General features: G+C 41.9%; 2 protein-coding genes and 1 long non-coding RNA gene across 4 annotated transcripts; all 3 read right to left on the minus strand.

The window, feature by feature from the left end:
- Positions 1–39009: 39009 nt before the first annotated feature.
- On the minus strand, positions 39010–46843 carry LOC122782164. The gene is made up of 4 exons (XR_006361889.1): positions 46780–46843; positions 46540–46613; positions 45736–45963; positions 39010–39592 (listed from the first exon to the last, which is right to left on the minus strand). It is a non-coding gene; the product is annotated as an uncharacterized LOC122782164 (long non-coding RNA).
- A 14664-nt stretch (positions 46844–61507) lies between these two features.
- gnrh3 (gonadotropin-releasing hormone 3) lies at positions 61508–62757 on the minus strand. Its single transcript, XM_044046182.1, has 4 exons — positions 62751–62757; positions 62359–62504; positions 62080–62160; positions 61508–61757 (listed from the first exon to the last, which is right to left on the minus strand). Exons 2-4 carry the CDS (start codon positions 62494–62496, stop codon positions 61704–61706), a joined length of 273 nt encoding a protein of 90 aa, XP_043902117.1. The 5' UTR covers positions 62497–62504; positions 62751–62757; the 3' UTR covers positions 61508–61703.
- Positions 62758–64691: 1934 nt separating this feature from the next.
- Positions 64692–97358, minus strand: LOC122782231 (receptor-type tyrosine-protein phosphatase epsilon-like). Of its 2 annotated transcripts, XM_044046511.1 has the most exons (21): positions 96903–97358; positions 88012–88258; positions 81508–81579; positions 80110–80206; positions 79649–79722; positions 79086–79222; positions 78849–78939; positions 78593–78669; positions 78462–78498; positions 78264–78361; positions 75803–75922; positions 73631–73794; positions 70796–70931; positions 70484–70633; positions 69244–69337; positions 68880–68956; positions 68585–68719; positions 67896–68021; positions 67619–67770; positions 65035–65170; positions 64692–64916 (listed from the first exon to the last, which is right to left on the minus strand). In XM_044046511.1, exons 3-21 carry the CDS (start codon positions 81572–81574, stop codon positions 64842–64844), a joined length of 2043 nt encoding a protein of 680 aa, XP_043902446.1. In that variant the 5' UTR covers positions 81575–81579; positions 88012–88258; positions 96903–97358; the 3' UTR covers positions 64692–64841. The 2 variants fall into 2 exon arrangements, with proteins under 2 accessions (XP_043902446.1, XP_043902447.1); XM_044046512.1 differs by lacking the exons at positions 79649–79722; positions 80110–80206; positions 81508–81579; positions 88012–88258; positions 96903–97358 and adding an exon at positions 79477–79571.
- Between the last annotated feature and the right edge of the window lie 46821 nt (positions 97359–144179).

The following is a 144179-nucleotide window of genomic DNA, read 5'->3' on the forward strand; positions in this document are numbered from 1 at the left end:
ATGTGCCATTCACGGGCCAGATGATGTCCGACTGTGAGGACGAGCTTGGACAGGAAGGGTAGGAGAAGGGCAAAGGAGACAGGGGAGGTTGATGGACTTTACAAGAAAAACTAAAGTATAAAAACACCCCCCAAAAAACACAGGTTCTGAAATACTACATGCATACAATCTTTATTTATACCCCAGAAATCAGTGAGGGATGACACTCATTTGCAAAGGCGAGTAAAAGCAATAACAACAAAGACAAACACATGAAAAGAAATGAATAAATGAAAACCTTTGAATCACAACAATCTGTAAAAAATTATTCAAATCTAAACATCTAAAATAAACATAGTTATATAAAACAGAAGTTGGAAGGTTTCACATCATATTTCCAAAATGTAAAAGTGTAATTAATGTCAGAATGTGTTGTATATTGTATAATAATTATACTACGAGTCAGCTGCACATCAGAGAATGCAGATATTTATATATTTATATATAATATAAATTTAGATGGATGGATGAAGTCCAGCTGTTTAGTGGAAAATAAATAAATAAATAGCAATGAAACATCTATCTTGTAGAGACGCCCATCCAACATTATTGTATAAGTTCCATAAATATCACCAATGATTAATCTCAGAGCAGACAAAATTAAAACAGAAACACTGAATACATATGTATATATATATATATATATATATATATATATATATGTATATATGTAAGAGAAAACAAATAAAAACACTTAATTTCCTATTCACTGTGTGCATTCTGCTGCATAACCTGCCACTTGATTTCTTACATAATCAGTCCCCTTCTTGTAATTTCACCGCAGAGACAAATCAGAGTTGGTGCGGCGTGCAGTTAAAGCCAGGTCTCCGCGCCCTGTCATCTGCGGCGTACAGTGAGGAGGTGGCTAACCCCAAGGGGGAGGAGAGAAAGTGCTGGGGGGTCTGAGGTGTAAAAACCCAGGAATTTCAGGAGCTGATAAATGAGGCTCTTCCTAACTGCATATGGTATGTGTTTTAAACTGACTCCCCCTCGGCCCTCCTCGTAGCCAGCCATCCTTCATGAAGAGTTCAGGGGCCCTTGGCTGTACATGGGGGCCCTGTTGTGTTGCCAAGACAGGCCCCCTGCATAGGCTGCATATGGGACTATATGTGACGTTGGCGCGCGTTGGCCGGCTTTCACGGATTGTTGTGTTGGTGTTGTGGAGGGCTCCGCGTTGGGGTCATTGTTAATTTACACTGACTTTGTAAGCTATTAGTTTATACAAAGAAAGTGGTTTGTCACTCAGGATATACACCTGCTACCTGAGAATAACAAGAAGAAAGATTGCAATCATTCTAAAGGGGGGCAGTCAAAAGGCACGGAATTGAATGACATCTGTCTGACAGCTTCTTAATGTGATCTTGAAGTATAAGAAAGAAAGAGACACGGAAACACCTTCAGCGGCACCTTTTCTCTAAAGTGCGCGATACGCGGACACGACGCCGTGATGTTTCACAACGCGCGTACATTTTAAACAGTGACAACACCGTGACCTTTGTGGTGCAGTGGGCACTTATTGGTCATTTTGGAAAAAAACGTTATCGGCCACGGTGGCTGCTCACCGCCCTGTGCCGTAGTCTTTTAAGCAGCCAGCTGGACACATATGCCCCCCGGTTATTCCACTGGACCTTTACCTCCTCTCTTATAATAGCGCCCCACTCTCTCAGTCTTTCCAATGTATTCTACTCATTGTTTACTGTACATGTGGGTCCGGAGTAATAATAAATAAGGAACGTGTGTGCCGTGCCAACATGATTGATTACGACAGGGAGGCAAGGTCAGGATGGAGGAACAGGCTAGGGCTGTCCGACTCATTGAGTTAACACTGTATCCGTATTGTATGAATGTCACCAGCGATCCTGTGATTTATTACTACAGCCACTGCTCAATTCTCCTTTTCTACCTCCCCGCCCCCACCTTCTTTTGGTACCTGACCGAGATACAGGATATGAACAGAAGTGTGGACGAAAATTGTCTGTCAGTGAGCATTGTACATCTGTGTTAGGATATTCTTTTCTTTTCTTGTTATTTTTTTTACTTTACTCACCAAAATAAGTGTTTTTGCTAATTAATTTTGGGGGCAAAAAAACAAAAATTTAAAGGCATCAATTCATCAGAATTTTACTAATTAAAAAGAAAATATTGAATCAGGATATTGCCTCAGAGATTTGACGTGCTCACTTCAGGAAGGAGTTTGACAATCTACCAAAAAAAAAAAAGAAGAAATTTTAAAATTGTAAAGTTATGAAACTGAATTTAACTGTTCTTAAGTGAACTCATCGGTCTCCACTGTTTGTTTTTGTATTTTTTTTTTATTATTTTGTTATGTGGAGCCAAAAACAATTTTGGACAATAAAAGTTTATCCTAACTAAAACTAAACACACACACTGAGAGAGAGAGAGACAACACAACTTGGCCTGTGCTCAACAACAACAACAACAACAACAACAACAAAAATATCTGAATGGACAAACAGAATTGTCTATTTGCTTGAATAACACAGCAGGAAAAAAAAAAGAGTCATTGTCACTTTCAACAATATATATATACTGAACTACACTTTCTTTTCAGAGGATCTAACCTTTTCGTCTTAGACTGAATACACAATGCCCCCCTGGACCTCTGGACTGCTCACTCTTTAGTGCATGTCAAGAAGACACCAGTCTGGACTATTTCCTCTGGGAGGTGGGTAAGCAAGCGCCACGCTCTGTCAGTTAGCGTAAAATGTTTCAGACTGAAGATGGATGGAGACGACGTGTCACTGTGGCTCAACCGGGCTTTCACTGCTGCCATGGCCATGTCCTGGTCACATCAACCCAAGCGACCGAATCGCTAGGACCTGTCCTTCCTTTTGAGTTAGCATACACACTACATGACAGAGCGTGTGGCCTTCCCACTCAGGGCAACAAGAAAGGGAAGCAAAAAAAAAAAGGAGAGCTCTGTTGGTCTGAAACGGAATATTTTATTGATTTGTTATGTTTTAGCATACTTTCACTTGTTTTATTTAAAGAAAAAGCAGCCCGGCGTCAACAGGAATTGATTTACGGCACATTTCAATATTTCAGGTGCGAGCGGTGCGAGCGGTGCGGTCGGAACGCTGCAATTAAAACAAACCGGCAGAACTAAGAAAGCGCGAGGGGTCGCGACGAGAGACGGGACCTCGACATGGAAAAGTCTTGGAGTGCTGACCTCTGCGTTTGACCTCCCCTAATATGTTTCCACAGGCAATTCCATAACTCTCCAGCCAACATTTAAATGCTTCCTGTTTGACAGGAAGTTCCACATCACTCTGTGGGACCGGGCCCGGCGCTCAACTGTGCGAAACGGCAGCGTGCAGAACCCGCAGTTAATTTATATCATGTCTCATCGCCCCTTTTTCTGCGGAAGGCTGAACTCGCACATGCACACACTCAGGCAAACGTTTGAGCGGCGGCATGTTTTTGGTCATGCACACACACACACACACACACACACACACACATGCTGGACTAATGTGGCTCCCATTTGAGTCAAAGGTACGGAGTGGCCATACACACTGGCTGAAGTAAAAGTCTGTGTATGACAAGATATTTTTCTCACACTTTCTCGCTCTCTCGCTGTGTGTCTCTTACTCACTCACTCACTATTTCACAGTGTTGTTATTGGAATGTGTGTGTGCTGGTGCGGACTGTGAAACTGATGAATGACCAGCCATGGCAGATTCATAGTCCGGATCCTGGTGCAGCTGGAGAGGAAACTAATGGCAAGCTGGGACTACGGAGGTCTCAGAGCTAATACCTGTCTCTTCCATCAGGAGACCTGGGGGCATTTTTTTACACCCAGCCAAATAAGAGCCACCCCCTCCAACACCACCACCACCACCACCACCACCAGCACTCCTACTTTTAACACCTTCCAAGTCCGCGCCGCCACCCCCCTCCACAACATGACGCGCACTCCTTCACGCACATACATACGCACGCGTGCACACGCGAGCAGTCATGCACACCGGCACGCAGCCACACACAGATGGACGCACGCTCCCGCCGAGGCCCCCAAACTGTCCAAACTGTGGGGTGCTGAGGGAAGGCTTTAATAGTGAATGGGTGGCCTTACAGGTAGCGAAAGGCATCAGCTGTCTGGGAGTAAATGTGCGGCACAAAGACAAGGATGGGCACTTTACTGGACATTGGCTTTTGCTCCCAGCTGATTAGCCGCACAGTGGAACGCAGCTCCGCCTTTGTGTGGGAAGACTCAAGAGTTGCAAGCCGCGGAAGATGTTGCGGCCGCACTCGTTTTCCCTCAGCAGCCACTTTTAATATATTGAACCCATGTCTCAATACATATATTAATGTTTGCAGTCATACGCCTCCCAATGTTATCCTCATTAGTGTTCTATACCGCGCTCATCCTGAGAGCAGGCGGTGAAATGGAATCAGAGCGCTAGTGGAAGTCATTAGTCAGTTTTGAGTGTGCATATGTTCAATTGACCTGCAGTATGTAAATTCCTGCAATGCTGGCCTTGCATATGGGCCGAGTGCCTCACTGGAGGCCGGTCCAGCATGGTGCCTCATTACAGAGTGGCTTTCCAGAGTCCTCTCTGTTAATTAGAGAGCCTTTGTTTGTCACGTGACTCCTCTGGTCTGACACTCTGAGGTCACGGTAAGGACTTATGGATCTTCCTCCCCGCGACGTCCGTTTGTCTATCTGTCTCCTCGCGGTGCAAGTGTGTTCCCCGCGTTTCACATTTCTCACGCGTGTGTAGTGTGGACGGTGTGAACTCGTCCATCAACTTTTTCGTCTTCTTTTTTTTGATACAGTGTTATCGAAGGGCTCGAAACGGTCAAAGGCTTGAAATAATCCAGCAACTTCCAGAGTCAGTGTTCTGGTTAATTAAGTCTGTATTGCTTTAATCTACTGTGTAAGAGACGCAGGCCGCTCTTGTTTTCTCGTTAAAAATGTCAATTTTTTTTCTCCCTCCTCTACCTTTTCACCTGCATGACAGACTTGCGAGGCACTCAGTGAAATTATCTCCAGGGCAACAACAAAGCACTGTCAAGATACCAAGCATCCTGCGGCTTAATTGTTATTAATTTACTGCAATTAAAATGTGTCTCTCTCTCTCTGTCTGTTTTTTTTTTTTTTTCATGCCTTGACAAGCATGGATATTGTTTACACGCAAAAAGAAACTGTTGAAGAACATTTCCAAGCAATGTCACTGTCTGTGCATAGCTCCAAGCAATTCCGGCGCACATCGCGATAAAGCCCATATTTGAATAGGAGCGGATATCAAACACATTCATTAGGTTACATGCTTCACTTGATTAATTATATCTGAAGAAAATTGCGGGCACTTCGGATCTTAGTCTGCTAGTATCGCCATGTGCCACGGATCCCTAATTTCCAAAAGAAAGGGGAGGGGAGGGGGCTGAAGGGGATTTTTTTTTTTCTCTTCCAGTCTATCCCGGACAGCCTGCCTCTCTCCCCAAGGAAATGAACGTATTCAAATGTATCTCCATCAATGAGCACAGTAATTATGAATTCAGCACTAATTAGTAGATACACTACTTTCCTTGCATATTTGATTTCCACTGTGAGATGTTAATAAGGGAAGTGCCCATTTTTGTCCTATCTCATAAAAATTCCAGAGTGTTGGGAGGGAGGGTGGTGGTGGTGGGGGTTGCATGTGTGTGTGGGGGTGGCGGGGATGCAAGGGGGCAGATGGCGAGAGGGAAACAGGGGATGCATTAAGTATGCATGGAAGTCGAAAAAAATAAGTTTACAGATAATTGGCGTGGTTACTGAGGGGCTAAAACAACACTGCTTACCTTAGTTAACATTCTGCTGGCTAAACATGCCTTTTAAAAGACATACATGCATTGTGTTACTCTTCTCTCGTTTACTGGGCAAATGAAGACTTTCCACCGGGAGAGAGAGAGAGAGAGAGGGAGAGAGGGAGAAAAAAAAAAGAAAAGGAAAGAAAGAAGGACCCCAAATACAATAATAACGTGTTGAATCACTAATGTCACACCCTTTTACAGGGAGTACACATTAGCATATGAATAATAGACAACCACTGTTTTCTTTTCTCCTTCTTCTTATTCTGTTCTTTTCACATTTTTATATCTTTGTTCAAATGTCATAAAAAAAAAATAATCCAAAAACAGTTTTGCTCTCCTACAACGCCAAGGGGTAATTACAACATTTTCCCTAAGAGAGAGCGGGAGACAGAGAGATAAGATAAAACCCTCCCCTTTCTTTGATAAAACATATTTACAGTGCAACCACAACTTGTGATTTATTAATATCAGAAGACAAGCTTTTGTTGCAGCGGTGCTTTTTTTCTTCTTCTTCCTCCATCGCCGCAGTGATTAGCACAGGCTGCTACACTGACTAAATTCATAAGTGGATTAAATTATCAAAGTGGAATAAATCTAATAATATAAACGTTCATTGGAAGTGAAGGACTTCATATTTGCCGGCGCTGTCAGATTAGGGAGCAGATGGTCACCCTTATGGCAGTGTTAGCGCGCGAACGCTCGACGTGTCAGGGGCCATACCTTTACCAATAACATGAACATATTTCTGGACAACACACAATTGCATTGGATACAGTGGATTTATCTAATTAATCCAATCATCTCTTTTGAATGGGGATTTCTGAGCCCACTGGTCTCCTCCTTTTTGACTGAGATTGGCGTCTTTGTGCCAGGCTGCACAGGCTGCCAGCCTAAGAGCCTGGTCCCCTCTTCTCAAGGAGACTGTTATGACCATGTGGTGTTCGTGCCAACCTCTGGCTGCGGTGGCGAGATAGGGAGCGGGGGGGAAACACACACAAACACACACAGAAAGAGAGACAGGCCAAAATAAGAAAATATTACATTAAACCCCCCCCACCACACACATAATTCTAACATTGATGTCTGCATAGATATAAATAGTCCCCTTTTTTTTTGGACTCACACTCTCTCACACACACACACACACACACACACACATTGTGGACTCCACTATGGGCTGCCACTCTGCTTAATCTGTGATCAGATAAACTACAATGACGGCCGGCCTGGCAATAAAGGGCACCGGAATATTATGAATGATCTGTATGTCACTCAACAACACACACACACACATGCATGCATGCATACAGACGTGCAGCAACAAACAGGGGGCACAGCCATGCAAACACACACGCACAGACACACAAAGGCAGCCCCCTCACACTCTTATTTGACTTTGTGTGTGCTTCGCTGGGTTTATTATGACAGGCTGAGCGGCGGGGAGGGAATTAAACTGTTAAGCAGACATCAGAGGCAGTCTAATGTTTAATGCAGGAGCCGGGGCATGTGCTGACTGATAATGAATACAAACAGGCCAACGTCTTATTTGTTGTGCTTTTCATTGGGAACGACTGGGGTGCTTGACATCCACAGCTAATGTACTGTACCGGGCTATTGTTCTAACCTCCCCCCCCCGCGCGCGCCCTTCGCTTTCTTTTTCTCTCTCTTTCCCCTCTCATCCTTCCTCCATATCTCTCTCTGTCTCACTCCCTTTTTCATTTCACTTGTCTCCCTTTATTGTGCTGATTCTTCAAAGCCGGGGCCTGTCACCGCCATCACACAACAACAAGCCCCCCGTCTCGGGGCCCCGATGTGACAGGATAAAGTTGTAATTCTCGCCGAATCACAATCTCCATCATGATAATGTGTTGATGGGATGTGGTAATAGTTGTTAAAAGGTCACCCAGTGTGCTGTAATTGGCTCTTTCATACTTCACTACGTTTACTACGACAGAAGGCATGACCTCGCTGGCAGAGACGGTAAATATGCCATCTTGAGAGTGTAATTATACAAGCCAAGCCTTCTTGGATCCCTTTCTCCCGCCTCCTTTGCCCTTTCTTGCCACTCGTTTTTTTTTTTCCCCCCCCGTACAGCCTCACTTTAGATGTCCAAATGTAACTGTAAGTTGGCAAGATGAGCGGCGCAAGCGCTGCGGCACAATGCTGCACGTATGCCATGATTGGCAAGTGTACAGCATTGTTAGGACGAGTGGAGTCGTAGAAAATGAAGATCTGATTTGACAAGGCGAGGCTTTGTCCACTTCTCACAAATGTAAAACGAGTGATAAACCTCAGCGCTGTCAAAACCCAGCTGAGCTATAAATGCAAAACAAAACATATATACGTGTGAGCCTGTGCACGTACAAACACATTTAATCACGTGACAGCCCAGGGAATAAATAATAAATAAAAACACTACACATTTATTTTTCTCAAAGACAGCGGCTCCGGCTCCGCTCTTAATTAGTTCCAACAAACAATTAAGAGGGAAATGTGATTTATGCTTTTTGGGCATTAGGTGTTAAGTTGAATCAATACTCTAATTAATACTCTGAAACAATAAGGGACTATATGTAAAAAGGCATAATTGGCCTAATCACGCCGAGAAAGTAAACATGTGCGAGAGGAAAAATCCACACAGCTGCGGTAATTTAACAACATGTTCGGATACATTAGCGCGGTTCGGGATTACATTGTAAACAATATTTAATAAAGACGCTCGTATCGTGTTACTCGTAATTTGCTTTATTTTTAAACCTTATACGATGCATGTAAATTCTTCATTATTTAAAGCACAACTAAACAAACACGCTATCGAATTGAGGTGATTTCCTTTTTTTTACCTATCTATCTATCTATCTATCTATCTATCTAAATGCATTTTTGTGCCTTTTCTTTCACAATAAAGGCGTGATTTAAATGATGCACACATCATTTCCCGCTTTATGTCGCTACACAAAAAGCACAGTATGTAAAAGGGATTACCAGGTGTTGAAATTGTGTTAGAAATTTGGTAATTCATGTGTTAGAGAGTGAGTGAGCGAGAGAGCAAGTGTGTGTGTGTGTGTGAGCTGCATGTAATAGGGGATACAGATCCATAGCACCTCCCTGTGGTGCTGACCATCCTATTGTGTGGTGTGAATTGGCTCCTCTCTCAATATCTTATCTTCCCTCTCCTCTACTTTTAGTCAATTTTATCAGCCTAGTGAGAATTCCCTTTCTATTTAAGAATACCCAGTTAAATTACAGAATCATAAAACATGTTTTTTCCCCGTTAAAAAAAGAAGAAGAAGAAGAAGAAGGAGAAGAGGGGGCTCCTTCTTCTGCAAAACTTATCATCCCAGAACTGACAATATGCCTGACGACGTTTGGGCGGCAATTGAAAACTGCTGCCATCATTGTAACATTGTTATGGTAACTGCTTGAGTGAAGTCACCAAATCTTATTGTAAAATCTCCTACAATATCATAATAACACTCGGAAGCGGGGGCAGCAGAGTTTGACAATAATATATCTGTGGAAATCTTCCTCTCTCCAGATCCTCAGTGAGAGGCACATCAGAGGAGACATTTGCGCTTTATGAAGTGCATTCATTTGGCCATTTGCCATGTTTCCTCACCAGAGGACTGCTATGATGAATGAGAGAAGAGAAGAAGCAGATTTTCTCTCCCACCTCTCGGCTCTCCCCTGTGATTACTAATACAGAGCCCTGCAACCTCCCACACTATATGAAAACTGTAGGCTTGCTCTCATATCCTCGGTAATCCTCAATTTCCCAGAATCATTAAACTGAGACTAGCATCTCTGATGGCTGGAGATACTTGACATATTATGATTATTATCATATGAATACCTTGTTGTTACCTGGCAAGTGGCGAGGTTGCCTTAGAAAGCGATGTGGAAGAGTGGCATAATAGCCTTCCCCGTTCCTAGGTCGTTGCGTTTGAGATTACTTCCTTTTCATATGTATGAAATAAATCAGCGGGTATTCCCGTCCTGTGCGGTTGCTCTCTCTGTCGTGATGGGCAGGAAGGATTTAATGCAACAACTGAGAAGTTTTATCTTCGGGGTCCAACTTTACTTCACCTCTGCACACAGTTTTACGGCAACACTTGGATTTTTTTTTTTTTTATTGTTGTTTAATCCACCACAACGTCGTGATTTGTTTCACAGGCTCGTTTCCCTCGCGAGCGCACCTGGAATCTGAGTCTCTGACCGTATCCGTCCGGAGGTGGATACTCCCTCACCAGCGAAGCCATCCACATGGCCCGTGGCGTATGGAAACACTAAAACTTTCAAATGCATCATTTGCCGAACATAAACTCACATTTCTGATTATGAATGCGACCCTAAGGTGAAAGGGGGATGAAATGTATAAAGTCAAAATGCTGAATCCAGAGATGTGAAGTCTGGAGAGGAGGAGGACTGTGTCGAGGAGGGTGGACCAGGGAAAATTTATGTGGGAGAAAAATGTATGTTCAGCGGATCGGCTCCAAACCAAACATATTATCTTTTGGTATGCCCTCCCTCTTCATAGCCTCAATCAGTTGTTCACAGTGTGTAATTTGCTGACATGTTCGCCGTGCAGAGGCTCCGCACCGCTTTGCCTCTGAGGGGGGAACGCTACGGAGCTGAGGCTGTAGCTAGAACCTGGCACCTCTTCAAAGCTTCCGCGCGGTTTACTCACCGAGGTGTTTGTGTTTGTGTGTTTTTAGAAAAGGTAACCGCAAACGTTAGCGAGACAACAACTGGACTGCGCTTTTCGTGCCCACTTGGACCGCGACGTACAGAGTGGAAGGTTTTCGGGACTCGAGGCGCTGTCCTCGGCGAGCTAATGACTGAAAATGTCCAGGAGCATTGAGAAAGTGGAAGTGAGCAAGAAAAACACTGTAGCCCCTGAGGGTTGGATTAGCCGCTCTCTGCTCCGTCTTCTGCATGAGCTCTAGTGACAATTTTGGAGGATGGGTCAGATGAAAGACAACTGAGGGAAAGCAGGATCAAAAGCCACATGCTTTCCTGTAGTCCTGCTTGTTCTAAGGGGCATACATAGTGCATTGGATTCATATCAAGGTCTTTGTACAGGGAGAGTCGGCCAACATGCAGTGGCCTTATTATTCTTTACTTCAATAACAAACCCACGTCCTCCCCTCTTGCCATCAAAGGCGCAGCTCTCCACAACTTTGAAAATACACATCATATATGAGTCATTCGTCTTCCTTGAAATTTAAATAACTCCTTTGAACATTGTCTTTGGTAAGTCGCGGCCAAATATGGAGTTCCGACGTATAACCTTCGTCCGCGAGACTCCCACAGACCGCCGCCACCGCCACCGTCATCCTCATCCTCATCATCATCGAGTCATGTGACTTACTTTTTTTCCCCACACTGTGAAACTGTACACCACACAACTTTTCATACCTTTCAATCGACTCTCATTCCCGTCCCGGTAACGACATTCACTCCCTCGCCCTGCGTGACAATAACTAAGTTGTCCACATCCATTCCACACAGTTATCCGCCCGTAGCCTATAAAACAGAAATAACGCGGAGGTTTACTCACAGTGAGGGGTTACTCTCCGGCTGGACCTGGGCAGCCATTTGAAGTGACAGGGCCGCCCATCATGCGCTCTCTAACGGGGTCAGGGGGCCTTGTGGGGACTTGATCCAGAGCGAGGCCAAGGGGACCGGGCCTTTAGAGAGGATGGATGGAGCCGGGGTAGGAAGGAAGGACGGGCTGATTACATCATTTTTCAGACTCACCAAAAGGCCCTATAAGGACCTTTGGGCAGCTGGATTGACAGTTGGCCTCTCCGCTAATACATTTCGGAGTGATTTGTCAAAAGGAAGAAATTGTTCGTGCTGACCTATCTCGCTCAGCTGTGAGTGACTCAGTCGGCGATAACTTGACGAGACGCGCCACATATTGCTCTCTCGCGCCGCGTTGAATATATGAGAGCCAAAGTCATAACAAGCATTCATCATCGTGAGAGAAACTCTTGCATTACTTTGTGAAAAATATCTTCCCAGTCTGAGTAAATGACATTAAAGGGGAGTGTGTGTGTGTGTGTGTGTGGAAACATGTCACAAGCGGAGTTAATCACCTCTTCAGTCTGTGTCGTTCTGTAGGTGGTGTTTGCGTCTGATGGAGGGAAATGTTTTGTTTTTGTGCGTCTCTTGAATATCTACAAATATTCCCCGAAGGCACGCTGCAGCGCTGTGTTGCGCCACCTGTTTTCAAGGCGCAGTCGCTCCCAGGGGCCCCTCAACAAATCATCTTCCTTGTTCCTCCTGCGGGGAAAGCGACACAGTCACTCTTGGGTGTTGGGTGTCATATCTCGCTGAAAGATACGGGAGCAAATTCGACATTTCCTGTCCCAACAGGTAAAGTGAGAATCAAAAAGGCAAGTGATTGTGAAATTACAGAAGAGTTTTTTTGTATTTTTTGGGGAATTTTCCTTTTATGAATTTTATGAGTAAAAAGTATAGGAGACCTCCTTCTTTGAAAATCTATGGTGAACAAGATTCTTTTTTTTTTTTTTAGTTCAATAAAAGAGCGTCTATTCTTCACGATCTCTCCCTTTTTTTTTATTACTTTGAATGCATAAAGGGTTTTTTTTTTTGTCTTTCTACCACACCCTGCATCTTTGTCTCAGCAGTGTGGACATAATGACTGACCTGAATTCATACTACTGTTTTCAATCACCATCTCCCTCCAAGGTTATTGGCCGAAATCCAGAGGTTGTTCTGGGATTCTACTTTATCAGAGGCAGCAGCAGAACAGCATGAGGAGTTAATAATAATTTGGTCTGTGTTTTACAGCTGTTACACAATGGACACTGTGTAAACCTGTTACGACGCCGGGGCCTCGGAGCTTCCCGTTTTAGAACGCGATCGCTCTCCGCAAGACAGGCAATGACAGACAAATACCAGAAAGATATTAGAGCAAAGTTTAAGAGCGAGGACTGGGTGTAATTGGCGGTGATCTATAATGCATGTATAGAAGTGTGTTACACGGTGTTGCTTTGATGCCGAAATTCAGGAGGCAGCGACTGGCGAGGGAAGTTCTCTTAATAGCACAAGTGAGAAACTTGGTGTGTGGATTTTCATCACGGGCTCCTTGTGTGGCGAGGAGCGAGAGTGAGGCGCTGCCACGCCGAACATCTGCTCCGTCCATTACAAGCTGAGCTGCAGAGCACATTTAATGCTACAGGTGAGCTCCACCGCTCCGAGCGAAGCCCGCGCCGCCGTAAGCTCGCACATTCATTATAGATTAAGCCAACATTATGGTAACTAGGTTTACGGCGGCGGCAAACATTGTTAAAAATTGAATTGTGAAGTTTGATGCCTTTTCCTGCCGAAAAAAAAAATAAATAAAGGGGGTGGGGGGGGTTTACTTATTTACTGCCTGACTCGAAACACTTCTAATGATGAAACTTGACGTCTGTCAACAATGCCTCTCTCTTTTTATTTGAGGAATAATGAATATATTTACAGTGCAATTCAGAACTCCACTTGCCTCTAGACAGTTGAGCTTCCCCTTCACACACCTCTGTATTTTATTCAAAGCAGAACCTCACCAAAGGAAAATCTTCTATTATCCAGCCTAACACTGCAGCCTGAGGAGAAACACAGGGTAAAACAGTGACTTAATATTTCATATTGGTTAGATTATTCATCCACACAAAGACATTTCCCCCACTTTCTCCCCCCGCACCACCACCACCACCACCTCACATCGCAGCGTCCTCATTAAAAATGGGACACTGCACATTGAAACTTTTTAAAAATTCAAATATTTTTCTTTCAATCTTTAAAGAGCTTATATCTAATGAACTAAGATTTAATTTGGCATGGCTTAACATCCATTTGCACTGTTCGTAATTAGGAATGCAGACCTCGGTATTAAAATGAAGGGGCAAAGCCCTCAGTAAGTTCCCAAGTGATACAAGAATTGGTTCCACTTTAAGTATTAATTGATTGGCTTTGCAGTATCCCTTACAGGAGAGGAGCGGGCACACACACACACACTACACACATGTGAGCACACACATAGGCAAACACACACACACAATTTACAGAGCACTCATTTCTCATCAATCTGGTGCTGCTTCATTTGCCTGTCCCGGTCCCCAGAGAGGGACAACCTATCTGCTAGCAGAGCTTAGCATTTGATCACGAGTGTCAATATCAAACTGCAAAGCAGGATTACACGCTGCTGTCGTCAATAGGGCGAAATGGTTTTACATGTGTTAAGGTTAACTCAGCCATTTAATGTGCACACTACCTCGGAGATAATCACTCAAAAAAAAAAAGGACTTAAAAATGTCACACAAGCCTCAGCAGACCTGCGCGGGCTTCTGCGATGATCACACGCTATACTCTGAGGGTCTTGTTGCATTTTTCTCTTTTCTGAGATTTGACAGCTTATGACTATGGAGTAGACAATTTCTACTGTATGAGACTAGTCTTCAAGGTATTTGATTCAACCATCTGTGATGTGTGATCAGACTGTCTGCGAGAGTCACCAGAGATGCTATTATTGATCACAGGCCGACCTAATACAAATTCTGTTAAGTGTTTATTAAAAGGGAAGCATTAGTCCTGCACAAAGACTATTCACCGTTGATCATTTCTTATTACACTGTGGATTATATTTCAGATGACTTTTGGAAACATCACTTTTACTTTTTTGTGTGAGTGTGAGTGTGTGTGTGTGCTCATGCGGAGTCCCTTATATTTATTCTTTTACAACACATAACACACTCTCCTACTGTAAACCTCTGCCGGTGCAAGTGACAGCTGAAAAAAAATCCCCCACAATGCTGTGAATTAGGAAGCGGTCTATTAGACACATGATCACATGATGTGGGATTAGTGGACTGGAGTCTTCAAAGCTGCTATTACAACTCCTGAGATGTGATACAGGCTCCCCCACTGCTCTCTGCAGGAGCGTGTGGCTCTTCCTCAGAGAATTACCTGACACCATCGTGTCTGCGCTCTGGGAGACAAGTGCTGTGGCTCGGAGTGGAACAGCCAACATCAGTCGGAAACGCTCCCTCCATGCTGCGCTGAGCCAACAAACCCTGCACTTAATCCCATGTGTGAGCTGCCATGATGGCTACATGAGTTGACATCACAGAGAAGGAGTTAGGGTGCTAAGGCTGGAATGATGGGTGATAAAGTGGATTACAGACGGGGAAAATGCCGTCACGCGTGAATAGTGTGTCGCGACCCCGGAAATGTTAATAGTAATGTGTTCTGTGATCGCGCGCGCGTGTAATCTGGAGATAGTGTCACTTTCTTCGTTTATTAGGTGTAACTCATGCAAAATTATGTACACCGGGGCTGTGTATGGTGACACAAGGGTGACAATACAATATGTTGGGATACTAGTATCGGTATCGTCTGATACCGGTCTAAATCAGTGTTTTTAGGATATTAGAAAGACCCTGTATCACACGCATGACTATGCACAGACTGTAAATAGGTAAATACAAAGCAGCAACGGCTTTTTTTAGCTGAGTCATGCTTACTTCTTCTTCATGGGGGAAGAATATTTGTTATCCGGTGGGAAAATGTTCTCTTTGAAATTCCCCGAAATGACCTCGGTGCTAAATGCATCAGCATAAATGTGCTGTTAACAGCTTTGTACATGAAGTAACAACATCATTATTGGTAGATATTTGAGGTTGTGATGTCTATACGGCATAGGACATGACAAAGTGATATTCCCCATTCATAAAAATAAACACAAAACAAACAGAATAGATTTTAATTATGAGTTTTTGTCATTAAACCTTTAAATAAATGTCTCATATTGACGGTTGCTCCTCAAAATGTTATGTTTATGTGGATGTATTTGGACCTTTTATAGGTTTCTTGAAAGAAATGAACTAACCTTGCTATTTTTAAGGTGCAAACAGCTTCAGGGAATTATACAAAATTAAATAAATCTTGACAAGTATTAAGTAAATCAGTTTCCTTGAAATATGCAAAGGCCTCAAGGATTCATTTTATGTTAGATTCTTAATATTTTCGTACATCTCTATTGTATACACTGTAAAATTACCCTTTTTTCCTAGAAGGAAAATTAAATTTTACTTTACATCCAGAAGCCATTTGTAGGGGACAAATTTTTACGAGTGCTCTGAACGCAAGGATTTTTATCCGCAACAAGTTTATAGTCCTGTTATTATTGTATATATTATATCACAACACGGAGCAAAACTGGAAGAAATAAAAGAAGAAAAACATAATTTGCCGAGGAAAAAAAAAAAAGTGGTTGCATTCTGAACTTCAAGTTACCTTTTCTAAAGCTGAACACTGGGAATTTGGACCTCCCAGCGCAAACATTAACAGGCTGAAATGCAGCTCTGGATGTAACAAAGGAAACAATACCAGGGAAGAGAGCCAAGAAGGCAGAGCTGGCACGCCTGTTCCTGGGACCATGGGAATTTGGCTCCCAGAAATAATGGGGTTGAACAGGGCCCAGCACCACTGCTACTGTAGCTGGGAAAATGGTGCACCGCAAGCCAGGCTCCATCCAGGGAGACTTAAAACAGGGAGGGAGGGAGGGGTAGGGGAGAAAAAGAAATGAAATATACTGTATGGGTTGCACCTCACAGTGTGAAGTGAGATGAGTAAAATAATAGAGGGATGGGAAGCCTGTCTTATGTTTGTCTTGAGCAAGTGATTGTAAATCACAAACACTGCCCGGGCTTAGCGGCTGGGTGTGAGCTAACATAATGCACCGCATGGACAAACAGCGATCTGTGCAGCAGAAGGGAAGGAAAAATGTAATCATAATAATGGATGTAAAGTGCGGGTCATGTCAGCGATGTGCCGCGCGACCAAAAGTTGAGGTAAACAACGCCGCTGTACGTACATTATACACATATATATATGTACATTGGTAGCGGGCCCTTCTCCAGCCTAATTAGGACAATAAAGGGTTATGGGCTAATGTATGACTGCCATGCCAAAGCTAATGAATGCCTAGTATACCTTGTTTCCTCCCAAGCGTCCTTGGACTGTCATCTCCAACCTTTTGATGTTGTATCTGATTATCCAGGCAGCGATTAATCATGATTAAGTAAGCACCAAGTCTCTTAGAAAGAGAGAGAGAGAGAGGGAGAGAGGGAGAGAGGAACGCGAGAGCAGAGAGGGTGGGTGGACAGCAGGAAAGTTGCCCAGGTTCAGGCCTTAATTCTGGGCAGCACAATCTCCGGCTCCTGCCAAGTGGACGGACACTGGTAATGAGACAGCAAAGTACAAAATCATGGCACTTTTTTTTTTTTTTTTCAAAAAAGAAGAAAGTGTTGATAAAGGAAAGACTCATTAGCTAAGCCAGGCTTCATCCAAGCCACGGTCGAGGCGTCCAAAAGAGACGCCTCTTGCCTTCTGTGGTCGCCATCAACTTGGACACCGGTGCGCGTTTCCACTGCTATTTGACAGCCATTTCTGCATGTTTTGTCGATACAGAGACATTTCAATATACCTCTCTGCTCTCGGCTTTCCCCTCCTCTCCAAAAACATTTTCCCGCTTTGATATCGGTTGATGGAATATAAATGGGTTGGAGCAGACCTTAAGGTAACCACCTATTGGCCTTCATGCATTTCTAATGTAACCTGTTCTGCCCATGCTCACAGAGTAGCACTGGCTTCATTACTCCAAGGTGCTGAGTCTTTTGCCAGAACCCTGCCTTTTCAGCGAATAGATCACCCTTGTGACCAGGGTCTCTGATACAGTATGCACCACCTGAATGCTGTAGCTGTTTGCCCAGGTGCCAAAATAATCAAGTTGAGCAGCGCATGGCGGGTTATGAAAGAATATTAACTGTGGGAATAACCCGGCTTGACATGCGTCGTCCGCATGCATGATCAAACAAGAGCCCTCTCAGAAAAGGACTTTTCCAGGTAGGCATACTGGCAGGGAAGTCTGTGTCTGTGATGACACCAACTCAATCACTGTTACTTTGAAGTCAGAGGGGTCAGTGTTGTAATGGGTTTGGACAAAAGCACAATGATTCTCTCTCTCTCTCTCTCTCTCTCTTTCTTTTTTGCTTCCCCTGACCTTTTCCTGTTAATGCGTTTAGCATTCCCGCGTCAGTAATGGCTTTCCCAGAGTAGCGCGAGAGTGGAAGCCGTTGTTGAAGCGCGTTTAATGACGTACCGAAGGACGTAGAGCAGAGGTCCACATTATTGCCACTATCAATAATATAACTGTTTAAGTGGTCCACTTGGAGTTAAGGCAAATAATACTTCCCTTTCTACCACCCTGCTGCTCACTGTGAAAAGTATTTCCTCCAACGAGGTCTGATGTGAAGGAATTTGTCTCAAGTGCTTACTCTGAAAACCGCACTTCGGTGTCACGGTTTTCCTGTCAGAGTTAGTTGCTGTTAAATGGAGGTAAAATTTGATTTTACTTGGAGGATTTAGGGTTTCCACCGTCAAGTTTTTTTTTTTTTTTACTTTCCTGCTTTCCATCAATCTTTCTGTTTTCCTCCCTCAAACCAGTATTTCAAGCCTAAATTATGGCAAATGATGTGCGTTCAGGGTGTTGTGGGGGAAAACAAAATAACCCCCGATGACCAAAACTGTAACTTAACATCTCCCTCACAGCCTAATGTTTAAGTGGAAAACTTCCCAACCTCAAAGGGCATAAATCAGCAACACTCTCCGGTGTGTTTCATTATAGAAATGTTAAATCATATTTCAGAGCCTAAATGGAAAAAATAAGGAAGCGTGAAGTTATGTGTCCTGTGCCCATCAAACACAGAGAGAAATCAAGGCGATTGCCATATAATTGTTCGAGTCTGTGTGTGCGTGTACACATGTCTCACTCCAGTTCCAGCACAGTCCTTCAGTTCAGCGCAGGCTTTGAAATGTGGATTCAAAGCTAGCGGACTTCCCTGAATCACTGAAAACCCCCAGGACATGGTTTGGCCTTTGCGGAGGTGGAAGCCAAATATGAGCCTGAGAAGATGAAGCACCCTGGCCTATCGTCTGTTCCTGGTAGGTGTTCACTCCCAATAAATATTTCATTTTGGTACAAAACAAATAACTTGACATAATTCCCCCCCTCCCTCTCTTCTGAGTAGAATGACAGAGTGGCTGATTTACGCATGGCGAGAGGTGTAAAAAGCAGAGAGGCCCGCTGCTTCTCTCTATCCACCATCTAATGGATGCAACGCGACGGGCTAACAACTGTTTGCCTGTTTTTTGTTTTTTGTTTTTTTTGTTCCAGAGAGCTGTGAAGTGAGGACACACTTGGATTCATATGAGTTGCTGTCTGCGATTTGTGAAGAGCTCTGTGACAGCAAAAACAGTATCCGAGCATACGGCTGCACTATCACACACACACACACACACACAGAAACATTTTAAGTGTTATTTTCACTTTCGTAAAAAACAAAAAAGAAAAGTGTGCCACAGAGAGTCCCACAGAGTGTGCATCTTCAAGAGGATACAGCGGGCTAAACAGTTTGACCCGAGCCAAAGTTGCATTGAAGACATGAAAAGGACGAGCGATTTAAAGTTTAAATCCGCTGTGAAAGTGCATTAACCACTTAACGATTCTCTCATTTCTTTCTTCACAAATGCTCGGGGCTGTCTCTGCTTTGTTGCATTTGTCAATCACTGTAATTTGGGCTCCATTTCCAAAAATAATTATCAGGTGAGTGGCAGCCCTTTGCCTGGAGTGCCAACTTGGAAGCGACGTGCCCAAGAGTATTAATTATGCCGCTCAAAATATGAAGTCTTTTAATAGAGGGGCTGACGTGACATCATTGTTTAGAGTCTTTCTTCCCCTACAAACATGACAATCACGGCCGTCCCTCTGGTCATCAGCAGAGATGAGGAGGAATTGTCAGAGGAAGTTATTAACAAGCTGTGTACCATGTGATAAAGTCAGTCAGACTCTCACTGGTACCCCGCGTGTCTGTTGACGACGAGCGCGTCAAACAACCGCAGCCGCGGCTGCACGGGAGATGCAGAGCGAGGTGGAAATGATACGCAGAGCACCGACTGAGAGGGAGGTATTACGAGTAAAAAGCCCGAAATCTTTCAAATCCTTGTACTAAAATTGTTGCTGAATGTAAGGGGTTGACGCCGCACTCGGAGGACCATCCAGTTTTACACCGTCGCCAGCTTAAAGCTCTCTCTCTCGCTCTCTCTCTCTCTCCCTCCCTCACTCCCTCGCTCTCTGTTTCTGCCAATCAAGCGCTCACAAACAGAGCTGCACTGTAGTTGTGGTTCACATTCAGCAGTTGCTTCTGTGAAACCCTAAGAGGGAGAGACAGCTTCCAGGTCTCATTAGCATCCAGTAGCGGCTAATGCAGCCTCCCTATTACTGTCTGAGGAGCTGAAATTCAGTTGGAGATGAGCACAGCCCAGGGGGCTTAGGGTTGCCAGTTTAATTAGTGCCTGATAATTTCAATAATGAGTGACAATTCATTGGGGCTTTTTAGGTTGGCCCACTGTTTGAGTGCAAATCGATAATCCTCTGTTTCTTCCCCCACTCTCACGAGTAGATAAAGGGCAAACGTGTGTTTGTGTGTGTGTGTGTGTGAGGGAGGGCGTTCTATCCCTTTGCAGGAATTAAATGAAAAGAATCAACTTAGAGAATGTCCCTTTGAAACCAAGAAAGGGAAGTCTATGTGATTTGATTTGCTGTTATTGGATGAGCAGGTGGGTCTTTAGTTGCCGTCGTGGGGTCCGGAGTAAAAACAATTTGCCTGGAGTGATCCGGGGTAAGTGAGTGGAGGGCGAGAGGTTTTACACTTGTTGTTTCCAACTCATCCAAATGATGCCGCCGCGTTGAAATCAAAGTAGGAAATAAAGCCCACGCTTGAACATCATGTGAAAACAGAGCCGGAGAGAAATGAATCCTACACATTTTTTTTTTTTTATAATTATTTCCATATGTGCCGCTATTTAACATACACTGCACCTGCATAATGAAATGATGTGGAATGGTAATTCATTCAATCGCCTCAAGGCTGTAAAAACATGTTTACCTTGGTTAGTTGAGAAAGGTGTTTGAGCCTCTCTGTAATTCAGTGTCAGGCAAACACAGCTCTTGTTGATGCCTTGCCAGAAATCCTCCCTTTTGTTCTGGAAGCACTTTCACAGCTCTGCGTGCAGGAGAACAGGTGAAGGTGAATAAAGTTTAAACAGGCACTTTTTTCATATTCACAGGAATAATTATGCGCGGTAGCACGCTGTTTTACAGTGTTGTTAAAAATGAAGGATCAATTTTAGGTGTTGCAGTGCCGTGCATTAAAATGCCAATTATCCACATAACACCCAACCTCTACCTGACACTTGCATCATAACGACAGTGGAAACAGGAAGTTAGAGCCCATTATTCTCTAATATGTGTCTTTGTGTCTTGAGAGGGAAAACGTCTGATGTATGCAAGAAAGAAAAGGGCGGAAGTTGACAAAACACGGAAAAGCAGATCGGCGTCGCACACCTGCCAGCGCTGAGTGCAATTCTCGATGATAATGGCGTCGCTTTATTGCCCTTCGCGACGTGTCTACATTTGACACGGTATATGTTCCTGATGCATTACTGAGTCAGCACATGAGCCGCCCTCGCTATATTTTTTCCCCGTGCGGCGGCGGCGGCCGGGGCGAAAGTGCAGCGAGAGCATGCCGCGTTTCCTCACTCAGTTAGCCTGACATATTGTGAAGGACAGTAGCCTAATTATTCTCTGGCAGTGGCACAGACCTGCCAGTCCCTTCAGATTGAGTTGAACCACCGCGGCTGAGTTTGATTCCACGCGTGCCTGTTATGTTTTGAGTCGGAGAGGATCATGTCCACCGGAGATTTAATTTGGACATTCAGCGGGCGCGAACCCAACCCTTATTACTTTACCCCCTCCTCTTCGTCGCCCTGACCTGTAGTCTTCCTCGATTACACGTCCAGGAGAAGCAGCAATCATCGCGCTAATACAGAGAACATCAAGAGGCTATTGATTGTGGTTACTTGCAGGAATATTCCCTCCATGACATGTGGTTCAGTGCCCCCTTCGTGCTCGTCTGTGGCAGTCTTTTTAAATATTCATGACGACGTTGCCTTATGGTTCTGCAGCTGAATATCTAATTGGGCCGTCAAAAGGGATACAACATGCCCTTAAGCAGGACCGTAACAGCGGTCAGCTCAAACAGATATTGTGTGATTCAGCCACAGGGCTAATTAGCGATTAGCATTCACTGTTTACAAGGGTTTTTACCTGTGGGCCAGGGGACGGCTGCATTGAGCTTAAATCTCTCCATCCTGCCTTTGAAGCTTCAAGAGCTGCCTGTCCATATCATAATGACTGGGAGGAGAGAGGGAAGAGCTTCGACTGTGTAACAACATAATCATCAATTAAGGCAGGGAAATGGCAAGAAGTGGGGATTTTAGCTCATTAAAAAAGCCCAGAAGAAGAAGAAGAAGAAGGAGCTCAGGATTTATATATATTTTCCCGCTGTCTCTCCTCTGTCAATGTCTGCCATCTTTAGAATTCAAATGATTTTGTCTTTCAAGATGAGTCGAAATTCGGAAAAAAAAATATAATTCAGAGACTCGGAAGCAGACATACCTAATAAGGTTTAAAATATGAATGACATTTGCTCCGAGAAGAGGACTGGAAAGGAGGTGGAATTGCCACTGATTTGGTGCCACTTATTAATTTCCCCGTCTCTGAATTATGCATTTTTTTTTTTTTATCTCCACACCGCTAATGTAATCAAAATGAATCTCGCGGAATTGCAACCACAATCTCGGGAAATATCGCAGAGTTACAACTGGCCATAACCACAAGTCAAGTCAATTACAACTCATACATAGTGAATACCCTCAAGTCGTTATTTTTACAGTACGAAAATGGCATTCACGCAGCAGTATATCTGTATTATGGCCTGCATATTGTAGTTTATATTACCTCTGTATACAGCACAGTAAAAGAGTCAAGTCCACCTTTATGTTTCAAAATGAAAACACACAATATCTACGACAAATCCCAATATATGTGATGGCACGTTTTAGTTGTTAATAAGCTTTTTAGTTCACATTTTAGCGGTTGTCTCCTTAAACCGTAACATTTTCAGTCCAACATGTACCTGGTGTTTGATATTTGGAGGTAGATAACCTGTTCTCGTGTTATGTATCATCAGGGTGAAGCCACTGCGAGGACATACAGTAGCTCATGTCTTCAACAGATTTCCCAGACATTAAAAAGAATATCAGATTCTCCCCAACTTCTTTGAGGATGCACTGCCTTTGAGAGAGGACTTCTTTTGAGCATATCCAAACGTTTTCATCTCGCTCCGTTTTTTTCTTGTTTCTTTTTTTTTCAAATCTATTTTTGCCATAAAAAAAAAAAAGAAAAAAAAAGAGACTCAACACAAACTAATTCGGGGTGATAAAAACTGCTCGAGTGAGTTTCCTGCCTTTCAAAGTACAAAGATGGCTGATAAAGGGCTTATTAGAGGATGATCGTTACTCTCACTTTGGCGTGAAAACGTTGACTGATTTCGTCTTTCTTCTTCTTTTTGCTGATGTGGCTGAGGTGATGCCGAGGTGATGCCGAGGCTTCTCCAAATACTGTCTGAGGGTCAGATGAGCCCCCCCCCGTCAGCGGTGGTGATATCCAGACAGCATAGAAACAGTGGAATAGCAGGGATAAGAGTCAACAGTAATTAGAATCTATCAGGGGAGGTGGGGACACACACACAAACACTCTGCATATCAGGTCTGTGTGGGCTCATGTCATCAAACATTGCTCATATGCAGAGTCTCCTCAAGAGACTGTGTATGTGCTTATTTTTATTTATTTTTTAAATATTTTTACACATGCACAAAAAATGCAATGAACGCACATGTGAGTACGCACGTCTCTAACCCTGTCCCTCAACTTAACCCTTTAACACCGAGCGTATCGCAGACGATTACGATTTGTGCTATTGGAAACATTCCGGCGGTTTCTGAAAACTGAGAAGCTGCATGTGTTCACTCGTGCTGTTGCAGCAAGCCGGCGAATCGGCGTCTTTGTCACCAGAGAGGGAGAGAGTTGGAACAAACGCCTGCACATAGTTTGCATTTTTTGCACAAGATGTTGTTTTAAATATGTTTTATACTGTTCAAATTTCAAATTTAGAATGGGAAATCTGGTGCTAAATCTGTTTCTCTTCATTTTAATTTGTTAATACATCATTTCAACATGCAGTAAACTGCCAGACATTGATAGGTATTCTGGAAAAATGGGCCAAAACACACTGTCTGTCCCTTTAATGCTCAAAATAAGCATAAACAAGCTTAATCAAGGATTACATTTAATTATTTCCCAAAACAAAAACCTTTACCCATTTAGAACCATTTTATAGAAGGACAAAATATGAAGACGAGCCAAATGTCCATGACTCTCACAGAATGTCCTCACTTTCTGTATTTACAATGTACACACACACACACATTGGCAAAAATGAGTAGTGAGGACACCCATACACATAATACATAGTTAGGAAAGGACTTGGACTCTGATGTGTTCTCTGCCAGCATAAACGACGCACTGGCACATGACAGAGGGACTGGGGACACTATATAGGGAAGAGGGCATCAAGGGCAGGTGTGAGTGATTACTTAAGGATCACCAGGTGAAGTGCATGAGGGAATTAGGGGAGATGTGTCAAGACAGATAAAGAAACCATGTGACAGGAAGACATGAACGTTTACCAAAATAAAAGAGGAAGTGAAAATCAAACCATAACTTGACTTTAAACCCAAACTAACAAGTGAACTAAGCAACAGATCTGACGCTTGGTGACATGCATTCCCTATTACCTTAACATCACAACTAAATGACCTAACCCTAACCTAAAACCAGTTCTAACCCTAAAACCAGGTCTTTAACCCTCCAAAAAAGCCCTTTAAAGACGTGAGAACCACCCAAAATGTCCTCACACCGTATGGTTTATACTTTTTGTCGGGTCCTCACAAAGCTACACCTTCAAAAATGCACACACAAACTTGTTTTTATGTATCAGTGAGGACCGTAATGCATTCCAAGCCCCCCCCATCACAACTAAATGCCTACACCAACAACAAATCGAAACTCAATTCTAACTAGGTCTTAACCCAGAACAAGCCCTTTACAAATGGGAGGACCAGACAAAATGTCCCCACTTTGCCAAAATGTCCTCACTTGATAGGCAAGAAAACAACTAAGCATCATGAATTTACTGTAACGTCCTGCAGACTTACTTTCAACCTAAAAATGATATCATTGAATTCATTCTTATACCAAACTAAATCTAAATGTAAACCTAAACCAAACCTAACCTTGACATGAACTCAAGACATTTTACTCACCTTAAAATTTAATGAGTCGCGTCATGGGACGTGCTTTTTGTCTCCATAATGTGACTGTGTACACAGAATTATGTCCCCACAAGATTAGAAATGCTTAGACCACACACACACACACACATACACGAGGACTCATGAAAGACGTGTCCTTTAGTGTGGAGATTGTGGTTGTATACTCCACTTTTCCTTAATTGCTCATTAATGAGATGGAAATATATTTCTGCCACAAAAGTTTGAGAAAGATGCGCTCATCGGGAAAGCCATAAATCTAAACATTTGAAAAGGAATTAGTAACGGGAGCCTCCCATTCTTGTTCGCTGAAAAATTAATGCAGCGCATGTTATATTTATTACAAGGCCGACTGTCATTCATTTTACCCCGAACTAACAGAAATTAAAAGTGACAGCAACCTCATCAAGAATGAATGCCATTGTATTCTACATGGAGCAGAGAAGACAAGGGGAAAAAAAAAAAAAACGGGATAATAAAACAGGGGCTTCCACTGTGCATCTGTAAGAGGGCAAAACTCCGAGAAAATGCTCTGAATGAAGGAATGAGGGCAAAAAGAAATCAGGAAATACAGTACAAAACGCTGCCTTCTTAACTTTTACTTCACTTTTTTTCAGTCGGGGGTAAAAAAAAGAGAAAAAAGCCGTACAGATATCACAATCACTGACATGCAGGGAAATCATTCAAATAAACAAACCGCCGTCGCATGCTAAAATGCTTCACTATCACATCTGTTTTCCCAGAAATGTTCCACGACGTGTGTAATTGCTGGCTCGACTCGTGAAAGGAGAAGAGGTTCTGATCTGAATGTGTTGCAGCTAAATGGTCAGGTTCCCATGTGAGGAAAAATAAATGAAATATTAGTTTATTACATATTTAAATCGCTCTCCCCAGGCTGTCTTCTTCTTCTCCTTCTTTTCCTTCGTCTTCACTCCTTTTTTTTTCCCTGGGTTGGTTTGCATTATAATGTTCACCAAACAGTTTTCCCAACTAATGGCTTGCAACAACATGGTCCTGCCCCCACCCACCACCCACCTCCCTCCCTCCCTCCCTCCCTGTCTGCTTTTGGTCTTGATTTTCATAACAAATTACTGTTGTACGCCAGGGGAAGAGAGAAGGCTCCAACTTCCTGAGGAGGCAAAAGGGAAAAATTCATCTTTAAGCGTTACAAAGTTACAAAGCGTTGCCCGTGGAACGTTTTCACAGTGTGTGTCCGCGAAACATTGAGTAGACAGTCAAGTGCAGATAATAAGTCAGTGTTGTCAGGAAGCTGACAGCAACGTTTGGAAATAGAAAATCCATATTGTTTGCTGCTTCTTGGGAAAAGCATTTGCAGCAACAAAAAAGTAAAAAAAAAAAAAATGGAAAAACAAAACGGGGGCCGGATTTTCTCTTTGACAAACAATGCTTTTATTATTCTTATTGGCATATTAAGTTCCAAGGTCACGTTTAACATTCCACACTGCTTTGTAAGTTCATCATCTTAGTCCTATCCATCAGAAATGCTGATGTATCAAAACAAATAGCGGGGCTGGGAGCCGGAGAGCTACAGCACGGGATGGGCCCTGTGAATAATCGTTAAGGGCAGCCCCCTCGCTCTCCCTATCTCAGGTGTGTGATTAAAATCAATTAAATCACTCCTCCAGTGTCAACCGCCCCAAATCTCCTGACAAATGAAACAGTGCTTTAGGAAGACGAGGATGTTCCTGGTCCTGTCGTGGCTCGGCTCATATTCACAAATGAGATTAAGATTGGGCTGCTGAGGGATTTCAAAGGCCTGTTTTCCATAAGAGCATGAAACAGCCTGTGAAGCCCGTGTAGGCTACATTAAGTAGACTTGAAAGTGTCTGGAGCAGAGATCAGCTCCCAGCCCACAGTGAGAGTAACTAGCTGGAAAGAAAAAAACTGAGATTATTTACCTGCATCTGTAGCAGTGTTTCCCAAAACTTCATACAAACCAGGTTTTGAGACCAAATTCACAATATGAATCATGATAAGAGCAAATTTGTGCATGAAGAGATATACATTTCATAAATGACTCACAACATAAACGCCTCACTATTAAAGACACAGTATGTAAAATGTACCATCACCTGATTCCATTTGCTGTTGTTCATATGTATTTTGTTCTATATACTGTATAATATATGGAACAAAAATAATATAAAACTAATTTATGGCCATGAAATAGGTATAACATGTGTGCAAAATATGAATTACAGGGCATGAAATACTAATTTGAGGCCAAAATACTAATCTTTGACGACAAAGTAAGTCTAACATGTGCACAAATATGAATTCATAGGAATTTGAGGCCAAAATAAAAATGTTTGGCCATGAAATAAGCCACAAAATAGCTAAAAGGTGCGCACAAAATGTTAATTTGTGTAATAATTATGTCATTATGATTCAAACTCAACCGCACGATAATCTCTGTCCATTGTGCAGCTTCAGCTCCCACTTTTTTGCTTACGCAGCTCTCAAGGTAATGCATGAGTTTGATATTAACATTATTAATTAGCATTTCCTGCGCACGTTATAACTACTTTGTGGCCACAAATTACAGTTTTTTTTCCCCCCGCCTACGTGTCGTCACGTCTGGGGCTCTGTAAATATCAGGAGCAAGGCCAGCTCTACAAAGGCAGCCATTTTGGACCACCATAAAGGACAAAGTTACACACTTGTAAGGCGACGTGACGTGACGGATATACAGCTGCAACACAGCCGCACATTTGACTTTAAAAGGAAGAGGCTCATTTATTTGGCGTCCCAGTCTTTGATAAATAGTCTAAGACGTTTGGTTCTGTATCACAGCACAGTTCAGGGGGAATATAGAAGAATAATCCAATATTCCATGAATTCTTAAAAGGCCTCAATCTCTGTTTGACACAGTATTATGATTTGTCTGATGCATCCATTAATGAGATATTCATCCAATATTAATATGTATTAAATCGTGTGTTTTGAGTCAATACAGTTGCGCTGTGTGTCTTCAGACAAATTAAGCCATTTACAGAGCATCAATATGGAATCGTTAAACGCCCTTTGTGTATTGTCCTCGATGGTCTGCGTGTGTGTGTGTGTGTGGACCACCCGTCTTTCTCCCCTCCTCTGTCTCTCCCTCACACACACACACACAGACACACACACAGTGAGCTTGACTCCTGAGTCAGACGCGAGTGGAGGTCTGAGCCCTCCGCGGGCTTCTTCTTCTTTATGACGACAGTGGGTGAGATCTGCTGATCCCATCTCCAGCGGGTCTCCGTGTGACCCCACCCCCCTGCTTTGTAACATTAGGCAAAAGCGCTAAATCAAAGTGTGGAGTCAGCCCAGTGTGTGTGTTTAACGTCCCCTTGGTCTTGTCACCAATGACCACGGGCGGGCCGCCACGTGTCCTTGCCCTATCCCCCCGTGTCCCATCACTCCTTTATCTGTCCACAGGGCATGGCCGCTCTCCCAAAGACAACCACACATGCATTCTCAAGAAGGACCTTTTTATTCATCTCAACAACCACAGAGGAAGAATCAGACATCGGAAATTGCTCCCCTACAGCAGTTGTTTTATTCATGGTTACGTTTGAATCCCCCCGCCAACCCCACCCTCATGTTTAAACGTATAACAATGATCATTATTTACAAAGAGTAGGGAGAATTATTTAAATCGGTGTTTTTAAATGAAGGGGAAAACAAAAAAAAAAAACTGCCACATCGTGAATTTTGGAATTTAGCAACAACTGCAAACTTTAAATACACTGCAGAAGTGTTTTTGTTTTTATGTGTGTGTGTGTGTGTGAAACTGCAGCAAACTTATGTAGGACACTGACCTGTATTTCATTTTGAAGAGCAAAAAGAAGAGAGAAATATACTTTTTTAACTCTGAGGTTCTTATGGGAAAACAATAACAGACAGTATGTTTATTTGCGATGAAGCTACACAGCACAAAAGAAAGAGCAGCCACACCGAGGGATTCTTTCCCCGACTCTTGAGAAAGGGTACAACCAATATTCCCAAACCCATGCCAGGACTTGTGATTCTGCTGTATACTTTTTTTTCCCTGCTCTCCTTTATGAAGGATGATCAAATCCAGCGCGGGAAGAATGTTTCATCAGTCTGTTAGAGGGTAAAGAGAGACTTTCAAAATAATCCCTTAAGTAGATGAGGCTTCTTTGTGTATTGCTTTTTTTATTGTCGGATGCCGTGTTTCCAGATAGCGAGAGGAAGCCACAAATTACGTCGAGGCGCCGTCTCCGTGAATGACAGGGACCCCTTTTTTTCTGGAGCCAATACTGCACTACATGTCCACACATCTGATCTAGTGGTGTTATTATTCAGTCTCCTGACAGGTCATATTTTGTCAAATGAAATGCTGAATTGCTTCATACTCGGCGCGGAAGCTGAAGTGATACATGTAAGTAGAATTAAATTACTCTATAGCATATTACAGCCTCGGTGGGATTGCGGCTGTTCCTCCATTTTTAATAAGTGCTTATTTCCCCGGGGGCCTTGTTGGGCACCGTGGGTCAACAGTGTCCAAGAGGGCAAAGCTTGTTCACCACATTCTGGAGCCCTTTAATTGCTTGAGGTTATGTGTGCTATTATCTCCCTTTTTCTCTTTCATTATGGAGGTGCAGAGGTTCGGATTGACCCGTCCTCTCAATTTTGAAAGCACTCGCCGCGTTTAGCGCTCTTCAATTAAGTGTTGCGGGAGGAGTGTGCCGTGATGAGATTTATTTAATTAATTATTCCCCCCATTCCTGCTCCAGCCCATGCATATATATATATATATATATTTTTTTTAGACGTATAAAAAAATAGAACCTTTTCCTCGCGGTGTCCCGGGGTCCGCTCTTATTTATTCTGTTGTGATAATGTTACAACTGTAACAGCAATATTTTCGGCGCTCCCACGAGTGCTCGCTCTGACTCAAACATAATAACCCACGGCACTGTCTGTCTGACTCTCAGCCATTCTCATTCCTGCTTGCAGCTGATGCTGTAACCCTAGCCCCCTTCCCTGCAGGCTGTGCTGACGGCTGGCTCATAGAAGCCACACACACACACACACACACGCACGCACACACACGCACATGCAGACCTGTGGACCTGCATTTGCATGGACACAAACGTGCACATGCTAACATATGCAAATACACACATGCTCGTGTTTTCGAACACATGACCACGCTCATATCTCTGTTGTGTCTTTTATTCCACTGCATATGTACTTATTTATATATATATATATATATATATATGTATATATATGTGTGTATATATACATATATACACATATATATGTATACTTGAATCCCCCTCCTCTGTTACTCACTTGTTTGAAATTAAAGTACACCGAGGTGCACTGCAGGAGAACCGCTGATTATAGTGGAAACAACAAAAGTTGCTGCAAAGTTGCGTTCGGAGACCAGTTCAATGGTGGAAATTGTTTAAGTGCCCACTTTAACTCCAAAGCGTGCAGCACTTGCGGGCAAACATTGTTTCCCGAAACACACGGAGCAAAAAAAAAAAAAAAGAGAGGGAGATCCAGCAGCACACGGCTGTGGATTCATGGAGGGATTTGATCACTTTTTTCTTACCTGCGCTGACAAGACTTCCCCGCGGTTCAAAGGGAGGGAAAGTGGATGAGTGATCAATATAAACGCAGGTGTTTGGAGAGCAGCTGCGGATTGATCAGTAATAGTCCCTCGAACCGGAGGAAAGGGGGAGGGAAAAAAAAAAGAAAGAAAGAAAAAGGAGGAACAAATCACAGGAAAGAAAGTGAAAAGTTAAGTAGGACACTGTCAGGGAATCCCTGGGCACAAGTCTTGGAAAAACTGCACTGCACAAATGAAAAAAGAACAGAGGAGAGCTGGATGGGGAATTCAAAAAAGAATAATTAAAAACTCAAATCGGGTTCTTAACTGTGAGAAAAAGAGACAGAAAGAGAGAGAGAGAGAGGGAGTGAGTTAGATAGAGAGTGGGTTTTTTAAATCCACCAACAAGAATACACTTGGATGATAACTGCCTCAGCCGTAGGCTATTAAAATATTAACCACCGCTGTCCGAGCTGGGACTTTCCAGGCGGTGCTGAGCAGTATCCTCCCCGGATACTGGGCCTGAGAGAAAGGCTCTGCTCCCGTTCGCTGCCCTGTGGGAGGCGCGGGCTTGCATGAGGAAGTGTTTTAATGTTTCTCAGATGCCTGGCTCACTGAGAGAGCTTTGACAAGGCAACTATCCTGGGTGTGATTTAAAGGTGTGCACTGAGGGAACCAGGTAGTGGAGCTGAGGGCCTGTTAAGCTACCGGGTGCCTTTTCCAGAGGAAGAAGGAGCTAACTTATTTTATTTTTTCATGTTTTTGCCTCTATGTCCCCCTGTTGCCGCGCAGAAGTTGGTCCCTAAAGTTCGAAGCGTTTTCATTACGAGAAACAAAAGCTGAAACGTCGCCGCGACTTGATACCGCAGCATTTAATGACTTGTAAATACGACGGACACACTTTGAGCTTGTTAGGAAAGACGGAGAAACTGCGCGAGGAGGAGGAGGAGGAGAATCGCAGACGCCGTTGATGTCTGAGTTATTTGACTCAAAAGCAGATTTGCATGTGTGCAGAGTTTGTTCCTTGTTATTTAATTCAATGACTGATGCTTCCAATAGCCTGCGATTGCCTGGAGCTTATTACACTCATAATGTATAAGCAGATACTTAGTGAGTGTATGTCTAAATCATTTAGCGGGACTCGTTTTCCGGGGGGGGGAGTGCATGGCGAGGACGGAGCGCACTCGTATCTCTCGTACGGTGCAATTGTGAGGGTTTTTTTTTGTATTGACTCTAACCGATAACTGCAATTATTTCTCTGAGTGTGCTTTTCCGGTCGCTGCCAAATATGAGCTGGCAGATTATTAAAAAGACAAGTGGTCTCTTTGATACCGAGACGAAATACATGGGTGTATTTTTAGCAACGCGAGCGAGGGCTGCCAGCTTTGTTCAGGTGAAATTTCCCTGCACGGGCGAAAGTGACGTACATCCACAGGCCGCCCGCAGTGAGAAAGTCACGGATTAGGATCCAGTGGTTTCGCTGGGAAGTTGTTGAATATGCGGAGTGGCAGGCTCCTTGAATGTTTCATGAGATTACAGAATCGTGGCATGTATCATGGAATTGACTTAAATTGTTAAAGTAGCCTGAAGTTCATGGAAATGGCGAGCTCTCTAATCTCTAATTCCCCGAACCGTACTGCACTGTGTCTCTGTCAATTCCCGCTCAACTTCTGCCGTCCTGTCTTCACCTTCGTGTTCCCCCCCGTCTCCCACCCATTGTTCCCCACAGCCCAAACTCCCACTCCGGGTTCATGCTTTGTGATTCTCGCCTCGTCCCAGATCGGCTCCGCTTCCCCCCCCAGTCAGTCAGTCCTGTGTTGTCTCCTCTGTTGTCTCGCGTCCCCTCCGTTCTTTTCCTCAGCAACGTCCCGTATCTCCGCGGAATCGGGAGCCTGGCTCGCTGGCAGGCAGATGGGACAGATGAGGATGACAGGGATTGGCTAATCCCTAATCTGCTGTCTCCTTGCCACTCCAGACAACAGAGGAGGGAGCGGGAAGCAAGGGAGAGAGAAAGAGAGGCAGAGGGTGATGGAGCCAGCTAGATGGAGCCAGCTGTCAGATGGAGAGTCTTTCATGGTCCTGCGCACACAACAGCTGCAGCGGGCCCGCCTGCACGGCTCTGCATTATTAAGCATCTTTTTAGTTGGTTCCAGATGCAGACCTAGCTGTGTTTACCCAGGCTTTGTGCTTTCTTGCATCCCCCCCCACACACACCCGCACTTTCCACCTCCACTTCCTACTTCACCATCCCCGTCATCAAGCTTTTGCAGCTTGATGTGGTCAAAATCGTTTGGCTGGTCTCGTGTGTCTTTTTCTTAAGTGTAAGACACGTGACCTCTGCACCTCTGAGGTAACATTAGGGCCTTAAACAGTTTAGCCTTGTTACGTATTTCCAGTTGGAAGACACCCGTTAGAATGGTTTAAACATGTGGGGACTTTTTTTTTAGGGGTCAATGGCTTTTCCTTCTTCTTCTCGTGAGGCAGTGGAAGTGGAGCGTCGGTATATCCCAGCAACGCGCGGTCACGGCGGCGTCAGCTGACACGCGACGAAAGGAAATGCCTTTAGCTTCGAGAAGCGATACGGTTATGGCGGAGAAGTAAAAAATGTAATTACATCATAATTAAATGGTTTCACTGCTGTAATTACACACCATTTAATGCGCCGCTGTCATTACGACTGTACGTGTCTGCATATAGAACGTGCAAACAGGCAAACTTGTTTAAACACAGATGCACAGGCGCATACAAACACTCAAGCATATGTGAGCCAGCGCACGCACACACACACACACACGCAGACACACACATGCCACTTCACACCCGCATTCACATATTCAACACAGCAACCTTTTGCAAAAGCCAGCTTTGAGAGGGCTAATCTGTGCCTCGGTCCCGTCTCTTGTCAAGTTCAAGAGGGTTAACAAATCTTTACCTCCAGAACAGCCCTCCTCTTCCCCCTTTCATGTCCACATTTGTTCGCTGTATGTCCAAAAATCTACAGAGGCCCGTCCCGACTCAGTTGGGATTGGTTTAGCTGAAGAGCTGGAGGCTTTTCAGTTGCTGGCATCTGTTGTTCCTCTTCCCAGAGCTGCTGGCAGTCAGTTAATGGCCATGCTTGGGACCCAGAGAGAGAGAACAGTGGCTGATTTCCCCATAGCCATCGCACCAATCCCGGCACACCACCAACTGCAGATGAGCCACCAGCAGCTAGGAACATTCAGGCTAATGCTCCGCTTCTCTGAGAGTTCGGGGCAGATGTTCCACACTTTGTGCGTTTCGTCACATAACTCAACACTGTCAAATTTGCCTTTTGATTTAGGGTGTTTTGCAGATTTATTTATTTATTTTTTTTCCCCGTCGTTGTTTTGCTTCATGGTTTACGTCGAGAAAACGCGACACGGGGAAAAAAAAAAGCCACACCTGAAACCTTTGTGCTAACGTTTATTTTTTTTTTTTAATATCAATTAAAGCCGCGCGTGTACAGGCATCAATTTGAGCTTCAGACGTTATTGGATCAACAAGTTTTATTTTTACGCCGCGTTGCGATCACGCGGCCGACACACGCCTCACCCCGACTTAGAGCGGATCACGCATCTTATTACTGCAGCCACTCCAGGGTTCACTCCCTGGCATCTGCGTGATGCTGAAGGAGGTTGCTACAGTTTAATCAGTATCTTGTTACTCCAGAGAGTAAAGCTGGATATGTTATCACTAAGGAGGAAGTTCAAATGAAGCCTGATAAATAAATTAATGCCTTGATGATTAGCTGTCACATAAGCAATTAAAATGACTCCAAATTATTCATTTTCAAACAGGTGCAGCGAAAGAAGGGTGTGATTGTTGTAGTAATTGTCAAAATCGAACAATTTGTTTTGATGAACCTTCCACATGCACGTCTAATGAAAAATGCAGGCTGGCGTGCATAAAATAATTCAAAGTCATTTAATAATAGAATCCCATGCAGCATATGTATCAAGGGTGTTTTTGTCTCCTGCTGCAGCTTTGCCCAGGCCTTCTTTTTTTTTTTTTTTTTTTTAAACCCCCCCCCTCCTCTTTTTCTCACTCACACTGCTCGTATAAATGTTCTGGGCTTTGGAACTCGCCACGACAAAACAGTGTATAAAACTCAAATCACATTCTTTTAGCAAATTATTAATTATGACTGTCATATTCACAGCGTCCTCCTGACAGTCTCACCACTGCCTCAGAAAAATACACTTGACAGCTCAGGACCCCAAATCCCACAATGAATTCGTCCTTGACACATCCTTAATGACGATCATCTTGATGATTGTAAATACATTATCATATCAGATCACGTCTGTGTTGCAATCATCACCTCCATTTCCTTTTAATTAAACAGCAAAGCCGACACCACATCTGTCAGAAAGGAAGTGAGACTTTTTTTGAAATCGGTGTGAACTTCTTCCCTTTTTTCCTTATTCCTGTTTCACAGCAAAACAATAGAGAGGAAAATGGCTTTGAAAATAACACGCTCTATCAGTGCCTATCTCCTCCTTGCCCTCTCTGTCTTTCTTCCTTTACCCCCTTCCCCCTGCCGCCCCCCCCTCCATTCTCCCTCTCTCTTTCTCACACACTCTCACCCCTTCTCCATCTCTTTTCTCTCCCTTTCTCCCACCACTTGAAAGGCAGGGTAATGAGACAGCTAGAGAGCAAAGGAAGGTGTCCACGGAGCATCAGTTGTGCGCGGGAGAAGTGAAAATTTACTGCAAATGAGACGGTGCCCCGTAAATTCATTTTTATTCAGATTACTGTCATCATACATTACAACTTCCCTTGTAAACATTTGGCCTCGCTCTTTGTGATGAGGTGTCATTATTTGCCAGATTACGTTATTAAGCTATTAACACGTCAAGCGCGGCGGGCAACAATACAGGGGCACGCTTAAACAAGCTGAAGAGAATGGAGGAGGTGTCACCGGCTTGACATATGAAGGCACTTAATAGCTACTGCTCTGAGTACAGACGAGAGAAATTAAATAGACAGCTTTCAGCGGAGAATGGAGAGGGCTATTCACAAGTACTCAGAGCTGACTGAACTGTCTTTACAGCGTGATTATTTGCCGGGCCAGTAAATAAAATGTGGTAATTTAAGTCTATGGAAAACATATTCCCCCCGCCCCCCTCCCCCCATATACCCACACCCACACGTATGTTTATTGCACCTATTTACGTTGTTATTGGTGTCATTATTAAAAAAAGGGGAGCCCGTGTTTGTTTTACATCTGAAGGCCCGGATTACAGGCTGTTGGGTTTAACTGCGCTGTAAATTTATTTATTTATTTCAGGTTTATTTAAACGAGACAGAGCGTATTAGGGAGCGTCGGCGCGCGATGAGCGGGAGTTGGCAGACGCGGCTAATTTAAGGCCCGCGCGGTCCTTTGGCAGGTGACGATACGCAGTGTGACAGTGGACGGAATACAGTGCAACAAATCACACGTAATTCATTTAAGAGCCGTTCATAAAAACGCAGTACAGTGTAAAGTGTTTGGGCTAAAGTGGTTTGTGCCGAATGCCTTTCTGTGGTAGCACGTTTGGTTTGTTTTATGCCGTAGTTTTCACTGTGATGTGAGTGTGACTGCAATAAAAAAACTCTCTCTATATGGGAACACACTTTTTAAATGTGTAAAGAGGTGATGTGTGTGTGTGTGTGTGTGAATAAGGCAGCAGCTCATTTGCAGCCTTATCTGTGACATTTTGAATCGTTCCAATCAGATATAAGTATAAAAACGTATAAAATCTGGGGAAAAATCTCCCGTGACCCATTTGCGGATCCTGCCACAGTCTTCAGAAACCTTTTTAATGAAATGCATAAAAACTCATTTGGTCATTTTTAAGTTTACACTTTTAAAAAAAAACAAAAAAAAAAAAACAGCACAACTAACTACAAAGTTTCTCCTTGTGTGCTGTTGCATTGAACTTTAATTTCTCATCCAATCTCCTCCAAAAGGGGGGTGGGGGATGTCAGCGTGATGAAATAAACAGGGCTCCCACTGGTGACATGAAGAGGCTGCGCATGGACAGCCAAGTCAGCGGTTTTGAGTGGATAAATCCACAGTAACCTATTGAAACGGTTCAACCCCAGCCAAAATCAGCCACGACAGCCAGTGAAGCCCCCCCACCGCCCCCCCCCCCTCGCTCAGCCAGCACAGCAGCTTAGCAGTCTTAACAGAGAATCCACCACTTATCATCATCGGCATCCAGCGCCACAACACTCCACCATGAAGAGGCTTGCGTTAAGCCGGTTAAAATAACACGAGACAATAACATCAACAACAGCTTCCTCTTCCCTTTTGATGCCTGCTTAATTTGAATGGTACAATGGGCTGAATCCTGTTCTGGTGCTCGACCAGAGGACCACAGAGCTCTGTCCATCTCTCCTTCACATCAGAGGCTGCTGGAGGAGCGGAGGGCCCCCTGATACTGTGTGGGGTTGGCTGATAAAGGCCTTATTTCAGGGTCTTCCAGTGAGGGGTTTGGATTCTACTCCCCCAGCAGGGACGTGCATGGACCGCGCCGGTTAAAGCAGATGCTGGAAAACTCACAGTTAGAGCTGAAACACTGGGAGGGGAGGGGAGGGGAGGCGAGGAGAGGGGGAGGACTTGAGGAAAGTAAAGTATAGGGAGAAGAGGGTGAGCGAGCAAGAGAGGTGTTGACTGGTAATAGATGGTACCAAGAGGGTTCACCATGCATATGACACCTTTAAGCTATAAATTGGGGAGTGTAAAAGTTCAATCTTTTCACTTTCCCTTTTGTTTTGGGAGGCTATAAATGTAGCCTCATGATACTTGACTTTTCTTCCAGGCGCTGACATCTGACTGAGGTCCCATTACCGCCAAACCCTGTTTGCTATAGAGCCAAACGATACCCATTGACCGGTGTGGGCCCTGTGAAGGTTTTTTTTTTTTTTTTACCTTGGGCTCATCCAGGACTTGACACGACCTTTGAACTTGAGGAGCACAGCTGTCAAATGTCTCCGCTGTCATTCCCTTTGGAGACTCGCTGATTTCTTCACAAGACACTGCACACACCCGGTGACCACGGACACACACACACACCTGCACACACACAAGGAGGTAGGACACAATGTGGCACATATGGAGGAATATTCATAAACTTTGATCCATTTTATTGACATTCCAAAGATTAAAGTAAGCGAAGATGTACACAAATATGAATATGGATTCATTTCCTTTTTCCATTCTTGGGAATCTTGTGTTGTAGACCCTCATGAATATCCTCCATCATTTCATAATCATGAACATGTATGGGGAGGAGAAGATGGGAAGCAGATTAGAAAAAGTGGGAGTGAAGGAATCCAAAATTAGAAACGGCGAATACAGATTATTTTATTTTCATTTTTTTTTTGTTGCAAAATAAGAAAAAGATGAAGAAGAAAAAAAAAACATAGAGGAAATGTTCTCAAGCATGCCTTGATATGAAATCTAAATTTGCATCATTGTCTTTCGGTTTCTCTCCAAACCGCCAAGTGTGTGTATTTATGTGAATCACAGGGTGCCAGGCTTGTGGATTCACTGTGACAGGAGCACCACCAACTGGTCAAAACGTGTCTCCTCACCATTAAATACCTGACTGCTCTCTCTTCTGATGTGCATTGAAAGATTAGTCACATGCATCCAGTTGCAACCTCTACATTTAAACAGTCTTGATTTATTCTTAGTGTGATCTGAAAAACAAGCAAGGGATTCTTTTTTTTTTTTTTTCCTCTTCACCTCAAAACCCCCTCGGAGAGGTTGACTTCATGGTATCCATCATCATGCATCTTTAATGACGTCAGGCCAGGAGCATGGAGTAAAATCACAGTAGTGGCCCGAGGCTAAAACCAGCTAAAATGAGGTTCCTCTTACCCCTTCCCACGCAGAGAGAGAGAAGCACACAGGCCGAGAGGGAGGATCCATCCCACCCATCGATCGCTGAGGCTGGCTCGGCGGCTGGCGACCACTCACCGAGGTTGATGGATACATTTGTGCCGTAAAAAACTCCGAGTTGGAACGTGGTGGGCCTGAGCCACGAGCTGGGGAGACAGGAGTGTGACAAACGATGGACGCCTTGATTTATGGGTCCTTCTGCGAGACCGGGGAAAGGACAATCTCCTCTCACCCAATTTGGTTTAACTGTAAAGTGCCTTTAGAGACCCACAGCACAAAGACTAAAAAAAAAAAAAGAGTAGGAAACTTCACTCTATTCAAAACACATGTCAGAAATCGGAGCACTAGAGTAACACTGTGCTTTTGTCCCAGTCTAATTTCTGTCTCGCAAATCTCCACATCTCCCATCATCACTAATTCTATTAGTCATGGCCCATCCACACACACTCACACAGGGAAAAAACACACAAAACACACTGCTTTTCACATTATAGAGATGAGAGATGGACTTGAGCTCAACTCAATTACATACAGTAACCCTCAAACAAATAAGTCAAATATAGCTCTGGGCCAAAATGCATTTTATATCACAGGGACGGGAAAAAACAAAAGAGAGCGCGCAATAAAAAGATCCCCCACATTTCACAGCGTACAGTATTTCTAAGCCATTTCCTGTAAAACTCTGTGATAGTACGAGCGTGGCTTGGAAACATCTTTCAGTTGCCGAGCCCCCAGCCTTGACCTCGGGGGTCAAAGTCAGTCAGGCTCTTCCTGTCTGTGGCTTTTCCCAGGATCCCCTGCCTGTCGGCATGTCAGCACCTCTCCTGTCTCCTCACCAACTCAGGATGTTGCTTTTGCCTTCCAAGAGTTTCCTGAAACCGGAGGAAAAAAAAAAAAAGAGAAAAAAGATCGGTTTCCATGCCGGGGTCACTTGGTGTGAAAGAAGAAAAGCCATTAAACATCGCTGTTTTGTATATTTGACTCAATTTCGCAAACTCGCCGCCCTTTGACTTGTGCCTATTTGTGGATGTGAGGATGTGTGGGCCAGTGGGGAATGAAACGTGCATACAGAGAATTGTTTTTTATGAGGGGGTAAACACACAATTTCCATACATTTTTATTTTTTTTGTGTTCCCTCATTCATTCATTTCACCTATTCTTTTTTTTTTTGAAATTGTGTTTTTTATCCTTGTGTTTGGGACAGGATGTCTCGATGACATTTATACACACACACACACACACACACACTGTGTTGTAATAGAGAACATGCTGAACGCCTCAACTGCAAGCAGCGTTTTCTTTTTTCCCTTCTTTTCTTTTTCATTCCCACTCACTAAGATAATTAAAGTTAGCAGAAAAACGGGGTCATGCTCTCATTAGAGGGCGTGATGGACAATTAAGGGTGACGTTGCTAAAAAAGCCAAGTGCTTTTTGAGCAGAGGTGACTGGAAATGGGGCACAATATTAAATGTAGCATGGCGTGTGCGCGTCGGTGCCTCAGTCGACTTTTCTCTCTCTTCCTCGCTCTCTTTCTCCAGGTACTGAGAGGAGGAATGAGGGCTAGAGATGACAAGGTTGCACCGCCGGCAACAGACGTCCTGATTACTTTTTGTCTCGCGCCTCACAGCAACCCCAAATAAACCGAAGGCTCTAAACCTATAAACTCAATTAGGAGCCACGTTTGTGACGCAGAAGTTGGCCGTGCATGCGCACCTTTGTCTTAAACTTTGATATTAAGCCTGTCATGGATGCTTAAAAATTCCTCTTAGCCCCTGCAGTATACCCGTAACTCTTATTCCCTTGTTGCGCAGCCCAAAGAGTATGTGTGTATAAATGGAAGGCCTGTCATTTCACATTCATTAAAAGTGAAGTTCCAAAATTAATAATGTAAAAATATGGGTTTTAATTAGTCTTCTATTCTGCCCAATGTACTTAAATTGGATCATCTAGTCCCCGATGCCCTTTCACTTAATAAAGAATTAGCCTGTGATGTTCTGAGCTTGACAGGTAGGATAAAGTGGAGAAAATCACCGCTGTTATATAAAGGATATATCCGTTTGTACGTAATTTGCAGCTTAGTCAATTTGACAGAGGGGAGGTTCCCTGCCATGGATCCCGTGCAGGTTTTCCATTTAATGCATTTCTATCGCGTTATGGCGTGACCACACCACTGCCTCGCACTCCTCATTCCTGTCATATAATTAGTGACATTAATCCAATTCGATTGGATATCTGCCTCACTCTGGCTGGAGCAGTACCTTTGAGGAGAATGTGAACCTACACAGACAAGAGCGGCGGACGTTTTTAAAGTGCTATATCAAATTTACATATTCATGTACTACATTTTTATATATATATATATATGATATTGCACCTTTAAATTTGGACTTTTTCTTCAATGAATGTTCTGCATCCATGTTTTAAGCAGAAAGTGAACCTGCGTGGACAAAGTTTCTGCAAGTGTCATCAAGTTTTTTGCACTGTAATTTAAAATGTACATTTTCTCCGTGTACAATTTTTACACACGATGCTGTATATTATACAGTTATAGTAGAGATAAATAAAAAAACAAAAAAACAACACAGCTTCCACTCTCGGTCCAAAGCTCAGAGCTTGTCGTGTCTTAGAGGTGAAATAAGGGGGTTTAGTTAAAAGCACCATGAGTGATCCTACACATTCAGTGGCCGCACACCGGTGTTTGTGTGCGGTTGAGTGGGTGTTGTCGCACTATTCTTAGGCAACGAGCCCAGACAGCCCTCTCCCTCTCTCTCTCTCACTCTCCCTCTCCCTCTCACTCTCTCACTCCCTCGCGCGGGACAGGCACAGCTGTCAGATCAAAATCAATCGCATTTTAAAGGACGTGCGAGCTAAATATTTCATTCTTGCCTTGGGAACCAATTAAGTGCTACATATGAAGTCAGAAGGACTGGTTGAGCCGGAGTCGTACTGGTGTGTACCAGCTGCTCCATTGCTTACACCGTCCCCATCCTCCCCTCCCACCACCCCCACCAGCCCCCTTTTACCCCATGCAAATGTGTCAGTGTGAACGTTCGAGTTCAATTACCTAGTGATGTTTTAAAAATGCACCAAAGCCAGACTGGCAGTCCGGAATTGGAGGGGATCCACCCCAGGTATGTTGTTTATTTAGTTGTTGTCTGTTGTGCTGGCTGTAACCCATTTGCCCTGATTGCAGATGTAAAGGATCGCAGCGATAGGAGGGACCGGGGCCTTCAAAGTGCCATGTGTCAGTGAACACCTCGCGCCGGATGGCAGGGACAACTGGCATCTATTCCTCAAACCTTGACCCATCTCCCATCTCTCCCATTACACTGCATCACTACACAAACATAAAATAAGAAGCTATTTAAGAAGCTTTTCTTTTAAAACAAAAATCTTTGTAAATTTATCCTCAAAGTGTCCTCTATTTTTTTTTTTTAAAGTCCTTTTTATTTGCACTTCTGTCCACTTCCTCTCCCCTTCTTAATCAGATTCCCTTGGTATGATAAATCACGGTCTATGTATTCCTTTTGGAGTTGCAGCAACGTATGTGTCCTTCCAGAGCATCTGCTTTGTCAATCTAAAGGACGAGTGAAAATATGTTTAGAGTGAAAGTGTGCGGTAGGACTCAAGAAAGGCACGGGTGAAAGAGATTAGAGACAGAGAGAAAGGGGGGGGGATTCAGGGTGAGTCACTCAAGGAAGGTTAAAGTGTGGATGTGTGAGGGAGTGGGGAAGCTGAAGGCGTGCACACTCGACTGAAAGCGAGAGAGCTGCTACAGTCTAAGTAGACGAGAGCATATCTGAGAGAGAGAGAGAGAGAAAAGGGAAAAAAGTGAGAGAAAAACAAAAGGAGAGAATGAGGCAAAAGTGAGAGACGGTGCAAAAAGGAAACTGTGTGAAAGAGAGAGTGAGAGAAAGGAAAAGTGGGAGCGGAGGAGAGAGAGAGAGAGAGAGAGAGGGAGTATGATTGATAACGGTGCTGACAGAACCCCTCTGGCCATGCTCTCTGTGGCAGTTTGGGGAGACGGGGCCTCCCCGCGTGAGACCGAGCTGCCCCTCGCCACTGTCCCAGCACACACTCCACATCTGGTGGGATCGCCCACGCTAGGTCAGGGGTCGCGGCACCATGGGGCTACTTTTCGGACTCACATCCCCAGAATGCTCGGAGAAAAACACCGGGCCTTTTGGGTTCGTGCAATAATCACCGTTTTGAAAGTACAAGCATGAGCGTAATCACTCCTTAGCAATATTTTCTCCCTCTGCACTAACCTGGGGAAAACAGGTAAAAATAATATATATATATATATATATATACACACACACACACACACAGATACACACACAATTTTCTTTTTTCCAGCGTAAGCTCTGTTGAAGGTAAGCAGAGATTAATGTGTTGATGTGCCATGTGTCTCAAGTGTGTGTGTGTGTGTGTTCACAGTCAGTATATGTGTGTGCATTACTGCCCGTGTGCAGGGAGACAACACTGATGAATTAGAGATAAATAATGAAGTAGCTCGGGGACTGATTTGTGATAGCGAGAGGCCCCATCAACAGAGAACACTAATACTTTTGAATGCTATGCCGTTTGATGTTGATCAAGTTCAACTTGGCTGACAGGACGGAGAAGACTGCGGGGAGCGCGGGGACCGTGCGAGAGAACCTACTCAGACAGGTGAAAGAGGAGAGGGACAATACCACTCAGACACACTCACGTAGGCAGCCACTCACACACACACACACACACACACACACACACAGGTTCATGCAGCTATTGTTTTAAGGACACCGCACTGACTTGCATTCATTCCGACAGCCCGAGCCAAAGCGTCGACTCTGATCTCAACTATAACCGGTTTAATGCTTCGATTCAAACATTAGCCCTAAACTTGACCACTTCCTCAGAAATTAGGTTCTGGCTCATTAGGACCAGGTTTTCCAGGCCTCCATGGGGACTGATGGTCCTGACAAGGTCAGCGTGTGCGTCGAAAGGTAACAAATACACACACTGGAGTATTTTATTCAAACAAGAAAAAGTTACACATCACTCATTTATTTTTTTATATATAGGTTTTCCAATTTAATAAAATTCCTTAGATTCATCATCATCATCCTTTTTTTTTTCCCCCCCGTCTATAGACATTCATGACATGCCACTGTTCCTCCATCGCTCGGGGCACGGGTCATTTTGAAAGTGTCACCATTTAACCAGGGGGAGGGTTGGGTCTCCATACCTCCAGCATTAGCCCATGTGGGCAGAGTTCGGGTGTGTGGAGAGCGTGGCCTCATTATGAAGGAGATAAAGACCGTTAAGGCTGTTTGGTCTTGGGCCGGCTCCAGCCCCTATGGTGAAACACACCTGCTCCCCTCTTTAAAAAGCCCTGCTCCAGTTTAGCTCTTGGCCACGGACGAGTAATGACCTATCCAGGGGGCCGTAACGCCCGCTTCGTTTAGCCTGTCGTTAAGACCCAGAGTCAGCAGCATACTGCGGCACAGTACCGTGCCAAAACTCAGTACAGGGTGTCCTTGCCAAAGATCTAACATCAAACCTACTCTGTTAGAATATGGATAACTAACCAGCTAACCACATTAATGAAACGGCAGAATAGATTTGGCAACATTATTCCAGACTAAGAATTTCCTTTAAACATATTGTCCGCTGGGTTTGATACCGGGGTAATTTGACTGAATCATCAACATGAATTAAAAAAAAAAAATAGAAGAAGAAGAAGAAGAGGAGGGGAAAAAAAAGCCCCTTGTATCTCAGCCAATAGGAGCACACTCAAGAATACAGTACACTTAATAATTAGAGAACATAAAGTTGCAGCTTGACACTGCTTGGTTTCCCCATTGTTGTCTGTCTTTGTTGTCACACGCGCACAAAAAGTACACACGCGTGCCCACACTCGACACGCATGCACACGCGTTCGCACACACACACGTAAAGATTTCCCAGTTTCCCAGTTATGTTTTCATCAAAGCTTTTCTTTGGCACTACAGAGCAGCGTCAGTATGGTAATGTGTTGTGCTGCCTGGAAAGCTGTCAAAAAGCTCCCACCTTGGATGAGAGACCACGGTAATTCAACTGGGCTCCTGTCTTCTGTGTGTTCAGGTCTCCTCATTATTCCGCTTTGCAGGGTAATGGCGTCTTGCACTGTTTTATCTGTCAGCTCACAGCAAACTATAGTTTTTTAGCCCTGTATATTAGATGCTAACATCAAAGGCAGCTGTCTTGACACAGGAGAGGAAGAGAGAGAGGGGGAATGGTTGCGTTAAAAAAAAAAAAAAATGGAAACACTCTCCCGGTAGGCAAAAATTGAATCTCTTTACGTCTGGGGTGATGTGTGTATTGAGAATAGATTTGCTGGTTGGCATCTACGTGTTTGTTCTCGAGTAAACAGCAAGGCTTGTTTGGGTGTAACTGTCAGGTATATGCGTGAGCCCCGTGTGAAAATGGGTTTGTTCGCAAAGTGGGAGTTAGGAGAGGAGGGGGAGAGAGGAAAGGGGAAAAAAAAACAGGAACACAAATTCACTCGAGCTGTCTGATCAATGGGGATTTAAGTTACCAGTGACAACTGCATCGCACTAGCCGCATATTCTATCAGCAGGTTTGTGACTTGTCTCTTTTCACTCCGGCGAACGCCTCGGAGAAGTGATTTGTTGATGCACTAGTTGGATCATTTGCGTAGACTTCTTCTTCTTCTTCTTCTTCTTTTTTTTAAGTTTTAAGTTTCAAGAAAAGTGCGGCTCCAAAAACTAAAGTCTGGCACCATTCTGCCCCACCCCACCCCCACCACTCACCTCTATTTGGGCATGAGGGACTTTTGGCCCCTTAGGTGGTGGCAGATTTGTGTACAGTGTCTGTTTATTACAAGAGTGTGTGCAAAAAAAAAAAAAAAAAAAAGAAAAGAAAAGAAAAAACAGATCTGTGTTTATAGGAAAAAGGAGGGATGTGTGTGTGTGTGTGTGTGTGTGTGTGTCTTCAGAAGACGCGAGTAGAGCAAATTAAAACTCACCGCAGGAAATGAGCGCCCTTGGCACTCCTCTTCCCAAGCAGCTGCACACACCCCAACCATCATCTGCCATTTTGACACATCCACGGGGCGTAGCAGGCAGCGACAAGGGGGGAGCAAGGGGTGCCAACGCGACACCCACGGCTCCAAGCATCGCCGGGCCGCAGCCTCCAGCCAAACAGGTGTGTGACATCATGCCGCTGGTTCCTCTTCGGGGGCCCGGGGAGCAGGCTGGGGGACCGGAGCAGGGAGGGGGGTGGAGGAGGAAACAAAGGGAGGTTAGGTCTCTACCTGACAAGCTCATTGATAACGTTTGGGACACGAGCCCTGAAGTCGATGGCAAATTGCCTCTAATGTCTCCTGGAGATCACGGGCCAAAGTCAGGTGCTGGGTGCTAAATGGGCTCATTAGTTATGATTTTTTTTTCCCGCCGCCTTTTTTTTGGACTTTGTAAGGAGTTTTACACACACACATGCACACGCGTGTCAGAGACAGTTGAAGCCAGGGGGGCTTTTGCAAACTTGGGACGTCATCATAACTCAAGACACGGTTATAGTTGAGCCCAAGAGTTCAGACCTTTTCCTTTCAGCGCTTGTAGCACATATAAAGCAGGACTTTTTTCCCCCTTTCCTCAGTTTGGAGTTTCCATTCCATTTCAGCGGCGGGGAATCGTCAAAATAATTTGGCAACGTGTCAGATCGACATGATCTGACTAACTAACTATGAGCTTCTTCTTTTTTTTCCACAGCTAATCTGTAACCGGAAAGAGAACTTAACAGAGAGACAACAAATGAAATCCAAACGCACCTATTTAGAATTCTCTGCACATCTCCCATATACACTCCTCTTCACACTTCAGTCGAATCCCCCAGCGACAGATCCTGTAACAGAGGAGAGGGAGGCTGTGAGTAGCCTGGGGGGTTCCTAAAGGCACCCGTCTGGGACCTGCTTCATAATCAGTGGACAGAGAGGATAGTGGTGGTACAGCTTCCCAGAGCCACTCTCTCCCCCTGGCTGCCCGAACTCTGGTAAGCACCCTAGGGCTACCTGTTAAGGTGTTCCCCGTGGTCCAGTCTCTCTTCCTGGGCAAAAAAAAAAAAAAAAAAAAAAAAAAAAAGAAGAAGCCCCGTACACACACCGTGCTGTCTCCAGACTACAGTGAATATGATCTGGCTGCAGATCAGATGAAGGCGACAGGCGTTGTGTTTGTGTATTCCTTCCGTACATGTGTACACAAATTGACGTCGATGCACACATGCTTATGCATGCATGGGCCCATTATGTATGTGTGAGCACGATCACGCGTGTGCGCGCGCGCCTGTGCATCTGCTAATGCGCACACATGTTGGCGTTCTCTGCATGAACAAATGTTGTGCATGGTTTCTCGCGTTGCTAAGAGGAGGTTTATTATTGTTAGTTGTCAAGGAGACATTGCAAGGGAGCTGGAATTACTCACCCACATGGACATTACTGTATGCCAAGTAACAGCCTGGACAATACAAGTCTCTCTGTAGACCTCTTTGGTCCTTATCAACAATAATACTTGTTAATAATGTAAAATGGCTCTAATTAGTCTGCAGCAGAATTAACTGCTGTGGTCTAATAAGCAATGATCTTCGTGATATTAAAGTTCTTAAAGAGACAGCAGCTCACGGATAATTGACTCTAAAGTTGATGTATGGCTTCCGATGTTTGTTGCTGGATTTTATTTTATATGTGTGTGTGTGTGTGTTCCCTCTCTTGTTTTTATTCATGTATACAAATCAGACGTATAGGAAAACAAACACAGCAAAACAGAATATTAAAAAACATTAAAAAAAACCCACACTGGCATACGGACGAGAAACAAAGCAGCAACATCAACACAATATCCAGAGTTCAATAAGCATTTCCGATCATAAAAGCCCCATAAGCTTCATCATACTGCTGCTACTAATCATCTTTAAGCAAACCCTCAGCACTGATATACTGTAGCTCTTTGACTGTTGAGATCATCGCTCTAACGGCAGAAACGCGGTTAAAAACCATCTTAAAATTTGCAAAATATGACACATAAGCCGTAACAGTTAGTCTGATTGTTTCCGTTTCATTATCCACATGAAAACCAAGCATATTGTTTCATCAATAAAGTCAGAGGTTTGAATCAAATTCTATTTGTCGGGCTGATTTAGTGCAGGAATGATCTAAAATCTGAAGCATCGGTGAGAAAAAAAAAAAACATTTTATGACATGCTGTGTAAGATCTGTTTTATCTGTCTGAGTTTTTTATTGTAGTTAGTGTAAGTATATGTAACACTGGCTGTGTTTCTGTTTCCATAGTCAGAAACAATATTCCCTTGACTGCGCCTCGGGGTATATCTCCTCCTTTCCGCTGTTCTACAGCAGACCTCACCATCACCACTGCTGTCTGCAGATGCAGAAAACACTGTAGTGGTATAAGCAAGCAACCAGGGAGGCAGGTCTGGGGCGGCTGCAGCAGCCGTGGACTTTCTAATTCAGGCCGCGGCCAAGGGATCTGGGAGACATAGGATTCTTTTTTAACAAACACACTGGCCATCTCCAAATCTGCCGTGTGTGCTCATCCGTCCATGGTTCTTCAAGATATCTCGAGGAGAGGGGGAGAGGGAGGGAGGGAGAGAGAGAGAGGGAGGGGCGGGCGGGCGGTGTGGGAGGCTTTGGGGAAGTGGGGTGTACAAGGCAGGGAGAGAGCCAGGACTGTGCCGTCTCTCCAGTTTGGTTTGGTCCGAGCACAGAGCCAGCTGGCCTCATTAGGACTTGATGGGAGGCGGGCTGGCATGAGACATGCACATGCATGCACACATCAACAAATGTAGTGTGAAGCGTGGCCTGATGCCCGTGAAAGACCCACACGAAAGTTTTCTCCTCCGTTCCTGTTTTTTTTCTTCTCTTCTCATTCAGTGTACTGTGGCTCATGGGCAGAGGGAGTGGATGATGTGGAAGAACATGATCATTAGTTTATGTCTCTCTTTAAGGTGCTGCCTTTACCTGGCTCACCTGAGCTACACCTCAGTGCACTTGAGTGCTTGTTTGAGGGAGGCACGAAGCATGAACGGGGGCGCCGAGGGTCGGGGGTTGGTCGGAGTGGAGCGGGTATAAAGGGACGCGAGGATATGATTCATGGCGGGATGGGTTCATCACGAGAGACGGCCGCTGACCTACAGTCTGAGGGCTGTTGGACCGGAACCAAGGCCTTGTTCCGACAGAGCGAGTGCAGCGTGAGCTGTGACGGATGGCGCCGGTCTGTTTGAGAGCCCCCCGAGCAGGTGTGTGTCTCGCTCACATCTGCAGGCGAGCACAGTGAACCGAGACCAAATGGCAGACGCACGGGGCCCATCGGGTACCTGTGCACTGAGACACACTAATGATTATGGATGCAGGCCTATTAACGGTCACATCTGTAAGGGAGAACAACAACCAGCGTGCTGGGAGTGAGTCAGCAGTTTTAACTCCCCTCTGGAACATAGACATGCTGGTGTCAATGTTGGGAGAAAAACTCAAGTCCAAATGCTGCCGTTCCTTTGAGTTCAAGTCCAAGTATGGATCTCGCGCAGCGCCGCTCCGACTCCTCTCTCCCCTCCTCGACCGAAGACTTTAGGAAGTTGAACTTGAAAACTTGACAAATACTTGAGCTGCATTTCTGGGGCAGAATCGGAACGGACACTGTAAAAAAATAGCGACGATAATAATAAAATGAAAATTAAAAAAAAAAGAAGAACTCGCGGCTCCAGCTTCGTGCTAAATTATCAAATGGGTTCATCAAATTAAAAACAGCATGAAATATTCATTCTAAGAGTATAGGTAATAAATTAAATATTACTCATTGACTCATTATTTAAAAATGTATAATATGATTTGCATAGTTTTATCCTGATAGGAAATAATAATGGGTAGTTGTCTTGTAGCGTCTTTCATGACGGATGAAGCCGGCGTCTTTTTGTTCCCTCATCATCCCTCTCTCGTACTTGCTTCTCATTAAAGTTTTAACAGAGGCTGTTTTAATTGTCAATCCTTTGACAGGTTGATAAAAGCAACTTGACAATTAAGTTCATTGGCTCCGCTATGCATATTAATTAGGTCTTATTTGGGTTTCCATTGTTATTGGAAGGAGCACTCACGGTGTAGCAAAATGTCATCCATTAACTTCCCTCTTCTCAGAACTTAATGTAATTAAGCTTGCTATTGTATGACTGCGAGAGGGGGCTCTAGAGAGAGGAACTTTTAGTATTCATTGTATAAATGAGTAATGCCATTCCTGTGACACGGCAACAGCGCTGTTTCTCTAAAGAAAAATAATAAAAAATCAGCCATTCACAACTTGATTATCTGTAACAAGTGCTTGCCTGCTCTTGTTTGCTTAATGGACAAAGGAAGACTTTGTGTACTGTACAAGTGCTTGTATTTGTCACCTCTTTTCTGCCATAAACACTGACCTTATCAGGACCAGGGATCCTTTACGGAGACCAAAACCTGGTCTAATGAGAGCAGGACCTCATTTCTGAGGAAGTGATTAAGGGTTAAGGGTTAGGGATAATGCTTTGTTTACGCTGCCGGGGAACCAGTGGAAGAAAGTGCCGTGACCTGAAGGACAATCTATGTGTAAACCTGTGTGTGTTAGTTTATGTATGTGTGAAGCGCAGATGAGGCAAGACAGGGCGTGTGAGCGTCAGACAGGGGGAGGACATAAAGGGTGGAGAAAAAGACTCAGCACTGGGAGGGAGGGAGAGAAAAAAATGAAGAAATGCTGGTGCTGGAGCTGTGGTGGGAGTGTTCAAGCAGATTACCCAGTGCACCTTGCTCAACTCTGCAGGCCCACACACTCACATCAAAGTGGTACCCCCTATCTGCCCGAGGCTTAGTCGGCCCCTGTCCACCCCCCCATGTCACTCCATACATCCTCCTGTTCATGTTGAATAATTGACAGTTCTGTTTTACATGCTCAGCATTTGCCAGGACATGGAAGTGTGACTCCAAACAGGGCACGACTCGGAGATGTGCTGTGCGTCGGGTCGGGCTTCATTAGAATGTGCCCTGCTAATGCTCCGCACGCAGCCCGTCCTGAATAATGCCGCCACGCATAAACTATGGAGGAAGTGTCCGTCGGAAAAAAAAACCAGAAAAAAAACAGAGATGTGGTAATAAATGCACTTTTTTTTTTTGCTGCAGTTTTATCTAAACTTAATTGCCCACATAGCTTTAAGAGTTTCCCTTCCCCACATGTGACTTGACAGCAGGTTTAATCTCCCAGCCAGGTTTATGAAGGGAGCAACAACTCCCTTCATTACAATAAGACTGTTTTCAGCGCCTTCTTTGAAGACACCACGCGCTGTCTGGTGTGCACTTACATCCCAAATCTGCTGAACTTGTTGGATGTCACTCAAGATCGCCAGAATGGTCGTACATAGCAAAGGACAATGACTGCCATGGGTGCGTGAAGGGGGCCAGAGTGTTTGTGCCAGGGCGATCTCTAAAGTCAAATAAGCCATTATCAGTCTGTCAAGCCAGGTCTCATTTGAGGTCTCTTAATAACAGTTAGGCCGTTTTGTGAAGTCTCTATCAATGCACTGGTAATAGCTTTTTACAACTACTGAAGAGAAATTGGACAAAGAACTGCAGCGATAAAAGTCAGGTTGCATCAGGGCACCGAGTTTATCCAGTTAAAACTAGTAATAGTGTCTGATATGATCCCAGTATAACTTTCTTGACTATCTAGCATAGACCGTATATAAATAAGTGGATCTAATCTTCTGTTTGCGAAACGAATTTCACGATATTTGTGAATCGACTGGCGCATGACAGTTTTTTTTAACTGGAAGGTCACAAATGTCACCTGCGACACCGATTGGGCGGGACGAGCTGTCAATCATGTGTCATACTGTATTACCACTACATCCCACCAGTTCATATTAAGTTATGATGACCTATTTATGCATGTTTTCTTCAGCAATATATTCATTTTTGCACCACAAAAATGTTGTTGTTTTTTTTTATTGTGAACTATATTTCAACACAGACACTTTTATTTTGAAATTCTGCAAAACTGCCAATCTCTGAACAGTTGCTTTTTCATGTGATTGGCCCCCTTTGATTAGGTTATTTGAGTCTGAGACCCTAACCTAACTAGTCAGGACTATCTTTACTGATGCTGTCATTTTAAAGAATAATAATTCCTTTTATTCCTCCTTAACCCTGGCAAGTGGTAAACTATGTCCATGTTGTATATGTTCTACAGCAGTGGTTCTCAAACTTATTTTTACCAACGGAGAAAATACTGAGCACCATTATCACTGGCGTTAGTGGTGTAAATAAGACGAGCAAAGTCTGCTATGGACTTCTCACAGGAGGCAGATTTATTCCCAAAATTAATAATTTGCTCCCTCAACATCCTCCTCTTCCTCACATATACTTCACACACTGGTATGGTGAGATTAGATTAAGATGGAGCGAGAAATAAAGTGACTTTTAAGGTGGATTTGATCTCTGACGACATACCCTGGTATATACAGAACTATCAGGCTGAACAAACACTGCATGTGGACTCAAAAACAGGTTTCCCTCCCCAAAAAAAAAGCACAAAGCAACAACAGATACACAACAAGTCAACAGGCTAAGATCTTAAACAAGGGCAAGGATGCGTACTGGTCGGCAGACCAGAGCAACTGGCAACAGACGCAGGCTAAATACACAGGTGGAGGGGCGGGATAACGATGAACAGGTGAAACACATCAGGGCGGGGCATGTAATCACAGAGGCGGGAAACTTTACAGGAAGCAGACACTGAAACGAGAGGCAATGGCACTTATTTCAAAATAAAACAGGAAACACAACGCGAGACCACTTTGCAGCAGTTTATATCAGACCAACACTGCTACTGACTCATAACATACTCGTGTTTACGTGCTGGAATCACACACAAAAAAAACATATACATTAAAGAGACTGGAGGTTTGCTTTAGTGTAGTATGGTCTGGTCCTTAAAGCGCAGGAGTGAAAAGGCCTGGCTGTTCATTTGATAGTTTACCTTGACCCCTGAAGTGTGTCGCTCGCACCCTGAGGGCTTGGGCTGGCAAAACCTTTCTCAGTCCCCCCCTGGGAATGATAATCTCAACGTGGGCGTTTACCACGGACACCAGACACAACACCATTAGCCACAGCTCCGCTGCTGCTCATTAGGGCCTTCCGATCGATACAGGCGGCCACAGGAATCGCCAGTGCTGCGGAACCAGCTATCACTCTTCAGAGTTATTATCGTAAACAGCACTGGCCAAGATTTAGGGCAGAACCCCACTTTCGCTGCGTCTATTAGGAAATAGAGGGTTGGAAGGGTAATAACTGACAGACTGAGGGCCTTTTTCTTTTTTTTTTCCCCCTCCCTTTCCAGGACGCTATATTGGATCACTTGTCCCGAAACTTTGTGCTGTGTGGAGTCATCGCCTGGCAATAAAATTAGAAGCAGTCAGGAAACATTCCCGTGAACGGCGCTCCGCTCTCTAGGGTTCGGCGTTATGACACGGACGGAGCAGAAAAACACTGACACGGAGGAAGTTCACTCATTACTGCCGAGATATTCAAGCGCTGATGTCTCCCCCAATGAGCGTCGAAAACAAAGTATGATTACGTCTAAGCACAAGTACGCGCAGGCGGCCGACGCGGTCATTTGCTGAAGCTGCAAAGTGACGCCGCGCGATGACATTAAAATGTGCTGTGGGGTAAAAAAAAATTAAAATAAAAAAAATGCTGGAACCTATAGGGAATCTGAATGTGAGCAAGTGAATGCAGATGACAGTGCTATTTTTAAGACGTTTCAGTGCACCAGGTGACCAACCCCGCCCCCCATGGATGATATCACCGCGACTGGACAATTTAATTATTTTCCAATTCTTCCCCTCTGAAACATGAGGTGTGCAGACATTAGTCAGAGGAAACTGTAGATGAAAAGACACACACACACACACACAAAGGCTAGTCCATCGGTTTCTGGCAGAGAAGAGAATAATATTGAGGCAAAATTGTGAAAATAAGAAAAAGGGGAGATGTATTGATTTTTGGTGGAGCCAGGGAAAGAAAAGAGAGGGAATAAAGAAGTGCTCTTTGGCCGATGTGTCCAAATGATGTCTCAGGGGAGGTTCTTAATGGTGGGGGGAGGGGCGGAGGGGGGTTATGGGGGTGAGGTGGGGGTGACTGGGGCAGGTGCCTACCCTGACTAAGGCATGGAACTGCCCTTAGGCTAGGGCTAATGGTATTGGCTGAGCTTACTTTAAGCAGCTCTTTCCTAATGGCCAACTATGAGTGTGCCACAGGATAGACAGGTATTGATTGGTTCAAATGCTCTTGAGTTGACAAGAACTGAAAGTCCCTCAAGCATATACAATCTCGCAGCAAATTATGTCACACGGAAAGGTGATTAAAAACAGAGGCTCGGGGCAGGCACACTCATTAAAAGTGTATATGATATTTCTGGTGTTGTCCTTGTAGCCTATTGCTCTCTCTCCCTCTCTCTCTCACACTCGTCTTTGTGTGTTTTTGTGTTTTTTTTTTCCTGCCAAAGCTTTTGTCTTTTCTTTCTGGTGTTTGTTTTTTGAGTTTTCCTGAGTGAGAAATGTCTCTTTGTGTATTCCATAGCAACAGAACACGCTGCAAAACTTAGTTTGGTGTAACTTTATGTTACTGTACTGGTGACTGTAGCAACAGGAAGGCAACAACCTCTTAATTATCAGGCAATTTCCTGTATTCGTTTTCTGTAATATTACAGTAATAGCTTGTTAATGAGCATTACTTTCACATGAAAATATAATATAAGTTGAAATTCATCCTCCCTCAGGCCTATGCACATTTTCTTTTGTTATTACTAATCTATTAATTAGTAATTACTATAGAAATTAGAAGGTTTTCAGTTTTCACAATCTGTTTTATTGCCTAATATGTACTGACATTCAAGGAATTTGCTTGTGTATGTTGGTGCAGAACAAACACAGTAATTGAATAAAGATTAAAAAAAAAAAAAGGCTCAGTAGAAAATAAAGTAGATTGATTTATGTTAATAAAAGTGCTTCATTTACAAGAATGAGCACAAAAAAGGAGACTCTGTATTATAGAATTTCCTGTGGAGATTCTCATTCATCCACGTCACCGCTCTCCGGAATTAGCAGCAAACTGGACTCGTCGTAGATCACATTGTATCCGTACACTGCTAATGTAAAGTGATACCTTTATTATCTTAAGCAGGGATCAATTACACTGACATTTGTGCCCGCGTGCAATCAATCAATTGTGCAAAACAAGTATTTGAATGGAGTCAAATGCTCTCCTTTAACAAAAATGAATACTGGTTATAGGTTTTTTCTCCTTTTTCTAAAAAAAAAGAAAAAAAGAAAAGAAAAGAAGGTGCATCATACGGGTACACAGTAGTACAGAGAACAATGCCATATATTTGCTTTGTTGTCCCATACACACATACAAAAAATGCTGTGTACAAGATTTTCTCTTATTCACAAGGGGCGCTTTCTAGACTGCTTGAGGCATCTGCTTTGATTGCATAATTCCCACGAGGCGAACAACACAAAACAAAAATACTGACTGAATTCAGACTTATAATATACCGAACAAATAACATACCAGCCTCACTCTTCAAAACCATAGTTCTCTAAAGAAAAGGAATTGGAGAGTAAATTCAAAGTTGAAAGCTTAGCTGTTTTGCGGTGAAAGCGAGGATGAGGGTGAGAGATGAAACAAACTTTTTTTTTTTATTCTCGCGCCCGGCTGAAAATGTGCAGCATTACCAAAAACAAATAGGCCGTAGCGTTCGCATTTACGTACACTTGTACTGAAGTGGCACGTATCTGAGGTGACTTTCGAGCTTTTTTTTCTCTTTCTGACGCGTAAACGCTGCCTATATTTTCAGGAACGGCCGTGGTGTGAGGAAATGTTTTATTAAGCAGCGGTTCTACAGCAGGTCTCCCATGTCAACTGGTGCTGTGCCAAGTGTAGCATGACAGTTTCCAGCAAAGTAAACAGCGCTGAACAAATGAAAGTTAAATAAAATGACGGCTGCTTTTCCTCAGGAAAACAAAACACGGGAAAAAAAGAGATTTTCTGCATCCAAATGATAGGGGCTGCACTCAAAGCTCACAGTTTTCTTCTCTTTCGATTAAATGCTCTTTCTCTGGCTGTTTGTGCTTTACAGTGGAGTGTGCTACATCGCTACTTTCTTCTCTACAGGGGCCCCTGGGCTCCCCAAGCAATAGGAGTAAATTAGAGTGCACCTGTTCCAGCTCCAAGATAAGCCATCTCCAGAGGATTTCCTCTGAGTAAAATGAAGTGAGTGAAGAATAAACAGAATATCACAGCATTACTCCGCCAAGGTGAAGTTGCTGCTGCTCTGGGGACACGGTTCGTTTTGCACAACACCCAGCAAAATATCCTCCATAAACCTCTGGATGTAAGACTGTAGGAATGGTCTCTGCTCACAGCGGAGAGAATAGGTGCTGCACTTTTTTTGTGTGTGTGTGTGTGTGTGAGGCAACAACCGAGGCTGCGAGTGAGTCTGCTTCTCGTCTGGATCCGCTCACAACCTTGACTTGAAATGCTGTTATTTGTGGTCTGGGTTTTTTTTTTTGTGGGTTGTTTCCAACATGTTTTGACTCAGTGTCAACACATCTGTGATAGTGAAACATCAAACCATGTACCCCCAACACACACCACACCCCACACACCCCCAACTTTCTTTTCCTATCGCTGTACCACTGCCAGACATTTCTCAAAGTATCTAATTAAGTCAACTAAGAAAATTGTTAGTGCATCACTCTCCTCTTCCCATCAGCTTAGCCACATGAGTAACTCCTTGTATGTTTTCTTGGAGGAAATAAAAGATGTAACCCCAGTGTGCTGCTCAAAGACCACTGACCGGAGATGTCTAGAATGCAAAATTCACTCAGTTGGTTCACACATAAAAGGCATGGATAATTAGAGGAATAATGTAATTCATCATACGTTTGATAATCAGTCTGATTTGGACTCCTGTCTGCACCAGGGCCTTCAAATAACCCCCCCTACTATTAGCACCCCACTCTCTCTCACACCAGTAGTCTGTTTTACCCTCTCTTTGTTTCCCTACAACACATTATCATTATTGTGGCTAATTGCATGCTTTGCCTTGAAGTCGTGCTGGAGACTCGTGATCTGGGGTTGAAACGTGGACAGGGATCCAGTCTTCTCCACAGCTTGCTTTGCACCGCTAATTGCCGCTACCACAGGATAAGGCGTGCTCCTCGCTGTGGCCAGGCGGACGAGGCTGGAACGAGCGCGGCGCAGGGGTGGTGGGATTCTCTCGCTGGGGCAGGAGGGGAAGCCGAGGGTGGCACGACTGAGGTGGGATGGGTACGCCAGATTGGGGAGGGAGAGGGTTGTGGTTGGGGGGTAAGCAGGGGGGATGAAACTGGCGTTAGATGTAGGTCAGTGGGAGTGGAGGACCCTAAAGATTACAGTTGGTTAGCGCGACCCCTCTCTGACAGGATCTGAGCCCTTCCTCCCAACAGAGGTGGACCCTGGCTTTTTGGGGAACTCAGCTATTAGTGAGGCTAATAAAGCCCAGGCAGAAAGTTTTGAACCTCTGATAGTCCAGAGACTCTGTCCTGCCACAGGTCCTGGCTGGATGTTAGTTAATATAGCCCTAAATGACTGGAGGAAGTCTTTAAATGATTGCTAATAAGACGGTGGAGCGCCGGTGCGGTGTATTAAACAGAACTATAGGCACCAATTTTCATTTTACAATCTCCCCTAATGATTGCGTTTTTTACGAGCTCATCTTTTTATTATCTTTGTTTATTAAAGAAGCGTAATGCGAGCGATGAGTTCATCTAACTCTGAAAATCTGAGATTTGTGCGAGCTCTGATAGTTCCCCAATTCAGCTGGGAGCGTTAGTTTTACGCCACAGTATCAACTTCCAACTTCAAAAAATGAGTCACAGCTCCCCGATGGGGCTTTAGGAGAGGAAATGGAATCACAGACATAACTAGTGACAAAACCTCCATCACCTCATATAAGATCTCATTCCATCTGTGAGAACTTTGGGTCTAGCCTAGAAAAATAATAAATATCCTCCTCTCATAGCAGGCGCTCCTTTTGTTAAAAAAAAAAAAAATTGGTTTCAAGCCCAAACAAAGGAAATGGTGTCATTAATGATACATATTATGAACTAGGGCCTCTTAGAACGGTTCCCTACAAATGCATGGATGAGGGGTTGATCTCTTTCCTAACAAAGGATCTCTGAAATATGAAGTGAAAAGCTACCCAAGATGAAGCTGCGAGAGAAACAAGCGAGGAAGAGCCCATTTCCACAACACAAACAGATTTTCCTGGCCTTTAGCAGTCTCTTACTGGGATACTTTGAGACATATCCATCAAAACACAGCTGTAGTCATTCATATTTCATACCACCTCCTTCTCCCAGTGCTTTAACACTGTTCTTTGATCAAAGGAGAAAAGTCGGATCACAACAGGAAGGTTCCCTGCCAGCCAACAAGGAGATGGAAGGCCAATTCGCTGCGATGCTACTGTACACGCTAACGTATATAGCTCACTGTACTTCAGCCTCACTCCGGGATAAAAAAAAAAAAAAGGGAGGAAAATTAGAACGAAATAAACGAACACCTTGAAAATACTAAACTACAAGAAAAAAAATAAAATATTCATCGCTTTCCACAGATGAAATGCTTTTGTGTAAAAATTTCAGCGTGTTTTTTTTTTTTACACTGTGCTTGCTTTCAGGGCCACGTGCTGCTCTGGTGCAAAATTGTACAAAACACTTTTTTGTCATAAAGACAAACTCCATCAGTCAGCATGCTGAATAAATTCATAATTTTTTTTTTTTTTGTTGCAGGAGTTTGAGATGACTGATGGAAGTCTTTGTTGGATTTATAAAAGAATAACTGTTTCTGCAACTTAAGTGATGGAATCGCTGAGACCCGGGAGTCGGAGCGCGCAGCTCAAGAGTGTCACCATGTGGAGACGCGTGCACATGGCAAAAGAGTGAGTGAGAAGTGCTCAGAGCAAATGGCGTCTTACCTGAGGACGCAGCTCAGTCAGAGCACTCACGTTATCCTCATTTCTTCCCCCGACCCTCTCTTCCTTATAGTATTTTTTTTGGTGTTTTTCAATTAAGTTTAAACATCAACTGCTTTACATTAGGCCCTCATCCTCACCCACCTTCACGGCATCAATTCCAAGACACAAGCACTTCCAAAGATCCCTTTCTCCACTAAGGCTCTGGGAGGAGAGTGTTTGAAGACCTCCCTGACATTTAGACTCTCTCTGAAGATGACTTTGCCTTCTACTATAGCCTGCGGGAACGTAGTAAGACCCACGCTAAACTTCAATTGATATGCGGCGCCTGATTCCTCCAGGGGAAATTATCATTCTGTTCATAATAAGAGCCACAACAAGCACCTGGAAAATGACTTTATTACACACTATGCTTCAATAAAAGTTTCCCATGACCCACTGCAAGCGCACATGCTGCACAGCGAGTGTATAATTGTGAGGAAATGAAAACTGTATTATGCATATGATAGGATGCTTCTTTTCGACGGCTGCACATCTGCTCGGGTGATTGGCAGGTGTGTTAATGCGGCGGTAGCCTTGGATGGAGCTTGCTCTGAGACCCCCTTCTTTTCTTTTTTTTTTAATTTCCCGGAGCCATTATCCAAATATGTTCTGTGTTTTTAGGACAAACGGATGGCGAAAAATAAATAAATCAGAGAATCAAAAATGTATCGCCCTTCATAATGGAATTCCCTCAGAGCAAGGACACGTAACAATGGGCCATTCTCGGCTTCCTGTCCTTTCCTTCTCTCTGTGTGCCAGTGGATGTGTGACCTCCACACTTTCAACAATGGGGCATCCAGCAGCACAAGCGCTTGGCTCCTCGCCACGGCAACTCTGAGGTTGCTTTCATCGTTGTTGTTATATTTAAGGGTGACATCCTAGCCTCGTCGGCCTCGGCTATTGTCTCCGCCGTGATTATTTTTCTACCGTTGTTTAGCCCCAGTTGCGGCTCTTTGATGAAAAGGTCGCCACTCAATTGGAAAACAGTCATTAAAATGCGGTGGGTACTATTCACCGCCGTTCATGGGGGAACCAACTCAACTGAGCTGGTTAATCAAAAGTTAATTATATAATTTTCATGCAGATGAGGGAAACATTCAAATGAATCCCCAACCCTACAATCATTACGAAAAATAAATAAAGAAATAATTCTAAAATGCTATAAAATGTTCAGGGACCGGGAGGCTGTAAACAATATGAAGTTTAATTTGAGGTAAACAAAGTGAATATCCACCAGGGGGTCTGGGAAGGAGAAAGTGAGGTTAAATCAAATTTGGAAACATAGATACCAGCAGGTTTTGTTGTCCTGATATACGTGCAATTAGGCGGGTCCTTGATGAGGACACTGGGAGGGAGAAAGTTGGCTTTCACAGCAAATGCTCTGGGATTATTTAAAAGGGAATTTATGGGATTTTATGCTTTATCTGTAAACATTAATTATCCTCGCACAAGTGAAACCAAATTGAATTAAAACCATATTTTAGGAAGTGTTATAAAAGCGTAATTATCTTTTATGGGCGTGTTGTAATATTACCCAAAACTCCATAAAGATAAGTACAAACTGAATTAAATCAATTCACCGACGGTCTCTCCCTCCGCGGTGACTTTTTGAAAAGGGGAAAAAGCACCGGACAAACATCTCCTTCTTCTTCTTCTTCTTCTTTGGAAACTTTGTCGAACACGTTTCAGGGTAACAAAAAAAAAAAAAAAAGGAATTCTAAAGTCTTCCGCGCCCCTCGTCAGAGGAAATGATTGTGTTATGCAAATAAGCAGCCATGAATATTAAACCGACGACGGCGACGAAGTTTCACAAATGAACACGCATTGTTCTTGGAGGTGCAATGGAATGTGCTTTAATTTCTCTTTAATTCTATGTGCTTTATAATGTTCACCTTTTTCTTTTTCTTTTTTTTCTTCCCTCCCCACACTTGTGCCGGTGGGTCGGGGGTTCATTGGTGTGCATTACAACCACGCTCTAACAATGCGGGCCCTCCCCGGTGTCAGCACAGTTCATGAATCCCGGCCCCTTATGCACCGAGCGATTAGTATGGTGCTCCGTCTGTGGGGCTTTGCCAGAAAATGAGTTCTCTTTAAAACATATGCCCCCTGCTGATTCTTTCCCTTTCCTGATATGAAATTCCAATTTTTATAATGAACACCAATTTCCTTTAACAGAGAGGGAGGGGAGGGAGGGGGGAAAAGTTTGGCACTTTTGTCTGTTTTGGATGAATGCAGTTATGAAAGCTGCTGTGGACATCACACACACACACACACACACAAAGACCAAATATTTGGATGAGTGTCTTCTTTAATTTTGAGGGATAATCAACGTTCACGAGCCAGCGACGGAAATCGGCTGGCGTAATTTTCCACATCGCGTGCGCACGTGGCCGCTGTGGCAGAACGCGGAATTAGCAAAAGTGCAGCAAATTCAATTAAGTCATTGATTTCTAATAAATTGGCTTAATCACCAGCTGTTGTCATGCGAGGATTGTTGTGTCACGAGTTTGTCATGCTTGTCGGTCGTGCGCCCGCTCTACAAAGACGGCATTAATCAATTTAAAGTCATTAAACTGTGTTCTACAACTTAAAGAAACACATCAATTTGGCCCTAATGACCAGACGTAGACGGGGAGACAAAGAAAAATGCAATAATTGCATCACCTTTCAGGAAAAACTTTATTACAGTTGTACGCAGATTCATATTTAAGTGTTACAGACACAATATTTTGTAGTAAATGTGATATTTGTTGAAGTTTTCGGTCTCCCGTGGGCGCTGTTGTGGAGGATTCAATTCCACTTTCTTTTCTCTCGTCCGTGAACTCGTTTGTGTTGTCGTCGTCGTCGCTCTTTAATTGTTGGGGAGCCTTTTCTTTCGGTCGAACTGTCTGGAATCGCCATCAATCTGAGGAAATTAAATCTCAGTTAGTGGTTCTAACGGCCCCGCTTAAATATTTAATCCCACAAATATTTAAAATCTTCATTTATGGATACGATATCAGATCGCGCCGCTCCGAGCAAGTTAGCTGCACATCTGAGAAGAGATAAAAATTAGACGTGCGCACGCTCAATCATGCAAAATGGGGAAAATAAAAACAGTCACTGAGCAGTTTTGTATATTGTCATTGCTGCTGTGGAGCACGGCGGTGCACAGTGGTGTAGTGTACATTAATATTGTACAATTGAAGTAGACATTTGGTAATAAATTATGTATAATAAGCACTTACTACACTGTATGGTCGGAGTCTCTCTTGGGTTTGGGCACTCGCCTCTTCAGGAAGAGACAGCCCTTCTCCAGTGCCCATCATCTAAATACAATAAAAGAGATTTTTACCATGAATGACGTTAAACCAAACCCAGCATTTACAGTATGTGCTGTAAAAAAAGAAAGAAAGAAAGAAAAGAAAAGTGCAGGATCAGGTTGATTTGACAAGGTATTTCCGTTTAATTTCATAAAGGCACATTTCCTGAAACTGTAGACTTATTAAAAACACACACTCGCTCACCCTGATTGTTGCCTCCAGCTCTCCCACACTTCTCTTTCCACCTGGTAGCCATCCATAGGACCAGTGCTGGGACAGAGTGACCTGACCCACCAACGCCAACAACAACACCTGCACCATCACTCTGCTGCCTGTTTCCATTAGAGCTGCTGTGGAGGAGGAGGAGGAGGAGGAGGAAGAGGAGGAGGAAACCACATTTGTAATAAAAGAAAAGAAAACTGTAACGGCTCCACAGCGTCACACACACACACACACACACACACACATGCTGGGAGTTATAAACCATCACCCGACATTAATACACAACATGTTCGGACAGTAATTAATGAGAAGAAGCAATTGTAACTTAATGAACGCTGAAGTCAACTTCGCCGAGGACTCACTCACTCACTCACCTCTGTGTTTGCCTTGTTAGCATGTGGCGCATTAGCGGAGGAAAGGGGGTTTTATAGGTGTTGCACAAGGCTGCTGTCAGGATTATAATCCCCACTATGCAGGTGTGACACACTAATGGGACACAGAATAGCACTAATGGAGGTGGCTAAGTGCTCAGATATACGGACGTCAACATGGGAGCTCATGCAACATTTTACATATATATATATATATATACATACACACATAGTGTGTACATATACACACAGTAACATTAATTCAGTTTTTAGAGCTTTTCTTCAAATACTTGACACCTTCACCCTTATTTTAAAATAATTGAGAATAATCCCACTGTACGGTCGTTATAGCGTGGCTAAAACAGCAAATCTAATAGTGTGTGTGTGTGTGTGTGTGTGTGTGTGTGTGTGCTGTATCAAGGGAGACAAACAGAAGAAGAAAAAAAAAGCCAAGATGCAATCTGACATTTACCTTCATCTATAATTTATTGGTATCAGCTTTTAGCAAACAAATAGTACTTCAAATCCATACAGATTTTTAAAAGGCAGAAGCATCGTCGAAACAAGATGCTTGTGCGTTTATACATGAGCTGCAAGGCCTCTTTGTCATTATCCCTATGATGTCTTATTCCATCAGCATGACAATACATTTAAAAAAAAAGAGAAAGAACCTTAGTGATGAGTAATGACCACAACGAGAGTTTATGTACAATAGATAAAGGAAGAAATGATCATTGTGTCATATATATATATATATATATAGATATATATATAAACCCATCTCATGACTTAATAGTAATGGCAGTATAAACACAGTCCAGACTTAAGACTCTACAGTCACCGCAGCCTCACAAATAAAAAATACACGCTTTTGAAATGTTCCCTGTTTAAATATGAAAGTAAGACTAACTATCACAGTCAAAATATGTCCACAAAAAAAAAAGAAAAAGAAAAAGCCTGCATGCATATTTTATAATTTTGGCTGAGCACTAGTTCTACTTCATCTCAATATTTGAGACTTTTTTTTTTTCCATCTCATCTCATCTCATCGTCCCCGGAGACGAGCAAAGTTCGGCCGCATCAATTAACAGTTTCCATTCACTCCTCTGCAAACTCAACTAAAACTTATAGATGTGTATATTTTACCCATATAATACTCTTGAGAGATGATCGTACAAACAACGGCGTAACCTTTAAATAATAAAAAAAAAAATCTAAATTCAACATAAATATCTGGACTAAAAACGGTGTCACTCGGTGACAAGGATCTCATGATTAGAACGGCTCTCTAATCCACATGGCACTGTTTTGTTTTTGTTGTTGTTTTTTTTTATCCAAATGCGAAACATGTGTGTGTAAAATGATATGTACACTTTTGACACTTGTGGCTGCAAAACATGGGACATATCATTTTCTGCCCGTTTCCAAATGAGCCTGTTGCATTTTTCACTCGTATAAACTCGCACCAGGCAGCAGCTGCTGAGTTATTCACACATAAAAACACACTGAAGGTAAATCACAAATATTATCCACACATGTCAGACGCAGAAAGGGGGCGGGGGGTTCCTTTTTTTTTTTTTTTTTTGTTTGGAAAAGCATTAATGTTGTTGTTTTTTTTATTCTATATATCAAACATAAAATTTATTATCCTCATGGCAGTGACATAAGTTAAGTAAGCAGCATGAAATACAAATAATATTTACAGTAAAATAAACCAAAGGCATTGTGGTCAGAGACAGAATAAAGCAGCCACACAATGGTACGAATGAAAAATGGAACAAGTAAATTGAATGTTCCCTCTTAAACACTTTATTGGACCAAACCATAAAATTATTAGTTCCTATTTTTCTGTTGTTTACATTATGACATTTGAAGGTCAAGACACCTGAAGCGCAGATGCTTTAAATTATATTATATAGTTATGTTACAACAATTATTTCCATTTTTTATTACTATTATTATTATTTTTTTTAAATCTGTGCAAAAATGTAAAAAGAGCATTGCTTTTAGAAAACAACATTCAGGAAGAAGAAAGAAAAATTATTTGCATAATAAGTTAATTTGACCCTAAAATGAGACAGCAGATCTGGTGTGTTATTTAAAATTGGCGTAGTCGGCGAAAATGTCAACAAAATCCTGAACCACCCTGTAGCAGAAGTCGTATTGCTCCTGGAAAGAGAAGCGAAAAAAGAAAAGTGTTATTGTACTTGTGCAATAACACAAAGACGCGAATAAGCCGACAGTTTTCTGCACAGCGGGGTTCGACGTTAACTTGTTTTCCACCTACCACAGTCTGAACCATGTGTGGTCTCTGCATGCGTAAACTCTTGACGGTCTGAAAGACGTCCAGGAGGCCCTCCGCCTTCACCCGCTCCAGAATATTACTGAGGGCGATGAAGGTGCCTGTTCGACCCGCGCCGGCACTAGAACACAAAAAAATCACATAACACTTCGACTTATAAAGAGTGTATATAAGTATGAATGTCTTGCAGAACTGCACAATCTATAAATTCTGCTAACTGCTCACTGGTTCACTGGACAGGATTCAAACCTTGCAGGTGACTCACTGAGGGCACCAGTGTGTCAATGTGACGAATATATCGCTATTCATCACTAATTTGGCGACTTTTTTTCCGATTTAATAACAAATCTTTCGCATAAATTGAGCAAAATAGAGACTTTTATGTGCAACAGTGTGCACAGCGCTGACTTTGACATACTGGTCAAGATCAATGGATCGGATATTGGAAAGATACAAATGTAAAAGCCGATACGTTCTGATATACAGTGCTTTACACATTTATTGGACCAAATGTTATACAACGTAAATATTTCAGAAATCTATTTAAAAACTATTGTTATTTATATGGCAAAAAACAAGCTGAATTCACCTTTTTGTGCCCAAATTTGAGGCGACTCATTGGGCTTCTTCTCTAGGAAGTCAGGAATTAATCATAAAGTATATGGAGAAGATATATTCATTTAAAAAAAAAATAATTGGAAAGCAGTAAATTTGAAAATTAGCATTAAAAATATGATTCCAGCTAAATATCTTCTACAAACTGGTGTATTGACCATTACACAAACATGAGAAATGATTTTGATTATTACCATTGCTGATAATTTAGGGCTAATTGTAGAAATGCAAGAGAGCATGTACGGGTACAAAGAATTTTAAGAAAAGAACAAAAAACGCCTCGCTGAAACTCTTGCAATCCCATTTTTTTTTTTTTTTGGTGCAAAAGTTTGCAAGAGAAAACGGTGACCTTTGTTTCATAGCACTCATAATCACCCTCACTTAAAGAGAGGCTAATCCAAACGCTAACACTAATCAGTGTTTGACTGAGTCAATGTTTACAATGATGGCGGGATGGAGAGAGGGAGAGAGAGAGAAATGCACAGAGAGAGATGAGGAGCGAGAGTGCGATGTGGAAGAGAAGTGTGCAGAGACGTTGGGGATTGCATCGGGTTAGCCCCGCTCCCCCGAGGCAGAGAAAAAGCTTTAAAAAGCCCCTCTTAGACAAGTGGTGATGAAGGAATAGCAGAGAGTGATGACACCATTTCCTGTCGTTAGCTCATCTTATCAGATTAATCATAGTGGGAGTCAGAGGAGATTTCACTTTGAGAGGTTTTAATTGACTGTGAATCAGTGGATTGGATCAATCCCATAGGGGCGCGCTGCTTTAGAATCACTTCACCTGAAGCTAGGTTCTGATCAAAGCTTTCACAGCTAAGTCTTTATAAGGGATCACAAAAATGGTTGAGGCACAGAACAGCCGGTCTACTGAGGCAAACTGTACCATTTATTGTAACAGGCGTTTTGGAGGAAAGAGAAAAACGCATCCATTAAAACTCAGATTCACCTCCACTATCGCAACGCAAGATGACGGCAATCCAGCGTTTATTGCACAGTGTGTCATTTCTGCCCATAGGGGTCTCAAAGAAATGACAAAAGACGGCGCGTGATGACGTCGGGGGGGGGCAGCGTGGAATCATGGGAAGTGTATTATTGGGTTTGCAGGGAGAACGTTCAGCGTCTTGCTTCAGAGCGGTCACTCTGTCCGGCCTATAAAAGCGCAGCTAAACGATGAATTTTTCAAACTACTCGTGCAGCACAGTAAAAAAACAGGAGTCACGATAAAGTGATGCACAACATCACACAGCGGCCGAGTCACACTGAAGCTGCTGCATCAAACACTGTGACACAGAGACGTCCCACATCTGTCACACGCGCCTTTTACTGCACTTGAAACACAGGGTTTACAGCACAGGTCTCAAACTCCAGTACATATTTGTTTTTTAAACATAAACTATGCATTGATCGCCACCAAAACAGAGACTTTTATTTTGAAATGATGTGAAATACTGTCACAAATGTTGTTATTGCCCACGTGGCCCACGTTAATTTGACGTCTGGTTTTTAAAAAAATAGGTATACTGAATGTATTTTAATGTTAAAGCTCTATATTGGCAGTGGCACATGGTGACTCTGCATCAAGGTCTTGCGTCAGTATAAACAAGGCTTCAGTTACAAATATATATAAATTATTTTTTTAAAAACTAGTAGAATATTTCCTTCTTCATGCTAACGTTTCATCTGTTTTTTTTATTTGTTAAAGCAGAGATAAATAAAGCATTAAAATGTGAGCCAAATGACATCATCCATTACTCTGAACAGAGATACAGTGTTGGAAAAAGTAAATATCTAATGTAAACACCAAAAGCCTCATTGTTTTTCCCTATTTTAATGCCGGAATGTTACATACTGTATCTTTTAAGGCCAGTGAGAATGAAAAAGTGTCCGAGTGGTTAAAAACAAACACACTCTCTGTCTTGTCCATCTGCAGCAGTGTCAAACTGAAGGTCCTCACCTGCAGTGCACAATTATGGGACGGTTTCCAGACTGCTGCTGCTGCCTCTGCACAGCGGCAATAATGTCAATCATTCCTCTTCCCTCAGCTGGTATTCCGATCTCAGGCCATCCGTGGAAGTGGAAGTGCCGGACATGTTGTGACTGCTTCTCCTGGTGAGATGGAGAACTTACAGTTGACACCGGTGGAATTTAATTACATTTTAAGTGTCGGGGAAAACACAGAGTATTAATTCAGAATGAATGCGATGTGTTAGGGTTTCAGATGGTTTACGCACTGGTCTGCAGGTGAGCACCATGTCTTTGAGAGTGAAGGTCTCACACTGCGTATCGGCCGTCAGCTCCACAGTATAATCTCCAAATGTTATACTGCCCTCTGATGGCCAGTACTGGAAGCACTTTTCCTGGTCGGCAGGATCACATGGAAAACAACAATTAGGGTTGACTTGAAAATATGTATAACCTAATTTCTTTTTTTAATCTAATCTAGACCACGACAATATCTGTTTACATATCAAGAGTGAATTTTGAGGCTTTATACAAAAGGGGAATATGTAAATTAAGTGGGGTAAAATGTGTAATTACTCTATTGCATTAGAATCAGCACTTCCCAACATCCTGATTTGCCTGCAACATCACATATTGTTTTTTTTTTTTATTATCAATTTTTTAGTGTATGTACTTGTGTATTTTATCTGTTTCCTTCAACCTGCCTTGGGACAACAGATGTAAATCAGCCAATCATCTGGCTGCACGTTACGTTGACGTTCATTAATGTGCAGTGTCCCCCCCCCACTCGAGGAGGTGCCGACATAAATAAGTCATTATACGGCAACAACAACAACAACGCGGTGCAATTAAAAAAAAAAAAGGGCAAAGAAAGCACGTGAAGAAGAGCAAGAGAAGAAAAATAAAATAAACTGTACCACAAAACGCAGCAAAAAAAAAAGTGTGCCCTATACTGTACCTGCTCCCGCTCTTTGAGCTCGGTGAGCATAACGATTGAGTGGCACCTCCACTCCCACACCATCCTCCAGAAGTCCTCCACTGTGTGAGACAGCGGGCCCTGGGTTGCGATAAAATAGTCCTTCTGCCTGTAGCCCTGGAGGGCAGATCATCCAGTAAACAATACTTGAGAGTGCAGCAAAACATCACATTTTTGCATTGTTTGTAAAGGAAACAATAAGCCTTTTTTTATATATATATATATATATATACTTCTATGGGAAATCTATGCAGGAGGTCGTGTGGGGGTTGCTTACATCAATAAAGGAGGCATTGATGTAGTCGGTGAACTCCTGTCCTCTCTTCACTGACAGTATTACTCGGTTGAAATCATCTGCGGAAAAGACAAACAAACAAAAAAAAGGGAAACTTTTCACAAGTGATCCCTAATAAAAACACAAGTTTAAAGAGGCTGCAAATTGAAACTTTCCTCTCCTCAAACTCCAACTTTAAGTCGAGATGTGAAGCCAATTTAAATGTCATTGATCACATGGACACGGGCTGATTAGGTGGAGATCTGTGTACGTCGTCTGCGAAATCACCAGCAGTGTGATAGGACTTTGATGTGAGCGGGATGTGATGTATTATGGAAGTGTTCGGGCGTATCGGAGTGATCCTTACACGGAATGATTTGAAGCACACGGTTCTTCTTCATGTTGGCGGGGAGGTTCCCAGTCCTCATGTTCTCCTTCATTATGCGGACGTTGGTCAGCTTCTGATGATGGAGAGGCAGAGAGAGAGAGAAGAAAAACACGAGGTGGATTGGATGACGGGACGTGACTAGATTCATTTCCTTATTTCAAACATGTGAAATAAAAAAAAAAAAGTATAAAAACATGGTGTATGGTATGTTTGAAAAGCTTTACTAGCATCGATTGTTAATCGACTACTAAATTAATCGCCAGCTTTGTAAATAATTAGTAAAATGTTTTCACAACAATTAAAACAAGCTTTTAAATGTGAATATTTTCTGGGATTCTTTGCTCCTTTTGACAAAGAACTCATTAAAAGACATTTTTCAACAACTTATAGATCAAACAACTACTGGATTAATCAAGAAAGTCAATCATTCATTAGTAATTGAAGTCAAAAAAAGACATTAGACAACATCATCGTCTCATTGTTCAACATTTTCTGCCATTTTCTTGACGAAACAAGACAATAATTGACTTTTAATGAATCAATTATGGTAAGAATCATTTATCGCAGCCCTACTTTGTACTAGTTAAATTGTTGATCTGTTAGTTAACAAATAAACAACACACACTGCTTTTGTTAGAGATGGACTTATTTCAAAACATATGACTCTTAGAGCTCCAGCTCCAAAGTGTTCAAATTAACACTTCTCATATAGAAATCTCTCTTTCTCATTCTTTTTCTCCCTCTGTTGTTTTGTTAAATTGTAACCAGAGCCATAAACTTGGAGGTATACAGTACATATGGATGTGTACTGTACGCTACATAATCCACATGATCAGAAAAGCATTATTTACATCCGTGCAGGGCAAGTTATTCTAAGACGGGCAGTAAAACGAGAGATGCAGGACAAAAACACTTCATATCGGTCAGGGGGAGAAAGAGGAGGCAACGGGGAATAATTATATTCCATGTTTAGGGAACTGTGAGGGACTCTTTGCAGCAAAAATGAGAATTTTTCACCGAGCCACAATAAATTCTACATGGCAGATGGTGGTGCCATATAAAGTTTTAGTTGATACAAAGCATTGTTATTTATGTTACTGCTGCCAAGAGCAGCACCCTGGGCAAGTTCTCCGTGAAAATATACCCGTGCAGGGCGCAGGCCGATGGGGACAATTCATTACTGACTGAAATGTTTAAGAGTGAGCTTCTGTCTCCGTACCCTGAACTCCTCCTCCAGGCCCAGCCTGTCGTGAGGGGCCCTGGTGTTGTGAAGCCTCTGCAGATGGCCCTCCAGAGAGCACACATCCAGCTCTGTGTCTCCATACAGGTAGTACTCCAGCAGAGCCTGGTAGATGAAGGAGTACTGCATCTGAGGGGAGGGGAGGAAGTAGAAGTTTTTATTTCCTGCTTCTTTTCGCATCACAGGCGCAGGTTGTTTTCCACCGTCCTCGCCTCGCGTTGTGCGCCCGCGACTTGAGTTGAGCTGTCAAGTCCGGGGGCGCACAACAGGTCGGCAGGGGTCAGCACTTACATCTGTCTGGATGAGTTGACAGCGCTGCTGTCGTATTCTGCTCACGGAGCCAAAGACGTCCACCCTCTGGTCCGTGTGCATCATGTCGATCATGCTGTCAATGACAATGAACGTCCCGGTTCTTCCCACGCCGGCACTGCAGCAGCAACAAAACCAGAAAGTCTGGAGTCAGACCTGAAGCAAAACAGCCCGACTTAAAGAACTAAATGTGTTCCATTAAAATTAAAACCTGTAAAATTACAGGTTTCAACTTAAAATTGTGTAAAATTGTGTAAAATGTATGAATTATGAGTTTTCTTTTGAGGTATTTTTTGTTGTGCATCAGGGTTTTTTTGAGCAATAATTTAAGATTGATTTATAAATTAAATGTCAACTATTTTGACAATCGATTCAACCGATTTGAGTCTTTTTTCAAAGATTATGTTTCGTAAAATGTGAATATTTTCTGGCACGTAACAAAGAAACCATTCACACTGAGAATAGTTGATTGCAGCACTAAAATATTTAAATTGTTCTTCTGTTATAGAGTCTTATATAGACTTATCTCAAACCATATGTATCTTGTTTAGTAAGTTTTCTTATTGGGACCTGAAAATGGCTAAAATATGAATTATACTGCATGTTTCCACTACGTCTTACATGTTCTTGTATCTGACACATTCTCTTCATATTTAAGTGATTAAATTATTTTATTTTTTTTGTGTCATGCATAGAAAATATGCCCAGCTCGGCTCAGAGCGGAACATAAATCACACGTAATATTAAACACATAAACCTTCCTGACAGTTTTTTTCCGGCCTTTTCTCGACACAAATGTATAGACGCACAATAAACTCAACATTTTTGGATTTTTGAGGAGACATTTCATTCTGGAGGAATTCATTTTCTTTTAAATCTGCCAAACTTCCAGTGCGAGGTGAAGGATTCCTGATGCGATTTGAACAACGTGACTTTTTCTATCGATCTGTCTAATCATCACATAACTGTCGGTTCACTCAACAGACTTAATAAGAGCCCCAGTGCAGTGTAGACTTATGTTTGGATAAGAAATGCAGGAGATATGGAGTTATATATCGCTAAAAGAGCCGCTTCCACGCTTCCTTTCACACAGCGTTGAATTATTTTGTGATTTATCATTGTTATTACACATAAATAAGCATATGCAGAACGCGTTCGGCACTAGTTACATGAGATTCAGCACCGTAATGATTCTTTATGTATTTGTTTGCCATTTTTCTCAGGTATAGCCAATAACTTGCTTCTTACAACGTCTCATACTAAACATACCATGAATTAACATCAACATAATTGTGTATGATTTACTTCAAAAGTAATTTCCTGACAGATGGAGGAAATGATGCCACAGTGATGTCAAAACCACATTATAATATATATGAAAATCGTGAACGCGGACGCGGAGCAGCGAGCACATGTGAAAGTGCTTCACCTCTGAAGCCCAAACAAACTCCTAATAGATTTACAAGAGTCATTTGAGCGGACGACGCCTGTGGGAACGCGCAGCGCTGGGATTCCACAGTGGGGTGTTGAAGCCTCTTCAGTGGGGCCTCATTCAAGAACAACAACAACCCCGAGCACCTGTTGCAGCAGTTGCCACAATCGGTGGCAGATTTCTTCGGCTGTGCATCGATTGTCCAGACAAACGTACTGTACTGTACAGAATGTCATATTTACTGCGTATACTGGGAGTAGTTTGGTACTACTCCTTTATTACTGACATTACAACCTGACAAATACTGTTATTATCAGTCTTTCGTTTATGTTTTTATGCTTCTAAAAACATATTTGAACATTATTTAACCCTTTGCACATCAAAACCAACGCCTGGTCATTACGGTAATTTCACTCGCGCTGTTGCAGGAAGCCGGCAAAATCAGCGTCTTTGTCAAAACGTCTGCACACAGTTTCCATTGTTTGGCCTGTTTTTGCACCCTGAGACAAAGACTCAACCAAAAGTGATTGTAAATATGTTTTTTTACTGTTCAAATTTCAGATTGAACATGCAAAATCTGGTGTTCGTGTACAATTACTGTGTTTTTTCCAAAGTTTTTCTTCATTTAAAATTGTTAATACACCATTTTAACATGCAGTAAATTGTAAATAACTGCAAACTTACACTTACTCACAGGACATTTTCTGGCCCTTTTATGGTTAAAATAAGTTTATGTTTCTTGCTTTTTATTTGCATTTCTACAGTGTGCTAAGTAGAGCATTTATGAGAGATTTGCACAATGTTCATAGTGGTTTTTGCTCTTATTTTTATGTATTTAAGCTTTAATTTTATATTACATTGTTTCCTTTTGCCAAGTCTTGTCAAGTGATCTTTATTGTATTATATTTTCTATGTTATTGTGCTTTGTACCAATATACCAAAGCAAATTCCCCGTATGTTAAAATCTACTCACCAAAAAAACAGATTTTAGGTTATTCTGGTGAGTATCATACCTGCTAATCCCTTGTACTGTATATAGTGTGTGTTCTAGAAGGGCTTAACTTATTTATATACATTTTAACCTTTACTTTACAATAAAGTCACCATATTAAACGTTTAATCTTGTCTTTTACATACACTCAGTGGATAAAAAAAAAAGATGTTATTGTATTTGAAACCAGGTGCCTCTGACATAAAGAGTTATTTTAACATAACTCACAGAATTTGCAGCGAACCAGGATATTTATAATCTCCAAAGTGTTTCCACCTCTTAAATAATAAATAAGCGCCAGTATCATAAGGAAAAAAGTTCTGCACTCGGGCTACACTGCAGAAAAAATGAAGTGAACTCAGACTATTTATATTTTATATACTACACGGCTCACCTGCAGTGCACAACAACGGGTCCAGCATACGATGGATTGACAGCCTTGACCTTCTTGAGGAATTTCAGCATGCCTATGGGCGAGAACGGCACCCCGAAGTCTGGCCAGCTGGTGAAGTGGAGCTGAGTGACCAGTCGTGGAGCTCGGGGACCGTCGCTGCCCTGCTGTGAGACACACACACACACACACACACACAGAGTTCACACTCTCCTCGCTAATGACTGAAAAGACAAATGATGAAGACGGTTAATGATTATAGTTATTATGATTAATATGTAATTGATATAATTGAAGTGTACAACAACTTAGTTCTGTGCACCTTTTGTTTGAGGAGTGCTGGAGTGCTTTTATTTTGAAACACGAACAGAATGTGTTGTGTTTAGGACACATGTGACAGATGTAGATGCTAAAACTGTGAAGAAAGATCATTTTCACTGACTATTTTTGTTGTGATATGTGAAAAAAGAAGTCTATTTCCACTCACAGGAGAGAGACTGAGGCTGTCATCAGCTAACGTGTGTCTTAATAAAGAGTATATGACGGCCCGTGCTGCACACGCTTCCTATGTGAACCTGGCGTAAGAATTTAAGTCAAGAAATTTCTAATTTGCATTATGTTTTACTATAACTGTGCATTTAAATACTTATGAAGCGGAGGAGTCCTCTGTTTTGTTTTGTTATAATATTTGTTTTATTTTTTGAATTCTCACTAATTCTTACACTCTGACGTTATAAATCAAGTGAGAAGCAGAAGTTTCCCATAGACCTTCCCATAGACCCATAGATTTTTGCATACTTATACTAAGTATAATTGATAACAATTTATCTCCTCAAGAAAATGTTTCCTGGCATAAGTTAAGTGAGATTTAGGATGGTTTTCCCATAGACTTTTCTATTCAAATGGGGTTATTTTCGCAAACCAGTGCCGCACCGCACTGCACCCCCCACCCCCCTCCACCCCCATGGCTGTTCAGTACATTTTGTAAATTCAGCTTGGACTCGCACTGCAAAACAGAGGATTATGTCCAATGTTTTATTAATGGTCTATAGCTATGATGGATTTTAGTATAGTAGTATACTTCAGTAATTACTAATTATATAAGTATAAGTATTATACTATAAGTCTTATACAAAATACTTCATTATTTAGTATAAATAAAGTATAATATTCAGTCTTTTTTGGGTCATTTTGTTGTCAAACTCTTGTTATGGTTTCTGCACTTGCTTCCTCTGCGTTTGGCAGTGCTGAATATAAACGCTGCAGCTGCTCTGTCAGTTTGCACTGCAGTGCTACAGCTCCAGCTCCAGCCTCAGAGTCAGAGTCAGAGTCAGAGAGGATCTTCTCTGGCTGCAGATGAAGAGGGAATAAAGGGATTTTTTTTTTCAATCAGAATGCTGCGCTGCGCTGCGCTCCGAGACGACAGCAAACTTAGCAGTCAAGATCGCACCAAATGAAACACAGACACTGCCTGTGTATGTAAGCGTCTGATATGGAGCAATCCACAGTGTTTACATTCAAATACACAAACACAGACCTAATTTCACTCTGTGTTTATTACATACACTACATCTTGCTTTTCATTTATTTATCATTTTGTATACTATAATGTTTGTTTACTAAAATGTTCTTCTTCCCCCGTGGGGATCATTACTGTTTTTGCACAATCTCTACATGCAGTTGTGTTTTCATTTAATTTTTAATAGCAAAATCTAACTATTATCATAACACATGTTTATAGCATTCAGACCTATATTGAAGACAACATGTATGTGTCTCAGTAAAAGCAACATGTTTTTTAATGTTGGGGGGGTGGTCATATTATTAGATACATATTTCTTTGTTATTACAGTTCACTATTACAGTAATTACATTTTCACTGACGCGCTGAGGTTTAAGTCAAACAGTAATGTGTTTAAAAACAATAATACAAAAAAAGCTGGGTGTAAAAATAATAATAATCATTGCAATATAATTGTTTCAATAGAAGCGTAATAATAGCATACATAAATACAATGTTTACGCGTTGTGTAAGCACACTTTGAGACGTGCTATGTGTCTGTAAATAAGTGTTTTTCTTTGTCAGTCCATAAGTGCGTTCATTTACGTTTTAAGTTTAACTTGGAAGCAAAAAATCGATCTTCTTCTCGTTAATGATGATTTTTTTTTACTTACATACTGCACACAGAACTTTCTGATGGTGTAGTCCACCAGCACAGTGGAGTCCTCCATTGCCACCCGGACATTTCCGTACATCCAGCAGCCTTTCTCCGGCCAATACTGATAACATTTGTCCTGGAAAGATGGAAAACAACACTGTTTATACGTGTATACGTTCATGTTGTATAGTGTAAATATTGTAAGTATTTAAGCTTTAATTCTATCTTGTATTGTCCCCTTTTTGCCAATTCTTGTTAGGTGACTGCTTTTCTTAATTAATTCTGCATTGATCTTGATTCCTGAGTTCTTTTAATCTTTATTCTGTTGCTGTCCTTGTTGCTGTGTTTGCTCTGCACCAATAATCCAAAGCAAATTCATGGTGATTTAATATGTAATTGGCAATAAAAGAGACTCTGATTCTGAAGTTTTCCTTTTTATATCAATCCAGTGAGTTTGACCTGTATGACCTCCCCAGTACTGACACTGAGCCTATATGTATATAATGTAAACAACTATTAATCGATTGCTAAATGAATTGTTAACAATTTTCATATCCGATTAACCAGTTTGAGTTTTTTTTTTTCATTATTAAAGCAAGTTTTCAGCTTCTTAAATGTGAATATTTTCTGGTTTCTTTGCTCCGTAAAACAAAATGTTTATTAAAACTGAGTAATTTTGGTTTGTGGACAAAACAAAACATTTAAGAACACCTTTTTTCAACATTTTCTGACTTTTTATGGGCCAAACGATTCCAATTTTTAATCCTATTTTTGACATAATTACATTTTTCACTCTATGTGAACCAGCTGTTTCTGACACACGACAACCACAGCAGTTTTTATGCCTCTACAAACATTTTTTTTTTCTTATCATCATCATCATTATAACTTATGGAGGCGATTGTGGGGCTGCTTCTGTTGTGTACATTTTATAGCAACGTGTGTATTTTCACAGTCCAATTCAAAGGCAATCACGGCGAGTTTGTGCGACTCCGTCAGTCAATACTCTTCACAGCGACGTTTCACCTCATTAAGTAGATTCTCAGACTAATTATCATCAGGCCTCTCAGGATCTTATCAACAATTATTCCGTCATTGATCCCCGATGCCTGTATTCTGCCCTATCAAACCTGCTGTTGAGCTCTCAATTGATCATCCCTTCGAGGCTAAATTTAATGCGATGCTAACGTAATCTGTCGGGGTGACACTTTGTATAGATTCTCAGTTGGAGAAAGAGGTCAAATAAATTATGCCCATGACTTTGGTTCATGAGAACACAAAAGGGGGAGCGCTGGGTTTCCACTAATGGTCTATTGGAGCCACATTGATTGCACAGATTTATTCTATAACATATCCTTCATGGATGAATGGATGGATGGATGGATGGATGGGGACAGGTAAAGGGCCCGGGGCCAGGCTGTGAAAACCCAGGAGAGAAGCCTACAAAACTCACTGCAACTGTCATTCACAAACACAATAATACCACGCTATGACCACAGGCCGTAAATAAAACTTGTTTACATCATTTTCCAGTTGCGAAACAACGTCGGGGTTTGCTTTACAAAACTGCCGACATGTTCTGTTGAAAAACTAGTGATTGAGAGCATTAACACGTCATAAATCAAGTAAGAAGCAGAAGCTATTTTTCCCATAGACCTTCATTATAATTATACAAGTTTTTTCATTTTTGCAACCAGAAGAGTTGCCCCTTAGTGGCTGTTCAATATAATCTTCTTTCCTGGTTGGCTTCAGGAGGAAAGTGTAAGTATCATTGTTTTTATATATATATATATATATATATATATATATATATGGTCTACAATTGTTAACATTTAATCTCCTCAGGAAAATAAATACTGGCATAAGCAAAGTGAAAATTCATCGTTTTCCCATAGACTTCCATTAAAATTGGGTGACTTCCCATAGACCCTCATTATTCATTCATTATTCACCCTCATTCATTTTTACAAGCAGCAAAGTTGCCCCTAGTGGCTGTTCAATATATTTTTCTTTCCTAGTTGGCTTCAGGAGTAAAGTGTAAGTATCATTGTGTTATATATATATATATAATTGATAACATTAACCCCTCAGGAAAATGTTTACTGGCATAAGTTAAGTTAGATTTAGGATCGTTTTCCCATAGACTTCCATTCAAATAGGGATATTTTTGCAACCAGTTGTTCGCCCCCAAGTGGCTGTTCAATACATTTCTTTATTCTGCTTGGATTCACCCTGCAAACCAGAATATTACTTAAATCTTTTATGAATGGTCTGTGGCTATGACCACCGCGTCTTCTGAATTTTTCATGGATTTTGTAACATGGTTACAGATGAATTATGCCTTTACAATGTTACTATCAGCTGTTAGTATCCACTCTACTAAACCCGCCCTACAGTCCAGTCCTTGTGATGAAAAAGCTAGAAAGTGCCTTCATTCGAGGAATGCAGTAGCAGAGGGAGAATGTTCTCAAACAAACCTCCTTTCTTTCTTTCAGATTCGTCAGCATCACTATAGTTGACGTCTTCTGTTCCCAAACCATCCTCCAGAAGTCGGCAATTGTTTCCAGTTTCGGTCCTGAAACACAATCACAAGTGGTATTAAAAACATGCTGCAGATGGTCATAAACAGTGAGGGTTATCTGCACGAGCCAAAACAAGCCGAGATGCACGTTTACCTTGAGCTGCGATGAATTTGTTCTTCTCTTTATAACCCTGTTCGAACAAAACGCGCCATCAGTTAAAATTTGTAGGCAACCCAATAATGATCTGCATTGAAAAAAAAACAACCATCGTGTCTTCGACTCACGTCAATGTAGGACGCATTTATGTAGTCGGAGCACAGATGCCCATCGAGGTGACTCAGCACCACTCGTGAATGATCATCTACAGGAGAAGAAGCAAAAAAAAAAAACAACAAGATCAAAACCCTGTAAATAAAAAGTTGCCTCTTGTTTTTCATTTCAGCCCACATCACCTTTCCTTTGGATTTAGTGATCAATAAAAACCGCAGCTCTAAAAGTTATATTAACATTGTTTATGGCAGAATATGGATTCTCACTCACATGGCAAAATGTTTGGGTATCTGTTTTTCTCTCTGTTGTGCTCTCTGCTCGCCTCCTCAAAGGACCCGTGGTGGTAGTAACACGGCAGCGACTATAACGAGAGAGAGGCCAATTCTCGTGAGGTCGGAAAAATAAAAACTGTGGGTACACGGCCTACGAACATAACTTTTTTATGACTATTTTCTTGTTCTACGGTTGCAGGACAAAGAGTGTTAGACGCACACTCTATACTCTTACATTGAACTCTTCTCTGAAGAGCTTGCCGTCGTCTGCGGAGCGGATCCGGTATTCCTCCTCCAGCGAGTCCAGGGGGATTGGGAAGTACCTCTTGGATGGCGACGGAGATCTGGGGAGAAGGACCACTGTCTGCTCTCCTGTGTTTAAAGGGATATATGGCGGTCAGCCTGCTAACGTTTCCCAAAGGAGAACATTACAAGCCGCCGTAGCCACCTGCGAAAACAACCCTGACGGCCATTAAGATTTCTACTTTCTCCGGGTAGACAGAAATGATTTCTAGAGTCGTAAACACGGTTCTGCTGCTGCTGCTGCTGCGGCATGAAACAGAATTTGGCCTTTGTGTTTATTTATTTATTTTTCACTTGAAGAGAAAGTTTATATGGCTCCCTACGTGCTAGGAAAGCTAAAGAACCTTCCAAAACCTCGCAAGCCAGCAACCTGGACTCCAGATGGCAGAAACTCTCCACGTCCGTGGAGATTGTAAATCTACAAATCAAATAAAAAAGAAATAAAAAGTAAAAGACTGCATTACATTTTCATGCACTGGTGGTTATATTGAGTACCTTGTTCTTCCAAGAAGCCATTGGGAATCTTTTTATCCACCGAGGTAACTAGAGCCTTCCTGTGGTTTTTGAACCTGCAGTAATGGCAGAGAGAGCGGAGTAAACAAAGCAGAACCGTCGGAACACAGAAAAGGGGGCAGAGATCTCTGTTGAAAAAGCAAAAAAAAAATGGAAAGAAAATCCAATAACATAGCGCAAGGCAGGCAGAGAACAAATATCAACCATGTGAGTGAGGTGAAGCTGTGTCTCCTCATGTTGTCCTCTGAGCAGGTTTGTCAGTGAATGAGTGACTGTGGCCCACTTGTTTGTTTGTCTACTGTCTTTTTCTTGAGGTGCAGCTGTCTTACCCACAGGCCACTGCTCGCCGCCTGTTTCCCACACCAGCCCCCACCCCGACACAGGCGCACACAAAGAGAGTGAGACAGAGTGAGAGAGTGCAGCGTACGTGCCGACGTATTCACCTCAGACAGTAGACTGTCAGCAGGACAATGATGATGAGAAGCAGGGATATGATCAGCGTCGAGGGCAACACGTGAGCGCCCTGGTGGGTGGGGTTTTCTGGATAAAAGACAAAGGGGATCAAGTTAGTTTTATCCAAGTTAGAAGTCGTTGTAAGAAACCACAGCTTATAGAGACATGTAGATATGTGGCCTGGCTCAGCACAGAGACTTAAAGCAGGTGGAAACATTTAGTTTGACTCTGTTCAAAGGTGAAAAAGGTTAAAGGAGATCATGTGTTGGGCCATTTCTCTCTGACAGCTACCATGTCTGTGTTTGTGACCTCTTTAGGACCTTTTCTGGCATGAACACTGACCAAAACCTGGTCCTAATGAGGCAGAACACTTTATTTCTGATGAACTGGTTAAGTTAAGGGCTAAGATTTGAACTGTGATTAGGTTAAGGTAAGTATTAAGCATGAACTGGTAATGGGATAACCCTTAACCTCCAAAAACATGTAAAACCTGTCTTTGTGGGGACATTTTTAAAGGTCTTTTTCAGGGTTTAAGATCTGGTTTTAGGGTTAGAATTGGGTTTGGATGAGGGTTAAGGGTAGGCAATTAGTTGTGATGGTTAAGGTAAGGGGCTAGGAAAGGCTTTATGTCAATGATGTGTCCTCACTAACACATAAAAACTATTGTACGTGTGTGTGTGTGTGTGTGTGTGACCTTATAAAGAAAAACTGCTAACCTGGCTCTTTTTAATTCCAGTCTTTGTGCTAAGCCAAGCTAACTTTACTCCGGTACAAACTTTACATTTCATAGACAATAATTACATTTAATGATTTTATTTAATGAAATGTTTAATTCAAAAACGATGAAGTGTGAAAAACAGCCACTGTTTCATCGGCAAAGTCACCATGACAGATAAAATAAAAGTAGGCGAGAAGTACAAAGTCAGTGAAGTGACTCAGTGACAGAATTATAAGAAGCTTCATTCAGTTGCTTAGAGCTGGGTTATTAATTCAATAACAAAAAACCGCACGGTATTTAAGACGATCATGGATAACCACTTTGGATTTTTAACCTCAGATTTGAGAAATGGTTCATTTTCTTGACAAAATTTAGCCCATTAAGACATTTAAAACTAATATTAACTGTTTTTCATTATTTTCCAAATTGAACTCGTCATCAAGAATCACATCTGACATGTGATTGTCATTGATGAAGCTGGATTTGAACATCTGAGCTCTGAATGTATGATGAAAACCCGTAAAACGTCATTACGAGTGTGATTCAACACCAATAAAATCTACTTTTGATGTGCGAAAACCCCCCTTTTCGTCTTGTAAATGTTGAAGTCGCGCATTAACATCTGATCGTGATACATCAAAGCAGCTCTTCAGTGGTTGAGAACAGTTACCTGCAGTTTGGTTCCCATGGGATGAATTATTCACAGCGATAGAGATCCCGATTAGAAACAACACCATTGTCACTGCAAATAAAGGAAGACATAACACTTTTAAAAAGGCACAAAGTCCGTGTGATTCTCCAAAGATGCCACTAGAAGGCGCCAGACGAACATGAAAAGCTCAGCGCCACAGGATGGAGAGCTCATCTTTGATGAGGCTGGAGTGTGATGTCTGTGTCTCGCTCTCTGTTGAGCAGCTAAAGTCCTTGTGGGAAATCTGCTCGCAGCCTTGTCCTGTCTGGCAGACTTGAAAGAGCAGCCGCATATCAAATAACCTGCTATTCAGACATCAAACCGGAGAGGAGGCTTTAAAGCCCAGGTGACACCAACCGCGTCCCCTGTGGACCGTGTGGATTTCACCATGGAACCGAGCTCAAGTCTGTGTTTTTTTTTTTGTGTTAGAAGCCGTCTCATTGTTGCTGTGATAACTTTGATGTAGAAAAACTGTTGGGCCGGGCAGAGCATCCTGCCCAGAGAAAACAAAGATGTTTGCGCTGATCCAAAGTGGTGGTGGTGCCCGTCAGGGGAGGCCAATTCATTACAAATCAATACATCAAGTGCAATATCTACAGTGAAAGAGGATTGTTATGGTGAAATTCTGAACGCCCAAATGAGAAATTATCTTTTAAGGCTGTTCAGGAACATTTATCAGGTTTCTGAGAACAAAAATCATTAGTTAACAGGCTAAAATCATCATAATTTAAATGTAACTTCTATTTAAGATAGGAAAACTACTTTGAATCGTATTGCAATTGCAATATCTGTCAAAATAAACACAAAATGACTATATAATGCAACTCTTGTAGCTGTATTTCAATACATTGGACACTATGAGATTGGTTTTTATCTTATATTGAGACCAACAAGCAGGTTTAAACCATGTGACATTTAGCATATAGAGGTTTTATGTTCTGACGAAAGCACAATTCCATTTGCTTTTAGTGCATCTACTTCCCTTTTGACCCCCCCGCGTCCCTGCGGTGCAGCAGCATCACTTTATTCTAGAGCACATTCTCACTCCACTCTTGTATTAAATTGCTGGGAGCGATTGGTGATTTATTTGGGGCAAAGCGGCGGCGATGTCTTCCCAAAGAAAAGGACAATGACAGCTTCCTCTCACCCGCACCAGAATTGAACTGATTCTGACACATTATCCTCGCGTCTTATTATCTCCAAAATAAAGCCGCCAATTTCTCCAAACTCACTTTCATTTCCTCTTTTCTTCTTACCCCCCGTCTTCCGAATGAGAGGGTAAGAAATCACGGAAGAAATTGGGCAAATAGGGGGGTGATCTGTCTTAATGGCTTTGATGGAATAAATGAGAGAGGCAAATATTGAGTAACCTAATTTATCCTCTCTTCTAAGTTCCCGTCTCGTTATAGAGGCCACAAGACTGGATGGAATAATTCATTGTGTCAATTTAGTTCTTCCAGAAATGGGTCATCTTGGGGCCCAATTTGTGATCTTTGAGAGAATCTCTTGCAAGTAACCCCAGGGGTTTCACACTGCCATATCTTCCACAGCCTTTGTAGAGAACAGAGCTTTATAATAGAGCTCTAATAACATGCTCAAAACTGAAATTGACGTAAAGAAAATTGTATAAAGCTGTATTCAAACAACAAATTAGGGGGCTGTGTGTGTTGGTCTTTATGGTGTCACTGCTGCACGGAACAGAGAAACACATTTGCAAATGCTCCCTTTATTTTATTTTATTTTATTTTGTGTGTAATGGAGCTGAACAATGTGGGGCAAATATCTAATATCTGTGGTATTTTATGTAATGTTTAATATTCACTCTGTAAATGTGTGATATATCACATCATTACGGCATTAAAGGACCAATGTATAGGATTTAGTGGCACCTAGGGGTGAAGTTACATATTGCAACCAATTTGATGATATGTGTACGCAATTGTTATTTGAAACTAAACATAAAGGCTGCAATTGAACTCATCTACTTATGACTTATATTAAAATATGTTTTATATATGTTAAAGTTGCTGTTTTATTGGTGACATGTAATGCTCCAATCTAAATCTGTTAATCTGTAATCTGTTAAAAAAAATAACAGATAATATTATTAATATATTAATAATATACGTTAATATATGGAAAGTTTTTTGTAGTTGTTTTAACAATGTTGTATAATTAGATCTTTATACATTTCCCAACAAAGGTTTTGTAACTGGAAGATATTCAGTATGCACAACATTTTAATTTGCAAAGAACATGGAACAACCAAACATAGTATATTAAAATGTCATCAATTTTCTGATTTTTACAAGTCGTGATATGAAAATAATACATATTTACATTTCAATCTGCTGTCTATTCTTTTCATTTTACAGTCCATTTTTACCCAAGATCCAAGATCACGGTGATCTGGAAAACAGACACACACACACACATTTTTCACATATGCATGCCTGCACATATGTCCAACAGCCAAAGGCTATATGTTGCATATGTGCCTCTCGCTGCTGGAGGAGCACATTCTGTGTCCGGCGCTAACAAGCTGACAGTGTCAGCACCTGCTCCGTGTTCTAACCCACTGGGCAAGTCACATTCACTCACTCTGACCCGTCCTACTGCTCAATGCCGAGAGGCGTGCTGTGCCCATGGGTCACCGCACAGGCCACCGCATATCTGTCATCTCTTGGCAGGCAAACGTATAGAACGTGTCTATATCTAGGAAATGGAAAAATGGAATTGGAATGAAAAATATGCCAAATGCCATGCCTCTGTAAATGACTCCATCAAATATAGATATATATATATAAAAACCAGATAGTCAGATCTAGATTGACTGTTTCCCAGGGCGACTGAGGGGAAAAAGGAACTGGTGCAAATAAATATATAGAGTTGAGCCTTATCTTTTGATACAGTATTTGCTTTGTGACCCTCTGACCAACAGAGGGAATTTATATCACAACTCCAGCATATGCGGTCATGAAATAGTCGACATTGTATTGCGCAGGGGAGGCAGGACACTCACCAATCAAATTATTTATGGAGGTCAAATATTTTTAAAAAGCGAAATAGTCGCAAAATCTCTGACGTGGATCAGGACGGGACTTTATTTCTATGACATTTACATATTTTTAGTTCTTTAACGGTCTACATCCCTCATCTCCTGTCTCATTATGACCCGCGATTTGTGCCATTTACTATAATTAGATATTATGTCGTCAATCAGCACGCGGTATCATCTGACCCCCATATGAAAGACGAGTCGCTCGCTGCAGAGGTTTTCTAAATGAGAAAGAGATGCTTCGATATAATTGGCGCTGCCGTCGCCACCAGCGATTACATCACTCACTCCAGATCCCTGCTTTGCTGCTCTGTTTAATGAAATACTAACAACGGCGCGCTTACCCCAACCAGCACCTGCTTGACGCAAATGTGCCCAGTATATTAAATTATAGTGCATCACTTGAACTGGGAGCGCTGAAGCAAATCTCCTTCCACTCACACAATGCTATCTTTGTGCTTAAGAACAGAGATGATGAAGTTCTGCACCTGACTGTGTATAAAACACGATACGGCTACAGAAACTCGAAACTCTCAGTGGGGAGAGAGGGAGAAAAAAACTCAATGAGATATACTGTACAGCCCATAAAATCCCAAGAGTCACAGCACCTGAAAATGAATATGTTCTGCTTCACTTTGACGTTTCCCTGAAACCTGAAAACGAGCCTCAGAGAAAACCCACATCAAAAATAGAAACACCAACCAGAGAAATCTCTCCCTTCCTTGTGGCAAACCAGCACCATGTTCACTCATCTTCATTATTAATTCAATATTTGCCTTTTTTTTTTCCCCAACCAAACTTTGCAGAACAAAAAGGTACCATCCAAAAGAATCAGAAAAAAATATAACTTTTTACTGACCTCCAGCTAAAACGACATCGAAAACAAAACTCGTATTCATCCACTTTGTTTTCTTTCATGAATCCATTACGGCCAAAAAATCTGAAAATGTTGATCAGTGCTTCCCAACCGTCAAAACAATCAATTTCATGCGGCCCACCACTTAATGTCAAGTTATAATGAGTTATTTATGTTTATAGATTCATTTTGCATCATAAATGCATTTATATTGAGAACTATTTATCATTCAATATCAAAACAAAAACTTTTATTTGAAATTGTGTGAAATATCGTTATAAATATTGGTCTTTTTCCTTAAAAAAAGTTTTTCATTTGACTGACCTAACAAAACATTTCCCAGTCATTTGAGTTTTAAAACCCCTGCTGTACTGACAAGTAAGGAAAATTATGACTTTAGCTGTTAGCATTAGCTGCTAACAGGAGCGTTTTGGACTTAAATGTTATTTACGGAGATAAAATGTGATTTATTTTCACCCCTGAAGTGATTTTACTTCAGTAATGTTAGGTTATAGAAGGACAACTCTGTAGACTCTGCACTTAGCTTGTGTTGTTAGCATGAAGCTAACGGAGTGTTGTGTTAGCATGACATGAACAGTGCACTGTTTTAATACAACATAATAAACTCCAGGCAAATATGAGTCGCTCATCTATTTTATAGCTGCAAAACCTCACAAGTAGTTTACTACTCTGCAAGACTCATATAAATCTAGTTTTTTTTCAAAGGCGTATGGAGAAAATATGTATATATGACATGAATGACAACATGTTTACAACTTTATAGAGGCAACACAGAGGGGTGTCAATGGGAACCAGCTGGCAGCCATTATGGTTTTTTATAGGAAGTCTTAAAATCTGTAAACCAGAGAAAAATACGTAAAAAGCAAAAAGGAAGCACTTAGAGAGCGCAGAGCGCTGCCAAGGCTATAGGCTTCCCAGTGTTAATACACTCAAGTGAGCAGCCATATCTAGGTCACCACCACAATCTAATAATCACTTCCTCCTCTGGCTGCCATCCAGAAGATGTCATCAAAATCAATTGACGCTCAAACAGAGAAACAAACATGTATACTGAAGATCATCTTACATGTAAAAGGCAGAGAGGGAGATGTAATGGAGGTTATCTGAGGTAATATTTAGTATCAATGTTGGTACAATTCTATCGGATATTGAAAAACAAGAGAAATTTGTTGTGGAAGGAGAATTTTGAGCTATTGGACAAGGAAAAAAGAGATATTGAGTCATCCCTAGTATAATGCTTGCCATGTTTAGCACATCTGCAATCATCCATCATCTATAACATTAATCCTGTGACATTTGGCAAGAGGTAAAAACCCTGGACCGGATCCTAGTCCATCACTGAGCCAACATACAGAGTCCAAGCAACGATTCACACCCTACGTTCACTTCAACATCTCCACTCTGTACGTGTTTGGATCGTGGAAGGACACCCGAGTACATTCCCAGAGAAAACCCACACACGGGGGGGGCGGACATAGAAACGGCCCTGTGACTTTGTTGAGGTTGTTGACGGAACCAAGCGGCGCACCAAGAAACCAAAACAATGCAAACCCACTAAACCACAGCCCACATGTTTTCCATTACTTACAATAGCTGTTTTAACATGACATATGGCATGTAAACAAATTGGAGCGCCTCAGACTCCCCGCTAAAAGCCTGGTTTCTAAATTATTCAGCACGTTCCATCAGTGACACTGTGCATTCAAATGATTTCTACCTCTGAGTAACAGAAATAACACCTCTACAAAGAGTAATGTTAATAATATGGATAACATTTGTCCTATAAGATTGAATTCTGCTTTATAATAAAGATAAGGATGTTGTGTTTAAATTATAAATAGATATAAAACAGACAGTACATCAAAAAGATAAAAAGGTATCACATCCTGTCTCAGATTCTTTAAAGATCGATTCAGCTTCAAAGACTGATCCAGATTTGTGCCTTGGCAAAAGACAGATCTTGACAAGAGAAAGATAAAAGGTTTTTTTTCTTTTTTTTGGTGTGTTTGTTTCCACAGAGAGAAGGAACAAGACAAAAAAGGAAAATAACATAAAGCGCCACCACTTCCACTGACAAGAGCCGAGGCAGAGAATGGAAGGAAGGCACAAACACATGTCAGTACAGTGTGAGGCCGAGACGAGAGATGAGAGGGAGGATATGGGAGGAGAGGAGCAGGAAGAGATGAATGTCAAGATTCTGGGTTCAGAGATAACAGCCGTAATGGAAGACATCCTTGCTACACAGAGGCAGTCAAAGGGATGAAGCTGTGCCGTCTGCCAAGTCGCTGCACAACTGTATTTACAAACGCCGAGGCTTTCGTGACAAGGGTGTCTTTCAACGCGACACTTGTACGAGATCGTACGGAACGTCATATGTTTCCTGTCAAAAAAAAAAACACACATCGCACAAAAACACTGTCGCTTATCGCCTCCACCGCGTTTACCATGAGCTGCACGGCTAAGAGGAAAAGAATCGATCGGAGGAAGTGATTTGGATTATTCCCATTAACGCAGCTGATCCATTTAAATTCATGAAAAACAGACTTACATTCACGAGTGGAGCCAGGAGTGTCTGGTATCAGTTGACCCGTCTGTCCATAGCAACCGCCTGATCCCGATGTTCTGGTTGGATTTACTGGGGTTTTCTCTCCTCAGTCATTCTCCTCCTCACATCCTCTTTAAAGGAATCGACAATAGCACAGGATGGAAAGATAAATGGCAAATGACTGAGGTGCTATTTTGTCAGGCTCGGCAGAGATTGAGATTGAGATCGAGGCTCAGTGGATCAGAAGAATCTGCAGAAATAAAGCAAAAAAGGTAGATATTACAAAGCTTCTCGACACCTTACGTTGTTCATAATGAACAAGGGAAGATATTTCTTTAAATATACATACAGATGAGCACATGTCACAAAGATTTTAAGGTTTCAAGTTTGTTTTATGTGCATTAAAAGTACGATGCAATTACACCCTGGCACCACATACATATCTAAATAAATCAGTGAATAATACAATTTATTTTTAAAGAATCTGTATTAAAATGAAACACAGTGGAATCTGATAAAAAATGTATGAGGAAAAAAAACTCCTATCATCGAATCACGACAAGCGTATTTTAAATATTTCATTATATCTTCTTTGCTTTCAGCAGCAGGATGCGATGTGAATTGATCCTTATGCTCGATTTGTTGGCCGACGCCTGCCGATATGAGCCAATATGATTCTAAGCATAAGTAAAGGCCCAATCATGGTCAAAACCACTGGATCAGAAACACAAAAACCAACTGAAAAACCCTACATAACATGTACAAACTGTCATAATCCATCATTCCTGTCCTTGTTTTACCTCGTTCCCTCTGGGACTGGCTGATTACACGCACCAGTGTTTGATCACCACCAACTACCAGCTGCAGAGAGACCTGAGCTGTACAGTCACAGTCACATTGTGGCTGCTCAGCATAACGTTTGTGGTTTGCTTCAGAGAGGTAACTCTCATTGACAGATTACGCACACGCTGTGAAAGAGTCAATAACAAGCAGCAACAACACTGTAACTGAGTCATGGTAAGAATGACTCAGCAGAATTCTTCTCCTACACACGTGGAACATTGTGTTTTTTACTTCTTTATCTTAAACAATTCAAGTAAAAAGTGTTGTTTTTGGTTCAGCGTAGCAGAAAACTCAGTGAAGTAAATAAATGAAAACAATGCATTTCTTTCTTTGTCCGTGTCTGAATGGGTCACTCACTGTATTTTCACATATGTTACGGTTACAAACAATGTACGAGGAATTACTGTTTACTCTTCTTCTTCAGCCATCAACAATAAAGTAAAATAACCTAATCGGAAAACTCCCAATGTCAAAAACTTACAAACAAGTCAGAGAACACTGTATTTGTTTAATTATTGCAAGTCCTACCATTATTTTAATTAGGGCTGAAACGATTATCGATAATCAGGTTCAGTTTGTGTGTTTTTGTAAGCGTTAAAACAAGCGTTCTGATTTTCCCGCTTCTCAAATGTGAATATTTTCCGGTTTCTTTGCACCATGTGACACAGACAAGTTGACTTGACTTGTAACCAGAAGGTTCAAGCCGGTTCAAATCCCCACCCGGCCAAAAAAAAGGGCTGGGGTACCCCTGAGCAAGGTACCCAATGCTCCCCGGGCGCCACTCAGTGTGGCAGCCCACTGCTCCTAATTCTAGGATGGGTCAAAATGCAGAGGAATACTTTCCCTAAGGGGATTAATAAAAACTAACTTTAACTTTAAATCATTCAATCTGAATCCAAAACAAGACGTTTGAGAACATCATCATTGCCAGTTTTGGGGGACACTGATCGATCAATTATGAATCTCAATATTCAACAATGTTTTCCTCAAACTGTGCAGCCCTACTTGAGATGAATTCAGAGCAGCGAAGTGGAATGAGAGGGAGTTTTGTGTCTGTGCTGCATTTAATTACCCCGACAGTGAGTGCATGCGGGGGCACGTGCCGCCATCTTTAGCTGCACACGCCCGATGTTTGTTTACTGATTAGTTCTCCCCTCTGCAACAAGCTCCTAGAAGTCACTCTTGCAAAGCAAAAACATTAACAAGCTATTTATCTCCAGCCGCGCAACAGTAATTTGCTTCAAATTAAAAAAAAAACATGCGCAATCTCCTCTTGTTGACATGAGTTTGTACAATTTCACCGCTTTCTTCTAATAACATTATAATAACAGTCCGTTTAAATGTTACAACAGTGAACACCAGAGCAGTGTTTTCTAATTAAAGCGAACGTGTTCATGAATGTGACACGGACACGTGCTGTAAAACTACACCGGAATTCATTTCTTCACTGTTCGCACAAAGACGTGACTGTGACGTTATCCTGTCACCCAAGTTTGAGTCTGAGAAAGAAAAGCCTGGCTCTTTTCGCCCTCCGCTCAGACTCCCACCGCCCACAGGTGTGAGACACAAAGACATATTGTTAACCGGACCCAGCTGGACGAGCTGGACGAGCTGGACGAGCTGGACGAGCGTCCGGTCACTGAGCTGTGCTGAGGAAAATGAACGAGCGACATATGAGTCAGGGCTCTGCTTTCCAAACTTTGACGAAGTCTTTTGGAATTCGAACAAAAACATGTTTGCCATTAAAAAAAAAGGCACTGAGAACCGTAAACCTGGTCAAACGATCCTTTTAAATGAAGCATTAAAAATGTGCTCCAATGGCCATAAAGGACTTCTGAGACACAAGTCACAGTGGTTCCATTCTTAGAAATGAAAATGACATAGTGTAGGTCAAACGGGACAACAGTGAACGCAGCAAACTAAACACAATCTGGAAGTTGGTGTTTTTATATCAAGCTACAGTATGTCACTGAAAGAACCCTCATTAATAAAATAAATGGTGTAGCACCAGAACCAATAAAAGGTAAATAAGAGTAGAATAACCTCGATTAATAAAATAAAATAAAATAAGTATATTTTAAACATCTCTTTCTCTAATAATTTCTGATTTGCTTTCAGTAAAGTCCATTCATTTCACATTTACTAGATATTTACCCACATTATCCACTGCTGAGGAGTGATTTGTTTCCTTCATAAAATCATTTTTTGATTGTTTTGATTGTGCAGCCATTCATTCATTGATAAGCAACATTTGAAAAATAAAGTGCACCTTTTCACAAATGTCTCTCAAATGTCAGCAAATTTAAGCAGCAAGACGTCAAAGCTTTAGCTCCAGTGCATTTATTCCATACAGGTAAATGTAATAAATGTAGAGCTGACATGAGGGGGTCAGGTTAAAAGCAACTACTGGGGAAAAAAAATCCCCTCATTACTCATGTCACGTGACCTTTGCCTTGGCCAACAAACATAATCCTGTTACTGAATCTGTCAATCAAAGACGAATCACATAGTAACCAGGCAGAAATGGTAATATTAGCCAGCAGAGCTCTCATGAATCTGAGCGTGTCTGCGGTTCCCAGGTGAATTCATCCGCCATCTTCCCCCGCTGTGGCTCTTATTTAAAAAAGTAAAGTTGTGGGTTTTAAGAAAATTCTAGTTACCAAGGCCCTGGCACAAAGATATTAATAATAGATAAAATGGGTAATGTGCCGTACTGAAGTAATAATATGCTTGGCTAGACTTCTGGCAGAGATAATATATTACTATTAATGTTAAAAAGCCTGAGCTAAATGATAATGTGTATAAAAAATGTATAAAATATGCTAATTTATTTATACCGCAGTTCACTTGCTCTAAAGGTCCTGTGAGAGACTTTTTTTTACGAAACCATCATATCTTTTCACAGGGAGGATTGTTCTCCTTTCAGCGCGTTGCATTCAATCCGGAGGAGAGGGAGGAGACGCGGCGCTGCAGGCACAGGCACCTCCTTTCTGTGCCACTTCTGTGCCCATTGACTAAGAGGAGAAACATGCAGGTCATTAAAGTTGGACGGGAGCACAGTCATCACCCGGCGCTCTGTGGTTTAATCATGAATTCAGAACAAAAGAGGCAACCGTCCTGCAGCTGAACACAGCCATGTGTATTGATTTTAACTTTACTTATTATTAATATTACTGTTTTTATTATTATTATTATTATTATTACCAGTAGAAGAAGAACTGGTAAAAGCAGTGTAGTAATAGAGGTAGAAGTATGCACAGTATAAATTGGAGCAGAATTAGTTGAAGTATAAGAAGTAGAATTGGAAGACTAAGTAGTAGTACTTTTACTCTAGTACTTTACACATCTGAGTAGATGTAGTAGTATTAATTGAAGAGTTAGAAGCAGAAGTAGTTGTAGTTGTATAGTAGAAGTAGTAACAAAATTACTACTTTATAGTAGTAGTAGTGGTAGAAGTAACATAGGAAGGAGTACAGGTAGTGGTCATAAATCATAGTAGTATAAGTAGTAGTAGTTGAAGCAGAAGTAGTAGAAGTAAAAGCAGAAGTAGTAGTATTTCAAAATACTTTTAAAAAAACATTTAATTAATTAAATAAAAAATCTATGGTAGTAGTAGTAGTAGAAGTAAAAGCAGAAGTAGTAATAGAACAAGAAGGAGAAGTAATAGTAGTATTAGCAGTATAAGAAGTTTTAGTAGTGGTAGTAATCTTAGTATTAGAAGTACTGTAGTAGTTGAATAAGTAGTAGTGGTAGAAGTAGAGGAAGCAGAAGAAGTGGAAGTATTAGTAGTATTAGAATGAGAAGTAGTAGTAGAAACAGAGGAGTACTGGTAGTACAAGCATAAATCATAGTAGTGGTAATAGTGTTAGCAGTAGTATTCACTGTATTGGTGCTTTTGCAAAAACATTCAGAGTTATGTAACTCTTTCACACGCTGCCTTCCTGACACGTTCATCCAACATTGATGACTTTCACTCCTCACTGTCACTTGGTTTCCTGAGATGATGAAACACGTCTAATGAGAGAAAAGCAGGTCTCCAGAAACCGTCAGTGTGCCGTGTTGTAAAAAGAAAAAAGAAAACGCTGAGGCTGTATTTTGACAGTCGGCTCAGAAGATGCAAGTGAACACTTGCACAGACTATGGCGAGCATCTGAGTTTGTACATTTAATTCAGCCTGTGCAGCTGGATGCTGAGGAACTGCCCGGACAAGAAGCACAACAAAAGGCAGAAGCCAGTTAGAGACTTCATAAACCTTCATCTTCACTCCAGTCCAGGAAACTGAACTGACTGACCGCAGTGGAGCCTCACTCTGAGGCGTCAGTGCTGGGAAATTACTGCCGAAGGGAAACAGCTGAGAAATCTTATTTTTATGTCCTTACATTAGGAGATGAGTAGAGTAATTGCTCGTCTCAAGTTTGGAGGACTCTGAAAATGACACTTCTGGGCCAGAGTGTAGGTGAAACGAGGGACACGAGTTAATAAGCGGCACAATTATAGCACATTCTGTGGCGCTCAGCCAGTGATAACAAGTTTGCTTCAGTCACTAGAGTCTAGTATAGACTGTATGTGGTATATACTGTGAAGCACATAACAGAAACCCTCCTATAATAAGGCTTTACCGGTCCACTGCGTAATTTGGAAGGGTTAAGGAGGGTTCACTGGAAGAAATGTAATATATGTCGCATAAGTAGGGATGACTCGGCAACATTTTTTTCACCGATACAGCAGTAAGTCCACATACTGATAAAGACTCTGTACCAAATTACACTCATCAGTTTTGCTCCTTTCTTCTTCTTCCAAATAGCTGACATGATCACTCCAGCGTGGCATTCCTACAGTAACTCACATTCTTGTGACGTGACACCAAAGAAGCACGTCTCTCTTTACAGACGGTACTTAGTGGAGCACTTAAGTGACATCCCAGCTAATGGAACGTTCTGGGAACGTTACCTTTTGGTTGAGGGAATGTTCCCTGAAGGTTCCTTCCCGAGGTTCTCCTGTGGAAAGCTTTCCTAACATTAGCCCGAATGTTAGTTTTTGGTTGCACATTTGGTTCCCAGACCATTACTTTGTCACAACCTTTAGAGAATGTTATATATACACATATACACATCTATATATATATATATATATATCTATATATATATATATATATCTATATATATATATATATATATATATATATATATATATACACTTTTGCAAATATTTTTCCAATATCTGATCCCGTGATTTTTGACTTTGTTGATATTCACCTACCCATAAGTATGTTTGTTTAAGTGTATGATTGCTTTAAATTAAAATATGGGAGGTTTTCGCAGTTTTTAGATTAAGCACCTTAAGGCCTTATCGAGGCATTTTGTCCAAGTAAGATAACATTTACTACACAAACAACATCCTTTCCAGTATGTGAATGTCACCATAACTACCTGATGATCTGATGAGTGCTTCCATTTGTTACAATCTGCAGTCTCGCCATTAGATGTCACTAATTCATGCACATCTCTAATGCAGTTTGCTGTGGGTTAATGATATACGGCGCGCAGGAGAGTCAGAGGATGAGACACTTTTCAAATTAAATTAAAATTGGGCCGTGACATTACGCCGGGCGCTTCTTTATTGCAAGACGTGGATGTTGAGACTGAAGAGCAGAGCTCCTTGGCCTAAATCCAGCACCATATACTGTAGTGAAGTAACAAAGTCATTATTACCCAACATGCTTTATCATCATCGAGACAGCCAGAGTGCAGTCCAATCAAGTGTTTTATGAGCTCTTTCTCCTCTAACTGTTTCACCAAATAACTGACACACAAGTCAGCGTGTGTGTGTGTGTGTGTGTGTGGGATTAAATGTAACCTTTATCCACCCAGTCACGACCATATATTTCAAAGAAAAGCAGTAGAAAGTGCAACACAAGAGTAGACGAGTCGGCCATAAATACAGAGTGTAATCAAGATAATAAACTGTTTAAGCATAAATCAGAATTCGATAAAAAAGAATCACTTCGCCAACTCATTTCAGACTTGAACGTCTCTGGACTGAAGTTGGCTCCCATATAACGACGGGATTTAAGTTGATTATTTTCTCGCTCTGTTCATCACCAGTGTCATATTTGAGGTACCGAGTGAGGTTTTTACGACCATCATCATCGTCCATCATCGGTGGCAACCTAGGAATTATCCCTCGAGCAGATGGACGTCATTCTAAGCAAACAATACCAGAGTTTAATCAGTTGTTGTGGACTCAGTGACTCGCGTCTCTCCTCACAGGCTGTTGTCACGTCAAACAGACACAAAAACTCCTGCATGTAAACGTACACAGTGGCCGACGTTGACGCTAAAGCAGTTGAAATAAAGAAAAAGCAGGGCCAGTGTGCATGCATTTAAAATAATCTCCATCATTCCCACCCTAGGATATTGAAAAGTCATCATCAGGAAATTAATTTTTGTCTAACTATAGCACACGTATTCCCAGCGGGGGGGGGAAAAAGATGTAGGTTATGAAGCACAATATTCAGATCACACACACAAGTTATGTGAGATACTTCTAAAATTAACAGCAGCTCTTTTTGGGGGGGGGGAGGATATTTAATCAGAGCAGGGATTGAAGGTGAAGTTTTTGTGAATGAGGGACATTTATAATTCATGTATGAACATACTGCACATGAGCCGCTCACATTTTTTCCCCCCCACACAGCATTAGACACTGAGGTTGTTGTTTTGGGGTTTTTTTTCCAAACCACTCACTCTGATGCACCAAAGTCCTTGGAGAAAATCAGTGATTTTAAATCACAGCATTTAGGAGTTGCTGAACCACTGCTGCCTCCATCCCAAAGTTCAAATGTGTGGTTTTGTGACTTTAGTGTTTGAAAAGCACTTTTGGATGGCACAAAGTTAAGATGAAGCAGCAGAAACCAAGCAGTTCCTGCATCCACAAGAGCTGAAAACGCTGATTTTATTCATGGACTCTGGTGTGGGAGAGTGATCAGATATCAAAACAGTCTTTTGTTTAATGCTTTAAATCTGTCTGTATCATGCAGTATAGCACACTTCATTTGGGGGTACCTATGTGTCTCTAGCTCCAACATGGAGGCTGACAGAATTGTCACTTCCACATGGGAATGGACTGGGGGGAAAAACAGAAAATGGACCATTTTTAAATATTCCGTGCATTATACTAGAGAGGGGATTCAAGGCCTGTCACGCTGGAATAATGTCATGCTATTAACTTCGCTCTTTGCTTCACACCCAAGCAACGGGTTTACCATCAAACTTGTGGAAATGCTTCAAAAAACCCTGAAACATCCCTTTCAAATCACACAAATATCTATATAAATGTCTGTGTTTATGTTGTTCACTTGCATCATGTGTCAGCCATTAATATAGAATATCAAATCTGAGCAAAAGGAAGGTTTTTTTTTTTAATCTTGGAAAAAGATAAATCACACAATCTGTCACTCTGAAGTGATAAAACATTAAAAACACACGGACGCTGTGTAAGCATCACTATGGCATCCAGCATGGTTGTTAAGTATTCAGCCCACAGGCCTGTCTACTACATGCTTCTTACTACGTGCAGCGTTTTCCATCTAAAGCAGTCAGGATGCTGCTGCTGATGATGATGCTGCTGCTGATGCTGATGCTGCATAATATCCAGCATCCTTGTAGCAAAATGCAACGCCATCCATTTCTCACACGTTTCCACAGTGAATCTACACAAATGCATATTCATTATTCAAGGGGAAACAATCCCATGCAGCATCCCGGTGGTCGCAGGGTGCGTGGATTTGCTCCACTAACCCACATTGACGGTAGTGCATGCGTGGACAGAATAGGGACCATGGTTAAATCTCCATCACTCTGTGGCCTGAAGTAACAAATAAAAGCATCTTATTTGTGTTTAAATGCAGTCGGTTTCATGTACAGAGCCTTTACATCCCACAGTGTTTCAATCATCGGCACAAACAGTCGATGTTTACGCATAAACAGCGCAGAGGGTAACGTAGTGCACCTGCTATTTTTTGGCTTTTATTCATTTTTTACGCATCTTACCGTGTTTTGCGCGATGACCTCGCCTCACACGGCGCAGCAGCAGCAGCAGCAGCGGCAGCAGCTGATGATGATGAAGATGACGACGGCGATGCTGGCGTGTGTTTTCCCTGCGCGTCGCGTCTGCTCCTCGCTTCCTTGTGAGAATAACAGAACGCGGGAAGCCGACGACTCATCGGAGCTTTGAGGAAACGGCTCCCGTGCACACAGACAGACAAACAAACATGTCCGTCTCCCGCCGCGCTCCCTGTGGATGTCCCTCCTCTGACTGCTGCCTGTTCCTGTGCCGAGCCGAGCTGAGCCGTGTGATGGCAGCCTGAGTGGAGTGGAGTGAGACTGGAGACCCTCCTCCCTCGGGCGCAGAGCCGTGGATCAGGTGGACACTCAGCATCTTTCACATTCCTGCACTGCTGCTCCATAAAGGGCCCTCTTTCCTCTTGTTTTTCCTCCCCCTTTTTACATAAGTCAGTATTTCCTCTTCCCCCATGGCCATTTTCATGCTTGACATTTCAGCGTGTGACGTTTGTTCAATACATTAAGACAAAAAGGGGCTTTAACTACAACATTCCTGCACCGTTTCCTCTAAAGGATTACATTAGAAGAACTCACATTGACCTTATCATCAAACCCTGTGGGGTTTTGTTTACGTCATGTGATGTTACAGAACAAAGTCATGTTTTGGACTCCAGATAAGAAAAAAGGTTAAAAAGTGTGGCTTTAGTTTAAAGTTCACTGGCATCATAAAATCAATATGGACATTTTTGAATGTAAAATAAGAACTGGGCAAAAGTGTAACTTCTTTTAAACTTTACTCTTAGATGGAGATGCCTGCTGTCACAAAAATAAATGATATACACATAGGACACATGAAATGTAATGTTAAACATCGTTTTTGACCTTTTGTTTTTGCTATTTGTGAAGAAATATGAAATTAAATGCTGCCGGTGCTCAGCTATAATGTGTGTTACCTACTGTAAGCAGGATTTCCATGGCAATATTGATTATTATTACATTTCAGCACAGTGTAAACCAACACTTGTGCTTTTCTGTCCTCTGGGCTTTAATCAGACCACAGGACCGCACAAGGAATGACACGACGTATGTGTCATTATGCGTCATAATAAACATACTTAATATGGTGCAAAGAAATGGAAAAAAACAGGAATGAGTTTAACAATAAATGCAAGCAAATGTGTCATCACTGTGGAAAGCAGTGTGGAACTGATGGTGCGTTCACACTGAACGTAAACGAGTTCACAACCTGAAAAGATGGTTTCCTGGAGATGAGAGAAAGGAGGAGGAAGGATGGTAAAACAAAGAACATGCATTGGTCATCATTGTCTTTCAGCTGCTCCCTCAAATCTGGATTGATTTTGAAAACCAGATTTTTTTTTTTATGAATGTCCTCCATGATGCAACCCTCCCATTTATCCGGGCTTGGGTCTGGCACAAGGAGCACATTAGATGTCCCCCCCCCTCCTCAATTTAGAGTATCCAATTAAATGTGAGGTTAACTCCTTCGGAAACAAGCCAAGTTTGACTATGGGCTTCATATTGTGCATTACCTGCCACTGATGATGTAATATGGTGGATCTGCTCAACTGGTGTGAACATGGGCTGGTGTCAAACTCATTTTAGTTCTCATGTGGGCACATACAGTGTAATTTGATCTCACGTGGGCGGGACCAGTAACACAAACGCATGATAACCTACAAACAGGAGCTCCAAAAGTCTCCCGTTGTCTTACATTTATGTAAGTATCTTTTTTTACAAAACACATGACGAACCACGTGAAATCTCCAGAAAAAGAACTGCAATTGCTACCATTGTATGCCTAAGTTTACAACTCACAGATCACAGTAGATCTAAACAGTCACAAAACATGGTATTCTTCTTAAGAAATTCATCCCGTGGACCGGATTGGAAACTCCGGTGGGCCAGTTCTGGCACACGGGCCATATGTTTGACACCCCTGACTTAGAGCTTCATGGTTCTGAACAGAATTAGAGCCTGAATGGGAGACACGCCAGTGTTTGCCGGTGTGAAAGTGCAGAGAAAGATTTTGGTTCTAGAGAACAGGGCATGATTCTGTGTCTCTGGCTTTTACTGACATGGAAATAGAAAAAAAAAGAAAACTCCTCCTATTTTCTGTTGACCTATAATGTGGGAGCCTCACCGAGTTAATGGACTCTTTCCATCGATAGATAACGACCAAATACATTGATTTTCCAGTTGCAATCTTGAACACTTTGGCGCAGATTGATTCGGTGAAGGCAGACGTCACTGGTACAAGTAACATGTTAATAAAACTGTACTGCGATACAGGTTTGTTTGTATCATCAGTACTTCATGTTTCAGGAGAGTTTTCCCCTGACATTTGGATGATGCATCCTCATTTGGTCAGATGTGCTTCACGAGAAGAGTCGGGGACTCAGATGGCGTTAACATCAGGGCAAAGGTCAGCATTTACCACGTTAAAGCCCCAATGGACCAACCTCTATCTTCTTCTGGAGATTGTAGTCGTAATCTACAGTAGTAATTATCAAAACAGCATGTGATTCAGTTGACGATTCAGTGAAGTACTGGAGGAAACCGCATGCTTGTAGATAAAGAAAATCAATACGTTTGTCTCAGAAATGAGAGTATGGCCTATTTTGCAGCCCTAACGTCATCTGTATACCACTTTGCATGCACATGAAATTAAAAGGACATAAAGACATACACGGATTATTACATAATAATGCAAACGTTCATTCACAGAAGGCCTGCAAATATGAACAACAATAAAACGTTGCACACAAAAAGAAATGATATACTGTACATCTAGAGTTCTTTGTACTGTCCCTTTAAAATGATAAAAGTCAACATTTTTGAAAATATTCCAGTTGCACACGCACAGGCCAGCAGGGGGCAGTGCTGCTTTATAAATTGCCTTGTTGCGCTGAACACGGTCCTGTCTGTGTGTTCTGTGCATGTGCAACAGTCACTTACCTAATTTACCTCATCACATACAGTGGTTGAATTGTGATAGTTTCAGTCCATTTTACATAAAAGTCATGTGCACTGCTCATCCAGCTGATGATATTTGGAAATATTTAAGTTCTATAATGTCATAAATAAAGACTCTTCATAGAACATCTCCACCCCCCCATCACAGGATTCTGAATATAATCAAACACCAACTGACAAAAGGCATTTAAATCACGAATACAACACTAATCGCTTCAGCCCTGAAGCGGATTCAAGCCTTTCAAAAACTGTTTTTATTTATTTATTTATTTATTTGTAGTCCCTCCTTTTAAAACACAATAGTTCTTTACACCGGTTTGATTTAGCAACGCCCGACACAAGCTATAGAAATGCCCTATCAGCAAGAGAACGACAAGCCTGCGCTACACGCGTCTTAAGCTGCGCTCCAGGACTCACAGCATCCAGGTGTATTGTTCTGAAATATAGGCCATGATGACAAGTTGTTCACTGGTGACCGCTGGCAATGATATCAATTTTTCTTTCTGTGCCTCCGATGCCAGAACCGAGAGGAAAAGGGAGCTGCTGTAAGCTTTATGACAAAATGCTTTATCCTCCATTAACCTTCACAGAGTGGGTTCCGGGAGGGGATTTCAGGTGGAATAAAGCACTGGTGTCAATAGGCAAGTGTGTCACTGAGCTCAAAGGAGGCGATGGGCGAGCACGAGGCGCCCTTCCCGTCCTTCATTTCTCCTCTTCCCTTTCCGGGGTCATTCCTTTGCCGAGCTCCGACAACGACCACTGATAAGGAAATGATTAAGTATCACCGACTGGAGCGCAATCTAATTCACATTTCTGGTTTGCGCTGCAGATTACAGAAAAGAGCTGCGTCGGGAGCTTTTCCCCCTCTAATCGCACAGTTAAACAGCTTTTTGATTACTCTTCATAAAGGCCATGTGTGTGTGGAGCTGAAACTAATATGACTTACATTGTGCCCGCCTGAAATCCATTTACAGTACATTGTGTTTTTCGGAATGCGCCACATGGTGGGAATTTCAAAATACGGCGGAGTGGCGATCCTGACTCAGCGAGACGATTCACGCTGAAGTGAAACTGTGAGTGAAATGTGTGGGTCGTGGTTTTACAACAGTGGGAAGAAAAACGAGTATTTACTGTCGATTTAACATGCACATTATGTTCTCGACGAACTGATAATCTGGAGGGTGGGATAGTTTGTTTTGTTGCCATCTTCCCTGAGAGCAAAGACGTCGGGTTTCAGGTGCCAACGCGGTTATTTAAAATATCAGCACAAAATTCAATAAAACAATTCACACAATGACATTTCAAACACCGAAAAACAGCCACAAACTAACGTCAGCAAATGATGTGAAGACAACTCCATCAATTAAGTTAATTCATTAAGTAATTTTTAAGTTAGTCAACGTCTTCTTTTTCGGTGTTCATTAAAAAAACATTAATAAAAGTGGCAGTAAAGTGCTTTTTTTTGCATATTTGGTTTGTTTCAATTCATTTATTTCAGTGGGATTTTGCTGCTCAATCTTTTCAGTTTATTTAGCACAAACTGTCTGAATGTGGTGTTTGCATGGCACGGTTGTTGTGTCACTAAAGGGGATGGTTTAAGACCCTTTTGTATTTTATATATTATTAACAGGCAGATTTAACTCCCAGGGCTCAGCAAACAGCCATGAAATTCCCCCCAGGATGCATCTGGGCACCCATGCAAATGGAAATGACAGTCAATAAAGACCAGTCTGCTGTTCATTAAAGTCAAATACTGTCCATTAGCTTATGTAATCCTCCTCTCCATTACCACATGTGACCTTGACATGCAAGTCAGTGTCCACTATTGAACATTCCACAATCTTCTTTAACCCTTTAACACAGGGGTGTCAAACATACGGCCCGGGGGCCAGAACCGGCCCGCCAGAGGGTCCAATCCGTCCCACAGGATGAATTTGTTAAAATTTCACACTAATCTAAACGTAATGTCAAATGCTCCAGATACCCGTGACTAAATGTTTGTGCCTTTATAGATCCAGTGTAAATAGTACATTTAGGCACGATATTGTTGAAATTGCACTTATATTTCTCAAGAGATTTCATGTTTTGTAAAGTTATCCTTCATTAAATGTAAAACAAAGGAGAAAAAACAAAGGAGTTTGTGTTGTTCATAGGTTATTATTCTATTATTTTACTATTTTTACTGGTCCGGCCCCCTTGAGATCAAATTGTGCTGTATGTGGCCCCGGAACAAAAATGAGTTTGACACCCCTAAGCCTCAAAATGTCAGTCTGGACTTTTATGCTTATTTTTGCCCATTTTTCCAGAATAACTTTCAATATGTGGCAGTTATTTACGACTCACTACATGTTATAGTAATGTATTAACAATTTAAAATGAAGAAAAACACTGTAGGTGTACACAAACACCAGATTTTTGAGTGTTCAATCTGAAATTTTAACAGTCTCAATTGTCCAAAAACAGGCCCAAAAATGGAAACATACACATACAGGTGTTTTACCAACTCTTTCCTCTCTGGTGACATTACCGTAATAACCACACGTTCTCTTCTCCTTTGCTTACTTACGTATTTACTGTGTTTTATGTTCTTTTTATACATTTTTTTTCCCCCCCAAGTGGTCAACCCCAGTTGTTTTCAAACGTGCCTTAGAAATAAATTTGATGTGGCTAAAACCGCTCCACAAGTTCTCACAGAGGTGTCGTAAAATGCACTCAGGTCACTTCTCTCACTGTATGTGTGTTTAACTCGTCCGACAGCGCGACGTTCCGCTCTCAGTCAACCACAGAATGTGATCATTCCTTCTCCCCTCTCTCGCTGCAAGTCGCTGCTTAATTGAGCCGGACGCACATCAGTGATTTCACTTAGAAGAAATCATCAAGATTCAGACAAGCACCTGGTCTTTTATGTGACCAGAGAAGGCTGGCAGGAAAAATGATTACCGGCCTCATTTCTTCTCTACAGATAGTCGTGACCTTTCCGACTGGCACGTCCCACCTCACAGATATGACAAGCTTTTCTTTTCCAAACCAGCAGTGATCTTCCAATTAATATGCACATAAATTGCATGTTTGCCCGTTGCATTGATTGGAGTGAGAACATACTGTACAATCTTTTGACATTCTATGCATCCATTGTTCCTTATAGTCTATGATGTGAATATCAATTCACTTTAATTTGATGTGGGATATTAAAAAGTAGAACAAAGAATACATTTTCTCCATATACAGGGATACATAGTGAGCACTCTTGGCATGGATGAGATGATAGCTGGACTTTTAAACACCAATATCAAGACCTGATAGTGCTTTATGAGAACTGCAAGAAATGCAAACCGTGAGAAAATATATAACCATGGGATAAACACAAATACAGCTTTTACAGTGCGCAGCAATAAAATCCGTTCTCTTCAATGTGGTTTGATTGTATCATAAAAAGAGGGTTGGGTGTTTCTCTCCCTGAGAAAAGCACGAGGAGTGATTGCCTCAATCGTCGTTCACTTGAACGGATTACCTTTCAGGGAAAATGTGTGGATGTGCAATCAGTGGGGAGTAATGGTGCAAAATGAAGTGACGGCACGATCAAAACAAAATGCTCCAATGCATAGTGTGGCTGGTATTCTTCGCCAAAGAAGTTCCAACGAGTTGTGGTAATGGTCTGTGATTTTTCACGTAAACTGCATTGATTCAGTCAGATTTTTCTGGTGTCGTTTTTTTTGTCTCCCAATCCCTGTTACTTGAGCATGAAAACACTCGGAGAGTTGGAATGATATTGTTGGAATGATATTGTTCTCAGCTTGTGTGAAAATTGCACACTCTCCATTATATGGTAAAGTTAAACTACTATGAATGGCAGAAAGGAACATGTGGTGTGAGGTTGACCTACCAGGCACAGCTCAGCGTACGAGCATTAATGAAACGCTTTCTTACTTTTGCATGACACGAAAGGGAATCATTCAATTAGAATTTAGGTTATGGAGAGGAATTCATCATCTGACTGCAGAGGGAGAGGAAAGGGCGCAGAGGAATATATCCCCGGCACTTTATCTGTGTCTCACTCTCCATGGGAGACTTTAAGCTTTTTGTTCTTGCCTCGGTTTGTTGTGTGTTGTGAGTCGATCAGTGTCTGAGTGTCTCAGTGTCTCTGGAGTCCGTCTCTCGTGATTGTATCCTTGCCCACACATTCTCACACACAAATGCAGCGATGCCCACACACACACACACACTATACTACTGTGCAAACTCAAAGTAAAGATTTCACAGATAAATTCAAGGACACTCACAAAAGCATGCACACTGTGTTTGTGTACCTCTCACTCTTGCCTCCACAGTTGCTCACACCACTGGTTCAAGGTATAAGCCAAAGGCCTTTTAAATCATTTTTTATTTGATCCAAGGGCTTCTCTGTCCAGGGGTGAAGGAGCAATTTTTATAGTGTCAGTCAGGGCTCTGGGGGTGGGACGTGAACACCACCTGCCTCCAGCTCTTTACCAGTCTCCACAAGATGCCCTGCCATTCATGTCTGTTTTTCTTAAAACTTCTCCATGAGGGAGCGACACTTTTGTTAATGTAATAATGATGTCCTCATCCAAAAGATTAAACAATCTAACATAAGTCACTTTTTGTTCACCTTCTTCTCTACATAGCTCCCCCTACAGTTTCATAGTAGGTATTTTTACAACATAACTATCCCTCCATTGTCTAAAGGGCCTGGTATACTTCCACGCATACAACGTGCACCGCGTGCATAGCGCGATTTGAGCCATCAACGGATTTTGAAATCGCATGGGTGCGCATGGACAGTGCATGCGCAAACTGAATCTCCACCTCCACTGGTAGGTGGAGCATTAGGCCCCACCCACCATGCAGAAAAAGCATTTTAACAGAAGAAGTAGTCGCCAAGGATAGTCATCCGACCCTTGAACTGGCTGAAACCCGACTCCCCTTTCAGCTGATGAGCTACTCCAACCAGACTTCCCTTCTTTGGGAGCAATGTGTCTTATTCCCGGTGTTTAGACTTGTACTGCCACCCAGTGATGAAGTCAGATACTACAGGACCCTGATGCGCGAGTATACCAGGGTCAGCGATATGCAACACACACTTTGGTGCCTGTGGCATGTGCGTGAAAGTATACCAGGGCCTTTTTGTCCTCGCCATCACAAGCTGTGGAGCCATCCTCAGCATCCATTTTGTATGTGTTAGTGTTTTTTAATTGCGTAAAAAAGCCGGTCCTATGTTTACTTGTGTTGCCTCTCGCTAAGCTGGTTTTTCCTGTTCTTTTTTTCGCCCAGGTCTTCCATGATGACCATCTAATATAAAGCTATCACTGTTTGGCTCTTGGCTAGGGTGTGTGTTTGTTGTGCCAGGAAGGCAATTTGCGTTTCTCATGAGACCCAAGACTTCGCGAGACCTCCTGATTCTGAGAACTCCGGGTCAGAGGCCCCGATCTTGCAAGGCTGGTTTTCTGCTAACAGATGGTAGGTTTCTCCACAACAAGACATTAAACCATCATGATGACTCTGGAGCTGTTAAATTAGGGTAAAAATCCTGCATAGTTCCACTTTATTCCCAACTAAAACAAAAAGCTGATGCCTATTGTCAGCCTTTTGGTTTTGTACCCAACTGTAGGCTGACTTCTTGTGTTCTTTTTATAAACATTCCCCTTCTTCCATATGCCAACTCATGCAAGCTTGGTGAGGGGGTGAGCATTTCTTCACTGGCAAACAGCCTTTTTTGTGGAGTTCTGGTTCCAAATTGGATAAAGGGTTGTTGTTTTTTTAGGAGACCTACTTCACAGTGTGAACCTGACCTAGTTCAAAATTGGCAGAAACATCTCACAGTTAGAAAGAGACATTGCAGTTGCAGGACATAGCCGAACTAAACAACAGCATGACAAACAGTGAAGGCAAGTCATGATAGCAGTTTGCAGTGGTTGAGATTTTGTTTTTCTTTGGCTGCTGGTTTAGTCAGGACTGGTTGTGGAAACATAAGATATACATACTTTTCAACTTTGTGGACTGTGGGTAACTTGTGTTTTTAGCATGAAGCTAAATTAGCATGAAGTACAGTGTGTGTGTATTTTTTTATGGTGACAAAGGTGTGCTTTGTATGGGGGAAGTTGGCTGAACCATGTTGACATGCCAGTGGCAGTTGCTGGTCTTTGAAACAGGGGAAGCTCATTTCAGGCCCAGTTATTTATACTGCAAACCAACAACCAGAGCGAGGAAATGCTATAATAGTGTTTTTATTTACACAGTATATGTAGAAATGAAAATGGTCTATCGCAGAGCCAATAACACAACTTCCAGCTATTCGTCTACAGACTTACTCGCATAATCCACACAGGCTCCATTGATGTTGTATATGGTTCTGCAAAGCTGTCATTCAAAAACTGATTCCCTTTTCAGACGGTTCCTCCAATCATCATGCAGAATGCCTGCGTCTGCACCCGCCCACCGCTCCATTGACTCCCAGAGAAGCTGAGTTTTCCTGAAAGTGACGTTTTAGCCACATTTGTCCAATGTCATCCCATAGAGAACGGCTGAAGCTGAGCTTCAGGTGGTTTTAATGCGGAAGCTGCACAGGAATATGAAAATCCCGTAATTACGGTCTACTAGTGAAGCTTTTATGCTAACTAGTGATACGTTCTAATCGGGTTCTAGCATTGAACCCGAAATACAACGCAGTACACATTTGACAAGATTTTATGCTGAGCTTCCCTTGCTGTCTTATAGCAGTCGCCACTGTGACATGTGTTGGTAATCATTTGGAACCAGAATTGGGTGTCTGGTGACACTGTGGCTACGTAAAGAGCTGTTAGCTGAGAAGAGACAAAAGACGGCCCAGAAATATTATTTACGAGCTGTTATTCCCCTAAACTGGCAGCCAGCAGTGAGTGACAGACATGATACTATCAACTATTTGGCAGGTCGGACAAATGACTGTCTGGCCATTCCGAATCGTGTTTTCTTTCTTTTTGTTGTGAAAGTGCAGGTGTTGCAACATCGTGACACCCACAGGTGCAAGGCAACTATCTCTGTCCATCACCGCTTTCACACCTTTAACAGGAGCACGGCTTTGTCTAAAACCTGGGCTTTAGTAATGATGACCACAGGCACAACAGCCATCCGTAATGTGTCCACTCCTTCCTTCAGGGAGCTTGAGAAGGATCTGCTGTCAGTCTCGCGGTGGAAACATCTGTTCCCATTAAATTAGTGTGGCCCTGCTGCGCGAGTTATCTCAACTGCACTCCGTTTTACCGCCTGAGTCCCGCGTCTGTCGACAAGAGGATAAAACAAGATTAGTTAAATGACTGGAAACTGGCGAAGTGGTAAGGGAGGGACCAAGGGGTAGAGGATAGAAAAAGAGTCAGACATTTCTCCTCTTGTCGTCTGCTCTCTCTCTCCAATTAGGAACTGGGGACTGTCCTCGAGTGTAGCGAAAGGGCTATATAATCACCTCATCCATCAAATAACTTGTCACCCCACAGCTTAAACCCACACAGTATTACACGAGTCACTGTGCGAGTGGCCCCGTTACAAGACGCTGATACAGAAGATTTTTAGACAAAAAAAAAAAAACGCTCCGCTATTTCTCAGAATCACAACTCTCACAAGTCCTTTTCAGGAGCAAACAATGAGGTGTTCATGTAGGACTGATGGTAGAATTCATTCATGAACACAACCTCAACATCTGGTATTATGTTTGTAGAAAGAGCTGCTTCAGAACAGACAAAGTGAAGTATTATTAGCTTGTCAGTATGATTTAAATATAAGGTCTGCACAGGTTGGGTGGGGGTAAGTGTGCTTTCTTGATTCCAACCTTTGTATGACTGTACTTTTGGCCTTCTTGTCTGAGGAGTTGAAAAGAGAAGCAGAGCAATCTCCATAGTTCTGCATCAAAGACGGGTGAAGCAAAGCAGAACATTTATCAGCGAAGCTGTTTTTTATCACGCAAACGTCTACTTCTGTTCCTCCACGTGAAATGACTGCATTTGCTATTCAGCAAATACAAATGTGGCCACATCTCAGGGCTGCTGTAGGCTACTGATGTGACACACCGGTGCAAAAACCCTTCAAACATTTACACCGTTGTAAAATATCACTGTGCTTTTAGCCGGGGGAAGAGTTTTCCACCGTTTTCAATGCATTTTTAACAGCATGCGTGACCATATGTGCTGCAATCACAAGCACTAGTAAGCTTCACAATAGCTCGAATATTGCAGTGCAGCTTTAAAATGAAAGAAATGAAAAAAAAAATGCTTTGCTGTAAATCACAGTTGCTTAGGGTGCAGGTGATGATGGTGTGAGGGATACAGGGCGAGGACATTTGGGAGGTAAAGGCGATATCTGGAGGGGAAAAGCAGCTGCAGACGACAGCAGTAATGGAGAATTCTCACAGAGAGAAAACCCTGCTGAGAGTCATGACAAGAGAGAGAGGTGACAAAAGGAAAGCCTAAAAATAGAGATCTTTAAATGGAAAGACAATCAAGTGACATTTGCTACATCACACATTTGGGTTGAAGGAGAGAGAGAGCGAAACAAACCAATGCTGCAATTCACAGCTTTGCACCCTTGTGTAAACTTCTGAGGCTGATAAAAGGCAACAAATAACAAACTAATGTCTATAAAGTCCATAAAGACTCCCTGTGGAGGAGGCAAGTGCAACTGGTAAAAGGAATAGTATACAAAACGTAGGGATTATTCTTGTTTTAATTTCTTTGTTTAAAATAAAAATCCTCTCAGAGCTGCAAGTATTGAAAGTATTATTTTATACTGATATTTTAGTGGTGGTAGCAGTCCCTTCTTATTGAAAATAGGCATCAATTTACTCCTTTAATTTCCCCAAAGAAACTTGTTAAATGTTAAATATTCTTCAAAGTTGCTCTAAAACCATGAAAGTAACGGTGTGGAAGAATTGGTGACATCTAAGAGAGCCCACACCAGCCCTTCTAAATCAAATCCTAGTTCATTTGCAGGATGCAGGTACAGCGCAGAGCATTGTGGGTAAACACAGCGTGCATAGAACGATAGCTGGGAGAAATGTCTGAGCCCATTGTTGCAGGCAACGTAGCTCCATGTTTTGCTCTTACGTGGAAGAAACAGAAGTTGCCATGAATTTAAACAACAAATGAGTTTTCTTATTCATTGCATCAATTCTTGATGCAGCGCCACCTCAGGCGAGGAGTGGGAGAACACGTCATTCAAAAAGGCTCGGTTGAACCGAGTCCCCAATCATACCGAGCTCTAGCTGACTATTAGGTGTCAAAATAACCTACTTGTGAGATTGTAATAAACGGAGGACTTCTCTGCTATCCCCGTCCTTTCCCAAGTACCTCAGAGATACAGTACGGTGGCCATGGAATATCAAAAAAAAAAAAGGATATTGTTCTTTTACGTGTAGAATAAAAGCTTCACAGTAAGCTTCCACTTGTGAAATGTTAAATGCCTGTTCTGGCTGGTTGTCTGTTGTCTGAACAGCATCAGCTGATATCTTATCATCTGCAAATACAGGTGAAACGTTCCCATGTGCAGGTGAGGTAAGGCGCGATGTAATTCAACACACCGCGTAACGATTCAGCCGAGCTCAGCAGTCGCCATAAACGCAACAGTGAGTAACGGCGGCGGCTATCATCTCTCACCCGGAGAGTTTAATTCTTAGCACTATGAGTCAGATTAAAGCTCGGCGGCTCATTGCTATGCTTTTCAACACAATGACTGCAAGCTGTGATAAACAACGCTTTAATTGCAAATGCCTGAAGTGTGACCAGCGTCACAAGTTTGTTTCTCGGTGCAGTGCGGCGCACTTGCCTCACTAACGGACACCCAGTCTTTTCAAAAACTCTTAAACGCTCCTTTATGAATTTAGAGTATGTATGGAAGCTGCACTCTGTGTACGCACATGTTCGAAATCCTGTTCGACCACTTCATTTATTCAATGGCGAGCTAATGCTGCAGAACAATCAATCAATGAATATTCATTATAAAGTAATCATTATCGTCCTCGACATGTAATACAACACAAATTATCCTTCCTCTGATGGGGACATAATTATCCTTAAGGGTTCGCAAGGCTTACAAAGAGATTCTCCCTCTTGTCTTCTCTCTTCTCTTGGTCATTGATAATCAATGTGTAATTATTCTTTCAATATGAAACAATATGAATATGCAAAGACACAAACACAGAGGCTTAATCTTTCCATTGAGTTTTAATCACTCTGATGAAATATTGCTTTTCTCTCATTTCCATGTCTGAATAAATCACTGACATTAAACGAGATAAGAGAATTTGTACTCTACTCTTGCCCCCCACCGCCTCATCCTCTTCCTCTCACTCATAAATCTGAGTCTGCATATCATTTAGACTCCGCTGTACAGTTAACTTTTACAAGCGTGGTATTCCTGGCAGGAAATGTGACAAATCCACATTTTTACAAGTCTATGTAGCTTTTTAATATGGCTCTCGGCTGTGACAAATGTTTTCCTGCATCATCCTGGTGTCATAAATGATGATTTCCCAGTCTGCAGCAGCCATGAACACACTTGATTAAAAAATAAAAAAACAATCTTGCCTTCAGCTTTGAACAATATTCAGAAACAAAACCCAAAAAGCTTTACTATTGTGCAACACAGGCACACAATGCAACACAACTACCCTTTTGTGTACTTTGTGCCCCATTTCACGGCGTGAGACACGTGTAAAGCACAGACTTTAAAGCCTATACACACAAAAAGAAAGGAGAGACTCTCTCACTCTACACACAAAGACACCATCATCGCCTCTCTTTGTAAACCGCTCCCTTTGAATTATTCATCACTAGTCTATTTGTCAGAGAGATCCTGGTGTGCTGCGGAGGGTTCTAAACACTAAATGGCTTTCACATCTAATAACACCGGAGAACACCCTAAACTCCATAAAGTCTCCGCGAGGCAACGGATGACTCAGTGAGACTGAACGTGTCAGCTGAGCTCTAACAGCAGAGGAGAATCCTGCTGCATGTGTCACCGTCGGTCCCAGTCAGCCTCCTCTGCACCGTTTCTCATCGAACCTGCCTCCCACTCACACTCACACTGGAGCGTACGTCGCTAACTGAGGCTCAACCGATGGGAAAGAGGGGGGCGGGAGTCGGAGGCACACTGCCCCGGTACTCGAGAGGCCTCAGAGTTCAAGAGTAGACTTAACCGAAGGAGACGTTAACCTTGACGTGTTTGTTTTAAATCAGGCAGCCACCAAGTGAGAAATCATTAAAGCTGCAGTGCATAACTTTGACCTTTCTGTTTGTTTTAGGAGCAGTGGTTCTCAATTTTTCATAACTAATACCAGCTGAGAAAATAAGTCCTTCAAAGTGACACAAACGTTAAGATACAGTGGTGTAAATAGGTCGAGCAAAATCAGACTTTTCGCGTATAATTCACACACACACACACACTGGTATAGTGAGATTATTATCTCATTTATTCTTATTCGTTTCATTTTCTTTGCACCCTGGTCACAATTCCTCAGCTCCACTCCAGTCACATACCCTGGTACAAACAGCAGAATAGAAGTACCACCCGAGGAGGTTTCAGACCAGACTAAGGGAGTATTTGTGTGTATACAGCAGCACAGGGACAAAAAAGTGTTTGTCGCATCAAAATAGTGCATGACTGGATTTTTTAAGCAGGAGAATTTACTTCTGAAACTTTTTCTGGCTACTACTTTGCATTTTCAGTCAAAACTGTCTGCAGCTGGACTTGAGCAAATGTCGCCGTCGGCTTCATCTGTCTCCACTCTAATAAAATCACATCCTGTGGGACGGTGTGTTGCCGGTTGACACGGGATGTAAGTCTGACTTAAGCAGCTCTTGCTACTACAGTAGACACAATTCAGACGGTAATGGCACTTTACAGATCAATAAACTTAATTGCTGCACACATACTGTACACAGTACTGTGCAAACCATTAGATTTGTGGTTTTAGTACTGCTGTAATGACCATACAGCGTAATCAATCCTCAGCCACTTTATTGGAACACTTGTCAGAAGTGTAACACGCTCTCAAACCCGGAGAGTCTTAATGTTATTAGTCAAAACCTGTGTTTGAGCATCGTGTACACATTTGTTAATATATAGGGACCAACTTCACAGTCACATCAGCCCAACCCAAATGCAGATGAACACAGAATTTGAGCAACATAGAAACAACAAAGCTGACAGTTCCCCCAAGACGCTTAAAACCTCCCCCTCTCTCATGTGCAGCAGTCCCTCTCGCGTCGGTCGGCACACTGCTGCTTATATAAAAGGGAGGGCATGATTACAAGCAGCTGTGGCAATCAGCTCACCTGCACCTGCTCTCATGAGCCACGCCCACACCTGCTAGCCACACCCTCCTCCACCACCACACCACTCTACGGAGGAACACAGCCAGGTGGAGCGGATCAGTTTAATTAGCAGTGCATGAACTCGTTTGACATTTGTTTGAAATCAAAGAAATACACTAATATTAGTCACATGCACAAACTCACACCTCAAAAACACGCGCTGTCACAGAAACAGAGCTGATTTTAGTACAAAACAATCATTTTGGATCACAATTGGATATTTACTTCACTCAAATGTGCAGTTTTCTGTAAAAGTTGTGCAACATTAGCAATTTATTCATGGTTTAATATTCCAGTGTATAAAGCCCTTTAAAAGTCACTGAACGTGTTCAAGGTTAAAGAGCAGGTTTTTAGTCTGAAAAGGAAGTATTGAAAATTATTGGATTTGGCTGAAAACATCTACATCAATTATGCCACAGCTACACATAATAATTTGAAAATGACATAGTGCTGAATACAAGAGCACATGCTAAATGATGATGAATAGGAGTTTAAAAAAAGAATACTAAAATCTTGCCAGCAGCAGCAGCAGCAGGAGCAGCAGCGGCGCCTCTACTATTACAGCAGAACATTCGTAACATGTCATTAAACATGGAATGATTTTTTTTTTCTTCCCTTTTCCTGTTACACACTGACGGTCGCTGGCATCAGCATTTTTCAACATGTAACACAATGAAAGGATTGATCAGTTGAGGCCAGTGGAGCGCGACAGTAATCGATGTAAACTGACCTCCAAACATTCTTGCAGCACAATACGGCCACATGTGAAAGCTTTGTACCAGAGCACATAATCATCATCAGTAAGATTTTAGCGCTGTGTTTATGCCACAATCGCATGACATGATGACAGTGTCAAAAGGGTGAATTTAGTGGATGACCCAAATAAAGCAGGTAGTTTAAATGTAGAATTTTGTTCCAATGTCTATGGAGCTCTGGTAGCGGATTTTGTGCATTATTTGGAACCAAAACGATGCCATTTTGGCAGGAAGCTGCACCGTTCAACTGGCAGTATATGTGTCAGGAAACCCTTCACCAGCTGTTTTCATAACAAGGGAATATGGTGGATAGTTGTTGTGTCCCAGAAAGAAAAAAAACGTTGGATCACTGGGTCACCAAAGGTCCTGGAAGATGGCAGTGATCCAGAACTGCCATGAAACATGCTCGAAAGGGAGCATAGAAGGCGATGGATTCTGCCAGTGCAGTTATCTAATCATGTCAGGTAGGGAATCAACACTAAGGGTGACTGCAGGTCGGGAATAACGTCCACTCTCGCTGTTGTCTCCCATACATAAGCACCTGGCAGCACTTTCAGGGTCAGATATATATTCAGTTTGTCAGATTCTGTGATCAATTGTTTGAGTTCCATGGATTTAAAGTGGCCTCTGGCGGCTTGAAAACGGCACGGACGCCATTCATTTTTGCAGAAGCTTTTCCCACAAGCATGGCGCCGTAAACAAAGCTCTGTACGACAAGCAGTAAAAGAGGATATCACAGATTAAACCAGGAACCAAACTAAAAACATGAGGGAATTGACCGCATGTGCAGACATGGAAGGAGGCCCAGGTGAGAGGAAGAGCAGGGAAGAGCTAACGAGACAGATGAAGGGCAGGTGTGGAAGGAGAAAGCAGGCACAGGAGAAGCAAAGTGGGAAACAGGACAAACATAGAAAGTCTATTGAAACGTGCTTAAGATGTGGATCCCACAGTTTTAGTTTTGTCTCCATTGTCATGTATGATCATGGATTAATACAGGAAATGGACAGAGGTATTCAGACACCTGATCAGAGTCTGTAATGATGTATTCAAATACATATACAGTACTTTTGGTCCCCCCTTTGGCATCTTCTAAGTGTTTCTCTGGGAATTTGTGTCCATTCTTTCCTTTTGTAGAGCATTTATGAGGTCAGACACGGAGGTCGGACAAAGCCTCTTCCTCAAACTGTTGCCACAAATTTGGTAGCGCAGCATTGTCCAAAATGTCTTGGTAAAAAACAAACAAACAAACAAACAAAAAAAACCTTGACTAATTTGATTAATATCATGGAGGCATTGTAATTATCTTCTACTTATTAGCGGGATTGTCATCCAAGTGGAGCTAATTTAAAAGTTGACTAAGAGACATGCCACGGTGAAAAATTGAATATTGGCCATGCACAAACTGGTGTAATTGGATGAGGCAGTTTTGTTGCCAAAAAAAAAAAAAAGATTAATTTGTGAAATTACAGTACATAATGAGATACAAAGGAATACCATCGCATGCTGACAAATGCCCGTAAAAGTCTAATTACATAAACACAACTATCAGACTCAGAACATTAACTTTATCTGTGTGCCTATCATCGCAAATTATTTGCCAGTATTTAATCTTTGCACATCCGTCCTTCCGTCCATTATACAGTGTATACAGCGCTGTCTTTCAGGGTCAGGCAATGTTTGGACATGTGACTTTCAAATTTGCCAGATTACGTATCGTCTGTCTATTACAGATTATATAAAAGATCTAAACCCCAATTCAAACTTTGGTGTTTCAAGCAATCGCACTAAAGATAATACAAGAGTTTGGACAAACTTAAAGAGACACTTTAGAAAATGTATATATGATATCTAATTTAACTAAAGCAGAAAAATGACTTTTTTTTTGTTTTACAAACGTTAAACAAACTATTTGAAGCTTTCTGCTTTCGTTAACATATTTATATAAACTACTACAATCAGGAAACGTGTTTAAGAAAAGAAAACACGTCCTGACTTTTCACAAAAGGTTGTGTTTAGATATATTATGAAAAAATGTGCTGTCGGGGGACATTTAACAACATAATATGAACATTTTCTGGATTTTCTAGGTACATTAAAGCTGCAGTGCATGACTTCTATCGCCCCCCAGAGGAATTCTGAGTCATTACACTGCCAGTGCCTCTACATGGCTGTTCAATATCCATGTTTTCTTACAGAAGTAGTATCCACTTCCGAAACTTCTGGTGCACCTTTTGACATTTCTCAGTCATATTCCCACGAGTTGCAGCCATCTGGTGGTTCTTGGTGTAAAATGAATGACTTCCTGTGCTGGGCAACATGGGATTGAAAACACAGCTGGCAATGGTTTGAACATAACAGGCACTCATTCATATTTAGATGTTACACAGTCAGCTTATGTTTCCTCCGTCGGCAGCATTACATTACATTACGTGTCCTTCAAAACCTGATATTTGATGTTTGGAATCATTGGCCTTAACTTCCTGTCACGCTGACGAATAGCCTTTTTTTACGAGGCTAGTAATCAAATCATGAATGACTGAATAAATGCCTATAGAAATATCAAATAGTCAGCTTTAAAGGATTTTCAGTCATCACTATCGGCTATGAAAATATCAAACAGGGGGCCCTTTAAAGCTTTTCAGTCATTTCAAGTCAAAAACGCGTCCCTAATAACTGGCGGGCCTCAATCCCGGCGAGATATAACCTGAGCAGATTAACAGCCAATACACCGAGGACTCCTCTGGCCTTGCTCACCCACATGTGTGGAGTGGCCACAGGGGACAAAGTGAACGGCAATAAAAGAAGATGAGTGAGGAATTTGGAGAAATCACCCAGGACCACCCTATTATATAAGCAATTCCTTTTTAAATCCTCATCAGCATAGCAGGGATTTCCACTGCAGCTTCACCACCAGCTCAGGCAAGACTAAAGTCTCTCGAGAGAAAAAAAAGAAGAAGGAGAGAAAAAAAAAACCCTCTTTATTGCCGCACGATGCAGCTGTCAGTTATTAGCTCATTATAAATAAAGCCTTCCTCATTGATGGGATTTAAAAAATTCCCATGGCAACACCTAACATTTAAATGATAACCGGCGCGACAGATCTGTCCAGAGGACGAGGGAACACACAAATCTTTTTTCAGGTGCCAGTGCTTGCAGTTCGATGGTTTTAAGGCGACACGCGGGAAACTGTCTGCAAAATAAATTCAATAAGTCATTCACAAATGTTGTCTCGCGGCTTTGCGCGGCAGTCTAAAAAGCCGGGGACACACCGTGCGCGGCACCGCCGGCGTCTGTCAGTGAGCGAGATCAAGGTGAATCAGTTTAGCTCCGGCCAATCGGGAGATGAGAAGAGACACAGAAATGATGAATCAAGCAAACGACTCGTATACATCAACCCTCATCTTTCATACCGTCTTTCTTTACTCTTCAAATTCAGACACTAACATGATGAATGCCCACCTGGAGTGAGCACGTGTGTGATGACAAGATGTGACAAGATAAACTGATGCTGAATATGAGCTGCCTGCTGCCACACATAGACATTAGTTTGATAGAATCTGCAAAAGTTTTAGGGTTAGGGTTTAAACTCTTATCCACACAGAACCAGCATTGTGCTGCATGTGCCAACCGAGGCAGGACTGTGGTTCCTTCTTGGCCGTGGGGGTGGTAGGGAATCCCTGGTGTTAACACAACTGAAAGGGATTGTGTCAAGAGATTATGTGAGCCGAAGTAAGCTGGGCTAGCCTCAAGGTCTGAAGGTCACATTTTGTTGAAAGCGACGGAAAGTGGAACACGCCGAGTCAGACAAACAACAAAATGCTGCTGAGGACGAAGATTCTGTTTCCGATTCTCTGAAATCTGCAGAGGTTCCACCGTGAATCCCCCGTTCTCGCTTCTCCTCGGAAGCAGATAAATGTTTTAAAAAGACATGACCATTAAAGTGAAAGTAGTTTCCCCGCCCTTGCTTTGACCCTGTTCCATTGCTCATGACCAGTTGTAGTGACTATACATCACTGTTTGGTGAACCAGAGAAAACTCACCAACTACACTGAAGCTAAATCTGATGCTATCATTTCTTAGGAATAGGATCAAAATAACAGGTCCCAACTGTTCAGTTTTGTGTTACCTTTTCCTTTGGCTACCAGAGTAATGGTACAATACGGTGTGGGTGGAGCTAGACCCACGACAGGCTGCTAATTGGGTGACAGAAAAGTGCAACTCCCTTGCAAGAGCTGCTGGATGTCCTCCTTTGTTGTCTGTTGCTAGCTTTATGTGCATGCTCCACGTCCTCGTCTCTGTTTTTGGTATATTTTCGTGGCAGCATTACAGTCATTTTGGGAGGTTTGCATGTCTGAAGATATTTTTTGAAATAATACCATGTTTATGGAACATTTTTTAAGAACAATAAAGAAAAAACCTGTTAAAGCCCACATAGTCCGGAAGCTCCAATTAATGCTGCGTTTGTGTGTGTGTATCTGCGTCATTACCTCGTTTATGAAACCCTAAAGTTTCAGAACAAACATTTCAGCCACTGCTGAGAAAATAGTGTTGTATTGTTTTCCTGGGCTCCGCGAAGCGGATCGGCACTTCCTTAATTTGATGTCGTCATCAAAAATCCTCACCACTCCTCTCACCACCGTAGCGCCTCCTGGTGCGGGCACTAGTCCGGGCACATCCGGTTGCGTACATTCAACCGCAGAAGAAGAAGAACTACTCTCGTTGTAGCTGCTGAGATGCAGAGCATCCACCGTGCCAGAGGGGGAGCTGTGTATCTGAGAGCTGGCCTATCTATTACGTCGCTTCCAGGTACCTGGCCAATCATAGGACACAACACAGTCCACATTCTAGGGGTGTGGCTTTGGTCTGAAACAGCGCGGCTGACGAGAGCGTCAGTGAGGAGATATTTTGATCGGCTCGTTTGCAGCGATTAGGAGGTTTTTAATCATGAAAACAAGTTAATATATGTAAGTAGACCTCCATAACTAACATATATGTGCGAGCATTCTATGTCACCTTTAAGAAAAAGTAGTTTTTCTGTGTCTGTGATGCCTAAAAGTAAGATGTAACAATCAAAAATAAAAAGTTGCCGAAGTATTAAAGCCTGGTTCACACTGGATGCACCGAGTGTGTTTCTTGGTTGTCTTTTTTATTTATTTTAGGCGCTTATGGTAACAAATGTGCGAGACCCGCGTCTATTTGAGATCTCAGGCTTCTCGCCTGTTTTCCACACATGACGCATTTGGTTCCTAGCAAAAATAGAAAAGAATGACAAAGATGTGAAAAATGAAGGACATCAAAACCCAAATGAACAAAAATAGTCTTTTACTAACAAAAGCAAACTAACAAAAAAAAAAAACATGGAGCAGAAGCACAGGGAGCTGAGGAGGAAGGCAGACAAGACACAGGTGAAACACGTTAGACAATCAACAGGGAAGACGGGAAAGGTAGCAGTAGCAATGTAAAGAAAACAGATTAATAAAAAGTCAATGTGTCATGATATTGACACGATTACATGAAGATCTTACTCTCACGCACTCTTTAGTGTCTTGGCTGGATCTGAATACATGAAAAACGTAAATATTATATATTAACTGTGCACATTCTTGACCTCTCGCGTTCTTTCTTTCTTGTTGTCTGATAAAACAAAAGCTAAGGTCATAATCATATTGGTGGTGGAAAGACACACGGTGTGAGTGAAACGCAGCGGACACACACACGCACGCACACGCAGCACATCCAGCGTGAACCGGGGCCTACTGTAAGAGCCGAAGCACCGCCAGGCGCCGCCATGTTGACTTTATTTACTTCAGCGGTGCTTATGTCATGCAGTGACGCACATACTGAACTCCTGTTCCCTGTTTCTGCTCCTCAACTCGACTGTGACAGCTCGGGTTCCCAGCAGATAGATAGACAGTGCAGTGAGACAGTAGCAGCTGTACGACAGGGCCACAGGCTGAGCAGTGGCTTATGTTAATAAAAGCATGGCGGAAAGCCTCAGTTGCAGTGAGGATGTGTGCGGGATGTTTGCATGGCAACGACTCGCGAAGATAACTGTGAGTAAATGCTGCAGGAAACTCGACACGTGGGGCGGATGAGTGATGGGTTGCAGGTGTGCATGGTTGATTGAGTGACAGGTGTGTGAGTGAATCCTGGGAGCTGATTGGTCCACGACACAGTAGGTTGCAATATAAGAAGCCTGCTCATGCCAGTTGCAGTGTTTGCTTCCTTTGAACCAGAGCCAGGCTCCTGGCAGATATTTTGTTGTGTGGTTGTTGTCATGCTTTGAAATTGTTTGTGTTATGTGTTGCTGGTGCTTTAGTGGGAGTTGGGAAGAGGGAGGGAATTTATTCACATCAGGTTTCCCCTGAAGTCTGGTGATAAGATAAGTGATCTTGTCTTCTGCAGCTTTAAATGAATTCAGCAAGAAACAAAAAGGGAGTTTGAGTCACAGAAAGCTGCTTTGACTTTCCTGATGTCAGTGTCTGTTGCTAATTAAACCAACGTTAACTTCATGAGCCACTAATGAAAGCAGTCTCTGACGGACTGTTTTAATGTGGACATCTTTAAATCAATAATGTAGAAGCATCTTAAACATACACTTAGGTTGTTTTCACACCTAATACTCCGCTTTAGACTCTGTACTATTGGGGACTCAATTGGTATTTGGTTCCCTTGCAGCAAACGGAGACCTGTTTTTAGGCGGACCAGAGTTTGGTTGCACATTCTCACCTCCCCAAATGATCCAGACTTTCCAGAGATCCAGATTCGATTTAGAAACACAGAGGCTCTGCTTCATGATTTGTAACTCCAAACTCTTTTCACATTTTGACAGGCTGGTAATACTTGAGCTGGACATTTGAGGGATTTAGCTGATGACCATTGGCTTGCTGCAATAATAATTTTCTGTTGGCAAGGTTAGGTTTCAATCAACGCTCTGAAATATGAAGTATATATAAATTAGATTTAGAATCATTTCGCTCAAGGCCACTTGTATCACTCCACTGTAATTGGCTGTGAGGGGGAAATTCAAGCCCGAACCGTCTGAACCACAGACATTCAGAGCAGGTGCAGAGTTACAGTAGAGGGGCTTTATTAAGTCTGTGTCGGGTAAATAGACTGCAGCAGAGGGAGGTGTCAGTCAGCACAGAGTGGAGCAGGAGTCGGTGCTATAGGATCAAGGAGCACCTGCTGCTCCTTCAGGAGCATGAACATGCTGAGCGGAGGAAAACAATAAACCCGCTGCTATGCAGCGACAAACAAACCTGTCTTGTGTTGTGAGGAGAGAGAGAGAGCCAAATTCATGTCTCCAATTCCGTCTCTGCCGACACAGAAATCACTTTATGCATAACGCCTTTGCATCTGAATAGCGCCGGTCCTTTTATCTGACAGGGGGGAAATTGCTGTTTTACTTTTTAGCAAACCCGTGGGAGAAGCTAGGTTTTTGTACATTCTGTGCAAAGTGGAATGTTTGAATGTTATGGTTTGATACTTGTCACATCAACATTTCTGAAAGCGGTGCAAGATTCTCGCCAGGAGGAGGAGGGAGTGTAACTTCAGGATGACAGTTTGAGTCCAAAAAAACACTTTTTGTTGTGCATTGCAGCCACATTGTGCCATTCTTACATCTGACTTTGAAATGCAACAAGAGAAAACCTCATGTGAGATGTAGGTTCAGTCCCAGTTCACCCCTTGGCTTTATCACTTTGCCTCACCCCTCCATTTTGTGTGTTGACATGTAGATATAGGGTATCTCCAGTGTAAGGGCTTACGAGCCTTTAAATGTGGATTTTTTAGGAGCACAGTGGTGTGACTATTTTTTAATTAAGGAAAGAAATGTCACAGCAAAGTGTTTGTCTCTGTGTGTGTGTGTGTGTGTGTGTGGTCCTGCGATGGACTGGCGAACTGTCCCCGATGTAGCACAGCACCCCCCCGCGACCCTCTGGTGGAGGATAAAGCAGTAGATGATGATGATGATGTCACAACAAAGCTTGTTCATCGTGCTATGAAATGGTCCACCAGTATTCTGAAACAACAAAATACATTGTCTGATATGTCTCTGTTTAATAATGCCCATCATCCCCAAGGACGTCCCATTTTGCAGGGGTAACTCAGTTCCAAGGCCCAACAGGTCGGGGTAAAACTGAGAAATGGTCCTGGGCCTTTGCTCTAAAGAACAGCACTCATCCAATTGTGTTTGGCTTGGCCTCGCTGCCTGTGCAAGTCGATGACAACGCATGTGTTTGGGCGGAAAGCCAGATGGATTCCGATATGACCATTCACTTATCAGATATATATCTGACCGCATACTTAAGTGAGACAAATCTGATTTGGACTTGTTGATAGAATGTCTGTGTCCACACTGCTCTGGAAAACCATCTGAGGCAAATAAATGGGGATAAATTGAACATGAACCAGGTATGTCAGACCTAAACTATAATACACCAATATTTGCAGCAGTTTTCCATTCTGGTTCAGTATAATTATCGATGTAATGTTAGTTGCATTGGGCAAACATTTCTTTACCTCAGGATTGAGAGATTTGTCTCTGTCTTAATGTGTTTTCTGTCACTATAGAAGTTAAAAACCACCACGAACTGTTTCCCTTCAACTTTCACCATCGCAAATGACCTTACGTTGCATTTATTGGTTCTCCCGAAGCTGCAAATGGCGCCGCGTACATCACGTTTAAACCTAAAACAGTGCTGGCCCAGTGTTAATTAAGAGACAATACAGCAGTGACACTGCGCGGCAACAGAGGTCGGAGCAGAAATGATGACTGATGGAGGCAATCGAGTCTCTATCCCTCCTGCTCACGTGCCTTAAGTCCTTCTGCACTGTTCTCTTCTGTATGTGTTCATTATTCTCCCTGAGCACATCGCTTACATGGGCTAACTCCTATCGATTCCTTACACTCGGCACCGGCAACCACTTTTTTTAGACTCGGCAAGGACTCTTGCCCATATACATCACATACGCTGCAACAAATCAAAAGCGAATGAGTACAGGACTCTCTAAATGTTACATTAGCACATAACTCGCCCTCTCTGCCAAGAAAGGCATGCAAGAATAAGACCACGGCCCCCGTAACTGGCCAGAGTCGATATAGGAGGTGAAGAAGTCTCCCTATTTACATTATGTTATTATGTTAAATGCCAAAAACATGGTGCCTACCCCAGCTTTAACTCCGTCATGGATGGATTACATTAAGCTTGGACACTTAAGATAAGAGATAATCTAAAGTTTGATGATATATCCATCTTAATCCTCCTTGTAGCACGTGTCGTCATGATAGACTTTTAGAGATTATTATTATTACTGATCACAATGGTAATTCAGAAGCTAGAGAATGGAGCTAATCTGGTACATTTGTGTTTGGTTTTCTTCTCTGCCTCGTGGAATTACATCGTTACGCGTCTCACGGGGATGTTTTCTCTGCAGAGGCCGATATTCTATTGTGTGTATCTGGGGTCTCCCAGGAGTCAATTAGCAGTGTGTTATTTATTCACTACATACTTGATCCCACTGTATCTTGTGTACATAAGTCTCTGTGTTGCAAATAACACTGCAATTTTTATTTTCAGCACCGAAAGATAAGATAAAACGAAAATTGCTGACGTGCAACATCCATGCAATTTATTTTTTGACATAGCTGGAATTGGATTGTTCTCTTCCTAATGTTAAAATCCTAAAGAGGCATTGCTAAAATAGAAATATATTGTGGAAACCAATCTGACATCATTAACTGAGAATATGCATCCATGGCAGGAATACTTTCTCTGAAAATAAACACAGATACATTTGCGTAGAACATCCAACAAATGTGTGTTGACAATTAGGACAGGCTAAAAAACAACTTGTGTATATATTTAAAACAAAGTCCTTTTTGTATGATTTTAGTTTTACATTTTATAGATGTATCTTAATATTTCTATGAATTGTCTGTCATTTAGTAAATTTCCATTTGTATTTTTTGAAGATGAGAAAATGTGATTTGTCTGTAATACATTTATCAAACCAGTTAATCGGTCTTTTAATCATTATGAGGTTTTTCCTTAACCCTTAGTACACAGCATTTTTGGCTGCTTTTTTATATTATGTTAAAACGTGTGTGTGTGTACACAGAGGCTACAGTAATGTGCAATTCTGCACAAATATTGCTATGATATCACAACTAAACATGCAGTTTTGTCATCGCTCAACACAAGATGAACCAAAGCATTTTTGAATATGTGAATATTCAACAATGCCTGAATGTGACCTCTAAACAAACACCCCCAGGATGTCCATATAAGGAGTTGTTTATTATTCCCAAGGGTGTGCCTGCGTTAGCACCAAAGGTTAACCTATACGAATAGAATCTAATCAATTTGTGACCAATGATGTTTGTTATAACAGCATTTTTGCAGTGTTTTGTTTGGATTATTTGTAGAGCGACGTCCTTGAAGATTGCTTATGCATGTCACCGTGCAACATGACTGTCACAAACTAAAAAGAATATAAATAAAGGTAAAGCAGCTTGCATCATTTAAATCAATGAATTGGATCAAACAAGACACTCTTCTGATTGTGCTTTTATACTTTTTTTTAATCTTTTTTTTTTTTTTTTATATGGTGCACTTCAAACCATAGTTGGATCTTTTATCTTTTATATCAAAGGACGAGAGACATATGCTGCAGGACAATGTCTTTTTTTTAGATAGATAAGTGGGAAATTTAGTAAATTCCTTTGTATCTGTACAGGGACATACATCGAGGGGTAGAAATCTATTATAAAATATCAAATGACATGAATGGAAACCCCTTTGTTGTTATTAGTGAGACTTGGGTGAACACGGTGAGAAACAAAATGAGGCTCTGAAATGCACCATGAAGCTCCAGGTAATGGACTCTCATACTCGGTGATATGAGAGCGTGTGATAGTGGAGAACACCATTACACAGCTCCTCTGTGGGGGGACAGGGAGCAGCCTGATAGTCAGGAGGGCGACCAGTAATTGATTCTTGCTTCAATACCATGCTTGTTCCATTGGTTCGGAAAGGAAACACACGCTCTATCAATATACTCCTGTTTTTGAGGGAGTGCATTTCTGCTGAGATGACATTTTTTGTTTCCCCTTGTACTGTATGTAAAGTATTTTCACCAAAACTGTTTTATTTATTAAGTTGATTTGATTATAGTGTAAGTAAGTTAGGTCACTCAACATATTTGACTCTATATCTTGTAAAAGCTGCTTCTTTTTCAGAAAGTGTTACTTTAAAACTGCTTGTTGTGAAGTTATGTTTTGTTTTGTTTTTTAAAATCCCAGTCGAGTGCACCTTCTCCCCTCAGTTCGGGGCTTCGTTTTGTGGCCTGTTGAGGCTGTGATGACCATCCTTGCTTGGTGAGCGGGGCTTAATGCTCCACCTACCGGTGAGGCGGAGATTCAGTTTGCACACGCGCTGGCCACGTGCACCCAACACGCTCTCTGCGTTGCACGTTGGCGCAAATCGCGTCATGCGCGCATAGTACACCAGGACCTTAATAATGCAAACATTATTCACACACTGGGATTCAGAATTCAGAGCCTGTTCACCGCACAGTGTCGGCGAATTAGCCGCGCGTTGGAGAGGGGATGGAAACGCATCCGAACAGAAGTGCTGCATAAACAGCTGAGAGCTTTAGGTTTTTCCTCGTTCTTTGCCAAGATGCTTCCCCATTACACCTGGAAAATGACGTTACTAACAAAAGAACAACGAACGCGGGGGGGCACGCAGAGGGGGAAATGCAAACAGGGACCGCACTCAGAGACTGAAAGTGTGTAACAAGCCCAAATTGGAATGGATTACAACACTCTCTTTGTCATTTTCACTGCTGCTTTCTGAAGACATTTTTCATTTTCAACTGAGTTATATTAATACAAGAATGTGTCCTGGATGATGTGTGGGGGGGAGAAGCCGCCTGTATTTTTGATTAACAGGGAATTGGGGAAGTTGTGAAGGGATTATTCTTCATTAGCAGCTCTTGCCAGGTATTGAGACTTCAAAGAAATATCTATCAACCTCAGCTCAGGTGACAGCGCTCAACAGTGGAAATGCTGCCTTTTATGCACCTTTTTTTTCAGTTGAGGCTTCTCAACCACGTTATCCTTACTCATTGGACTAATGTGGAAAGAGAATGCCTGTTGTATACTATACTTAACCTACCATGACTGTGTTATACCAGCACAAACAGTGCCTTTTAAAGACCGCACAATATTAGCAGAACATGCAACATGCGATTATGTGGGAGTATTTGACTAATGATAAACTAATACTGAACTCCACAGTGTTTGTCTTTCTGTTTTGTGTCAAAATGGATTAAAATTTATGAAAAAACAATTATTTAAATGCTAATGTTTTTTTATGCAGTCATATAACTCTAATCTAATCTCAAACTGTGATACTTGTACGTAGAAAATGAAACTAATAAAATAATTAGTCACCTTATCACTTGCTCCATAGTAATCTGGTGGGGGGGTGGAGTGGCTCAGTGGTTAAACCGGTACCCCTGTGTTCAGAGACATCATGGTCACCGGTTCAACTCCACCCCTGGCAGGTTGTAACTCAATTCCCTTGGAAGTCGCTTTGGATAAAAGCGTCTGCTAAATGACATGTAATGTATATGTGTGTGTGTGTGTGTAAATATATATGTGTGTGTATATATATATATATATACACAAACAAGTATTCTGATAAGGTTTTGAGTATTTTTAAGATGGCGTTCAAGCATTATCAGGGATATCTATTGCAATGATGGTACATTTTGAATATATAGTGCAGCACTACTGTCCAGTTTTATTACTATCGGTGCCTTGGAATCAATAATTGAACAGTTAGTAATTATTTAGCTTTGGGAATATGTTCACAATTTATGCATGTGGCCAACAGTAAACCTCAGCCAAGAGCGAATGCATTAATGCACATATTGACAGTATTTTGCACGTGGATAGATGGTGCCACAGAACCGTGTTCCATAACACTTTCTGTGAGGAAAAGCTTGGCAGAAGACAAAAGCATCAGTCCTCATTTACTGTGAATGCCCCATAATCCCCATCACTGCAGATGCATTTTATTCCGTGCACATATTTCACACATTATGCTCACAGACGGAGGCTGTGTTTGTCTGAAAATGTTATTTCTCTTTCTCTTAGGAGTTATACGCCTGCTCCTTGTTTTCTCCGTGTGTAAATCAGGAGTTTGGACATCAGGGAAGTTCAGCCCAGATGTGGTCAATCCATAATTGATGTGAATAAACATCATTTCCATATCAATAACATTCAAATGACTCTGCTTTTTAAGGGTGTTTGTTTGTTTGTACGAGGCACAGGTACATCGGACATCAGCGCCATGACGGTCATAATGAAGTGAGAGCCGCGGCGGCAGTTTAAAGGTGTCAGCGGTGACACGAGAGCCGCTGATTTTCAAGGAGTTGTTTGTAAGGGCGAAGAGACACTTAACACTGCAGCTCACATGCATTTGAGTCAATTGGATGACACTTAATTCCACTCTGTGATGCCTGGCTGGTTAATGAGACGCCTGCTGTGAGTAAATTAAAGGAGAGCCGGATCTGGGATAGTAACAACAGCACAGTTTATATTTAAAGGATAATAAAGAGGATAATGTTCCCTTCAAACCACAGATGTGTGTGAGAATGTGTTTTTATTTGTATGTCCATGTCAAACTGACAGTAGTTCAATTACTTGTGGCGAAACCAGGGTGATTTTCTTGTTATGAATGTGGTAAGGGTGAAGAAACGCCATGGTTACGGCTGCCAAACACACCAGGATGTCATAACGCTGCAAAAACCTGCAATAAATCCTCTGACCTTCGCTCATTCTGGTCGGGCTGCAAGAAAACGCCCACAAGATGTCGTGATGGTGATGTCCGACTTTGCTGAATCAGCACATCCCCCACCTCGCCAATGAGATTCTTTGCCTTCAATAGATATGAAGTGTGGACATGACACATATGACAGGATTTGCAATAGCTAAGAATTCAAATGTTCCGTTTCCGCCACAGAATACAATAACTGAAGGCTGTTTATGCTCATTTCAGTTTAAATGTCCAGTGAGTAACATTTTTGGATGGTTCATGGGCAGATATTGAATTTGCCGGACGCGTTGTTGCATTTTGTCATTTTTAATTTTAGCGCCTGTATTAACAGATGAGTACCTAACTCAACAGGCTACCTAGTACAGGCTTTGGTCATCTCCCGCCTTAACTACTGCAACGACCTGTGCTGTGAAACCGCTACAGATGGTCCAGAATGCGACGGCCCGCCTGGTCTTCAATCAGCCCAAATGGACGCATGTCACCCCTCGGTTCATTGAGCTCCACTGGCTGCCTTTTAGCCGCCTGCATCAAACTCAAATCACTGATGCTAACCCTGTCTGCTAAATGCTTCGATTTATGAGTGAGACACGTGTCAACTTTGGGTTTCGCCGTCTCACCCATTTTTCACTCTGGTTTTAGTGTCTAGGCTGATTCTAAAGATGAGAAAACACTATTCTACTTGAAGCTCTTACTTCTAGCTCTTATTTGTACCCAAATGTTTAAATGCACTTTTGTAAGTCGCTTTGGATAAAAGCGTCTGCTAAATGACATGTAATGTAATATTTTAGCAGCTGTGCAGATTCCCTCTTATTTGTGGCCTGAGATTATTTTCTTCTTTGGGTTTGCAGAAGCCGCCGCCTTGCAGCAATATCATGCAAACAAACATGGAATGGCATCCTTCCTTTCTTTCTGGTAGTTCCCTGACACAGCTCAGACGGAGCAGAGGAGTTCCCATTTTATTACAATCTGCAGTCTCATCATTAGATGTCACTGATTAGAACATGATGTGAGCACAGGAAATTGTTTCTAGTTGGCGGTGTTAATGAATGCTTTATCAGTGAAAGACATTAAATCAGTGAATGAATTGAGTTTGTCATGTTTGTTTGGGAAGTTCAACGGGCCATTAATACACCTGCAATTAACAGCGTCCCTGTGTGTATGAAGTGCAGGGGAAATGACACAAAACAAAAGTGAAGCCTGCATGTGAGTGTTCAGTCAGTGAGCTAGTTATAGTTCTCATTATAAGCTGGATTTTCTTTTTTCTTATTTTAAGAGGGGGGGAAAAAAAAAAGAGCCTGCAGCCTCTGCTGCGACGACTCAGCAGTCCTGCGTTTCATAATGATAGGATTTCTGGCAGACCTGAAGAAAGTAACTTGTCAAAATAGCAGAGGGTTTTGAGAGAGGCTGAGCTGCTGAGATCTGTGACACGGTGTGCACTTCCACTGAGTCTGTGCTGTAATATCAACCCCATGCACACGCTGCCTCTGAACATACTAGAGTGTCCCGCTTTACCCCGCTCCCACATCACCAACCATTTTTATGTGGGAGAAAAAATGCTGAAATTATAAAAATGATACCAGAGTTGAGGGCACAGACCACCACCAAGGTTTAAACACTTGCATTTAACATTCTGGCACCTGAATTTCTACATTTTTATCCACAAGATCCAGAAGAATTTCTGTATCTATATAGAACTTTACCTGCTCAAAGTTATTACCCTGATCTGTTAAGATGTCCCTGAGATGCACATCAGCACTTAAATGGGACTTCCTATGTTTAATCTGGATCAGATCCAGATGAAACTTAATCCGATAGTAGAATGTCTGATGGTCAAGTGGATTTTATTGTCATTTCCGACTAACGGCACTAGTTATTGTAGCACTATTTACGATAGAAAAATGATGTATGGAAACGGGTGAATGGCAAAACTAAATTTAAGTGGTCAGCAAAAGCATTGTGACCAAAAATTGATAATGGTAACATACTTAGGTGATCACCCACCCATCACAAAAACTCTGGGGTTAATGGGTTAAAAAATGTAAACAGGAAGTTGCCAACAGATGGACAAACTTGCAGATAAACCCACACATGTGAAAACACACTGATTACACTAGTAAATCTATTCAGTTTATGCACCTCAAGTCATCTTTGGGTGGATTATTCCGTCTAATTGAACCCATCTGTTTGGACGTCCTGAGGTTAACGTTAGCACTTGATAACCGCGATTCACGCTTACCAAGGACGCAGTCTTTGCTCTACGATCAAAATTCATCCTGTCTCCTTTTTGTTGTAAATTTCTACCAACACACAATCGCGCTTGCCTCTGAATCCATATTTGCCAGAAAAATAACCTTAACCCGAGTGCTCACCGGCATCAGCGCGATTCTAAATTACCTTATGTGTTGGAATCTATTATGTATGAGTCTGTGCGTCAAGCAGCAGTTGGCGAGATGCCACAGGACTTCAAAGAATAAGCGCCTCACTTTCGACACTACTGAACAGATGCTACTTGTGGGCACTTTCATTGTAAACGAGAATTACTGCCTCGTGGTTGTAAACCTCTGGCAACCAGTCAAGCAGCGGGAAATATGCTCCCAAATCTCCCGCTACTCTAACTCGAGTCTGCCATGGAACAATAGTGACAAAAGTGTTTTGCACAGCACGATGTGTTGGCCATTGGGATATCATAAAATGTTCTACTTCACTCTTCTCTGCAAACCGATCCTGCTCTGGTGATGCTGCACTGGCATAAATGTCCTGTGTGTTGCAAAGAAACGCCCCAAAGAGGGAATATTTCGACAAGAAAGTTGTAAGACGGGCACATTAAAACATGTATCACTGCCAACAGAGGGCGTCTGTTTGTGCTCATCTGATAATGGGAATGAATATTTTAATGTGTGGACGCAACTCAACAATAAAATGGGTCATTGGTCAAGATTGTGTTGATCGGTTTGCAGGTTTTTCACGTTCCTTCATCTACATATTCAATGTGGAAAAAAAGGGTTGCCAGTTAGAGTGTTGGGGTATCCCTGCTCAGTGTTAATTGGACGCTGCCCCACAAGTGGGTCACATCCAGTCCCAAGCCCAGATAAATGGCACCTGCCGTGAACCCTCGATGTGGATCATCTGCTGTGGCGACCCCTAGAGAGGGTGAATCCTTCATCTACACTCTCTGCCATTATATTGCACTCGTTCAGCAGCTTAGTGACACTAATGTCTAATCAACCAGTTGCACAAAAGATGATGCGTTTTGCCATTCAGACATGGTTGAGGCGACTGAAGTTCAGGTGATTTTGAGCATGACTTGGTTGTTGGAACCACATGGGCTGGTCTGAGTTCTGCAGGAACTGCTGATACTGGGATTTTGTGGCACAACCCTTTTCGTGCTTTACAGAGAATTGTCCAACAAAAGAGAAAATATCCCAGTGAGTAGCAATTATTTGGACGGGAAGTGCCTTACTGATGCCAAAGGTTGGAGGAAAATTGCCAAGCTGGTTTGAAAATGATAGAAAGGCAAAGGTACATCACTAGCCACGCCTGACACTTGTCCCATGTACCTAAAGAAAGGAGCTGACATGTTTAACTAAATACACAAATATTCAGTACAATAATGGAAGAAACCAGAGGAATCTGCCAGCTTGTACTTTGGAAGTCTCTTCATGATGTCTCTCTGTCTCTCTCTCTCTGTCTCTGTCTCTCTCATCTTCAGTCTGTATGACCTGAGCCTTTCACCGCTGCCTCTCCACCGCTCATTATCTCTGCTGCTCGCTTTCAGGGATCACTCACAGTTTGGAAATCCCTCTTCTCTCCCACCATCACCTCCTAACCCTTTTTTTTGAATGGGTGTCATTTCAAAAAAACTATTCTCTCCATTGCTCCGTCTCTAAATGCATAATATATTATGGGAAGGGAAATCATAATTGGTAGGACTGTTGGATGAGCAGAGCACAAATGCAAATTCTGTTAAATGTTAAGCGAATTATGATATTAACATATTGACTTTGCTCAGTTAAGCACATTCAAGATTTGCCAAGGGAATTTTACAGTTCAAAATCTCATTGTGCTTGAACCGATATCAGGTCAGATTATTTTGAAATAACACATAACACAATCCGTTGTGTCCTGTATGGATACTTTTGGCCACACTTAAAAGGCTTCCCTGATATCAAACACTCAACCGTGATCTACATGTTCCTGATCCAGTATCTATAAGGAGCTCGGAGTTGACACTGTGGAGGAAAATGTTTGAAGCATAAAACAACAATGGAAGAAAGAAAATAGCCTCTTCAGATAATTGTTTCCTCGATTGGGAATCGATACAGTCGCAAGGTGTGATTTGTGAAATGTAATAAAATCACCCGGATTAGGCTCATAAATCACTTAAGAAATGTTTACACCTAATTACAACTCTCATTTGTCCTGTGGTCAAACGTCAATAGGCTATACCACGAATCATTAAGTCATGTGATCCGCTGAAGGAACCTGAACGTTCCAGGTAGGAAACATAGTACATTATATCTCCGTGACTCCTTTACGGGAGAGCAACGTCTTCAAATACCGGGGATGGAAAAGGCAGAGAAGAACAAATGATAAAGGGTATGACATGTTTATGGGTATTTACGCAATCTGAAAATGAAGGTTAAGTGCTGACACATCACTGTCGCACAAGGGGAAACAAAGCAAAAACACCACAACGTTCAGCATTGTTCACATGAGGGTTGAGATAGAGCTGCTGTTAATATTCTGAATTAAGATGAACCTGTAGTTTCAATATTTATGTATTCTTTTAACCAGTCAAATCACTGGATCTCATATTAAAAGTGTACATGTTGAATTCTGATGCATCAATAAGCTGTGAATATCACATATATTTTAAAGGAACTATTGAATTAAGACATAAAATGGCCATGACAGGTCATCACACAGGATGACAAATGTTGAACTGAATACTCTGAATATTCATTGACAGTTTTTTTCCACAATTGAATTTACAGCCGGTTTCTGTGTGTAGCTCCAGTTCAGGTGTTTCATTTGTGTTTCAAACTACCTCAAGTCAAGAGGAGGTGAAAGAGAGAGAGAGAGAGAAGGGTTGGGATAGAAGGTTTAACTCGTTTTAAACTCTATTTGCATATAGGCCCTTTTAAGATGAGCCAAGGAGAAAGCGAAGCACATGAGTCGAATTTTGTTCCTGAAAAATATGTCATACCTTCGTGTGTAGGTGTTTATATCTTCTAACATCTTTGTTTCCTTTAAATGTATTTCCTCTATTTTCTCATGTCTTCTAATGTTTAAAAAAAAAAAGAAGAAGCTGTAAAGTGCCTGGAATCAAGGATCAATAACTTCGCATCCATCTGTCTCTATGAATAAAAAGCTGCAACATTTATTTTCATTCAACGGAATCGTGTTTTTAAATGGCCGGTAATGGCTGTATATAGGTGACAAATACATAAGCGCAAATGTGTTATCATTCATTATTTATACTTGTAGTACCCTGAGACTGATACTAGCCGTTTACTAGTTTATGATATTTAAAATTTAAAATTGCTAACAAATGGGATAAAAAAATACTCACTCTCTTCTATTAAACAACACATTACCTGGATTTATAGGCAGAGTTTTCTGGTGCATGTCAGCATGAAGCCGCTTTCTTTATATATATATATATATATATATATATTTTTTTTTTTATCTCCACTGATGCAACAAGCTCTGTCTGCATTGCATTGAAATATTCCCGTCACCGTCGCCGGACAAACGAAGATAAAGTCTCATGTTGATCGTGAACCACTTGGACGGCGTGTGCAGTGTCTCTGCGTGTGGGTGTGCTTTTTATTTGTTTACGTATTTATACTGATTATGACTGACTGAGTGAGTATTGCGGCCAAGAAGAGGAGCCGCCGTGTTGCTTTCTGGTAAGCTCGGGCTTTTGTTTGACTCAAAGAGAGCGTGCTTGGCTTAGCAGAGGGTTCAGACTGCTGTGCAATTGATCCGTCTGACTGGTTATTCAAAGCGGCGACAGTTTGAAAGGAGCAAAACTCACCACAGGATTAAAACACAGTTAGTGATAAGTCAGCAGAAAGAGGACAAGTGTGATTATTCATTGTTTTTTTTTTGTGTTTTTTAGCAAGAGGTTGGAGAACGTGAAGATGTTCTCAAAATAAACGAGGTGTACTGATGTGAGTCTCACGGGCCACACACATCTTTGAGATTAAAGTCAAAATGTTACGAGTTGTCATTAGATCTCAAATGATAAGCTGTGACCTGCGTCGATGGAGTAATGCTTTGGTTCTGGGCTGAAATTCTCAACTCTTACTGTTTTTGGCACATCAGCAACACATTAGCATCAGTGTCGGGGCTTCAAAAAGACACAAGACCACAGGAAAAAGACTCGTCTTTTCCATTGTTCACTGACATTAAGTCTCTAAAATGTATAGCTTTCAGTCTGACACAATATGTTCTATGCAAATCATAACATTGTAAGACTTATGCCTCCAGCTGAATGAATATAAGACAGATGCTATTTGTAAGAAAAAAACAAAAAAAACAAAACATGCTATCATATCTGAAATCTGCAATAAAACTTTTTCTTTCAACAAGCAACCAGTTGAGGTGCGGAGGGAAGTTTACTGTATATTCTGCCGGACCTTTCAAAATACAGATTATCAAAACCACAGAGTTGTGCAGTGTGAAATTGCCTCGCGGTGGTGCAGCGCGAACAGTTTTGTCAACTGAAAAGACCCTCGCAGAGAAGAGACCATGAAACAATCACACTCTCCTCTTATCCGCTCTGTCGTCGCCTCGGATGATAAAAGAGTTCAAGTTCTTCAGAGATTCCAAGCGGCGGCGACGCGTAACCGTGATGTTTTTAAATCTCAAGACTGTTTCTGTTTCATTTGCCTACACTTTTACCTCCATACATGATGGAACACTATATTGCGTTGTAAAAACAACCCAAAATTAAACTTTCAGTGAGGTCGACTGTCAGTTTAAGTCATTTTAAACTGCCGCTCACCTGAGCATCCTGTCTCTGTATTCAGATATACACACTGCTTCAATGACAGGGATATAAATGCACTTAAACAAAAATAAGGAATGAATGAAAGAGTAAAATTTTTTTTTTTTACTCGACAGTCGTCGTTCTCCTCCCCCTCCCACGGCACTTTGAGCGTTCAATTTACTGCTTGTCTGCTTTTGACAACAAAATAAAAGAGTCTAGAACGGTAAAGATAAAGGGACAAATGTGATCTCGTGGTACATCTGAAGTGAAACCCTCTCTGCTGACACGGTGTTTGAAGCATTCGGTTGTAAAGTGTCAGTATTTCACGGGAATCTACATACACAACGTTGTTCACCGTGTGCTAACTGACGACTGATGGGTGCTTCTGTTATGGCTGACTTTGACAATTCCATCTATTTTATTTTATTTATAACCTTTATTTAAACTCGGAAACACATTGAGGAGTAACCTCCTTTACAAAAAATACTTAAGCAAATCCGAAATATCAAAAAGTAAAGTGACAAAAAGACACACATGCATGATTTACGGGGAGTCCATCTTCACCAATCCACTGTGGCTTATGAAGGAAAAGTAAACAACATGGAACGCACAGCTCGGCTTCAACTCGCCTGCAGTCCCAGCCAAGAGAAGGTCTATTTATCAGGCTGCTAATCAACCTGATAACCTGCAGCTGCGCCCGCTGCACCGCCGAGCCACCGCCGAGCCACCGCCGAGCCACCGCTCACTCTTCGCCCACAGCGCTCAGTGTTCTTCTCTCATCTGCCCACTCTCAAGTAAATCCTTCAACAACCTGAAATCCTTAATCCACTGTCCCCAGATTATAGTCATAGAAGAACTGCTGTTTGTATTCAGTATTGTCCATAACCATCTCAAAATAAATTTCTCAAAAGAGCTCCGAATGTCACTTTTGGCCTTGTTTAGACTGCAGCTCAAATTGGATATCAAAGTGTCCATCCTCCAAGATTACACTGCATCGTTGTCGAGTTATCGAGTGTCTTTGTTTCCGTATTTTCGCTGAATAATGGAACACAAAGCTTCAGTTCAGCAGACAGGAAGTCAAGCACTGATGGACGCACGCACATCGGACCTGATCACTTGCAATTTATATGCTTAAAAAATCAGCCTAATCACGGCCTCTGTTACCAGTGGAAGGAAAAGCTTCTGCAAAAGCACTTAAGAGTTCAGTGTGTACTTAACGTCCACAGAGATCGTAGCAGTTTATCATCGAATCTGACAGAGTGAATATATCTTACCCGTATGCTGCTCCCTCTGCTGCTTTTCATGAATGTGGAAACAGCCAGAGTATACATTATTCCGGAGTATTCTGACACCCTCTGATAGACTGAATCCCTCGTCCTCCTCTGGAGAACTCTTACACATTGGAAAAAAAAAAAATAAAACAAGACGTTAAAGGAGAACTGAACCCCAAGAAGCGGGCTGAGAGCCCACTTCTTGGGGTTCAGTTCTCCTTTAACGTCTTGTGCAAGGGGGGCGTGGTCTGGTCGTGAATCTGACAAATCCCCACCACTGGAGGTCGCTTTTAAACGATGTCTCCATAACGTTTGACAGCGTTTAGAGCTACAACAGTAAACACACACCATGACGCCACTTTGATTTTCCATTCCTGTCAGAATTCCTTTGCTCCACTCTGATCACATATACAGTAGAACAGTGTTCCACCAGTTGAGTTTGTTTTTGTCTTTATTTGCAGTATTTGTTTCTGATGAATCACATGCTACTCATTGCTATCTGATGCATGCTCTCCTGCTAAAGCTCTCCCCCCGAGAACAGTCCCCCATGGTTCCATGGACGTCATCAAATGAGGTCGTCCTGTTGTTGTTTTGATTGAGTGGGACCCCTAGTGGCAGAAATGACACACTATGCATTTAAGAAGACAGAAGACAAACTTGACACAAGACAAGATGAATTGATTAGAAAAACAAAGTCCAATGCACCAAAGAATAATAGACAAAAAACTTAATTAGTGGCTAGTCACATGAATTCAATCAGTCAAGCTGCTCACTGTGTGACTTATTAGAGATGAACTATTGTATGAGTGTGTCACCCCCCCCCAAGACACATTAAGGTGCATTGCATGCTGGCTCCATAAGTACAGTCGCATGTTAACCCTCGCTGTGCATCTGTTGACATGTATAGATTCCGACATCCGGCAGTTGTTATCACTTAATATTCAATGAGTCCCTCCTCTCACACACACATCCATCATTGTCCATATGCAGTCCCTATAGATGTGTTGTCCTTGTAAGCGGCCGTGGGTGAAATACAAAAAAAGAATATGGAAATCAATTCTGTATTGGAAATTTGATACTGGCCGCTGGATTATACAACAGCATTAGGTCAATAATCCCATCGGGAGTTGCTAAAATCAAAGAGAATGGAGCTTTTGTGAATACGAAATGATCATAAACTCTGTCAAATAGACTCGTACCAACCAGCTTGCTTGTCTTCATCACCTTAATTGTACAGTAATAGATTACACCGTGAAATATGACTGTACTCCTGCCTTTAATATACAGCATAATGGAAGATCATTTGGAATTCCCCCAAAGAAAAGGTTGAGCCATTGTGCAACATCAGAGTCTAAGATGCGTGATTTAATGTCTGTGAGAGTACAGCGCTTTTATGCGATGCATAAAATGAACCTTCAAAGGTCTGTTTTGACCTTTTTCTTTTATTGACTTTTTGTTTAAGAAAATCAAACTACCCACCGGTTGTCGACCCGGAACCATCGGGGTGCAGGGTTTAAATTGTCCTTGCCTCGCCCTAATCCTTGTCTCCAGTTTCGTCATTCACTCGCACACACGATCACACAGTGCATTTTTTTAAATGACACAGCAGACACAGCTGTCGGAGCAACGTGGGGTTAAGTGTCTTGCTCAGACTCAACGGAGCTGGGAATCAAACCCACAAACTTCCAGTTGAAAGACAGAGCCACCATCGGTCCCAGTAGGTTCTTTTTTTGTTTACTTTTAATCGTATAACACCGAGCGTGTCGCAGATGACACGTTTGCGTTACCATAACTACGCAACAGTTTGTGCTGTCGGAGAAATCCAGCGGTTTCTGGAAGCTGAGAAGTTGCACATCAAAGCCAACGTGGGATTATTTTGGTAATTTCAGCAGCTTTGTCACCAGAGAGGAGCGAGTTGGAAAAACTCCTGTGCATGGTTTCCATTTTAAGCGCCTGTTTTAGACATTGAGATATTTTCTTGATTTTAAATTGTTAAAACGGTATTTTAAAATGCAGTAAATTGTAAATAACTGCCAGATATTGAAAGATATTCTGGAAAAATCGGCAAAAATGGGTCATTTTCTGGCCCTTTTATTGATAAAATAAGCCTAAAAGTCCAGTTTGAGGTTTAGGTGTTATCAGATGCACAACATTTTAAAAACAAACATAGGAAATATTAGTTGTGCTGTTCATGCTGAATGATTTCCATTACTTTATTGTAAAGCCCATTGATATTACATACACAAGATGTTATACAAATGACTGACGTCGATCAGTCAATACATACATACTTTATTGTCCCATAGGGAAAATTCTCTTGGACCCATGCTGTGCTCACAATACAACAAAATCAATAAAAAAAAACAATTAAACAGCTTCATAAAAAAGAAAACATCAATCTCAATAAACTGTTGAATCAATAAACATCAAGAACAAAAAGGTGTTTCCTAGAATAGCGATGCAATGTGGCTTTTTTCTTTTTCTTGGTCACATGACATTTATTTAAAAACAAATATTCATATGTAACATAACATACGACACACAAAAAAACAGTACAAAGAAGTGTGTCCTGTCCTAGTAATCCAATGAACGGATGAGTTTTAGCCCAACGGCGGAAACGCCGGACCACTGCAACAACATCAGCACAGGCTTTCGATAGCTTTCTCTACAATTGGCTTAAATTGACTTGAAATGGAGTCATTTGGCTGGGGAAGCACATGCCCGTCTCCAGGAAATGGCCCCGAGGGGATTTTTAAGTCTACCGCCCATTCGGTGTACGACAATAAAAAGTTGCCTCGGTCTGGCCGTAACTTCAAAAAAGTACATTAGAAAAGGAGGGAATGAGAGCGGAACGGCGGATGACGGCGATCCATCCTGGTTGTCCAAACAAAAAAAGGTTAATGGCTTGAATGTTTGAGTTAACAGGAGAAATAACTGACCTGCCACATACTGTCTGGGGTAGCCCACGGGCTAATCTCATTTCCTGGCCGCTGATATGGATGGGATTGGATCAAGTTAGTTTGATGTACGTCTAGGAAACGGTGACCATTTGGAGTCAGTGGTGGTTTATGGCTGAACTCAACCTCCCTTTTCCATTCAGTGTCTGTTTTTTATTTAGAAATGAGGTGCAAACTGACATTCCTACTCTTTTTTTCCCTGCAATATCTTAGCAGGTGAGTTGAGTGGCTAAAATCTGTGTGTTCCCATTGCAGGGGGCGTGTTTAGTTTAGTTTCTGCCTTTATTTAACCCTTTAACAAAATGGAAAAAAAATGTTATTTTAAATGTTTTATGCCGTTAAAATTGTTAAAACGTTCATGTACAACAGTGTACGGTGTTTTTCTAAATAAAACATTTTCTTCATTTTAAATTTTAAGTTAAAATGTGTAACAAAAATCAGGTGTAAAAGTTAAGCTCTATTCGGGGATTAAACTTAAACTTTCACTAAATTCAACTTCAAGATCTAATAAAGACGCTTATCAATTGCAATTTTTTTCAATTATGTTATCAATATATTGCATTTTAGTTGTAAATATCTTGTATATGTGGACAAAAATAAACTAAACAGATAATATTTACTGACAGTTTCTGCCCCCGTAGGCCAAGTAATATTGTCCCCCATTTTATTTTCTTGTTTCTTGCCTTGCGCCTGCAAGAAGAGGCCTACGACAGTAAGGAGTATGCTATTATTTACAAGCCTGACAGGAACAATTAAGTGGGCACACATTTAGAAGGAGATGACTCAACAAAGACTAAATGAAAATCCTGTCTTTCATTTACATTGACGCGGTTATGAGGGCAGGAAGTGAAGGTGGCTGGAAACAGATCTGTTTTGTCTCCAACCGGGTGAGGGCGGTCACACGTGCATAGAGTGCACTGTATTTTAGGAAATAAACATTTAATGTGCTTTAACTATAAAGTAGCAGAGTGGAAATAAGTGGGCATCTATTCATGCTGCAGCCGCAGACTTCGTTTAAGCTGATCTCATATTTGCGTCTCTTGTCGTTCTCCCTCATCTCGCGGGTATTTACTTCCATGCGAGTGAATGGACTTAGATGAAGTCTACAAACAGGACAACACAGTGGGAGGCAATTAGAGCAGCTGCAGTATTTCTAGGCCAGCCTAATAGGTCACGTGCGGATGCAGCAACGAGGGACTTCCAGCGGCTCCCGTCCCTACAGCTGCTGAATAAATGAAGAGATCTCTCCGAAAAGCACAGCGTTCACTGACAGCTGATCAATGAACACACACACACACACACACACACATGCCCGAGTGTGAATCTGCTTGTGAGTGAGTGAGTGAGTGAGGGAGGGGAAAAAGAGGAGAAGTAGAGTGATCAATGTGACAATCTGTGTTTAAGAAGTGTACGCGAGGAGCTGGACGTATTGATCGGGAATCTTTGCACATTCGTTTTTGTCAAATTGCAACAAGGACAAGACGGTTGAAAGAAAATGTTTCATCTCTTTTTTTTTTTTTCTTTTTAATCTCATCATCGCCACCTGTTCCTGGAGGATTCTGGACTAAAACAATCTGTCTCCTAAAAACAAATCACATGTTGTTTGCTTCAACAGTGATTACTGCACACCTGAATGTATCCTGTATATTTGTTTAACTCAAAAGAATTAAAAAAAGTATATCCATTCAAATTAAGCGGTTTGTGGAAAACGTAGAAGAGTGTCATTGAAATATCGATTGTGTAACATTTGGGAAAGTTTAAAGCAGATTAAATTAAATAAACTTTCCATGAATACAGTATACAGTATAACTTATCTTACACACTGGACCTTTAATTTAAACTTGAGCCAGTGGCATCGCTGTCTTTATCTCCTCTTGAGGAACCAGCGCCTGAGTCAAGTGGCTTCTGTGACTTTTCAAATCCCCCCCACAACAATATTTCCACCAGGGTGCTCTCCGTCAGAATCTTCACCCTGAAACTACCCCCACCTTCCACCACTCGACTCAGCTTTACAATCAAAGCCCTGCGACAAGCGACTTGATTGTACATTCTGCCAAAATCCACCGGGATGCCACTTCCACTTGCCTAGTGATTCTCTGAGCCACACCCTCGAAGCCTCTATATTCCAGGTCTTCCACCCCTTCCGTTGGGGGGTTTGCGATTGTGTGCACTGGAACTCAAGCGCCTCCTCCATCCTCTCTTCAGGGGCACGGTTAACTCCACGTGTATGGCTTGTTTGGTCATTTACTGAAATGTTTGTGACACCAGTGATTGTCTTATACATAGTGCAGTGGTATCAAATTCAAAATGAGCATCTTGTCCGGTCAAGAGGGGAAAACAAAACAAGTGTTCAGTTAGTAGGTGGGAACTAAGATCTTAAAATATTAAATATATATATAGATATATAGATATATATAGATATATCCATATATATATGTGTGTGTGTGTGTGTGTGTGTGTGTGTGTGTGTGTGTGTACATATATGTATATATATATATACATACAAATATGTGTATATATATATATATATATATATATATATATATATATATATATATATACACATACAAATATGTGTGTGTATATATATATATATATATATATATATATATATATACACATATTTATAATAATATTTATAACAATATTCCATATTAAGTGGTGGGCCACATGTGGGCCGGCAGTTTAACACCTGTGCTCTGCAGGTGCTAAACCCTTCACAATCACTTTGTTTATCATTTAACTTTAAACCTTCTGTTGTGCAGGTCAGAGGGAGAACTTGTCCAGACATTCACGTCAGACAAGAATATTCACCGATCTATATGAGAATGTTAGCATGCTGTGATTGCGAGCACGTGAAGGGTCCTTAGCACATTAGCTTCACCGTATGTTAGCCTCGCAGCATAGTTTTTCTTTGACCTTTAGCACAAACCCAAGCTGTCCCCGGAAAATACCCGTTAATGCACAGAGTTTGCATGTTCTCCAGTTTCCTCACACAGTCCAAAGACGTGCAGAGGTGAATTGGACACTCTAAATTTGACCGTAGGTGTGACTGGTGTGTTGGCTCTGTGATGGACTGGTGACCTGCCCTTCCGCTCTGTCAGTTGCCCCGCGAAGCCTCATGTGAATGAGCAAATCCAAGCTGGATGTTTCTTGCTTATAACCAACAGTGGAGCCACAGAAAAGTCAACTTTATTAGGCTCCTGAGTGCAGCTCATTTAAATGAATCGTAAAACGCAACAGTTCCAGTCCCTCACTTGAAATTATACATAGAAAGAAATGACTTTTTTATTATGCATTCATACCCATTGCAGCCGTGGAAGACAGTCCATTAATATAATATTGCTTTTATGAACTTTTAAGTGTTGTCTTACAATAACCTCCATCATCGAACGATGAATAATGCAAAATGGAAGTGTATGTGCATCATTAACTCAAACAGGTAATTACGCGATCCACTCCCCGACGCCTTATCTGTATGAAGACATCTGTGTTCACCATTAGTATGATAAAGTGGTCAAGTGAACTTGACCCAATGCAGAGACTCAATGTGAAATGAGTTAGGGATCACTGGTATTTGTTGTGCTGGAAGGCGAGGCAATGCAAATGTATTATTTGTAGTGCACATTACCATAAGTAGAGGTCATTCAGTGTGCTGTGCAGCAAAATACAAGAGACACATAGTAATTACGATGTAAAGAATGCAGCGTTTATGCAAAGTACAATCTTTGAAGAATGATAAAAACACATTTTGGAGCAAGCCAATGGGATAAAATACATAAAAATATGAATGTTAAAACAGAATACAAGTCAAAAGTGTTGAATCACTGTGTTGCCACTTCCACGGCTTTGTTTCCTCATGTTATTGAACCGATGTCCTTCAATAACACGCAAACACAAACCCAGCGTGGCTTATCAGAAAAGTTTTTTTTTTGGTGGAGCCGATGCGTCGTATTAATAATGCATTAGGTGCTCCCGTTTGCTTTGAACTGTATATTTAAAATAACGGTGTGCCATCATTACCTCTGTTTCCAAGCAACGGGGCATTGCACTGTGAACAACGCAGTATTTTGCTTAAAAGAATGAGGCCAAATGGAAGGAAACGTCTGCATGCACGCGCAATCATCATCTTCACTGATTACACACACGCGCACACGCACGGTGGACGCTTTTTTTTGTTGTTGAAGCTGCTTTTTAATTTTGGATTTTTCAAAAGAGAAGCATCCATTTCAATTAATCGTGTCCAAAGTCTCGAATGATTCAAATAATTACACCTCAAAAAGTACAGTGGATATAAAAAGTCTACACACCCCTGTTCAAATGCCAGGTTTTTGTTTTCGTGATGTAAAAAAAATGACAGCAAGACAAATAATTTCACAACTTTTGTGACTTATAACCTGTACAATGCAATGCTTTAAAGGGGAAAAATATAAAATAAAATAAATATGCACACCCTTAAACTAATACTTTGTTGGCTTTTATTACAGCACTCTTGGGTAGGAGCCTATCAGTGTAATATTTGCCCACTCTTCTTTGCAAAACTGCTCCAAATCTGACAGATTGCGAGGGCATCTCATGTGCACAGCCCTCTTCAGATCACAACCCAGATGTTCGATAGGATTCTGGTCTGGACTCTGGCTGGGCCCTTGGTCCAAAGCCTCAATCTTATTCCGGTGAAGCCATTCTTTTTGTTGATTTAGATGTGTGCTTTGGGTCAGTGTCAAGTGCCTCTTCATCTTTCAGCTTTCTAACAGAAGGCCGAAGGTTTAGTGCCAACACTGACTTGGTATTTGGAACTGTTCATAATTCCCTCCACCCTGACTAAGGCCCCAGTTCCAGCTGAAGAAGAACAGCCCCAAAGCATGATGCTGCCACCACCGTGCTTCACTGTAGGTACGGTGTTCTTTTGGTGATGAGCAGCGTTGTTTTTGCGCCAAATATACCTTTTTGGAATGATGTCCAAAGAGTTCAACCTTGGTTTTAATCAGACCACAAGACATTTTCCCACATGCGTTTGGGAGATTTCAGATGTCTTTTTGCAAAATTAAGCCGGGCTTGGACCCCATAGCCCAGACACATGAAGAAGACGGGAGATTATTGTACACAGCCAGTACTTGCCGGACGTCCTGTTCTTGGTAATGTCACTGCTGTGCCATATTTTCTCCACTTGATGATGACGGTCTTCACTGTGTTCCATGGTATGTTTAATTCCTTGGAAATTCTTTTGTAGCCTTCACCGGACTGATATCTTTGAATAATGAGATCCCTCTGATGCTTTGGGAAGCTCTCTGCGGACCATGTGTCTATGTCAGGAAATGTCAGGAAAAGCCTACGAGAACAGCTGAAATCCAGTTTGACTCCAGCTTAACATGAGTTTGAATGGAATTGGTTTAAATCTGAACACACAAAAAGGGTGTGCGCACTTATGCAACCACATTATCTCAGTTGTTTATTTTTACTTCACCTCCCTGAAAGATTTCTGTTTGTTTAGGTTATAGGTCACATTAAAGGTGGAAAAAGTTGTGAAATTATTCATCTTGATGTAAGTATTTTACATGCCAAAAACCTGGCATTTTTTATATCCACTGTATATGCGTTCTAACCTGCAGAAGATATGATCTATCTATGTTTGTGTGTATACACGCGGGCTTGAACTAACTGTATGTACTCTATGTATTTACTTTTTGCCTTAGCGTTTCTTACTAATGAGTCCTGGCCTTTTATTAAGTACAGAGGAGGATTTAAAGCGTTTGAAATGTATTATTCACGGTGATTTTCAAAGGCAAACCCTATTTAAAACACAGCAGCGGCTCCACAAAGCAAGTCGCATTGTTTAGAGGCGACTGAAATGACTGAAACGGCCTATTACCTTCAATATAAATATGGCTTTCTATTGATTTAAAGAGTGTTGGGAACATTTGTGTGTGTGTGTGTGTGTGTGTGTGTGTCTATACCATCATGGCTGAAGTATAGAGTCTGTATAATACTCAGGTGTGGTTGCTATGCAGCTCACATTGCCCCACTCTCTATTTCTGTTACATCAAAGCTTACCTTACATACCTTTTGCAGAGTACTGTGTTAGAGC

This window comes from Solea senegalensis, linkage group LG15, assembly GCF_019176455.1.
Source record: "Solea senegalensis isolate Sse05_10M linkage group LG15, IFAPA_SoseM_1, whole genome shotgun sequence".
NCBI classification, from domain to species: Eukaryota; Metazoa; Chordata; class Actinopteri; order Pleuronectiformes; family Soleidae; genus Solea; species Solea senegalensis.

Coding starts and splice junctions, on each gene's coding strand:
- gnrh3 (XM_044046182.1), bottom strand. CDS start 62,496: ATGGAAACAGGCAGCAGAGTGATGGTGCAGGTGTTGTTGTTGGCGTTG. Junction 62,161..62,358: donor AGCTGGAGGCAACAATCAGG/GTGAGCGAGTGT, acceptor TATTGTATTTAG/ATGATGGGCACTGGAGAAGG. Junction 61,758..62,079: donor GACTCCGACCATACAGTGTA/GTAAGTGCTTAT, acceptor TAATTTCCTCAG/ATTGATGGCGATTCCAGACA.
- LOC122782231 (XM_044046511.1), bottom strand. CDS start 81,574: ATGGTGTTGTTTCTAATCGGGATCTCTATCGCTGTGAATAATTCATCC. Junction 80,207..81,507: donor CCATGGGAACCAAACTGCAG/GTAACTGTTCTC, acceptor TCTTTTATCCAG/AAAACCCCACCCACCAGGGC. Junction 70,634..70,795: donor GTCAACTCATCCAGACAGAT/GTAAGTGCTGAC, acceptor CCCTCCCCTCAG/ATGCAGTACTCCTTCATCTA.